This window comes from Falco peregrinus, chromosome 5 (genome assembly GCF_023634155.1).
Source record: "Falco peregrinus isolate bFalPer1 chromosome 5, bFalPer1.pri, whole genome shotgun sequence".
NCBI lineage: Eukaryota > Metazoa > Chordata > Aves > Falconiformes > Falconidae > Falco > Falco peregrinus.
In genome coordinates, this window is record NC_073725.1 from 25,629,286 (window position 1) to 25,733,042 (window position 103,757).

At 42.6% G+C, this 103,757-nt stretch overlaps 1 protein-coding gene and 2 gene segments (V, D, J or C); all 3 read right to left on the minus strand.

Moving 5' to 3' along the window:
• Positions 1–9,316: 9,316 nt before the first annotated feature.
• On the minus strand, positions 9,317–11,540 carry LOC129784448 (T cell receptor alpha variable 4-like). The segment is given in 3 exon segments: positions 9,317–9,324; positions 10,375–10,722; positions 11,316–11,540. Coding segments are annotated over 3 exon segments (408 nt in total).
• Positions 11,541–14,204: 2,664 nt separating this feature from the next.
• On the minus strand, positions 14,205–15,802 carry LOC129784552 (T cell receptor alpha variable 1-2-like). The segment is given in 2 exon segments: positions 14,205–14,696; positions 15,489–15,802. Coding segments are annotated over 2 exon segments (438 nt in total).
• A 9,979-nt stretch (positions 15,803–25,781) lies between these two features.
• LOC101913733 (solute carrier family 12 member 7-like) lies at positions 25,782–103,313 on the minus strand. 7 transcript variants are annotated; one of them, XM_055804043.1, is made up of 25 exons: positions 103,093–103,311; positions 85,677–85,771; positions 80,577–80,699; positions 71,910–72,056; positions 71,111–71,165; positions 67,121–67,251; positions 63,334–63,575; positions 60,688–60,899; positions 59,000–59,167; positions 57,495–57,593; positions 56,731–56,788; positions 54,086–54,260; positions 50,746–50,864; positions 49,478–49,576; positions 47,136–47,255; positions 45,029–45,133; positions 42,621–42,789; positions 39,566–39,761; positions 39,083–39,252; positions 38,800–38,931; positions 36,969–37,076; positions 33,877–33,993; positions 31,481–31,662; positions 27,219–27,352; positions 25,782–26,760 (listed from the first exon to the last, which is right to left on the minus strand). In XM_055804043.1, exons 1-25 carry the CDS (start codon positions 103,214–103,216, stop codon positions 26,669–26,671), a joined length of 3,372 nt encoding a protein of 1,123 aa, XP_055660018.1. In that variant the 5' UTR covers positions 103,217–103,311; the 3' UTR covers positions 25,782–26,668. The 7 variants fall into 7 exon arrangements, with proteins under 7 accessions (XP_055660018.1, XP_055660021.1, XP_055660019.1 ...); XM_055804046.1 differs by lacking the exon at positions 103,093–103,311 and adding an exon at positions 99,233–99,383; XM_055804044.1 differs by lacking the exon at positions 103,093–103,311 and adding an exon at positions 93,137–93,267.
• Between the last annotated feature and the right edge of the window lie 444 nt (positions 103,314–103,757).

The following is a 103,757-nucleotide window of genomic DNA, read 5'->3' on the forward strand; positions in this document are numbered from 1 at the left end:
GGGACACCTGAGGGCCCCTTCCCCCAAGCTCAGCCTTGCACAGGCACGTCCCCTCCCTCCCCTGGCTCGTCGCACAGCCGGAGCATCTCCCTGTGCCAGGGTGTCTTGCACAGCAGCGAGGTGCACGGCACTGGCCGAGACCTCGACTTGCGCTGGCTGCAGGACGCTCTATTTCCCTGTGGTGTTCAGCAACGTGGTGAAATGGCCGCTCTGCCTGGGACTACCCGCTGCCTGCTACGAGACGTGCTGTGGGGCTTAGCCTTTCTTCTGCTGGTACCAGAGCAGACGAGGAATCGTCCCGTCAGTCAAAGCCAAGGCTTACCCGGCGGTTGCCTCAGGAAGTCAACGATGACGAGATACGCAAGGACCATGCTGAGATGGATCGTCCTGCATGTGTGAGAGCGACTCAAAGACCGCCCGCGTCCCCACCGGGAGCTCTGAGAGAGCAGAGCTGCCAGAAATGACTCTGCCAGGGGAACCCAGAACGAGAAAGGGAGGAGAGAATTCTTGTTCTTAGCATGCCTGAAATGCCTGTGCTGTGCTCCTGCCTCCTCCAGCAGTGGCACCTGTTGCTCCTGCGCTCAGCAGCTTCTGCCTTGCCAGGGTGGAGGGGCGACAGGCCTGCAGCTGGGGACCAACCTCTCTGACACATCCCCCCATGCAATGTCGTGGGAGTCTCTCCTTCCCTGATGCCTGTGTCCTCTCTCTCACAGCACAAGGCCTTGGTGGGGTTGGCCTGTCCTAGCGCCTTCACGGTGCCTAGCGCCAAGCTCCTGTCAGCACAGCCCAGGGCTGCAGCTCTTACAAACATCATCTTCAACACCCCCAAGCCCTGCAGACACCAACTGTCCCACTCAGCCCCACAGGCACTGTGGACTTTCTCCTTCTATCCAAAAGAAGATCGGTACTCGAGGAAGCAACACAGGAAGCTTTGTGCCCCGCTGCTCAACCCCTCTTATAAATCAGCTTCTGCCAAGCTCACCCAACACCACGCAGCCTTTCCCGATGGCCGTAACCCTGCCAATTTCCCTTTCCTCCAAACCAGCTGGATCTCCAGCTGTCCTGCCCTTACTTCCAGTCCCATCAAACAAACCTGCCAAACTGTTTCTGCTCTTCCCATAGCATGATGTAGGTTGGACAGGGCCGGTCAGGGCTGTGTCCAGACGAGTCTTGAAAACGTCCAAGGCCAGAGCCTGCACAACATTTATGGACAGTGCATTCCAGTCCTTGAGCTTTTTCAGGGTCAAAAAGAACTGGAAAATAAGGTCCTCACACGTCAGTAGAATTCCGCAGGTTCCAAACTGTGTCTGTGGCCTCTCGGCCTACCGGCACCGTGCACTTGGAGAAGAGCCTGGCTTCATCTTCTCCACGTGCTCAGAGCACGTAGCTGTAGACACCCATAAGGTCTCCCTTTGAGCCTTCTTTTGCTAAGGCCTCGTTCCCTCAGGCTCTGAGTGCATCATGCCCTCAAGCTCCCTGCCTGCCTTGGGGCCTCCCGCTGGACTCCCTCCAACACGCCTGTACCTTGCCTGCACACCGAGGAGCCCCAGCCTGAACGCAGGAGCCCAGGCATGGTCTCAGGAGTGCCAAAGAGAGGAGAAGGATGACTTCCCTGCCTGTGCTGGCTCCGCTTTCGCTGGCATCTCAGAGCGCAAGTAGGTGTGCTTTGCCACAAGGGCACACTGCTGACTCACCTGCAGCCACTGGCCACCAGGCATCCCCTGCCTCCCCAGCTGCCTGACCTCCAACCTGTGTCTACAGCACGGTCCCAGCGCCCTCCAGAAGCTGAAAGGTGCCTCTCCCCGGAGGAAGTGCTCGATCATGGCTCAGGCCTTTGGAGAACAATCCTCTTCTGGTGTGTCCTACCTGCATGGTCGCTTCTGGTGGAACTGCAGCGTAAATTCCTTCTGCCTGTGATCTGTCAAGCCAGAAAGGTATTTCAGCATTGCCTGGCTCCGTGTCCGCCGTATCTATCCGTTTGTCAGCTTTGGCACTGGGCTCATGCTCCACCTCGCTTTCTATAAGCTGCCAAAGGCTGATCCATGCATCTGAACAGGGTGAGATTGCAGGCTCAGGGTTCAGCCAACCCCCAGGTGCAAGGCAAGGAGGGGATCTTCCCTCCTTGGGCTCATTTGGCCAGGAAATAAGTCACGAGCACGATCATGCCTCCTGCCTGGAACCATTCTCTCCAACGGCAGCTCTCGGTGGATGCTGGGGGGAGCCTAGGAGCAAGACAAGTAGGATCCTTCTGCTGAGGATTCACTCCTGTGTTCCAAGCCCCTGGGCTTGGACTTGGCTGAAAAAGTCGCCCCCATACCAATCTCCACAGCTTTCCTCACTGGCACAGAGGCTGGGGAGGCACACGCCCAGCCTAACCACAACCCACAGCACCATGTTGCCCTCTGCTTTACAGCCAGGCTTCATCCATCCCTCCAAGTACCCACCTGGAGAACCCCTGGCGGCCTGTGCTGCCCTGGGCTCCAGGACACCACCGCTGAGGCAAGCGTGCTGGCTGGCCGCTTTGAACCGCATGCAAAGAATGCCTGGAGAAGGGATCCTTTACCACCGGTTCACAGCGAGGGCCTCTGCCGCTGCACAAACCAGGTTTTCCTCTGTGCTTCTGAAGCCCAAGAACGTCGACTCTGAACAGCTGAGTGAGCTACTAGAGCCGTGCAGGCTTCCTCTCCACCACAGACCTTGTGCTCAGGAATTGGCTGCAGTGCTGGGGGAACATACCTAGAATTCCCTTTACCTGTAAATCTCATCCCTTCGGGTGGGGAGAAGTGTCTCTTGGCAGCCACCACAGCCTCATATCCTATTTCCTCCATGAAAACCCCGATGTCTTGACAGAAATGTACAAGTGGAAGGATGGAAATCCCTACACCCCTGTCCTCCACCGAGAGGGGATTTTGGCTAATGAAGCACATACAAGCATAGCAAAAATATGAAAAGGCCAACACCATTATAAGGGCGTTTCTGTTGCGTGCCTGGCAAGTAAGGCCTTTTGCCAAAGCCCTGCCAGAGCGCTGCTACTGGCTCTTGGCACGACCTCTAGCTTGCTTGCCCAACGGAGACCATGGAAAGATAGAAAAGGGGCACAGGATCCACCCAAGTTTTAGACCTCAAACTAAGGGCGTTGCTGCCAGCGGTTGTCCTTTCCAATGGAGATTTAAATCATGCTGCAGCTCTTCTGTGCAGAAGACGGGCACTGAGCTGTCTCAGGCTGCGCTTCTCATTTCAATGCTGTGGCCTGGTTCTATGCCTCATGTGTCTTCACCTACACGGGAGCCCCCGCGAAAAGGTCACTAGGCAGAGTAGCAGCTGTTCTCTGCGTGGTTCTTCCTCTTCTGCTCAACACCTTGGTTTACACCCTAAGAAAGGAGGATGTGAAAGCTGCTCTGAGCAGGGTCAAGAGCTGGCATTTCTTCACATGAAGGAAACAACCAGCAGGGTGCCATTGTTATCGATTTGTTAATAAGTTAAGATTGATTGACTTTATTTGATTGATTAATTGATTTTATAAAATCATTTTATAAAATTGAAAAATAGAAGGATAAGAAATATTTTAATGAAACTTATAGTTGCACAGTAAAAGCTGCTATGAGATCTTCTGTACGTCTTGTGCCAAGGCTAGAAGAAGGGGCTGGAACCATTGTTAAAACTTAGGTAATAACTTTAGGGTTGAAAGGTTTCTTTGTATTTAACCAGTCTTCTTTATGTAGAGGTGTATTGAAATGTCAGAATATGAGATTAATGGGAACTGGGGAGAGTCGACTGGAACAGCTTGTAGATGCCTGCCAAGAAATCGTGAACTTTAGTAAAAGGTAATTCCGGCAGGGGGAGATCGCGACCACCGACTCATATACCACCCACCCAAATTGTACCCCAGACCCATTTCTAGACCTTTCTAAGCTCTACTGCGCAGAATTTGAAATCTGGAAGCAGGACAAACCAAGACCTGGACATTTACTTTTACAATATGTGGATGATATATTGATTGCTACAGAAGAAAGATTTATTTGTATACAGGTGACTATTGACCTTTTGAATTTCCTGGGACTAAATGGGTATAAGGTATCCAGGAAGAAAGCCCAAATAGCCTGCCAGACTGTGATATATCTCGGCTTTGAGATTTTAAAAGGACAACGACAATTAGGGAAAAATCACAAAGAAGCTCTTTGTGGTATACCTGAGCCGAGAAATATTCATGAACTCAGAGCATTTTTGGGAATGACTGGGTGGTGTCGCCTTTGGATCATGAACTATGGGCTAATAGCTAAACCGCTGTACGAGGCCCAAAAGAACTCTCCCTTTGTGTGGGGCCCACAACAACAAAAGGCTTTTGTAGAGTTGAAACGTGCCCTAATGTCTGCACCTGCCTTGGGACTGCCAGATCTAACCCAAGATTTCCAGCTGTTTGTACATGAAAGACAACACCTCGCACTGGGCGTGTTAACCCAGAGGATAGGAAGCTGGAAACGACCGGTCGGATATTTCTCTATACAACTGGACACAGTGAGTAAAGGGTGGCCAAACTGCCTTCGAGCAGTGGCAGCAACAGTGATGCTCATACAAGAAGCTCGGAAATTGACTTTGGGAAGAACAATAACAGTCTATGTTCCACACATGGTGATAACTGTCCTAGAACAGAAGGGGGGACATTGGCTGTCCCCCAGCCGAATGATGAAATACCAGGTGGTATTGACTGAACAAGATGATGTGATTCTAAAGACAACTAACCTGGTAAATCCTGCAGTGTTTTTAAGTTCCATACAGGAAGAAGGACGACTGGAACACGATTGCTTGGCTACCATTGAGTATGTTTATTCCAGTCGTGAAGATCTGAAGGATGTGCCATTGGAGCGACCAGACTGGGAATTGTATACTGATGGAAGCAGCTTTATGGAACAAGGAGTTTGATACGCCGGATATGCGGGAACAACAGAGACTACAGTTATAGAAGCAGGAGCATTGGCGAGTACCACATCAGCACAAAAGGCGGAACTCATCGCTTTAATTCGAGCCTTAGAACTAAGCAAAGACAAGAGAGTAAATATCTGGACTGATTCAAAATATGCCTTTGGGGTAGTGCATGTCCATGGAGCTTTGTGGAAAGAGAGGGGGTTATTGTCCTCTCAAGGATCAAACATTAAGCATCAAACAGAAATTTTACGATTATTGCAAGCAGTTCAAAAGCCAGATCAAGTAGCAATCATGCACTGTAAGGCACACCAGATTGGGAATACAAAAATAATAGCTGGCAATAATTTAGCTGATAGAACAGCAAAAAAAAAAAAAAAAGGTAGCGAAGAAACAAGCATTGCAAATGGCAATAATTCCTTCTAAAACAGTAACCCTTCCTAGGGAAAAAACCAAGATATTCAGAGGAAGATGACAGATTAGGTCAGTTATTAAATGCTAAGAAAAACTTAGCGGGATGGTGGTTAACTCCTAATGGACAGGTAGTAATTCCACCTCTTGTGATGAGAGAGATAATTCAAACGAGACATCAAGAATGTCACTGGGGAGCAGAAGCCTTAGTAACATCTTTATGAAAGCAAGTAATATCAGTTAAGATGTTGGGAATAGCTAAAATGGTAACTGCAAAGTGTGAAGTATGTTTGAAAAATAATCCAGTGATTAAGAAAAAGGTTCAAATGGGTAGACTGAAATCTGGTACAGAACCTGGAGATTATTGATTGGCAAGTAGATTTTTCAGAGTTACCTAGACAAAATGGGTACCGGTACATCCTGGTAAGGGTTGATACTTTTACAGGATGGCCAGAAGCCCTTCCCTGTCGCACCACACAAGCAAAAAGAGGTTGTAAAGTGGTTATTACAAGAAATAATTCCGAGATTTGGAGTTCCTATTGGAATTTCCTCTGACAGAGGTCCACACTTTGTTGCTGAAGTAGTCCAAAGTGTTAGCAAAGTATTGGGTATTAATTGGGATTTGCATGCGTCTTGGAGACCACAATTTAGTGGAAAAGTGGAGAGGATGAATCAAACTTTGAAACGACAAATAAGTAAAATTTGTCAAGAAACCAGTCTAAAGTGGCCTCAGGCGCTTCCATTGGCATTATTATGAATCAGGGTACAGCCAAAGAGTGGAACCTCAGTCAGTCCTTATGAATTATTATATGGAAAACCATATGAGTCTCTAGAACCAAATCTAAACATATATGTAAAAGGAAAACAAGATGTGTATAACTATTTGCTTTTTCTAAGGAAAACTTTGGCTGTGATTTGGAGTGTAGTAATTTGGAATAGACCTTTTGCTGCGGGCATTTCGGGCGAGCGGGAGTCAGATTCAAATACTCACAGAGTTCAAGATCTGATCCGTTTATTGTACAAACCAGGTAGACTTTTATAAGGCATTCTATAAGCGTGCAATAATGTGGTTGGCTATTTTACAAGCGTATAATAATATGATTGGTTAACAATTGTTTACTGGGAAGATTTCTGTTTCTGCTTGTTCTGGCATGTAGGCTCCTTTCTGCGGTTTCCCAGCTCCTCTTATCACGTCCCGTTGGCCTTGGTTTTGAGCAAACATCTGCAATTTGCTCCTTTTTCTTCATCCCACTGTTCTGGCCGTAACCTCGTCTTATTTCTTCAGTATTTTTCCACTTGCTTCAGAGTTCAGCATAATCATTCAATACAGCAAGAGCCCCAACAACCTTTATTCCAGGAAAATTCAGTGCATGATTTCCAACCAGGAGACTATGTCTATGTGAAGACCTGGACCTCTGAACCTTTGCAGGAGCGCTGGAGAGGACCTTTCCAGATGCTGTTAACCACTTTTACAGCTATCAAGATAGCAGAATCAGATGCTTGGATACATTATACTCGAGCGAAGAAAGCACCTACTCCATGGAAGATTGTCAATTGTGACCCAGAGACTTTAAAATTGACACTGAAACATGTCTAATTTTTATATTGGATTTTATTTTGGTCGGTAGTGTTGGTGGGATCATGGGCCGGCTTGGTGGACAGGAACAAAAGACAAGTAGAAACAGAACAAGTGATTGAAATTCCCAAACAAATGGCTGAGGAAAATTTGATGGTAGGATTGACTAAAGAATTTGCCAGTTTACAAAATGTCACGCAGATCACTGCTTGTTTGCCAATACCGAGGGCAGTAGGTGAATCTATTCCATGGGGAATTTTAAGTATGAATCTGACTAATCTGGAACATAAAAATGAAACCACCTATTGTGAACAAAGGCCAGTAACTCAATGGTATGAACAAGTAAAGGTTATTAGAAAACAGTGGAAGTCACCAGGTAAAGAAACAGATTGTAAAAAAAACCCCAAAACCAAACCCAAACTATTGAATTATTATTTTATAACAGGATCCCGACCTAGTGCCATAGCTTGAGTTCTTCTTCCTGGGGGTCCAAATCTCCAGTTAGGATGGTGTTCTTATGATGAACAACTTAAAACCAATGTGAGCAGAAGTATCATGAAATGGAAGCATAACAAAACTGGCCGAGGTACCCAATTAGTAGAACAATGGGACTCTATATGGTTTATGTCCATATTTTCCCATTTTCAGTATATGGCAAGAACTTCTTGGTGTTTTACCTGGGATGGAAAAGTTTGTTTCAGTATTACCCTGGGTCAATGATAGATCAATTTCATCGGGAGAGAAGGAAAATAAAATAGTGCCATGGTGGAAATGTGAAAAAGTGTATGATTGCAGTAATGCAAACTTAGTAATCCAAAGAATTCCTCTGTAGGCCACTGATTTAAAATATGGTTGTTTTTGTCGAGGTCTTAAGAACACTCTCAATTTAACCAGCACTTTTACAGTTAGAAAAGGAACTTTGTTTAGTTGTAGTAAAACTACTATTTGAAGTCCAGGACATTTAGTTTGGGCATTAAGTGATGGAACCTGGACCACACATTTACCATTAGATGGTAAGGTGAAACAAATTACTTTAGGCATGCCAACATTGTGTCCAGTTTGGAAGAAATCACCATTTAAAGGATCCTTAGAGAATTTAGAATTGAAACGAATAAAGAGATCTGAGATAAATGATGATATTTGGAATGAACCATAAACAGGAGTGAAAACTGGTTGGGCACTCAAATCACTTTTAAATCCTACAGCTTCATATAGAAACAGAGCATGGCTCTATCAGTTAACTGGTCAAGTGGAAAAATTAGCAAACGTTACCAAAAAAGGGTTTAAGGAATTGAATATACAATTACAGGCAACTTCCAGAATGACTTTAAAAAATAGAATGGCACTAGATATGCTCCTACTTAAAGAACATGGAGTATGTGGATATCTCGAGGATAAATTGGACCACTGTTGTATCCACATTCCAAATGTCACTCAGGATGTGGAACATGATCTAGACCTATTAGGAAAAATTGAAAAAGAAACTGAAACAATTCAAAAGGATGTGTCAGAAGATTGGCTTAGGAAAATTTTTAACAAACTGGGATGGAATTTGAGCTCTTGGATACAATCTATAATTAAAACTTTGTTTCTGTTACTAATTGTCTTTTTGATGAGCATGCTAGTATATGCATGTTTGAAGAAACAGTTTACCAATAGAATTGCAGTCAATCGTATGATTATGAGAGAAGTACCAACTATTTTATCAAGACATGATCCATCACCAAAATATGTTGAAACAAAAGATATATGAATAATGTGAAAGTATTGAAATAATGATTTTCAACACCTTCAAAGGGGGGAAATGTTATCGATTTGTTAATAAGTTAAGATTGATTGACTTTATTTGATTGATTAATTGATTTTATAAAATCATTTTATAAAATTGAAAAATAGAAGGATAAGAAATATTTTTAATGAAACTTATAGTTGCGCAGTAAAAGCTGCTATGAGATCTTCTGCACATCCTGTACCAAGGCTAGAAGAAGGGGCTGGAACCATTGTTAAAACTTAGGTAATAACTTTAGGGTTTGAAGGGTTTCTTTGTATTTAACCAGTCTTCTGTATGTAGAGGTGTATTGAAATGTCAGAATATGAGATTAATGGGAACTGGGGAGAGTCGACTGGAACAGCTTGTAGTTACCTGCCAAGAAATCGTGAACTTTTAATTCCGGCAGGGGGAGATCGCGACCACCGACTCATATACCACCCACCCAAATCGTACCCCAGACCCATTTCTAGACCTTTCTAAGCTCTACTGTGCAGAATCGGATATAGGAGGAGAATATGTTAATGATTTAGGGGAAATATCATGGTTATGCATGAATACTTAATGAATATGTAGGAATAAGTTTTATATATGGTGTCTGATTTTGGGACCCGGCGTGCGTTGATCGTGAGAGGACTCGCTCACGCACCTGGCCGTTAAGAAAGAAGTGTCTGCTTATCTACATCACATTGGTGTCGATAAGCTCTTAATTCCGAGATTTCGGTAACAATGACAGTGCTTTTTGCCAAGCACTTTGCATATGGTGACACCATGACTGAAGGCCATGGCTGAGAGGATCGGGAACTCAGGCATAGCCAGGAAGAAGCAGGAAAATAACAGCAGGAGACACAAAGGATTGTTCTGTTGGCAAGGAATCTTGGGGACAGCATCTGGGGGACGATGGTGGTGACACAGCAGATCTCCAGGAAGGAAAGCCTGACAGGAAGAAATGCACAAGGATCTGCAGGGAATTGCCTGATTTGAATGCCCAGGGAGCTTGTTAGTGTTAATAACAACTCCAAGCTGAGATCTTTGTGTGCGTCCTTGGGATGGGGAAAATTACCGGGTGGAAGCTGCTGCTGTGTTTGCCCAAGGCAGCCAGGCAAAGGTGAGACACCCACTAAGCTGAGCATCGTGCTGGAGCATTTGCGTTCGCTTTATTCTTGACATCGTGAACTCCCTGTGCCATGGCAGCACTTGGAGGACCTAGAGGTGTCACTTGGCCTTCCTAAAAGTCATGAAGAGCTCAGCATCCTTGGCAAGAGGAGAAGCAGCCTGAGGTGGCCTGGATGGGAATCGGTCCCCTCTGGGAAGGCGTTGCGGGACAATGCCGGCAGGCCTTTTCAGACAGGCCAGGGGACGCCACGGTACCCGCAAGGCTCTGACCCCGTGCTGGGCAAGCACGAGCGCGTGGTGGGAAACACGCTGCGCCCCGCTGCCTTGCACAGACCCTCTCAGGCTCCCCGTGCAGCGCGGCCCAAGCGCGGCTGTTTGCTGCCTCGGAGCACCGATGCGCAGCAGCCCTCGAGGAGGAGAGGTGCTGAGCCCGGGCAGCGACTGCAAGGGGCACCCGCTGATCCCGGTGCCGGTGCCGGTGCCGCAGGCGGTGGCGGGAAGCGCCCGCGGCCGGGCGGGCCGAGGCGGCAGCGCCCCCTGGCGGGCCCGGCCGGGGCTGTCCCCCCGCCCCCGACACACACGCCCGGCGCCGGCCGCCGAGGTTCGTGCCCGGCCGCAGCCCCGGCTCCGAGCCCCGTGTCTCCCACGGCGCAGTAATACACCGCCGCGTCCCTGCGCCGGGGCCGGGCGAGCCACAGGGCGCTGGACCGGCGGTCTGCCGCCACCGACATCCGCCCCGGAGGGTCCTGCACCTCTCTGGACCCTTTGTGACCGCTCGTGATGAATGCGGGGCCTCGGCCCGGGAGCTGGCGGTACCAGTAGATGAAGTCTCCTGTCCCTATGCTGGGGTGTGAGCAGCTGATGGCGATGCCGGTGTCCTCGGTGGTCTCTGCCGACGGCTCCTGCTGCACCTGGGCTCTGCCCACAGCCACTGCCGAGGAGAAAAAGAAGGGGGAATCCTCAAAACCTGCTTTGTGCCCTGCCCCGCCTGCCGTTCGCCATGGCAAATCCCAGTCGGGAACATTCGGGCATGGCGGGGGGAGAAGTGTTTCCAGAGGATGTCTAGCGGTGCATTAACGGAGGTGTCCGTTAACGGCTGGCAGACATACGCACGCGAGAGTGACAGGTGGAGTCACTGGAGAAAAACAGGGACAAAGGGAAGCAGCAGCGGGGAAGGAGCCGGAGGGGAAGCAGCAGCGGGGAAGGAGCCCGAGGGGAAGCAGCAGCGGGGAAGCAGCAGCGGGGAAGCAGCAGCGGGGAAGGAGCCCGAGGGGAAGCAGCAGCGGGGAAGGAGCGGCTGCAGGCGCTCCGCGGCAGAAGGCGGAGGGAAGGAGGCAGCGGGCAGGGCTGGACAGCGAGAGCACGGCGAGTTTCCGCAGGGAAGGCGGGATGGCAGCAGAGGAGGGAGGGACGCGAGCCCGGCGCGGCGGCAGGGCTCCGTGCAGAAGCCCGAGGGGACGGCAGCCCCGCGGGGGCCCCCGCAGGCCGAGCCCCGGCCCGCCCCCCGCCGCCAGCCCCGCGCACCCAGCAGCAGCGCGGCCAGCCCCGCCAGCCCTGCGCCCCGGCCCCGCCGCATGCCGCCGCTCCGCCGCCCGCGCCTCGCTGCCCCGCGCCAGCCCCGGCTCTGGGCGGCGGCCGCGGCGCCTCCTCTCCGCCGCCTCCTCTGCTCCGCGCCGCCGCCAGCTCCGCCCCGGGGCTGAGCCCGGCGCCGGCGCCGCTCGGGGGCTCGCCGCAGCCTGGGGCAGCAGCGGGGCCTCGGCCCGGGAGATGGAGCAGCTTCCAGAGCTGCCTCCCCGCTCCGGGGCTGGAAGCGGCAGCCCCCGCTGCCCTGCGGGTGCCGGGGAGCAGCCTCAGAGCCTGCCTTCTGCTGCCTCTGCAGCCCACTTGGGTCATAGAGAAGGTGTGCGAGAAGATGCCGCTCCAGCTGTTGCCCAGCAGTGCTGAGAAAAGGGGAGCAATCGCCTCTCTTGGCCTCTTGGCAATGCTTTGTCTGAGGCGGCCGAGGATTCCCTTGGAACTCCTTGGCGCAGGGGCACAGTACTGGCTCATGGCCAGCTTGGTGTCTACCAGAAGCCTAGTTTGTTCTCTGCACAGGACTGCTTTCTATGGGTGACCCCGGGCTGCCCTGGTGCGTGGTGCTGTTCTTCCAAGGACGGGAGTTTTTCCCTTTCCCTTGTTTCCCTTGTTTCCCGCCCGCATCCCCACCAGGAGCTCTGAGAGAGCAGAGCTGCCAGAAACGACTCTGCCAGGGGAACCCAGAACGAGAAAGGGAGGAGAGAATTCTTGTTCTTAGCATGCCTGAAATGCCTGTGCTGTGCTCCTGCCTCCTCCAGCAGTGGCACCTGTTGCTCCTGCACTCAGCAGCTTCTGCCTTGCCAGGGTGGAGGGGCGACAGGCCTGCAGCTGGGGACCAACCTCTCTGACACATCCCCCCATGCAATGTCGTGGGAGTCTCTCCTTCCCTGATGCCTGTGTCCTCTCTCTCACAGCACAAGGCCTTGGTGGGGTTGGCCTGTCCTAGCGCCTTCACGGTGCCTAGCGCCAAGCTCCTGTCAGCACAGCCCAAGGCTGCAGCTCTTACAAACATCATCTTCAACACCCCCAAGCCCTGCAGACACCAACTGTCCCACTCAGCCCCACAGGCACTGTGGACTTTCTCCTTCTATCCAAAAGAAGATCGGTACTCGAGGAAGCAACACAGGAAGCTTTGTGCCCCGCTGCTCAACCCCTCTTATAAATCAGCTTCTGCCAAGCTCACCCAACACCACGCAGCCTTTCCCGATGGCCGTAACCCTGCCAATTTCCCTTTCCTCCAAACCAGCTGGATCTCCAGCTGTCCTCCCCTTACTTCCAGTCCCATCAAACAAACCTGCCAAACTCTTTCTGCTCTTCCCATAGCATGATGTAGGTTGGACAGGGCCGGTCAGGGTTGTGTCCAGACGAGTCTTGAAAACGTCCAAGGCCAGAGCCTGCACAACATTTATGGACAGTGCATTCCAGTCCTTGAGCTTTTTCAGGGTCAAAAAGAACTGGAAAATAAGGTCCTCACACGTCAGTAGAATTCCGCAGGTTCCAAACTGTGTCTGTGGCCTCTCGGCCTACCGGCACCGTGCACTTGGAGAAGAGCCTGGCTTCATCTTCTCCACGTGCTCAGAGCACGTAGCTGTAGACACCCATAAGGTCTCCCTTTGAGCCTTCTTTTGCTAAGGCCTCGTTCCCTCAGGCTCTGAGTGCATCATGCCCTCAAGCTCCCTGCCTGCCTTGGGGCCTCCCGCTGGACTCCCTCCAACACGCCTGTACCTTGCCTGCACACCGAGGAGCCCCAGCCTGAACGCAGGAGCCCAGGCATGGTCTCAGGAGTGCCAAAGAGAGGAGAAGGGTGACTTCCCTGCCTGTGCTGGCTCCGCTTTCGCTGGCATCTCAGAGCGCAGTAGGTGTGCTTTGCCACAAGGGCACACTGCTGACTCACCTGCAGCCACTGGCCACCAGGCATCCCCTGCCTCCCCAGCTGCCTGACCTCCAACCTGTGTCTACAGCACGGTCCCAGCGCCCTCCAGAAGCTGAAAGGTGCCTCTCCCCGGAGGAAGTGCTCGATCATGGCTCAGGCCTTTGGAGAACAATCCTCTTCTGGTGTGTCCTACCTGCATGGTCGCTTCTGGTGGAACTGCAGCGTAAATTCCTTCTGCCTGTGATCTGTCAAGCCAGAAAGGTATTTCAGCATTGCCTGGCCCCGTGTCCGCCGTATCTATCCGTTTGTCAGCTTTGGCACTGGGCTCATGCTCCACCTCGCTTTCTATAAGCTGCCAAAGGCTGATCCATGCATCTGAACAGGGTGAGATTGCAGGCTCAGGGTTCAGCCAACCCCCAGGTGCAAGGCAAGGAGGGGAATTGCTCAGGAATTGGCTGCAGTGCTGGGGGAACATACCTAGAATTCCCTTTACCTGTAAATCTCATCCCTTCGGGTGGGGAGAAGTGTCTCTTGACAGCCACCACAGTCTCATATCCTATTTCCTCCATGAAAATCCCGACGTCTTGACAAAAGTGTACAAGTGGAAGGATGGAAATCCCTACATCCCTGTCCTCCACCGAGAGGGGATTATGAGTGTTTCACTGTGGAACGGCTCCCTCTGCAAGGGCAGGGGCTGGTCCCAGACCCCTGAGGAGATCACCAAGGTCAGGCGGGAGCTGCTACCACTGAGGGATTTAATGTTTCTTTTCCTTTCTTTTCCTGGTACCATGGGAATTCTTTGGGTGGCTGTAGCAAAGGGGATGTTCTCCAGCTTTGCATTATCCTCCACACATAGGCTTGAGATGTGGACAAGCTCGATATCTGGAAGGGCCTTGAAAACGTCCACTCTGCGGTGCTTTCTTGAGCACTTCTCATCATCAAAGAGCCTGGATCCAGACCAGCTGCACAAGTCACACAGGCCTGTGCCTCACAGCAGTACAGGCTGGGGAGGCAGAGGCCCAGCCTCACCACAGCCCCCAGGTGCTGCTGCTGAGTAGGCTGAGCTCAGAGCTCCAGGCAAGCAGTGGCAGGGAGGGATGTGCCCCTCACAGCACCGCCCATGTTTCTATGCGCTGCTGCGTGCTGTGGGCACCACTGTGGGCTCAGTGCACAGAAATAGGCAGCGCTGTCCTGGAGCTCAGCATCCCGCACATGCAGAACCACCTGGGAGGTCTCCACAGACAGTGAAGACGAGAACCTCCCTGAATCCACCTGCGGTTTCCATTTGTACACTCCCTGCAGCAGCATCTGAGGGGACTGCGTCTGGCGCTGCTGGTACCAGAAGATGTAGGGATTGGTAAAACTGGTGGAGAAATTGCAGCGCAGAGCTGTGCTGTGTCCCGTCTGGATGGTCATTTCTGCAGGGAACTGGAGCACAGAGTCCTTTTGGGCATGACCTGTAAAGCCAGAAACTTCTTTCAGCCTTGCTTGCCTGTGCACCAGTCCATCTGTCACTTCCTGGGCTTGCTCACTGTCCCCGCTCTCCATCTCACTTTTCCCAGGCTCTGAGATGCTGAGCTGCTTGTCCCTGCACCCTTCTTTCTGCAGCTGCTTGCCACTCCTCACCGCCCAGATCATCCTGCTTTCCAGCAGTGCGCACATGTCTTTCCAGCCACTCTTTCTCTCCGTATCTGCCTCTGAGCTATGTTAACTGCTGCTGTCTCCTTCAGCAGCAGCAGCCATGAGCTGTCCTTCTCCCACCTCTGACTGTATCTTCTTGCTAGCGAAGCTCCTCCATATGACACACCACGTCCTCTGCCCTTGCCCTGTCCCTGTACAGCATTTCAGCTCTCCTTGACTCTAGTTAGCCTTCTCTGTTTGTCCCCCGAGGTTTAGAGACAGCCCTGCAGAGGCTGGTAACCTTTTCTCCAGCACACCTAGGAGAGAAGCTCCTAGATGCCACACAGCTCCGTTCCCCAGCGTCTTCCCTCTTTCAGGCTTGGACTGTATTAGCAGCACACTCAAGAATGCTCGGTACCTGCAAATGCAGGGTAAAGTCTTGTCCTTCCTCTTATGCTCGTTACTCCTGACATCTCCCACATTATTTGCCATACCCACCTGCAGCCCCGGCTCTCCCTACAGAAACACTCCCTGATCCCCCAGGCCGTCAGGACTGACACCTCCGTGCTTCCACCACCAGCTGCGCAAACTCTTGCCTCGTTCACCCCAGCCTGGAAGTGGCATCTCACCAAAGGCTGCCAGTCCCGCCAGGGCTGCCAGCACAATCAGGGCCATGTCACGCTCTCCCTTCACGGGGTGTGCAGGCACCTGCCAGCCGGAGGGACCTGATGCTTGCAACTTCACCTCTTCCTCTGCCTCTGCCCGATCAAAGAGGCCTCCAAACCACAGCCCAGAGGGTGGAGCAAAACTCTCTCCCTGCTGCTCCAGGCAGGCCTCGTTGCACCTGTCCCCCAGCCTCTACCACCAGAACGTTCTCCAGAGCCTCGTGGTGTAGGTACCGTCCATCAGAGGGAATGGCATCCCTGGTGATCTTCTCCTGGCATCGGACCCAGGACCCATCGCACACTCTCCCTTCCCCTCTGGCCGTGGAGCAGGAACCTGAAGAGAAACATCTCTGTAAAGAGCATCTGCTGCAGAAACCAGCCGCACAGGGACAGGCACGCTCCCGCACTCTGGCAGGGGGAGGACACTGCCACACAGCTCTCCGTTGTACAGGCAGTCCCCCTGTGTCCCTTCACCTGCCCACATTAGCCACAGGCGCCAGGTGCTTGTCCCACCCTGGGCCCCAGAACCGCTATCCCCAGGCAAGCCAAAGGGCTGCTCGGTTTTACTGCCTCCTGCTCCTGGAGCAGGGCTCCTCTGCCACTTCTCACCCAGGGCCCTTGGCTCACACAGCTGGCAGGGACTGCAGAAAACAGCTGGCGAGCGCAGCAGCCCCCATTCACAACCCCGCTCCCACAAGGCCTTCAGGGTCCTGCTGCTCAGCCGAGGCCGTGGCAGAAGGACGGTGGGCTGCCCTCTGCTCTCCAATGTCTGCAAACCTGCCAGGGGCTCCTGGTAATGCACTGTAGCTGCCACCACAGTCCCCAGCTGAGGCAGGACGAAGGGCTGAACCTTTCCCCTCTGCCTCTCAAGCCTGTGCACATGAACTTTCACAGCTGCGTCAGCTCCTGCAGCCGCACCAGCCTCGCTGGGGACTGGCTGGGACCAGGAGCCAACTTTGACATCTAGATGAACACGCCAACCAAATGTTTTATATATATATATATATGTATGTATTTAGTATCCAATCATTGGTAAAATATGCATGATCATTAGTGAAAGATGTAGCTTAGATAGAATATAATCATTTGCAAAGATGGAGTGCATCCTTCCTTGCTTAGAGGCAGGTGGTCAAGGCTGTGAAACCAGATATATGGCCTTCTATGGAAACCGGTGGTTAAAATCAAGTAGGTAAGGGAGGCTCCCTTGGTTCCTCCTGGTAGCCCTGGCCAGGCTTTGGTGGGATCTGTGAGGAGTGTGAAACCAGATGTCTCTGCATTTGAAATCAGGTGATCTTGTTTATTCAGCACTATAAGAGCTGGACCCTCTGACAGTGACTTTGGAGACCTCACCTATGAGTGGATGCCCTGTGTAGGACCTCCCAAATGCCGGGACAGGCTCTCCAAATCCTCACTGTAACCAGGGCTCCCAGCAGCTGTGGACCCGGATGACGGTAAAGTATTAAGGCAATTGGTGATGTATCTTTCTTAACCGCTGTAGCCTGTCATAGGCAGCAGTGATTAGGTGCATTGCCTTGTTTTATTCTTGCTGTATCCTTTCACTTACTACTTGTTTCACTTCCTATTCTATTTTTTAAAATGTAAGTAAAGATAAACTCACTTCTTTAACTAGGGGTCTCTTTTCGTTGTACTGACCCGGTCTATGGCAAAACACCTCTCTGCAGGAGGCCTTCCCACAGCAGCAGGAGCAGGCTGGAAGTGGACTGTGAAGCCGGGGCAGCCAGTTTGTAATTGTGTGCCTGAGCCAACGTTACAAAGGTACCAGCAAGAAACCACTTCTCCTTGTGGATTCAAAGCAATGGCTTGCCCCCAGGCTGTCTCAGTTGTGACTTTCTGTTCTAACAGGGCCTGGCTATGTTAGTGGGGTGGAAGAGATCCCCAGCCCCTGCCTGCTGAGCAGCAGCAATGCCTGGCTCATGTGGCAGGAGGACCTCTGCTGCCTGCCTCCCTGTGCAGACCCAAGAGGAGTCGCTCCTCGCCAGGGACCACGACTGAAGGGCAATGTTTTATCAGGGCATTTCACTTGCATGTCTGAAATCCTTTTTCCCTAGCTGTGCTACAAGGAACCATCACCTGCAGCAGCACAGCTGCACTTCCTAACCCAACCACAGTAAACCTTGTAACAAGCTGGAGTTCCTTCTTAATGAGGATAGCACCTGCAATGGTCCTTGTAGAAGAGGGAGGGATGGCATTTCTCCATACAGACGAGTAAGCCATTTGGCCACAGCACCGCCAAAGCGCTGCTCCTGGCCCTTGGCATGCCCCCTGGTTTGCCTGCCCGACCGAGGAGATCTTGGACATGGAGGAAACGGGTACAGAATCCATGCAGGTTTTACAGTCCAAACTAAGGGCGCTGCTGCCAGAGGTTCTGGGGTTTTTTGATGGTGATTTAAACCACCTACTGATGGAGCTGCCATGGTTCTTTACACCTCTCTTACTCCCCTGCTGATTGCCTTGATTTATACCCTGAGAACTCAGGATGTCCCAGCTGCTACTATCTGCTGATTTGCAATCAACTTCTGTCCAGCTTGCGGTGGTTCACAGTAGCAATGATGTCAGATCTGTTTCCAATGGAAGAAAATGCTCTAAAAGCATGACCAACCGCAATGGAGTAATCCTTCTGTGGATGCGATCTGCACAGTGTCCTGTGCCCTGGCTGTGGCCTGCTGATGTAAGGGGGAGTTTGTGAGCATTGTGGACTGTCTGAGAAGGGCATATATGACTGTTAATTGAAAACACTTGATTCACAGAGGTGAGGAGTGGAATGTATTTGGTTTATGGGGCAAGGTTATGGTAGCAGGGGGGCTGCCGGGGTGGCTTCTGTGAGAAGATGCCAGTCAGTGCCACCCCATGTTGTTCAGAGCCAGTTTCAGGTGGCTACAAGACGGACCTGCCACTGACCAAAGCTGGGCCAGTCAGTGACGGTGGTGGCGCCTCCACAATAATACATTTAAGAAGGTTGAAAAAGTGGTGCACAAGAGCATGTGGGAGAGAGGAATGAGAATATGGGAGAGAAACAACTCTGCAGGCACTGAAGTCAGCAAAGAAGGAGGAGGGGATGAGGTGCTCCAGGTTCATGTGTGGCTCATGACACAGGTTGTCCCTGATGAGCTGGTGATGCAGCTTGTCCCCCTGCAGCCCATGGAGGTTAAGGGTGGGGCAGACATCCACCTGCAGCCCATGGAGGAACCCATGCCACAGCAGGTGGATGTGCCCTGAAGGAAGCTGTGACCCCATGGAGATCCCATCATGGAGCAGGCTCCTGGCAGGAGCTGTGGCCCTGTGGAGAGGAGCCCATCATGGAGCAGGCTTCTGGCAAGATCTGTGGCCCTGCAGGGGACCCATGCTGGAGCAATCTGATCCTGAAGGACAGAACACCACAGAAAGGACCCACGCTGTAGCTGTTTGTGAAGAACTGCAGCCCATGGAAAGGACTCATGTTGGAGAGGTTGGAGAAGGACAGTCTCCCACGGGAGGGACCCCACACTGCAGCGGGGAAAGACAGCTATTTTTCCTCACCTCAAAGTGCTATGAAAATTTCTTTCTCTAAAGCTAGGTTCTATTCATTATTCTATTTTTTTCCTGAAAGGAGTCTTGCAGCTTAATCCTTAAAGTAATTTTTTTCAAGTTTTGTTTTTTTCTAATACCACTGCAGGAAAATTTTATATTGTTTAAGTAAAGAAAGTGTCTGCTACAGTTGCATTGGATCAACATCTCTTTTTTTTTTTTTTTCCAACAAGTGAATGAGTGCAACCAAGGTTCTCCCAGGACTCATACAGGAGAAGAAAGCACTGATTCAGCTCTGTGCACTGACGAGCAGGTGAAGGAGCTGCTACTAATTTGAAAACTACATACGTTCTTCCATGCCAGTTTTGCAATGGAGAAGAAAAACATCCCTTACTGTTTTGATATCTAGGTCCACACTTTCTCATTTGCAAAGCAAAGCCATTGCTTTGAGAGACTGATTAGAATTACCTGGAACAAAGTTTATTTTAACATAGGAACTTTTTGTTAGCTGATAAAACACTCACTGTGTCTTGATTAATACTACTACATGATTTCATCAACACACTTCTATTTCAAGGGGCCCAGTTCTATTTTATTTTCCAGTAACACATTCTTATCTAATTCCTATCTCTTATTTAGAGATGAGAATCTAGAATTTCTACAGTGTTTACTTATCACATGAGGACACCAACCAATCCCTTTTCCATGGTTACCAGCAGTTTCCAAAGATGTGACAGTTTGCTCCAACCCTCAACTGGCCCTGAACAAGGAGGAAAATAAAAAGGTTTAATAAATGTGAGAAAGACCACACTGAGGGATTAGGGAAGCCAGACAAACTGGTGCAACTTTCTTGCCCATTGATTTGAAAAGAATGCTGTTAGATTAGCAAATCATTTGCTAATCTTTTTAGCCAAAGGGCTAAGGCAGTGTCATTGGCAGCTTCATAACACACCTCAAAACAAAAACCAGATATTACAGCTCACGGTCTGAGGAAACAGCATCAACGATTAAGACAGCTGTAACAGGGAAGGCATGGTAAGTGACAGTTGTCTGAATTGTTAATAATTTATCATGGTTCCATTTCAATTCTGACATTTTCCATGACTTGGATTATGCCCAGTATGATGAAATCATAACGTCACCCATCACACCAGCATAACTGTTGACTTTGCAATAAAAGCTGCCAGACAACATACAACAGAGTTACACAAGCGAGGGAAGTGCACAATGATTTCACAGGCAGTTTTGAACTGGGCACTTGACTCATTTCTCATGCTGAAAACCTCTCTCCAAAGCATTTACCATCTTTCACTAAGATCCAGCATTAGTTCTCTCCTGTGCCTCACGCTTTTCTTTAGCCACCCACAGCACATGGAGCTGCACTGCGAGCTTGCAGACCTGTATGCCAGCCTCATGTCCCATTTCTGTCACCTAGTTTTTAGGTAGCATTTCTCACTAATTAAAAAGGCCCAGTGATTCCTTGTCACACATCACACTTGAGTCACAACATCCATTTATTATTTCTGAACCATTATATCGGTACGGATTAGCTGTTGAACCCTCCAGATGATGCACTGCATTTCAGGAGTGTAAAATAACTGGTGAGAGTCTGCAGGAAGCCCAGGAGGGTGCTCCATGACCTACAGAAGTCTGACTTCAACCTATAAGTTGAGAAAAAGCTGCTTAAGCTGGAAAGTGGAAAGGGAAAGCGAAGTAACGATGCTTAAACATCTAAAAGGTAGCTATAAAGAAAAACTTTTGTGTACATTCACAGCACTCAGGACACAAGAATGGGGGTTAAATTACAAGCTGAAAAACTTAGGGTACATAGTAATCTTTGCAAAAGTAGTAATAATTACAGGAAATTTAAAAAAATAAATTAGACAAGCTGTGGGCTTGCTTCAGGGGCAGTGGGTTGGCTGATGTGGATAATGTGCAGCTGTGGCTGGTTCCCGCTAAGTAGTTAAATAGCTCTAAGGGGTATGGAAGAGGAGGACTGAAGGACCAGAAGCTCTGGAAAAAGAGAGACCTGGAAGAAGCAGAGGGAGGCACCCTAGATGAAGGAGGGGTGTGGAGAGTAGATGACCTTGTGAAACCTTGTGGTGAATTGGTGGCTGTGCCAGGGCAAGGTGCGGGAACCACTTATTGAAGTTAAGCTGGTATGTGATGGTAAAAGCCTTGTTGCAGCTGGTTAGTTTGGGTAGTGCTGTGACATTCAAGGACAGCATCCTCCAAGCTCAGCAGTGGTCTATAACACATCTCAGTTAAAATCTGAAAGTAAATTCAAGGGTTCTGTAATGAGCTGTTGCTAATTTGGGGACAGTTAAAACAGCAGCACAGGTAGTACGGGATCACTGCAAAATTGCATAGGAGTAGGTGTTAATGGATCTGTGATATTTCATGTTCTCCTTGAGTCGGTGATCTCCAGCAAGGTCTCCCAGTCTTAGTGCCTCAAGGCAGGACTCTAGAGGAAAACGGCCAATGGTAAGTAGGAATCAAAGCAGGGGCTACTTGAGTGAACTCAAAGGTTAGCAGGCAAAAGGGACTGGATGTATGAAAAAAATTATGAGAATTTACAGACCAGCATCATAACACTGAACATGAAGATTTCTTATGTGCTCATTACGGCAGCATCTTTTCTGCGTATGTTTCAACCTCTGCCTAAGATCTCTGTTCAGGGGTTGATGCAGTTGCCCATACAGAGGTGGCTGTTGCTTCCAATGTCCCTGGGAGTAGCTGAAGCCCACACATGTGATTGAGAAATACAAGCCAGGACTGACAGGAACATTTATGGAGCAGGAACTGGTGGACAAGCAGGGTAAGCCAAAGCATCTTGGTTGAGACAACTTATTCCTCTCCCTTGTGTAAAAAGAAAAGCCTGGGCAATTGTACCCGAGCTGCCTGGTGTTGGAGGAGAATGAGGAATGAGTGTATCTAGATGTGACAGAGCCTACCTGGAGATGCTTCCGTAACCCAGGTATGTTAGGATTAGTGCAGGCTATTCAAAAGAGAGCTTTTCATTCATTTTGACTCTTTGCTTCCCTCTGTGGATTCAGGGAGCTCATGACTCTGGGGTATGACTCCCTGTGAGCGCATATGGACAGAACCCAGGGCAGAGATGTCTTTGGGGGTTCTTAGAGTCTGTGCTTGACGCAAAAGTGTGTTTTCATTTAGTCTAAGAAAATCCACTGTGGATAGTGGACTTCAGAGGAGGTACGATGGACTTAATATACAGCAGAGGAATGTATTTTATTTTCTATTAAACCATGCATTCATATGGGTTTGGCTTTTGGCAGTTAAGGAATGTATCTGAAATGTGTAGCTAGGGACCATAACAGAGAAAGCTCAGACATGAACAAAGGTGCTGCAAGTCCTAGGTGCCTGATGAGAGACATGTGGGGCTGGAGGTAGGGACAAACACTGCCCATGGAGTGTCTGACATAACAGGCTCCTGACTTCCCTACATAATCAGACTCCATTTGGGAAATGTTCGGTTCCAGTTATCATCTGGAAATTACTGTTAACTCTTAATGTCTAAGCAGAAAAATGAAGAAATGTTGAGGAAAAAGAAAGATTTCAGTAATAAAAAACCAGAAGAAAATCTTTTCGGTTTTGAAGGCTCTCTAATTAATCCCCTAGGAAGTGAGCAATCAAGAAAATCATGCCCAGAGGCCTGGCTTGGGCATTGGGCATGCTCGTGGGCCCTCTGGTGCCACGTTCTTGAGCTGCAGAAAGAAGATTGACCTGGCCTCGAGAGAAGTGAAAGTCAGCAGGAAACCTCCAAGTTTCTGAGGGTGTTAGTGGGCTCCACTGAGAGCCGTGACTGAAGAGACCTGGAGGGAATGAGGAGACGAGGTCCTGGTCCCTGTCCCTGTCCCTGGGAGCTGGTGAAGCAGTAAGTCAGATGTAGAGGAATGAAGGCAGTGGGTTAATTAACATTGATAATATACAGCCATGGGCTTGCTTCAGGGACGGTGGATGACACAAGTGATATGCAGCTGTAGCTCATTCCTGCTAAGTAGTTCAATAGCCCTGAGGAGTGTGGGAGAGGTGCTTGGATGGAGGAGGAGCAGTGTGGTCTGGCCTCTGGAGGAAGGGGAAACAGCATGGATGGTAGAATCTGGCCGCAGGTAAAAGCTTTGTTGCAGCCTGATTGTTTGTGCTGTAGCAGTGAGAGGCACTGCTTGCAGGTTGGTAATCAAATGTTCAGGTGACTCTGAAAGCCCTTGATATGTTTCATCGAGCAGGGTGTTCAAGTGCTGAAACCATAGCCTGGGAATGGGGACCCTTCCCCTCACAGGATGCTCAGGGCTCTTCCTGGGAGCAGTGAGATGTGGGGCGTGTGCTGTCAAGTGCAGGACAGTGGCAGGACTTGTCCCAGGCTCTCTGGAGGGGGGGGGGAGGAGGCAACAAGGCATTATGGCTATAAGGAACCGGTGTCTCCTCTCAGGGACCTCAGTGGAAGAGACTGCAGCCGTAGTCAAAAGGACAAGGATTTCAGTTTCAGCTGCCAGATTTCAGAGGTGCCAGTGAGGCCGAGGGAAGCATGTCCCTGTCCTCAGGGCAGCTGTGACAAAACTTATCCTAAAAAAGGTGGGACTCCTGCAAGCTGCAGGCCTGGCTTTTGCTCCCAGGCTGGGTGCATCCTGCCCCAGCAAGAGGTACAGGAACCCCCCCATTTTGCCCTTGGCAGCACCATCAGTTCCCATGGGGCTGGGGTGCTGTGGGGGCCCATGGCAGTACTTCCCACAGCAGTGGTGGGTTTTGGGTACTCCCCCTCTGTGGATTCTCCACTTAATATGAGGTGGAGCTTTTTCTCAGGTGGGAGCCCACAGCCAACGGCTCTCCCCTGTTGTACCCACTTATTTTATAACCAGCCAGTAGGTCGGACCTTGCAGGGGTGGTGAGGGATAAAGCAGGTTCAGAACCTCACTGTTCTCTCCAAAAAAATGCCGTAACTCACTACAGCAAAGTGCCCAGCACCCTGCTGCTGCCCACAAGCTGCTTGCCTGTGTGTAGGTAGGGCTGCATGCCCCCCACGACAGCTCGCCAGCCCTTTTGTTGTCGCCCCCCCCACCCAGCAAGCTGCTGGCCCATTTCCACTGTGTGTCCTGTGACCGGCCCCCTCAGCATGCCAGTGCCTGGCCCATGAATAGCACCCGGTGCCGGTGCATCGGGGAGCTATGGGGGTGGCACAGGGGGAGATGGGTGTTGGCATTGCCCTGCTGTGCTGGGCGCAGGTGTGAGGGTGTCTGCCCCGGGGGTTTGACCCTGCCAAGGGCTGGCCACAGCCCTGTCCTTCCACGGGGGAATGGGGGCCGCTCCCCAAGGGCAGTAGGGTGTTGTGGGGTACAAGCCTGTGGGTTTTGGTGTGCTACTTTGAGCCAGGGTGGGTTGTTTGCCCCCATACTGTCCTCAAGCCGGAACAAATGGCACCACAGCCACAGGTTGGGGACATGGGAACCCAGCCCCTGGGGTGCAGGGGAGCCCTGCACCAGTGAGGAAGAGCTCTTCACCGGGTGTAGGCAGGGGTCTGGGGGTGCCTAGGCAGTGCAGGGGAGCCGAGAAGTTCTGGGGAGGGTCAGCTGTGCTTGCCCCAGGGCTGTGGGGTTTTACAGCCCTGCCTCATCGAGCCCAGGTCTCTGCCTCGATGGTACTGAAGCCATGTGTGATGAGCTGTGCCTGGTCTCTGCCTGACCTCAGGCTTGGTGGGGCATCAGGTGCCTCCTGTGAGACAAGGTGCCAAAATTCAGCCCCGCAGCTGGGGCAGCCCAGTTCCTGCCTGCTGGTGCCCTGTGCTTGAAGTACGGGCACCTGCTGTGGCCACAGCTGGTTCCCTGGGGCTGTGGGTAAAGAGCAGAACTGGGCACGAGTCTCCTGCAGCAGTCAGAGGGGAGCCAGGGACATAGCCCACTGGGGGGCACCTTCCTGGCCCCCTCCCTGGTGTGGTAGGGCGAAGCACAGGGTGCCACAGTGCCAGGCACTGAGCATCCCCATCCCACAGGGAGCAGGTGGCTGAGCATACCTGTGCCCTACATTTTGCATCCCTGCTGGATTTTGGAGATGCTAGAGAGCAGAGGTGAGTGTGTCCCAGTCCTTGGGGCAGCTGTGACAAAGCTCATCCTAAAATATGTGGGAATCCTGGGCTCGTATTCCAAGTTATGTTGCAGTAGTTCTATGGCTGCAAAGTGAAGATGAGGGACAGCAAGAGAATTCCTTCCTGGCACCACCTCTGTGGGAGCAGCCAGACACTTTCAAATTTTCAAATCCCACCCCAAAGCCTAAATAATCTATACCAATGCCCAGTGGTCTACAGCTGCCTTCTCTCCATCTGAAGTTCACTGGGTCGCCTGACTATCTTTCTGTGTTCCCTCTGTTGCTGTGCATTAAATGGGGCCTGCTAACAGCCGCTGTCAGCTCTTTATAACTTTGTTTTGCTCCCTGAGCACTCTGTGATAAAAGTGCTGGTCTTGAGCAGAGTCAGGTATTTAGCCTCTGCTGTCCCAGTTTGAACGGAGATATTAACTATTATAATACAATCAATATATGTTTAAATAAAACCATTCTTTTTAGAGTAATCTCCTGCTACCCAATGAACACTTTAGGTCTTAAAACAACACTTACAGAACTATCAGTGTCTGAAAAGGGACAGAATTCTGACAGAAGCAAGACATTTCCATTGAGCACCCAAGCTAAACTGTTCAAGGATTACAAATGAAGCACACTTAAGAGTTGTTCAGTTCAGAAAAGCAGATTTTATTTTAAACAGCAGCACATACATACAACATTTTCAAAATATACATATTTGAAAACAAGACTGTACTTCATTAACCAACTTGCTGTGGTTTATCAATTGTTACAATTATATTTGCAAACAGGTGGAGTTACTGCATCATAGCCTTCCTGGGAGCTGGATGCTCTTAGGTTTCACTGGTATAATTATGCAATACACTAACAGCCAGTAGTTCATGGGGGAAAAAAAAATACCCACAAAACTTGTCTATTTACTGTTACCATCACCTGGAGGCTTCAGCTATCTGATGAAGTATTTTAATTAGAGAAATGTTATATAAAATGTGTGGCAAATGGTGAACTTTATGCACATAATATACAAATTTGAGTAGTTGTATACATTTCTGAATGAAGTTTCCTGAACTAGGCCTAATCCCAACAGAAGCAATATAGCAGCATTTTGGTAAGGGAGGAAGCCAATGTCTCCTAAAACCTTTCCCTTTTATTTAGATACAGAACAAAGATTAAAATAATGAAAAATTGCTTACATTTCTATAGGTTAAAAAAACCTATTGCATTACTATTTCTTTTCTTGTGCTTCACCACAGTTTAACAAGTGTCAGAATATGCTATGTATAAATATCCTAACCCAACCACCATTCATTAATGCACTACAGAAATGTTTTCTATCTACATAAATCTATCTTCTTAAAATATAATTTAAATATAACTTCTTTAATAGAAAAACCAGAACACATCAGAAGATTCAGCTTGCAAGCTAATTTTCGATGCACTAGAACTCCTAATGAAGCTCCTCAAATTATGGCAAATAACTTTGTTTTCTCATTTGGGGTGTGGGAGGCTGTTGAATAAAATGTGCAAACGGGTTAAGAATAAATGGTGATCACTTCACGTCCACTGCCTCGAACTAGGAGAACTCTATCCAGACCTTCTGTCAGAACTTCCAAGAACTCCATGTCTGAAATACCATTAAGTCAAGGAATTTATTCAGAAAGGAAACAAAATAGCCATTAATCTCACAAGAAGCCTGACATGTAATGCAGAAATCAAGTTCAACAATTTGATCAAGGAGTTTTCCTGTTTCCCTTTACTGTCCCATTGCTTAATCCACCTGCTTGGCTCAAGTGGAAGCAAGGCCTAATTTAGGGAAAAGTTCCTAGTTCTGACCTACTCACCTATGGAAAATATAGAGATTTCAGAGTAAGTTCAATACAGGGGAATGCTTTACATCAATTAAAAAAAATAAACCACTATCAACATTTCTTAAAACTCTGTGGAATCAAAAGTAATTTTCTTAAAGTGAAAGTTACGCTTACCATGATTACTAATACTTATCCCAACAAGTGGACAACTGCACAATCACTAAAAAACCCCTCCCAATTTCAAGAAATACAGAAGCAGTATAACAGAGGATACAGTTTTCATCCCCTTTTCTGTTTTTAGGAGGTCCAGGCATATTCAGGAGAACTAGCTGAGCATGCTGTGATTTATTAAGCACTACTCCATTGAGCTTCACAGCTGTGTGCATTCTTCTTACATTTGACTGATTCCTAGCATGCAAACAAACATCTTTTAGTACTGTCACAATACTTGTGCATTTGAATTATACGTTATGTATTTGAATGTATAAGTTTAATATATATAATGCAGAATAAGCTATTTTCATGGACACCAGTATTTGTACTCATTCAAAAAACATTTGAGAAAATACAATACCTAGGTTTAAAAGATTTTTTTCCTTTGAAAAGAACATCTAACTCTGAAATACAAGCAAATCTAAGTGGACTGCCAAAATGCACAAATCCTCCAATTCTCAGTTATCTTTTATTAAGATGATGCAAAAACTTAATAGAAATTGATTTCTATTTAAATTTAGTCAAAACCACTGAGAATCCAGTTTATTGAATTACACAAAAATGTAACTGGAGTTGTACAAGAAATCCCAAAGGAATTACAGCAATGCAATGCAAAGATTGCAGCATTTATGTTGTACAGTACAGGACTTCCCTCATGCTCCTTTGGAAACGTTACAAGATTATTTTATGTCTGGTTAAGAAAATTTAGAAACAGTATAAAATTTATGAAAAAAATTACTAGTTTCTCATGCCACAGTAGTAAGGCAGTAAGCAATGAACTGCAACTGAGCCTCTGCCTCTATGTTATCAGTATTAACTACTGCTTTGCTTGTAAATTTATGCGCAAAAGGGAAAAATTGCTAGGACTTCAGAGATTTCCTTATTTTAGGAACCACCTTGGATGATTCAGTTCTCTTCCGAACAAAACAAAAGAACAGTTCCCTCACAGTCCCTGAGAAACTGCCATCTGTGTAAAACTAGCCAAGACTGAAAATGAGTCATATGCTGCAGTGCAAAAGAAATATTCAGACTCTACCTAAGCAAGCCCATTTATCCAAAAGATCTGCTGCCCAAAAGTAGATTCTTTACAAGTGAAACAAGTCACTTCAAAGGGAAGCTCAGAAGCACCAGGTGACAGCACATCTCAAGAACGGAGACAGATACCAGTGTGCTGGTATAAGACACTCAGATCACTCTACCTGGCGCAGTTTTCTTAGCACTGTCACTACTGGTCTCACAGTAAAAGTACAACAGCACCCTGCGCCGCTGGGCTCACACACTGTCCTACAGAGGGAGGACTGGCACATTAGTAGCGGCAGGACATAAGGCATCCTCTGAAATGCCTGATCAAGTCTGGCATCTTCTGAATTCCACTGACAGCAATCAAAATTGCAGCACAAGCCTCAGCACTGTTTCAGCTCAAGTAAACAATGGAAATTAAAGAGATCTCTTTTCCCAGATTTAGGAAGCCAAAATTCATAAAAGGAAACGCACAACTTTGTTCTGCTACTAGAGGTCTCTTCAGGGGACCACACCAACACTTAATCCTAGAATCTTCTAGAAATATGAGGCTACCCTCAGTTTATGTAAGTAAGCATAGAGTTGAGAACAGCAGCCAGATACAGATGATTCATTTAAACACAGGGTACCAAGATGGAGAATGCAGGGAGCATACATACTTGTGTTCTACTAAGCCCCCCCCCCCTTTTTTTTTCTATGAAGGGAATAGCCATTAAGAGGATAGTATCAGGTGTAGCATGTCTCATATTGCATTTTCATCCTTGATTTTGCAGGGACAATTAGGGGGAAGTGGAAGGAAAACAAAAAAAAAAAAGCATGTGGCCTGAAGTTTAGTAGCCAGTGGAGACCGGACACATCCATTTCAGCTGATTCTCTCTACTCCCCTCCCCACTCCTGGTGTTTTCCCCCAAGACCACAACATTTCCAAAATTGAGTTTATCAGTCCCTCCTGGAGGATTTTCTGTCACAGTGGCCATCTGTCCTAAGAACCAACTGTACAAAAACTATACATGGAACAAAAGAATACGTGAAGCTCAGCTTTTCAGAAGCAGAACAGTGGGTTGAGAAGACCAAAGAACTACGAAGGGAGAAGCAATAGTGTGTAGTTGAAGAGGTGTATAAATGTTGAAGTAGAAACATTGTAAAACTAAAGATAAAATGCAAAGGGAAATAAGGAGGATATAAATTTGTGATGAAGCGGCAAGAACTAAGCACTGAAATAAAGGCTCAAATTAACTAAAGGTATATTGTGTACAACGTGAACCCAGGCTGACTAACTTCATTTAGCCTTCAAGCACTGGAAGAACCGAAATCACACATAGTATACAAAATAAGCTAAATTTTCGTAAGAAACTAAATTTGTTAGACAAATGAAGGTAACAGTGGGCTCCGGAAAAGAAAGCAGAGCAGTCAAGAGTCAGTTCCACCCAAGAACAAAGAGAGATGGAGTGTCATATTTTTGTATGCGGTCATATCCAATATATATCCGACCTTGTGTTATTCCTACACATGCATGGGTTAGTAGAAAGGGAGGCAAGAACTGGCATTTGACAAAGTATGAAAGCTCCCTCTGTAAACAAATTCAGCTTTATTGTTCAAGTATTTATATCGCAATGGGGGCTATTTTTCCAGAACAGAAATGTATTTACTTTTTAATGTAGTTAATTAGAAAACTAAATATTACACTGGTGCAGAGGAGTACTATCAAATTTTATATACTTACAGAAACTAAAATACATGTTACGTGACTTACCTCGACTGGAAAGTTGATAATATTTAGAAGAAAACATTAACAAGTCATGAAGAATATTTTTTCAGTGATAAATGCATCATGACAGTATATAAACAAAGGCACAAAGGAATATACACAGTGCAACTCATGTAACACACATACAACATACAAGACCACAAGAACCAGGGAACAGCCTACATTGCTTAAGTGAAATGAAACTTGGACTTACAGATTTCCCCATTCTCTATGTGGAAGGGAAGCAAATATTCAGGGAAAAAATATTTACACCATCAGGTACATTTTAAATTCAACAATATTAATATACTGTACAGGCACACCAAGTCTGAACTGTAATTTCCACCCCCAACCACGCATAGCAGTTTTGAAATAATAATATCTTAAGTCTGTATCTTGCACAATTCTAAAGTAGTAACAGGAAGTATTTCCAAGATGTTACCCCCCCCCCAAATAAATAAATAAAATAAAATAAAAAATTAGCATCTAATGCAGCCCAGAACAAAAACTGTGCTTTAGAGCATGAGCGATATAAATGTTTGTGGTTTGCAGAAGACAAACTGTTTCTAAAGAGCTCAGAGCAAATCCTCAAAACAACTTAGGATGAAGGTGCTGATTCTAATCATACCTTCTAATGCTACTGTCTACGAGCCCTAGATTTAAGATAGATTTCCTTTAGATATTAAAATTTCCCTTGACATTCACAGTTTTGCTTTGGGCATACGCAGAAAATAGTCCAGGCCACGCTTTAACCACATTCTTTCAAAACTTGGAAAAGATGCATGTATGTGCTTGAATCACAACATGCAGAAGCAAACAAGCTGCCACCTTTCTGTCACAGGTTTTGTGTCTACATCAGGCTTGACATAGGTAGTATCTCTTATCTATTAAGTCACCTCTATTTAAGAGAAAGACATTAAAGAATATTTCAACGGGAAACACTAATATAACAAGACATACCTATAAGCACAAATTTTATATTGCTTTTATTTACAGGATGAGGGCCGAATTTCTGTTTCCAAAAAAAAAAAAAGAAAAAAAAACAACTCACAAACACTCACACACACACACCCCCCCTCAAAAACAAACGAAAACTAACACATAAGCTAAATGTCTTGGAAGAGTCTTATCTGCATCTTTGGTACTCTCTCCACCCCAACAAAACACAGTAAATGAGGCAGGGAAATGATACACAGCAATTTGTTACCCACAGGAAGAGAGAAAAACAGAAGTTACCATTAAGCTTCATTCACAACTTCTAAACTCTACCAGAAAGCAGAGATGTTAAAATGCTTAAATATGGCAGACTAAGCTGTAAACTCAACATTCTTTTGAATGACACTTTACAGCCATTGTTGTTCCACCCAAGTCCATGCTAGTTTCAGAAGAATGGCATCTAAGTGAACTGCATGGAAAAAGCATATTTGTACTCTAAACTTTAAATACACATCTTAATCTCTTAAAAAAACAAAACCCAGAACAACAACAAAAAACCCCCACCCCACTACAATACACACAATCAAATACAAAACTCCAAACATCACAGGTATACTTACGGCTTCATGTTGAAAATATCTTTAAAGCCAGACACATTTGAATCTTTGGTTTTATGCTTTTCAGCTACAAATTTTTCTTTAGTCCACGTCATTTGCACTTTTTCTGGCACAGCAGCAGCCACACTTGCTTTGACCACTGGAGCTGAGTGCGAGGCAGTGTTTCTATCATGGATCAGCTGAGCCTGGTGACAAAACAATCAATCACCCCAAGATTCAGCCAAAAAGAGCACTTGTAGATTATATTTCATTAAAATTTTGAAAAGGAATTTCACAGCAGTGGAACAAAGGAAGGCACAGAAAAATTCACCTTACTTTGTGGGCAAATATCAGACTGTTTTGACTTCATCACTAAAGGAAACTGCTTGTTAAAAGGTAGTTATTTGTTTACATTTGCAGGATTATATCTGGGCTGGACATTATTTTTGTCATTAAATAAAAGTGAGGCTGAATCCAGCCAGAGGGTACTTCATTGACACCATGGCTTTTTGCTAGTGAAAAACATGAAAGCCCATGCTCTCATGCTTCATCAGTGACATTACTATTTTCTCAGATACTGTCATGAACACTGACCATTACACATGCCTTTAGCTGAACTACCAGTGTGACTCATGGTCCCAGTAACACAAGGCTGGACAGGCCAAATTGAAGGCTAGCTACATTCCTTTATGCATGCAGGTGCATATCACATAACAAAAGCCAATCAATCTAACCATGAAGGGGCCCTCTCATCACTTATAATATCAGAAGCTGAAATCATAACTTTAGGAACACAGTACTGTTGTTCCCACTTGTACATGCACTTCTGTGTTCTCCATTTCCCATTCCCCTCACTCCTCTTGAGGAAAGAAAAATATTTAACGTATGTTATTTACTTACTCTCTCTCATAATACCTTGTCCTTACACTTCTGTATTCCCATCAAAAGCAACACAAAGTACCTTAGACTTAAAATCATAAGTGAATTGGTATGGGGGGAGGATTGTTTTTGTGTTTTGGTGTGTTGTTTTCAGGGGGCTGGCATTTGGGAGGGTTTTTTGTTTGTTTGTTTAAGATCTTTAGCAGTTTTGAAGGGTCTTCAGAGACTTGTTACATCATGAGTTGAAGCTCCTGTTCTATTCGGCAACCTCAATTATCACGCTAGTGATGGTCACGTCCCTCCATATACGTGATGACTCAAAAGAAGCAATTTCATTCAGGTCACAACCAAAAGCATTAATAAAATCAAAGCAGATGAGAAAACTACTTTCTATCTCTGAACAGCAATTCCCCTAGTGGTTCACAAACTGCAGTTGCAGCTGTTCGTAAATGCTTAAGTTTCTGTATTTCTCCTAATTTCTCCAAGTCCCTGTTCTTGTAGATTCCCAAAACCTAGAGCTCAATTCTGAGGCTCACGTAACTATCTATTTGTTTGATGGCCTTCGTATCTCCATAGAAGATTAAACAAGTCAAGACCATGAATCAGAAGTTACCATGAATACAGTTCTATCCTGAGAATGGAAAAAGCTTACAAATACATGCAGATAGCATACGTGCCATATGGCAGTATCCAACGAGCTAAAATTTTGAAATAACCACTGTAAGATGAGTCCAATACAACTGTGCTTCAGTGAAAGACAGTTTGCCATTTTTAGAAAGACAGTGAGCCAAGAGAAAAAATGGACCTATAGCACACATTCATGATAATGCAAAGACAACAAAAGCACATTTTTGTTAGTGCTGTTTTGATACTAAATTAATTATATGGAACACAACATGTTCTTCTCACACTTCATGAGGAAAGAGAAACACAAAGGTATTACAGCATTTCTACAAACTAGGCTACACATCTTTAGATATGAGCAACACTTCAAGTGTACACTAAAGCCATTAATCACATTAGTTCATTTCCTTTGCAACTCACCACTAAGAAAATACTAATGACATTTATGGGTTAATAATGGCTTGTGAATGAGCATAGACGTCCCCCTAGTGTATCTATATGGTCTCCGAAAAGCTTCAGTACTTCAATAAAGGAATAATAAAGGAAGGCAATGCTTTGTGAAAGCATGAAATATGCTTATTAATGAAACACACGCTATTAAGACTTTAAAAGATAGGAGGCAGAGAAATATCCTTGCTTCTGGCTCTTAAGTAAAACAGGCATTCTCAGAAACACAAGTGTTTCTTCTATGGAAAATAGGTGTGAGAAAAATAGGATGTTAATTCCTGTCACAGAAGCATCATCCAGAGGAAAAAATATAGAGTAAGATAATGAATTTACAGTAAAAATTAAAATCTTTGAAGAACTATTCTGTAACAATGAATGATCAAGTTGTTCATTTGTAGTTCAGTTTGCAATAGTGGCACTCCAAGTGTTGCAATGGGAAAGTATATCTAGTCAGTACTACGTCCAACTACCTCCTCCTCTCGATAATCATTAGTCAGCAGTGCCTGCGCATCTTGGCCAATGGACTGTGGACTGGAGTAGCTTTTTCTTCTGATTGAGCCTCGAGACTCATCAGTGATGCTCTGAATCTGAGACAAAAACGTTACCGAGGACAAAAAAACCACAACAGTCTACAGAAAAAAGCAGATGATCATATCATTCAAAATAAAAGTTGTCTTCATTTAAATACATGAGATTCGGTATCACAGCTTGTTATAAACTTGCTTTATTTTCACAAACGTCACTTGTTTATATATACTATGGGGTGCTGTTTTGGATGTTTAGCAGTTGGTTACTGCTTTTTACAGAGACTTGTGAAAACATGAGATGAATTTAATCCTTTAGTCTATATGGGAACTTCTAATATTCCCCTGTTTGTGAGGGTCACATCCCATCATATACATGATGATTCAGATGAATTTATTTTATTCTGTTACAATCAATAGCATAAAAAAAATTCAAGCAGATGAGAAAGCTGCTTTCCATCTCTAAGCACCAATTTATTTCCCAGTGATGTACAAAGTATAATTGTGCGCCTCGCCTACATGCACCCACATTTCTGCCAATCTTACCTAACAGCAGCACTGGTGCTGCGCAACCCAACATAAAACAGCGGTGGGATGGATGCTGCCTTCTCCCTGCACAACCCAGCACAAAAGAGCAGTGGGATGGGTGGCTGCCTTCCCACAGGTCCAACAATACCAGTGCCCAGCCCAACAGTTATTACTCAGGACTAGCCACAGAAGGAAGCCAATGAACACCAGGAAGGGCAGCAAGGAAGTGAACAAAGCTCTACGTTTTGTTTCTGCAGCTCTATTGTCAAAGTCAAATAAATAAATGTTTGGCAGTTGCACCCAAGTTGCTTCGCATGCATGTGTTATATTTACACTTGAATGGAAGCAAATCAACCAGCTTTCTCAAAAAAGGAAACAAAAATCTGTTGAGTTCTTTTGCCTCAGTTCCACAAGAAAAACCAGGCGCAAGATCAAATAAAGTTCCATTTTAAAAAACTGACAGAAAACGGGAGGGTAAGGGTGATTCCTCAGGGATAAGAGCATGCCTACAAGGGAAACAGCAAAAGAATGCTGTACAAAACCAAATTTTCCCCTTCAGGAAGGTCAGAGCCTGGTTTGAAGAGGTACAAGCATGAAAGTGAAGTTAAAAAAACTGATCTTCATGGTAACAAACACCATTCAAAGCTGGAATATCAGGTTTATATTTGAATGGCTGGAGACAGATAATGAGAATAAAAGCAATGCTGATTTGAACTAGCGATACTAATGAGAAAAATACTTTGGAGGTCATCATAAAACTGGAGGGGATGGCTTGGCTCATTTAAGAGAAGACGACCTGTCACACTGAGTGCATATATTCAACTTGCAGCTCCAGAGGAAGTGAAAGCATAGCTAGACATTTTCTGATGGAAGTATAAGATAACAAGGTAGATTAAGATACTGAAATCGTAAACAACAGATGGATATGGCATTTATTCTTGGACAAGGCAGGAAGTACGTACTAGATGTTCTTGGAATTAGCAAGGATTTTACTTAAGACCATGAAATAAATTCAGTGGTATTTTGAACATCTCAGGTTTTACCTTGCATGATACAAAGGAAAAAACTGAAGCTATAATGGTGATGGCTACGTTCAGGTAAGAGTGAGTAATTAAAAAAAAAACAAACAAGAAAACAAACGAAAACTATTAAAAAAAACAAAACCAGGGGTGGGGTAGGAAGAAATTAAAATTTGCAAGCAAACAGCACTCTGAAGCAGTGCAGATTTAGACCAACTCACAGAGCTGAGAAGAAATTATTCTGTCTCCGCTACAATTTACATGCTATAGACTACAGAGCCTTAGGTCCTTGGGCTACTGGTAAAGCATTCATGAGAAAGTTAAATCCTTAAAAACCTGCCATAGATTAAGCCACACAAAATCCACTGGAAAAATACCAGTGTTCAATAACAAAATGTGGAAAAAACCTTAAAAACACTGAGTAAGGAGTACAGAAGAGCTTGTTTTACTGAAAAGGTGTTAGGCAGGCTCAGATCAAAAGAGAACTACTGTAACACACATTGGAAGAAAGGATTTACAGCAGCACAGTGCTGCAGCAATATAAGGCATCTTTAGGAGCTTTAAAAAAATCCTGCAAAACAGAAATAAGAATAAATAAGGAGAGATAAAAAAAACAAAAGCCTGCATGGACTTGTAGGATTAACACGAGAAAAATTTAGGCATAAAAAGTGTTACAATTATCAGTAGAGAAAAAAAGCCATAATAAAAAATTCTAGTTATTTTACAAATGACCAGTTAAACGTAGTAGAGATCTCTTACTTGGCATGGGAGGGAAATCACTGTAAGCGATAGCAAAGCCAAAGCATTCAGTATCTTTTACATCACTAAGAAGTGTTGATAATAACGGGACAGTTAACCAGGTAAATGAGGGGGTAGAAGCACAAGCCAAAAGAGAAACAAAAAAAAATTTTGAAGTTACAAATATTCATGAAAATACAGTTGCGTGAAGCTTGTCACTACAACGTGCAAAATACCACCAGGGACTAGTAAGGGTAGGGGAGCAGCGCACACAGCTTTCCCACTGGATAGCATAGCTTTATAGGTTAGTTGGCTCCAGAAACAATAATTAGTTGATACATAAACCATTCAGAATAACGCAGAAACTAAAAAACAGTTGTTGTGAATTGAATAAGAACAAGTCAAATCTCATCAGCCCAGCTGAGTAACCATCAACGTTAGCTACTGATGTATATCAGGTTTTGAAATGCTCTGGATATAGTCCACACTGATGCTCAAATGCTTTGCTAGTAAATACTTGCACTAATCTTAACAAGAACAGGAAAACTCTAAACACCTGTTCAAATAAAAAAGGATTTTCTTTTTCCCCCACATTATTATAACCTTGCACGTGAAACCTGCTGTAGAGAAACTAACACAGAATGCAGTTATAAAAGATTTTGACTAGTTAGAAAAAATTGATTAGAAGCCACAGACAAGAAACGCTACTTTCTGATTTTTCACAGAACATCTCTGCCAAGCCAAAGTTCCTACCTCTCTTTCCCTTTCATTCTTTGATAGCTGCATCTGCTTTAGCATCTGAGATCGCTGTTCCATCATAAGTGTCTTCTCATATGTGAACGCAGAAATATCATTTTCAAACTGCAAAAGACATTGGCATTAGAAATATCAGAAGAAAAGTACTACTCAGAAGAACAACATTGAGCCAGTGTACCACCTTCATTCCTGCATTCATTCAGTCTTGGACATATTTACAGCATTAGAGAAATCCCAAGCATATAACCCATCAATTCTGTCTGTCCTCATTCTTAAAATTCATCTCCAAACAGCAAATCTCATACAATGAACTATCCTACTATACCAACATCAATGTGATTTTTATCTTTATCTAAATGTGAGGTACTCGGGACAGACTTTCCATCGTTCTGTTCCGACTAAGCTGCAGAAGTGAGAAAGGGTTGAAAGCGCTTATTTAAAACGGGTCTGCATCGCTGCCTCCTGAGCATGTGTGCATACTTGTTTGCTCAAAAAATGTCTAGAGCCACAAAATAACACATTGCCCTTTCACCAGTGAGAAAGGTTCAGCAACAGGAGCATTTATGAAGAAACTCCAACATATATTCTCACATCAGCACTAAGCTAAAATAAAACATAAAAAACTATAGCAGTCATCTGTGCTGTCACTGACTCTTAACATGTCTCTGATCTTTTGGAAGAATCTCAGGGTTAAATATGACCTGCATAAGAATTCATTGTGCTTCCTATACTGTCTTCTGCTCAAAACCCAACCAAGGCTGAGCCTTTTTTTAATGGTACTCTGTCTTCTTTCACCTGCACGTGCCACAGGATTTAGTCTTTTACATTCAGTACTCTAAGCAAACAAAAACAAAATTAAATGAAAGGATTTCTCTTACTTCCTAGTTCAAAATACTAACCAATTTTTTTGTAAGTAATTTTTTTCATAATTTAAATGATTCCATAAAGTTTGCTTTACGCCTGAATAGCATGATAAATCTTTTTGAGAGGTTGTGTTCATTCCAGGAACTGGTGGTAGGATTTTCTTTTGAACCAGCTGACTCACCTTCTTCAACGCACTTCAAAATGAGTTTAAAAGGTGGTGGGTTTTTGGTTTTGCTTTGGCTGGGGGAGTTTCATGGGGTTTTTCTGTCTTACTTTGGACACTATGCTAGTCACCTTTGAGTCCTGAAGTTCTTCCTTAGCTGCCAAACAAAGCGGGTCTAGACAGAATATGGCTTTAGCCCTTTTCTTTAGCAGTTTATGACCAGTATTTAAAAAAGGAAAAAAATTACAAAATTAATTTTCTCAATAATTGACTTGGGAACTTGTAGCTATATGTTGCTATCTTGTTCTCCAGTGCCAAAGAAGTTGGCAACACCAAAAAACAACTGACATACTCTCATGGGGGCCTGGAGATTCCTTATTCTGGAGAGATAATCACACAGCAGCTGGAGACTGACTTGTTCATCCTTGCTCATGCTGGATGCCATGGCTTATTAGATTAAGCACATTCAGCCTTCCATTTCACTGCCTGCTAAAATTCCAAGTTTTTTCCTACCTGAATGAACTATCCCTATGGACTAGTCCTCGCAAATAAAGCAGGCATTAATACACCAAAATGGCTCAACTCTACTTGACAAAACTATTAAGCTCACTACCACATACACTAGCACTGTGACATCGTAAGATAACATTGCTTTAAAAAACTTCTTGTTCTTGGTGGGCCCGCAGTCTTTCCCTTTGCACGTTTGGGCTAACATCTCTTAGTTTCAAAAACGTTAAGTCCATTTTCCAAATTTAGTCTCAATTGCATCTAAAAAAACCCGAAAACCATGCAGTAACATACCATTTCAACAACTTCTACTTCAGCATTCAGTCTAAGATGATATAAGAACATCTGAAGGTCCTTCTTCATTTGAATGCTATTATCATCCATTTGAGCCACAGTAAAGATACGCATTTTGCATTTTCTCCAAACCTATCAAAAAGACACATTATAAAAATTTTTAACACAATTGATTGCTATCACCATGAGTAACTCCATCAAGGTGAAAGGGTGTTTCATTAGAAACTCATAGAGGTATTCATTGTTAGAAAATGAAATCCCAGGCGTTTTCTGTTGTCCTTGCCTTGTGCTGTCGAAGGAGAAAAGGCAGTAACATCAGCATACCGCCATCATGGACAATCCACCACACATCTATGTTTCCTTCAGTAAATCGTTCTTGATTTGTTGGAAATAAGTCAATGTTTTTAGCCACCAACAGTGCTTGCTGAGCTGCTGTTGTTTCTCGTACAGTGTCTGCAAGGGAAAGCAAGACATCTGATCAAGAACTTCTAGTTACCATTCACAGCTTTTCTTCTACATTCAAAAGCTTAAATCTTCCCAGATTCTGCTGAGGAAAAAGAGGAACATCTTTGCTTTAGTGACTGCCCTGCTTAGGAGAAGAACAAGAGAAGCTATGGCTGAAGAGACCCAGGGCTAAGAAAACCCACCCCACATGAAATACTCAATTGTCCACTGGATGTTCAGCATCACATTTCCTCCACATAGCAAATACAGTAGTTACATAGTGGTATTACAAATGCATAGGAGAAAGACTATAAACACATACCAACAAAATTTTTCCATGAGAAACGATTTTCTGTCTGCTTCCATGACTGTGGCCATGCCATCAGGACTGTGTTGTGCTTCATCCCTCCTAGACCCGCTGACTGAATCAAATAGGATATTCCATCTCTGAAATTAGGAGACACCACAATCTGGCAAAATCCTTTAGTCTTTTCTACTCCCATTAAGGATTTAACGTTCTGCAAATGGAAGAGGATCACACACAGGGAAATGCAGTCATCAGCACGGTAATAATCACTATGAGGAGTAACAGCACTAAGTAACAGCAAAACAGGAGCTACAATGTACAACCAACAAATCGCTAATTCCAAAAGAGCAAACATGATTCTATGACAACTAACACCCAAAACAACCACCTCCCCAAAAGACACCACACAGGTTTTTCATTACTTTAATTATTCAGTCTTTTATTTCTAAGGAAGAATGAACAAGATATGAGTTTAACCACATTGACAAAGATAGATAAAGTAACACTGCTTCAGGAAAAGTCAAAACTGCTGATTGACAAAACACCGTATGTTTGGAATGACAAGTCCTTTCTTTTGGAGTTGGAAGGGTTTGGAAAAATGGGATGCCAAGGACTTCAGCAGATGAGGCCACCAAAGCTCCTTAAACAAATTTGACATTAAGAGGCTGACATTGTATTTATCGGCTCCCAACATGGAAATATATACGTGCAGGAGACAATTGGAATAACTGGCTGAATAATGACAAGATAAACAGACTACATTTAATCTCCCACACCTCTTTAATTTCAACATGGCTCCCTTTCATTTAACAACAAACACACAGATGCATAATTTATTTATTGCATAAGTAATTTAGAAGTAGTATTCAAAATGGTACAAGGTCAGCTAGGGAACATCAGCTTTGGCATTTACTACGTTTTGATGGCATGACTTTAAAAATCCCATCAGTATCAATGACTTGTGCAGGAGATCAGCATGGTTTCAGAAGGAAGAGCTAGCACATCAAAATTTGCAATTTTGGAAGCTCCAAAATTCCTATCAAAACCAACAGATTTGACCACAGAACACTTGGCACTGGCTCAGTGTGGCTTCACATCAGAAATTCTGTTCAGTAGAGAAAGAAAATCTTCAGAGAATTTGGTAGCAGAGCTAACAACTATGTGCAAACAATATCTGTGAGGGTGTATCAGTTTAATAAGATGCTTTTTTCTTGTAAAATACAGGAGAAAACTTCATTTCCTACAAATATTCTAGAAACATTTTCTAGTCCAGATTTTCCAAAACCAGCGAGGCCTCCAGATGCTCAAACCTCTAAAATTCATCTTCATTTCTACTTTAAAAGCAATAGTTGCCTCACTCTTAACACCAGGTCTGACTGTCTAGAGAACCTAGGAATTAGGTCTCCCTTAAATTCACTTCTGTTCCATCTCTGGAAAATATAGTTGACTTCAAGTTAAGCCAACTGTAGGTAACATTTCATATTCTCATGGGTAAACAGTTTCTGTCCAAAGGTTTTCTTCATTTTATTTCAAGAGGCTTGGTTGTATTCTCTATCTTGTTTTCTACTCACACTTGCTGATAACAACAGCTTATTAACAATTACTTCCAAACACACCGTTGCTACACTTTTCCACCACGTTTTCAAACTAATTGGTCTCTTGGAGCCTTTTCATGTGCTATCAGCTAGGCCATCTGAATTCATACTTTGTTATTTCAAAAAACACTACGGACAGGTCTGAATACCAAAAGGGAGAAAAAAAGAAAAGCTGGCAGAAAAAGGGCAGTTAGCTTTGTTAAGTCCATTTCCATATTTCAAATGCTCACCTATTTTAGAGATATCAAATTTGAATAAATCACAGGTGTGTTTATATAGCTTTTAAGATTATTTGGATCAGAACAGTAGACATTTCAACTAATACTCTTTTCAATAACACTGAAGACATTAACCATTTTTGGACGATCTAGTGGCAATCAGAGACTACTTTTGGAGTAGGCTTTGTAGTATTTTCTAAAGGCATTAGATTTTTTAATGGTATTCAATAAACTACATGAAACATGATATATTCTAAAAATGTTTCCCCACTCTGTAAAATTTGGAGAGTTTGTGGAGGTAAGCAAATACAGTTACCTGTACCAAGTTACCCCAATAATGGATTAAACAAAGAAGCACACGATTTAAGACCAAATAAAAAGGTAAAACTTGCTTTGCATTAAAAGTGCAAGCTGTACAAACAACGGATCTTCAGCAGCTCAGTCTATTAACTTCTCTTTTTCCTTCACGGGACAATTTAAAATTAAGTTCAGGTATTTTCAAGGGCTTCCCACAAAAATGTCTATATATTTCCAATCAGGTAGCACAGCCAAATACTGACAAGTTGTCAGGGAAGGAGAGGGGCAAGGCAAGGGAAGAAACATTCAAATTAAGTTCACTTTTGTTTGTAGCACAGTTAGATGTCACCTTAAATTACATGGCAACTTACTATTTTTTCCTACCTCATCCTACCTTCTCTAGAGATATGGGAAAAATAGGAAAGAAAAGAAAATAGAAAGAAAGTAAAGGATCTCAAGAAGGATGTTGAGTTCTGGTGAAGACTGCTCCTAATCCTAGCTCTGCTACATATTTCTATATCAATGTAGAAAATAATACCCTGTATACATCCAGAGAATGAAATTATATCAAACACATCTGCATTTGTTAGATAAATGTTAATTTTTTTGCTAAATAAAACTGGTTTCTTTATAGGATGACTTGCTAAAAATCTATTACTTCCCCCCCCCCCCCCCCCCCGCCATGAACGTGATCTGATTCTGAGCCAAGGGCTCTCAACATTAAAGAAAATAAAAAGCTAAGAAGTATCAGCCTTGTCTCATCCTATTGGGAAATTTTATAAAGTGTTTTGCTACACACACCAACCTGTTCTCTATATTTAATCATTGACTGTGCTGATAGAAAAAAATTGACATTTTATTCAATACTTTACAGCAGTCTGTTCTAATTCAAGATGAGTTATCCAGATCCAACATTTAAGTACTAGTTGAAGTTACAAGTGTTTATAAGCTTTTACACACCTCTTCAGCTTTCTGAGTTTCTGTACATTTATCCAAGAAGATTCCCTGAAGCACAGAGCCCACAATAGTCAGCCCTTTACCAGCCTTCAACTGAGAGGTGAAAGAAAGCAATCTAGGATGTTTCACCAACTGCTCGCTATCCAAGTTTAACAAGACCAAAAGTTGAGGTCTGCAAAAAACAAAAAATAATTTACAATTAATAAAATGCAGATTAAGTGGTTAATTCAATGGAAAACATTCAACTATGAAGCAATGAAGTCATCATTTAACAAAGCAACAACACATCAAATATAGAATATGTACCCACCATACCATCATTCTGAAAAGCTACCTTAAAGAATTGTTTTACCAAGAAAGTTACTGAATTAAAAAATTATTGCCCTTCCAAGGTCCTCTTACTGCAACCTGCTGTTCGAAATAGTTTAACATTGAATGTATGCCAGATTGTTTATAGCTCCATCCAGTTGGATTTTTAAGATCTCCAGGGACAGAATTATCACCTCTAGATAATCTCTTCAATGCTTAATTACCATCATCTCAAAAGTGGTGGGATTTTTTTCTTTCTCCATTTTACCATGTTCTCTCAGTCTTCTACCATACACTGCTGTAAACAGTCCAACTCTATCTTCTCATTGACCTTTTAGGTATTGGATAATTACTAGTTAGTTATACCAGCTCTTAGGCTCCTCTTAAGGCTCCTCAAAGCTGAATAAGCACAGCTCCCTCAGCTTCTCCCCACAGGAGATATGCTCCTGTGGCCCAACCATCGTCTTGATGGTCCTCTGCAGAGCTCACTCCAGTTTATCAATGTCTTTCCTACACTAGGGTGCCTAAAACTCATGAAATATTCTAGATTGAGTCTAATGAGCGCTGAGCAAAGAGGAATATTATTTCCCAGTATATTTATTTCTCAGTGGACTAGCTATATTCCTGTTGACGTAGCCCAACACACGTCACTGCCAAGGCACACTGCTGGCTTACCATCTACTGGGAACCACAGAGCCTATTCACCAGAGCAGGTTCCCAGCCTTGTACCATTGCACTGGACAAGCCTGTCCCAGGTACTGGACTTCCCACATATCCTTCTGGATTTTCATGATCTTGTCAACCCATTCCTCTACCTGCATAGGTCCTTCCAAAAGGACAGTCACAGCTTTAACCGTACTGACAGCGCTCCAAGTTCAGTTTCAACTGCACACTTGAGGATGCATTCTGTTGCCTTTAATCAATATCCAATCTGCTTACTTTCTCCAAACCAACATTTTATAATTTCCCTGTCATTACTACAAATTCAAAAGAATGACAAAGAGCTGGGAGCGTTACTTCCTCCTTCAAAACCAGCGTGGTTTAAGATACAACAAGAAGGTCCAGTTCTAGGAAATACGTTGACACAACAGAAGGGTAACTCATCTGGAACCGAAGCAACATTAGACATTTCACAGGAAAGCTCTTTGTCAGATACTACATCGATGCCTCCGAGATGCCAGTTCAGACACAGGTAAAAGCACTGGCTCATGTTTTCCATAACTACCTATGTGCATCAGTCCCACTGACAAATGGTAAAATAATGCCATTATACTGACGGGCAACAGCACATGGTATGTGTATGCACCCAGGGGTACTATCACAGAGCAGCAATTACAATTAAAGTATCACATTTGGCAACAATCTCATTTTTGTGCATTCAACTGATCAGAGTTCTGATTTGCATTACACTTATCATAAGTGACAGTGTGCAAACATCCTTTCATTTTAAATACTAGGTAATTTTTTTGTGTTGGCTTTGAGAAAGTTGATACATTAACAAGTAAAAAGATTATATTGCAAAAATAGTTGTGGACATCTAACCCCATTACATATGAATGGACAGCCAACATAAGATTTTTGTTTTAATGATATCTAAGCAATTTAGAAAGTGCTACTATTAAATGAAGATATATATATATATAAAAGATTGCCACAAAAAATTAATTTAAACAAATAATGGATCCTCTGTAAACAATCTATTTCAGATGGAACATATATAAAAGCAAAAAAACCCAAACCACCCACTTATGGAATTGCAGCATTTCTCCTATAGAGATAGCGGGACTGATAACTGTTCCTCTGAAAATCTATAAATAATTAAACATTAATATTCTTCTGCACTTTGGAGAACTAAGTCAACACCACATGGATTTAAGTTCAAGTTAGTTTGCCCATATTCCCACCCAAGTTGATTACATGCTGACCATATGTCACATTCTACTGCAGTAAAATGCTACTAATGCAATGACATCATCACCATCCTCAAGTTAAAATACTATTTTAATGGTGAATTTCACTTTGGCCATTAGCTTTACCAGAAGTACTCCCAACAGATTTACATATTTCAAGACCTGTGTGACCCTGGAAGGAGTAGAACCTACCTCCAGTTCTTGGTGTGAGGAGGACCATCTTCAACACGAAGCAAAGCATAGCGAGCTGCATTCAGAGACAGCCCTCTGATTCCATCGCCCCATTCTTTTTCCGCTCTTCAGGGTGCAGAAGAAATTCAGTTAACACGGTCCCATTTATTTATACAAATAAAATAAATTTTGCTCACATAAGGGACAACGAACATAAAAATAAACGCTCTTATATGCATGAATGCATGAAAAAAAACCCTCATCTTGCAGATTTAAATCAAGAATGAAGATGAACCAAGATGAAACAGTCTCAGGTCCCATCAAGAGAACTATTTATTAAGTACTTAATAGTCATTATGGTCTATTTTGGTGGTACCTCAAAAGCTTTTTTGTAATCATAAGAGCTACTTAAGTTGCTTTTAAGCAGTGGAATGAACAAGTGAGGGCTACTTAAAAGTAATAATTTTTAAAGCAGCAGAATGAGTGCTGTCTTTACATGGATTACTGTGTCCTATCTCCGCCCCCCAAACACCATTACCACAGCTTTCTCCAGTTCCTTTCCTTCCCAGCTTCTCTCCCGGGTGAGCCTAAAGCTTTATCTGCCCTCCCAACCACCTTCAATTTCCATACTTCTTCCACTCCTCTTTCTCCCAACACAAAGCTGTGCTATACACCAGGTGGCCAACCAAACAAGAACAAACTGTTAGGCTAACACATTATTTTCCTTTGTGGGGATTCTACTATGGCAAGGGGTCATCCCACTTGCCTGCCCCGCCTCCCTCTTTTTTTCCATTCATGCATGCTTACTGAACTTTTGTTACCTCTAGCCTTCTTTTGGAATTTATATGAAATAAGCCAAACTGAATTTAAAAGCTATTAAAGAACAATGTGGCAATTAAAATGTACCCTGACAGACAGCACAATCATGTAAGTTTCTTTTACTTAGTTATCCAAAAATTAAAACAGAAATAGGGGTTGTCTCCAGAGAACAGATTTTATAACATTTCAGGGTAAGTTTCTGCCCACTGCCAAATCAGCTCCTGCATTTGTAAAGGCAGGCAGAAAACTGCAAAAAAGAACTTGTTCTCCCGGGTAGACATGCTGGCTATGTGCCAACATTTGTAGAGCCTGTATATGAATTTAGATGTACATATAACTTCATGTATGTGCAATCCTACACACATACACACAAGCAGAACTTATCACCTGATCTTAATTCCTGGCTAAAACAGGCAAGTTAATTTCCTTGTAATTAACACAATAAATGGAACTGTTATAAACCAGGAAAGCATCTAATCTGGAAATGGAGATATTAAAAGATGGAGAACCCACAAGGTGGAGCAGTTTATACCAACTGATCCACTTAAGACCTGTGCTTAATCACTCATCAAAACAGCTGGCCTCGCTTCAATTTCCTTCTCCAAAGCCTTACTATTTTTCTTGACTGGAATCTTTCAGCATCTGGTATCTTTCCTTAGAAAGGGAAAGCACACACATTACTGATCATAACCACCTTTAGTGTTTGGATACCTTGTTTAGTTGTGGGGTGGTGGTGTTTTGTTTTTTAAATGAACTCCAGCATGCTCTTTAAGTCTCCTACTTGCACAGCATTTCTTACAGGTCTGACTTTGTATGTAGCCCTTGTCAAATGCATACAATACAAAAGTACGTTGCAGTTTAAAGATTACCTAAGCCTTCAGAAAATAAATAATTTTCAGTGGGTGCTCAGGATTGTTCAGTATGATTCATTCTAAAAAGTGCTTAAGTCCACACAAGAGTAGAGTTTTTGGGCTTTAGCACAAGTTAATTCTAAGGTAACAGGTTTTTAATAGTTGTTGCTTGATATTACAAGCTGATGTTCCTGAAGTACCATAACCTCTGCTGAGACGGAAGTTTCCCAGCTGTATTGGTTCTTATTTTGATCAGTTCTGGCTGTCAAGAAGATTGGAACAGAGCTTCCAGACAAATTAGAACCTGAAAACTTACAGCCCTTAAGAGACGGGATCTTACCTTGCTTCAAGGAATACTCTCAATTCTATTACTTCAGTTTTATCTATGTTATACAAAAGTGCTTTTTGCTGAATGTTAAAGATATTATATATAGAATAAATAAGATATATGGTCTTACCCTCTATATTCTATGTATTTGTATATACATCCTGCGATTAGCATGGCAATCAAAGCATAGTACCAAGAGCAAATGAACATCAAGGCAAGACATAAACTCATCCCCAGGAATGAGAGAGTCCTAAAAGAAACCATTTTTTTCCATTTTTTTAAATAGGCATGCGAATGTTCTACAAAGTCAATTTCTTATTTAAGTTAACTCCCAGAAAGGCCTTTCTTCCTCAAAGGCCACTTCATAGCTACTATATAAATAAAAATACATCGTCCCAATTTTAATTTACAAGAAAATTACATTCTCAAACTTTGTGTAACATAAATAATACAGTTGAACTAGATATAACAATAGATGTACTGCACTTGTCAGTTCTGAAACTCTATCAGCACCTCCAAGTAAGATCAGTTTCAAAACACACTGCTATCACTTAAGAGTCGATTTGAATTTAAGCTAAAAAAAAATTAAATTCTTAAACAATAGTAAACAACATTATGTTACTTCCAGCAAAAACAGTTGATTACGTAATTAAACTTGACTCATTCTCCACTTCCACTGTGGCCCATCTCTTCAGAAAGAACACAGGACAGTAGAAGATAACACAGAAAACAATCTTTCAAAGACTATAAAGAAAGAATAATTGTGAGCTGAAAAAATTACAGAAGCATTATCAGATTAAAGTTTATGTGCCTGGTTTGCCTATGCTATTGTTCAAGATAGATGTAAGTCAGCTCAGAACCAGACAGTTTTGTGAATAGTTTTTGTCACATGTAACACCCCAAATGTCTTTTCACCCGATTTCCAAATCAGAGCTAGCTGCCATTGTATTGACAGAGTGTTGGCAGACCCAGCTTTTGACTGGTACCTTGAGTTTGTGTACCATGCCAAGTATTGAGTCCAAACACGTCCAGTTTTAAACCGAAGAAATGCCTTCTACCATTTCTGAGGACATCATTCTAAATGTCTAAAAGAACAGCAGCTGCTCTTTCGTGCTTGAACTAGCCAACCTAAGACTCCCACTCAAAAAACAAAGTCCCATCCCAATTCTGGCCAAGCATTCTGACACCTGCTTTGGCAAGAAGCGACTACACAGTCACACACTGAGTCATCCGTTGGCTCACTGATCAATCTGGGGAAAAAAAAATAAGCTAAAAAAGAATTGTTGCCTAACGGTTACAAACTCTGCTGCTGCCATACCACAACCCTTTGCTTTTTCTTCCTCATCACGGTCCATCCCGTATATCTTGCTACCTCCATTTTATCCACCTGCCTTAAGTTTTAAGCTACTTTGTGGAAGTACAGTAGGAGGTACAATCAGACTGCTCAGGAGAGGTGGAACAAAAAAACCCTACCAAACAAACAAAAAAACCCAACCAAACAAAAAAACCCACCAAAAGACAGCAGTCCCCCATTTTCCTTCCTGCTGTTGCAAACACTACTAGGTGTTTGCAGTGATAGATTGGGAGACAGGCCCTGAGGTATTTGAAGGTTTATGTGCCAAAATACTAAGTGCCTACCGAGCAGATTCAAAAAGATCTTTTAGGGCTAAACTAGTGACATTTCATTTTCACTCAATTCTTTAAAAGAAAAAAATAATAAGCGACTTACATCCTAGCATTAGGCCATCTTACCTCCTAAAGGCTCTAGTCTTCAAGGCATTTCAGCACTAATATCTCTCAACAGAATTAGCGTTAATTAAACAAACATAAGTAATTTTTAACATTTGGTAAAAATTTAAGTTTCCCAATCTTAGTTTGAAATGTTTGAACGCTTAAAAAAAAAACTAATTAAAAACACCCCCCACACATTTTTTGTATATTTGATCTTTAACGACTGTCAAGTATCCACTTGTCTACTTCAGTTATCAAATGCAATGTCCAAAGCATGATATATTTTGAAAACAGTGATCGTATCATTAAAGAGCCAAATGATGTATATAAATAAGATTTTTCTTCTGTACAAGTTTTAGTTATGCAGTAAGATCTACAAAACCAAAATGAAAATCACATGAACCTTCCTGAACATTTTCACCAGTTCTCCTTATCAATATATAAAAGACAGATTATACGTTTTTTCATCTTCATTCTCATCTATTCAGAAGAACTTGGCTTATAAGCCATACTAAATGTCATCCTCTAGCCCCTTCCCAAACCCACCACGTTTTTGTGATCACAGGTATTCCTAGCCCTATTCCAAGCACATGAAAAAAACCATTGCTGTTATGAGTATTCAGTGAATGAATCACCTTATTTAAATCAGAAAAGAGAGATTTTTCTTGCAATAATAAAACATCAACAATTTAGGGCTGCATAATTAGTTTTAACTCTTCTGAATGAAGGAGTATTCCCTACCAGTGGTAATACTTGAAACGAGGTCTCCAGTTGGGAGTCCGTAAAAGCGTCTGAACTGCACAAGCCAGATTTACAAACATATAGCACATAAGGAAAAACCTGTTAATAGAGGAAAAAAGAACACTAAGAACACTTTCCAATAGGAAATTAACTAGCAGATTTGCAATAAAAGGCTGAACACAATTCAAAAAAGGGGAGGAACTTGCACACTGCGTTCACAGTGGCCAACAGAACACAAGACATAGACAAAATTAATACTTGTAGAATATTAGGCCTCAAATATGGCATTAGCATAATACAAAGCCTCAAAGATTTCACAGAAAACATAGCAAACAACTGACAATCACAGTGTACTGGTTTTGACTGGGATAGAGTTAGTTGTCTTCATATTAGCTTATATGGTGCTACGTTCTGGATTTGCAACCAACCCCGTGCTGTTAACACAGGGATGTTGTAGCTCTCGTTGAGCAGTTCTCACGCAGCACCAAGGCCACCTCTGTTTTTCCAGCTGCCCTGCCAGCACATAGTCTTGGGGAGAGGACACAGCTGATCAAAGGGATATTCAACACTGCCTGACATCATGCTCAGCAGTAAGAGCTCGGGGAAATGAGGAAGAAGGGGGGACATTTGTAATAGTGTTTGTTTTCCCAAGTAAGAGTTACACATGGTGAAGCCCTACTTTCCTGGAAATGGCTAAGCACCTGCGTATTGATAGTGAACAAATCCTTTATTTTTTCTTTGCTTGTGTGCAGAGCTTCTGCCTTACCTATTAAAATGTCTTTACCTCAACTCCTGAGTTCTCCCACTTTGGCACTTTGGATTCTCACCCCATTGCCCTGTGGCAGGGGGGAGTGAGAGATGTGTGGGGCTGAGCTGCCTATCAGGGTCAACCCGTACCACACGGGACAAACTTGCAAGACAAAGTCAATAAAATAAAGTTCAGTTCATACCCTAAAACAATACATTGTTTTGTGTGTCTCTATTAGATGGCACCTGCTAAGATAGCAGGAATTTTTATTTTAAAATCCAGGTTTTTACAAGTTGAACATATTTTTACTAGCATTTGAGAACTCTGTCATGGAAAGAGTTTTTTGTGCCTAGAAATTGGTTCCAGCCAAAACATTTTGTTGTTTCATGTTAGCTCCAGGATCGAATGAATATAACTTGTTAGAAAACAAAATCTAGCATTTATTATTTAAAAAAGAGAAATAATTAGTTACTTTAAAAATAAAATACTAAAGAACAAAACCCACCACATTCACACTTACATAGAAAGAATTGGTGCTACACTGTCCAATGAGGCTATCAAAATTCCTATTTCACAAATACCAGCAGTGAGAAGCAGAGCCCAAGTTGGTTCTCCATTTGCTTTTCCATGACCAAATACCTAGTTAATTCATGTAAACAGTAAGAATAAGGAAAACTGTTCAATACACAGTTATGAAATGTGATGCAGATCGCAAACAAACTCTTAACTGGAAAGAACAATCATTCGTTACAAAGGATAATGAAGTAAACTATAGTACAAAAAGCACAAAACTGCAAAACCACACATTTCCAATATGAAAAATACTTGATAAACCAAGCATAAAGTTAAAGCTCTATTGAAGCTGCTGTTGAAATAATCCTAAGTAACTTGAAATCCACATGCATCAGAGACTTATGCTTAGTCTATAAAAAGCTAATGTAGTTGAAGGTAGTACTTTTTGCAACATAAAACAGGCTTCAACTCAGTACTTACAAACACAAATATTGATCTTTGAAAAGGACTTCAGTAAGCCCATGATCCTGCACAGAGCCCACCCAAAAAATCATTTTGCATGTGATAACTTCCTTTGGGGAGAATTCTACCCAGCTATACTGGTGATAGATGGCACAATGCCTCACCTGAAGTTCCAGCTGCATTTACTCTCCTCCATACAATTATAAAGACTAAACCCTCACTCCCATTTTCCATAATGGCTTCGTTTCCAAACGCTTGCATTCTTCACCTCACTCATTTTCCATACTGTGTTCTTCCCTTAGCTTTCTGCTATCCACCAATCTTCCTTTCAATGCATTAAAATGCCGTATTTTCTGCTCCTGTTTCATCTTTTGTTTTTTTTTCTTAAACATGTCATACTTTTGCACCTATATTAATCTCCTTGCATTCATTTTCTTAACTGACCATGCAGCAGCTATATCACTCCAAAACTGCAAGCACTTTTCAAGTCTCAAATCTTTCTTCAAACATCCTGCTTATCCTGGATTCCCTGTCACTCACTTCCCAAACTATGTAAATTTTTTTCTTCCAATTCTTCACTCCTTTTAGATCTAACCCCGATAAGACAGAATCATACTGTCACCCTTTAACCAAATACCAAATTTTTACTTCAAAAGTGAAATTTTTTGTTTCTCTCTCAACACAACCCAGCATTTACAATTTATTGCATTACAGTCCCTTCCCACTCACAAGTCAAACTCCATCATGATTCTGTCCCCCCACCCCAGGATACTTAGTGTATTCCAGTTACAGATACATCTTGCAAGTCAGAGAACATGCCACTGCTCTCAACTGTGAAACAAAGCATCATCATGTTTAATATTCTGGCACATCCTCAACATCTTTTCCACCCCTGGTAGAAAAGGTGCTCTTAAACCAAGGGAACAGTGATAGAACTTTCTCAATGAACAAGCTGCCAATACCGTACGTGCAGAGCAGCCCCAGCCAGTCAAGCTGAGGATGCAGCAGTTGCATTTCCCACTAGCAGTAGCACTGCTACAGTGCTGCTCGCAGAACATTCAGGCAGCAGAGAGGCTACAGAAGCAGCAGCTGCTGTCTTTTTGTCTACTTCTAGATTCACTAACCCTCCTGGGCTCCTGCAGCCATACTAGCACGTTTCCAGTGACCATTCTGCCCTCCAGCCCAAGACTGGAAAAAGACCTAAGAGAAAATACCAAGGATACAGCCCTACCGAGACTAGGCACTAGCAGAAAGACCAGGGAAGCAGTGGCATGGAACCAAGTGATTAAAGACCGAGGAGAAAAGCTGGCAACAGCAGTATGATCTGCCTTTAGAAAAAACAACAAAAAATCCACCACACACAAAAGACAACCCCTCTGCAAAGCATTACCTCTTCCATTTTGCTTTGCTTCTCGACTTTTCCAACCATCTCCTCTAACCCATTCCCTATGTACTCCTTCCCCCTCTTCACAAGTCCCCTCTCATCATTTTCCCATTCCCACATATTCTGCACATACCCCTTCCCTGATGCTTCCCCCCAACCCCACTCAAATTCTCCAGCTAATCCAGCATTCCTAATAGTCCAAGGCACGTCCTCGCTGAGGAATCTTCTCCTCAAGTCACACATCAATGTGCTGATTCATTGTAGGCAACTCAGGAATCAAACCAAGCTGCTGCTATTCCATAGCTAGCCCTCACTGGAGACAGATTATAGGTATCTCTGAATGGAGTCTTAAGCTACGCACCAAGTAATAGCCCATTTTAACATAACATACTACACCGACCTCAGATGTCAGACTGTGACCTAGAGCACACTTCTGATCAAGCCTCTAGAGGTAAGTGTGGTGAAGTAGGGAATACTTATAGGTTTGGTCACATAACTTAGGTATCAAAATAATGATATAAACCTCCCAAAGAGATACACAAAAACAAAGCAGTACTCCAAATCCTCCTCAGGACTCTCTCCACACAGAACACACTATTCTCCTAAATTCAGTCCTAGCTACCTTCAGTGTCAATTTCTTTCTGTGTGCCAAATTTGACAACAGTCCCCTAACTCTGTTCCCAAAATACTCATAGTTACTCAGACATAATCCTTTTCTTTGCATTTGAATCTGTTCTTGGCAGGTTATCGCTGTGCTGTGCAACTGTTGGCTATTCTTGGCAGTTTGAGATAAGCTTTCAAATGCCAAACTTCAGCACTGAAACCACAGTGTTGTTTAGACATTATCAACTTTTGGAATTTTTTTTTTTTTTTTTTACTCAAGTCTAGTTGTCTAGTTTTTGCAGATGCAGCCCAGAAATTGTGTTAAATAACTTCCAACAAGACTCCTCTTGTCATCTTTGTTTGCTAGCTCCCTTAATTTTTTCTCAAAGGAACTATTTTTAAAACATGCACAGGGATGTCAGAACAATCTTAATGTTCAGAGTCACGGGACAGAACGTTATTGTTACACCTTTGTTGACTTCATTTAGCTTACAAAAATGAGTAAGAATTAGAATTGTATCTCTACGATATGAGTTCCATAGTGAGATTAAATCAACTTTGCTCACAAATACAAGTTGTAAACACAGCCTGGAGTCAAGAAGTTCAGTAGTTAGTTGCTTCTTACTTCATTCATTTCCATTTATAGAAGACTTATATTCTCAGCTTTGAGCCACTACCTTCTACGTGCAAGAACAAAAATAATTAAATTGCATTGCACAGAAATAACCACATTCCAACTCTGTCCTACAATAGCTTGATCTATTATTATACACAATTAGAACTGAGCTCCAAATCTTTTCCCCACAGTTCAACAGGAATAGCAGAAACAATGCCTCATTGTGTTTGTCAAAACATAAGCCATATTTGAAGCACAGTAAAGAAAAAAAATAATTCTTACTTGAATAAATGGTACAATGCCATCTCTTGCAATGGCCTGCAACAGACGGGGTGCACCAGTGAGACTCTGGAGACCAGCACCACACGTTGAAAAGAATGAACCAATTACAATAACCCATGGAGACGGCCAAGCCAATGTACCGACCACTAGATTTCCATTAACTGCTTCTCCAAACCTTAGGGAAGAGGGAGGAATAAAAAAAAAAAAAAAAAAAAAAATAATCAGTAAGCATTAAAATGACTTTTAATATAGCTTCAACACCCACATTTCCATTTTTTTTTGAACAGCAGCACTTTTCAAGAATAAACACCATGTCACAGTATGCATTAGAGGGCTTCCCAACCAATTTCTATTTATTGTGCTGTTTTAAAGTAAACATGCTATAATTGATTCATTATAAGTACTGCTTCTAAGTAGACACATAACAGTTTACAGGTATCTTGGCAAACTTTACAGAACTAACAGCAATATCAAAAGTATTTACACATGCATCCTTTAAATCCTTGTGACTGCAGAAGTCTGTTCTACAAGTAATACAGGTATACCCTGGGGCATAAGCAGGAGACTGGCAAATCAGAGTATTAGCCTTTCCTTTTGTAAAGGAGAAACTGCTAGACACAACCACCTCAGGTTATCCACTTGCCTTCTGACTGTCAAGCTACGTGATGCACTGTTTTATGACTATGGCAAAAAGCAGATGGAAGTCAGGAAAAGGTGCTTTAATTACAGTCTTGAATGTCCCATCCAATGACACTGCCTTTTTTTTTTTTTTTTTTTTTTGGTAATTAACTTCATGCTCATGTATGGACATCTTGGGTAAACTATGAAAAGGTTCTCCCCTCCGCTCTGCCTTCCCCTCAAACTGATGTTTATTTTAAAAGCGGGTAATCTTCCTGCAGTTCATCTTAGTTTTATTAGTAAGCAGCCAAAAATCTATTTTAAGACTATCTACACTGTGATAGCATAGATCCCCCCTGCCTCTCCCCCTGCAGTGTTTTCAGTTTCTTCAAAATAAATCCCAGAGAAAATAGAAGGTTACAGACTAAGAAAAGTTGCATGTGTTATGACTGTTCAGATCTGCTCTTAAGCAGGGTCAAGAAATTTAAAAATCAGGTTAATATAATAAGCCAGTGTTCAAATTTTTGCATATGCCCAAGCTTGGATGCATGACTACATGCTGTTTTCAACAAACAGAAAAAGAGCAAACCAAACTCTTTGGAAATGTAGGGGAAAAAACATACTATGCTTCTATGACGACACTTATACAGCTGCACATTGATTCTTAATTAATTAAAATTATAATGTCTGTGTTTTAATTAAACAGAGGGTAGGACCAACTTGAAAAGATGAAAGACAGAAAGATGTACAACCTACTTTTTCCCATGGCAGAGGTGACAATCCATAATGAGAAGAAAAAACCTAAACCCTCTGGTCTTCAAATCAGACCAAGATAGATACATTTTACTTGTTTGCCTGAAATCCAACCTAACAGAACTGGCAGAAGTAGAAAGGGAAGAACACTGATTCAATGCTCTTGCTCCACTGCATCCTGCTCTACTGACAGATCACCTGCACTCAGAGCATGCAAAATTCCACTCCCACCCCTCCCCAGTAAATTTCAAATATGTTACATTGGAAAATGTGAGTTAATGAGGTATTGGTTCTGAATTAATTTACAATTTATAATTCATTTATTATTTTATAAGCATCAGTTTGATTTGGTTTGTGCATTTACTTTGAAGAAAAGGAAATCTGAGATTTTCCCATATGCAGCAATACCATTTTAAAGTAAAAATTATTCCCCGCTGCTTCTTGTATTAGCTTTAATCAGAATCCAGCTTTTAACTTATGGTTTTCCTTCTAGAGTAAAAGACTGTGTTTTCAAATAAGTTGTCTCAACATCACCTCCATCACTTTTCAAACAATACTTCAATGCCACTGCTTTATCACCAAGAGCAAACTGGGCCTCAGTAGAAAAGAGAACCTGATACCAGCAGGGAAACAAACGTGAAACCTGCCAACAGCTTCATCTTGTCAACTCAGCTTCTCCCAAGGTGGTAATTTATCAAGATCAGGAAATTCTGTTCATGCTTATCTCCCATTACATTTATTCCCATCATGCTTCATATTGCACCTCAAATATCCACAAATATTACATGGGTGAAAACTGACATGACTCCACAACTGAAACTTTACAACGAAGTCATAAATCCAGTGGAAATCTTAGTCCTGATGATGCATTGCAGTCTCTCTCATGAACTTTCCTTGTCATGTAAGTGTCAATCTGTTTCTGTTTTTGTTCCTCAGTAGTATATTACTTCTACCAAGTAATGCCACTCCCCTTACCCCCATCCATCAGCTCCACAAGTAGTAACTATGATTTCCTTTCTTAAGCATGTTTTATTACAGCCAGTTCCACTTCAAACATTTATCTTAGATTCTGTTTCTACTTCTTGAAGGGATACAGCCTAATAACCTGACCATTTTTGTAGTCATCTCAGTTTCACAAATAGATTTTCCTAAAAAATAGGTTTTAACCTAAGGGAAAGAAAAATGTTTCACAGATATTTCCTTGAAGAGCCATTAATAAAAGTCCTATTAACATAAACATTTTCCTGTAAAATTAGAAGCTGAATACAACTTACTTATCTCTTAGTATCACACCTTCTATACAGGCACCAAACAACACTATACAGGAGAGATCTATTACTGAGACTGAAGGAAGATTACACTATAATCATATACATAGAGAGTGAAAACATTCAATTTTTCACCTAGGGATGAAAGTGTCCATGACAAACGTTTTTTTTTTTTTTAGTGTGTGTGGTTGTCATTTTGTTTGTTCTGTGGTTTGTTTTTTTTAAAACTTCCCTGCTGCAATTTTTTTAGTTTATGTTCTCTACAACTGCATTTGATATACAATTGATTTGTTAAGTATTGGAAGCAGCCGGTTCATGCATCATGCAACAGAACAGATACTTCTCTCGTACAAATAAGCATTTGTGTTTTCTAGGTATTGAATGACCAACAATTTCTATTGCTGGTAGTTTTAAGTTTTTTCAGTGGTTATGCTGAGCATAACAACAAAGCAATCTTCCAGCTGATGCATGAAGCTAAAAACAGCTACATCCCATCACTAAAAACATCAACTATATCTTGGAATTTGAAGCACTGCTGGAATATAAAATGTATATATAAATATTTATATATAAAAATAAAATCAGATTTTAAACACTATTTATAAGTATTATTTGTATTTTAGACAAATACAAAATATTTATTTTCAGTTTAGATTTCATTCATTTTATATTCCGGTAACTAATGACATCTCAATGAAAAAACTATGCTATTATACCTACAGAATGCACACTAGGGAAAAAAACCAAAGGAGTCACAGCATAAAGGATACAAATAAAAGACGTCGTTGAAATAGCCAAAATTGTTCCAGTAGGAATAGATTTCTGAGCATCCTTAAGATCTCCAGATCTGTTTGAACCTGCCATAATACCTTAAAAAGAGATTAAATTTATATGTCAAAACCAATTAAAACTAACTCCTTGTAAATAACAAATTTTAATGTTCCTATTCTATTAAAGTGTGATTTAACATCATTATCAATGCAGGCTACAGAAATGTATTATAACCCCGCAAAAATCCTCAATCTATACTTTCATTCATAACTACATTCAGAAATCTGTGTTACCATCCTTTGTTGACTGAACAAATTCCAGAAACTCGGGGAAGAGACAGATAAAAAAAAAAAATATTTCTCAAGTATAACTTCAGAATTGTTTTTGAAATGGGGAAATACACAGAAATAGCAAAATGTTGGGGATGGATGTTACAAACTAATGGGGATTTAGCAATTTTAGCCAGCGTGACCAAATGCACTAACTTTCTATTAAATAGACAGTAGATAATAAGATATGCAAACAAATCAATAAACTAAATAATAGAGAATAATAATAAAAAAAGAGTAGGCAGGAAATACAAGAAGAATGATTAGGAAATCACATGTACACATCCCTGGTTTAATTTAACAGGAGAACAAAAATATTTTCTAGCACATACTGTGACAGGAAGGACAAAAAAAAAAAAATTAAAAAATCATACAGTAACTTATTCTGCCATCTTTCCTAGAATTGCCCTGACCACTGTTGGAGGCAAAAACATGGAAGTTAATGTCAAGACATTCCAGTGCAAAAGCATGGGCAAACTCCACACAATGCAAGAAACCCTAACCACAGGCTCTGATACGATGAGACGTTGATAAAAAGAGCCTGAAGTAGAGAAATGGGAACAGCAGGGGACAAGAATGCAAAGGAACACCCCAGCCCGGTATCCTACTAGTAAACAACTTCTGACCCGATTTCTGTTGTGTTACTTGATATTGCAATTACTGAGCCGGGAACTTATGAAGGAAAATCTCTCTGGATATTTCAGTCAAATGTGACCTGAGGAAAGCTATATACATCTAACCTAACCTTTAAGCTTGAACCAAAAGTCTCGACTAGTTACTGTTGCAAAAAATATTGGACATTTAAACAAATCACAGGCAGTTCACAGCTTGAATACCTGAAAACATTACCTTAATACTAAACTGTTCTCTCATGCATTTGAAGATTAAAACATTATAAAGTTATGCATCTTAATTTGAATAAGCATTTAATAACACGTGGAGCTTTTGTTTTCTTTCCAGAAAACAAAATAGCACTTAAAATTATTCCCTGTTTAAGTCTTATAACCCCCTAAAATAACCAACCACCGGCTATGTCTGTAGCACCAGAATTTTTCAGGTATATAAACCCTGGGACAACACTAGCAGTATCATTGTCAGCAACGAACATTCACACACACAATCTTTTTTTCAGCTGTAACTACACATACTCAGTCACGAAAAATAGCTGTATCTACCTGTCACAGATGGGAAATAAATCCCCACAAGCATTGTGAAGTAGGTCATGATGTCTGTAAAAACATAAGGGAGACCACTCATTTTTGTCTCTTCTGATCCAGCAACTGATGGCTGATCTTTTTTCTCAACTATTGATCCTTTTTCTGAATAGCTACTCCACAGATTATCTACAAGGGGAGAAAAAACAAGTGCCAGTGTCATTCTCCGTTTCAGGATACTTAAGTAGTGGGAACGCAATAATCTTATGAATCAGATGGCTTCTCTTACACAAAAATCATGACAATTCCCAACGTTTCCTTATAAAGCCAATAATGCAGCAGCAATATGATCAATACCAATTGTAACTGGTGGGCATTACCACTGTATGCCAGTGGAAGTGCAGCAGCATATGGTATGCATCATGCAAGGTTTTCTCTTTTATTAAAGAAAAAATTAGTTATAGAATTAAATTCTAATATACTTGCAGAATGACCACTTACACTGCACAGACATGTAGATGTATTATCGGGATGCATTGTGAAAAAATAATGAAACTATTATCTCCAGGTTCAGGCAATCTTAGCATACATTTCTATTTCCTGTTCTTATATTTTGAGGAGCAGGTCAAAAAAGAAATGCGGCTTAGTAATAACTTGACTTCTTTGAGACCCACTGTACAGACTAACCCTGGACAACAGTGACAGCAGAACAGGGAAATGCACCTGCATACAACAAATCCTAAATCACATTTCTTGTTACAAACATTTCAATTGAAAAAGATTAGTTTTTCATTACGGAAATTAAGTTAGTTTTTTAAACATACAAGTTTAGATTCACAGAAACCTATGCTTCATTTAGTACCTTTGTAAGTACTGAAATACTAATATACTAAAATACTAAGTTACAAATACTAAACACATAGTATTTGTGACTTTATATTTCATGTCTTAAACTTAATTACTATGGCAGCAGTGATTACCTAGTGTCCCTATGAAGAGTTGCATATTTATATACATCAAACCTTATTTTAAGGGGAAGCAGGGAAGAGGTATCAGAACATCCATGTCATCCCCAGAAATATTCTTTATTTGTATACAATCCAATCTATTACATGTTCAAAATTAATCTTGTTACCCAATGCAACTGGAATCCCAAGCTGCCACAACCATACAAAAATGTAAACAGAAGTAAATCTATACATTTTTTAGATGTATCTCCTGCCCAAATACTAGATTGGAAGCTAGAAAGACTGCTTTTCTCCAAACACATCACTAACTTGCTGTATCACACTGAACAAGCCACAGGACCTCATTCCTCAACACACCACCTGTAAATTGGAAACAAGTTCTCCCTCAGGAGAGTTTAAGAACGTATTATGAACCACTTGGGTTGAAATAAGCCTTTGGCATACAAAAGAGCTAAACACTTTAAAAAAACACAGCACCACATTAGCTGTGAAAATCACTTTTTTTTAATAGAACAATAGCTTCTGAAAGAGTGCCTATAAAACTCCAATTAAAATTTGATACTAAAATTCTAAAATCAGATGCAAACTTTATAGGAGGAAGCATGCTCCAGGTAGCAATCTTTCACACAAACAGATTAGAGCTAAAGCAGTAGTGACAGGCTAGACCAGTACATTACTGAACAGTATAGACCAAATCAATAACATCCAAAAATTTTTAAATCACAGTGCTTTCCAACTTACCTGTTAGAACTCCACTCATTATTCCTGGAATTCCTTGAATTTCTGTCACATTATTGAGACTAAAGTAGTCGTCACATGTAGCATTAAGAAAAGGACTATCACAAAATAGGCGCCACAAAGTTGTAGTCTTTGTTTCATTATTGCTTTCAGTAAATTTGGCACAGACATCAAAGCTGCGTTTTGACAATGTACGGTTTCCAAGGAGACAGATACTATAAACAGGAAAATAAAAACAGCGGTCCTTCAATACAGTGCTGTGCATTGAACTATTTTTTGTCCATTCAACTTCTTCAGAAACCTGTTATAGTACTTATCTTACTCCCTGCACTGCATTTACTAAAACACTATATAGTTTCTGCATATAAAATAATAAATAATCTTTGAAACACCAATCAAGCATTTCTACTTTAAGGTATTACTATCTATTTTGCCTTCTGATTAAATCTTTGGAAAACACAATCAACTCAAGCAGCTTGGCCACTAAATAACAGAGATCATGATCCATTCAGTCCTACAAGAAAGTAGTAAAATTAAGTAATATTTAATATAATGAGGAACCTGACCAAGAAAATACAAAAGTAAGATTAAGCAAGTATGTCATGCCTTTCTCTAGCATAAATATTTCAGATGGTCCTCAAAAATACTAAAATCCAAAAGGTAGGAAATAAGCCAAGATTTAAAACCAGGGAAATTTAAAACCACTGATTGGAGTACAAATTCAAGAATCATGAAGCTGGAAGCAATTAGAACACTCAGAAATAAAAGATCTAAAACTCAGAAGTTTCCAGAAAGCAAATTCCTAACAGCAAAGAATATTAAGGATCTAGGAACATACTTTTACTAAGCTACATCAAAAAAAAAAAAGTTCAGGAGATATTCATTCCAGGCTTCCTTAATAATGAAATGATACAGAATACCTATGAAGACAAAAGACTGAACAGCAAATACAACATTTGTGTCAGGTAAGTCAAAGAACGCATAGCACATATCCGACATTCTGAAGGAGCTCAGTTAAGAAGCTGATAACAACAGTAAACATACCACCTGGCATTAGAAGTATACCAAGCCAAGCAAAGTACAGACCTAGTACAATGTCCTGTTTGTGACAGCAGTTAGGAGTAGATGCCAGGACACCAGTACAGCTTCAGGGTACAGCATCACAGGGAAGCTGAGCAGATTTAACACAAAGCTGCTGCTAAAAAGATCATCTTGCTACTTGCCTTGTTCATTTTCTTTTGTAATTGCTATTGATTTGGTGACCCTATAGCAGCAGGGTGAATTGATTGAATGCATAGAAACTTCGTCCAGTTTGATTCAACTGGGAGACCATGAGGTAAACTTATTTTATCACTTGCACAATGGTCAAAGCTAATGGAGGTTTAGTGATGCCAACCTAACTAACCACTTAAGTGGAAGCTGGTCTTTTTGGTGACCAGCTCACCACCAGGTCAGCTTTACCATAATATAAAACCACAACTGAGTTTCTCATGTTGAGGCAGACTGGTCAACATGTGAACTTTTATTGGAAAATAACCTTTTGTTTAGCTCAAACAATAATACAGCACAGTAGCTGCTATAAATAAGGTTGCCAGGAACTTGGTAGTCTTACCCATGCTACATATCCAGAGAAGCCCTCTTTTACCTATACAGGTGACTAAAGCAAGTATTTTCCTACTAGAAGTTAGTTTCTTAGAAATTCAAGTTTTCTTTAGAAAAAATGACAGTTTTGAATATAGTTTTATTTTTTCCAATGGAAGACCTATTATCATTTTACAGTATAGTCATCAAATACTGCTTTAATGCTCAATTCATAATGTCATCAGCAACACTTCAAACATGGAATCTGTAACAATCCCACAGCAAGGGATAGCTTTAGTCCTGCATTAACAGATGGCACTTCGTAACAAAAGTTACCAGGCTATTCTGCCAATGTGTTGAGCAGTATCATTTTGTCTTCTCTCCAAACAGAAAATGGTGTACAAAAAACAACCCATATACTGATAACTGGGCAAAAGAAATAATTCTTAGTGGGCTAATAATGAGCTAAAACAAGTACGAGTTAGAAGCAGTGAGAAGCAATATGCCACGTGTGAAATAATTAAATTTGATTTAACAAGAGGGCAGAAAGCCTTCATAAACACAAATGAATTTAACACTGCAATGTCTCCATTTTAAGTAGGAAGAAATGGAAGTTTCAAAGATTTCCTCATGACAAAAAGTTTGAAAGTATATTTCTTTCATAACTATGGTTCATAGCTACAGTTTTCTTGAAGTTTTCACCTTACACATTTTTAGTTTAATTCTTTAGATAAAGCAGACATATTTACTGTCAGCAAAAAATACCTTCCTGTTCTTTAGGTGTGGATGGAATAACAGCCAGTAACTAAGTACCAAAGAAAATTTTCCAGAGTATCATGTCTTATGAACAACACAAGAAAGATTCAGATAGGTATTTCAAAGTAACAAATGAGCACATAATTGCCTAAAACACATAAAACCCACTACTGAAGCCAACGTGCTTGTATGTTGAATTTTAGCTTAAAAGATGAAATTATTACAGTAGCTATTCCCTTCCCCCCGTTTTTTTTTTTTTTGTTGGGTTTTTTTTTTTAAATACCCCACTCTACTTAAAGATACTGCACTTACGGAAAGTCAGGTGGGTCAAAAGCAGTCTTAATAACTCCAGCATATATGGCAATGATGGAAAGAATCACACAGGCAAGGAATACCAGTGCAAGTTTGTTGACATACTTTACTCCCACAAAAACTACTATGGCCATCAAAGTGATAATACACGTTCCATAAACTCTCATGTTGTTCAGCATAGCCTCTGTTTCGTCACCAACCTCTTCTGCTTTGAATATTGCAGCGCTTGGAGAAATGTAGGTCTGCAAGAGATATGGCACACTATCACACATATAATAGCAAAAACTTTTTAAGGAACAATTTACTTGAACTTCAAAATCTAAACTTCTGTTACAATATCTGTTTTATTCTCTCACAAACCAGTTCAACCAGATGCCATGGGCATTTAGAAAACATAGAAGTAAAAGGAAGGGGGAGACAGAGATGAAGAAAAATGTATTTTGAGAATGAGGTATGCTTTTGATCCAGCTTCTTCTCTCCTCTTTATAAGTTCCCACTCCTTAAATCCATGTCTCTGCTAAGCAGGAAAAACCACTAAGGACAGGGGGATGGGTTGGGGTGGCTAGGGAACTAGCAACAAAATTGGGATGAAAAAGCCAAAACTATAAACCATATACACTATCTCAAACCAGATATATCCTCAGATTCATCTGAAGAATTTGCCAATTAATAATTCCATTGATGGAGACCAAATATGAAGTCAATCAAAACCATAAAAACACCTGAAAACATTTCCAGTACTATCACCCCTGCACTACATTTCATAAAATTCAAAGAAAGATATCTTAAGCATCGTACCTTGATAAGTGTTTTTAACTTTTAATCTGAAGTTGCAACAGCACAATTTAAGATCAATGTGACAAAGCTCAGTCCCATGCTAAAACAGACAATTTAAGCAACTGTAATTTCAGATAGGATTCACTTACAGATCTCAATTTCATGTCATTTTTTTCTGGGTTCTACCCAAAAAAGTTGGAAGCACATCTTATAGGACTTATACCGATAAACACAAATGAAAAGACAAATTCTGACCTATAGTTCTGAGATGTTTGTGTACAACACTGCATGATAAAGGTATCTTTATTGCTTCTACCAACACCTTTACATAAAAAAAAATTATTCTGCTCAGCTGTCAGGGGAGTACTGGGGCTTGAGGCAACTCCACTCCTTCAAAACAACTGTTAAATTACCCATTTTAAAACTAACTTCTACAGGCAGGAAGAAACTTTGAGCAGGAAGCTATCCTGATATGTCCAGAACCAAAATACAAAGACAGACTTAGGCAATTCTTTACCAGAATTTTCTTAAAATTTAATTAAATTAATTGTAAATTAAATTTAAATCTAGCAAATTGATACTTACTAGAATGCTAGAAGGAATTAAAATTGTCACGTCACCATGAAATAAAAAAAAAAGCAAAATGAAAACCTGATTACAGATAGAGTATTTCCATATTGATAGAAAATTCTACATTGTAATGTTGCAGAACTATCAGGCTCTGTATGGAGGTACTCTAGAAGGTTTTCTCATGTGCTTTGTTGCCCTGCTGTTCACAGCTTTTGCTGAGCAAAGTCACAGGCAGTTGACTGATTTCTGCCCCTCCAAATAACCCGTGTTTCAGTGGAGAAAAAAATCAAAATCAGTACTTGGTGCTTTGTGGCTATGACAGGGGCCTGTTCTGAGGTCTTCTGCCAGCTATGACATCCTAGGAGACTTTTCACTTCAAATTCCATAGCTGAACACCCTACATGTTTATTAGCAATACGTAAAGTCAGCATTTACGTAGAGAGAGCAGCGCACCAAATCCAATTCACCACCTGACACAGTACTAGTGGTGTTAATGCAGCTCGTATCTCAGAAGCTAGTGGTAGCGAGTGTGCAGTATCTCTTTAATTTCAAATCCAGGCTTTTTTGAATTTATGACATGGGTCATAGTAAGTAACAAGAAGGAGGAATCCTGAAGTACCTCCTGTGCATACCCACAGTCTCTGGTATGATGACCACTAGCTGTCTGGCTGCTCCTGGATGAAGCAAAGCCACAGCAGCTGGGCCACTGCCGTACAGGCAGTCTTCCACAAGCACCTTTACAGGAATATGGAATTTCACAGCCAGTAGTCTGAAAAGGAGGAATAGATTCTTAATTCCTGCCTCATAAATGTGCCTTTCATGTTCTCAATAACCTTTCGCTGGGCAGAAGCTTTCCCCAGTGCACATGGCACTGCCGAGCACTGCAGAAGCTGAAAAGCTCCTGTGAGTTATCCTGGCAATGCCGCTTGATGCCAGGCCCACAGACTTTGATTTGGAAGGAGGAGGGGAGTCCTAGACCTTAAGAAAAAAAGGCTTAAAAAAGGACTTACACTATAATTACCTAGAGTAAACAGCTCTTTTAATAGAAACATAGAGCCAACTAGGTGTGTTGACTGTTTACTGTAAGTAGGTGCCAGATTTAAAGTCTTACAGTCATGATCTGAAAACCAGAATAGTAAAATGTAAAATTAATTCCAGTAGATACAAAATAAGTGGAAGCTCCCCTGAAGAGCTCGTTACAGGATTCAGGGCTCAGAGGTATACAGCCTGGGAAAAGTTAAATAAGATATATGTTGAGAAGTTACAGCAAGACAAAAAAAAAAACAAAAAAGAAAAAAAAAAGAAAAAAGCTGTTGACAAGACAAAGGAGGGGTAATACCATGAAATCCACACCTTTGTTAAAATTTGTGAGTCACAAGGAAAGGAACCAAAACCCTCTCGTGTTAGATGAAAGAAGAAAAATGAGTAAGACTTCATTCAGAGTCAAAATAAAGGAAGAGTCCAAAGGAAAAAAGATAAACTGACTCTCAAGACAGAATCTTTAGCTTTTCAATTCCAAGTCTAAGATGACCTAAAGAAAGCGTTATGTGCAACTGTATTTTTGTTTAGAAAGAGAGGAGGACATACAACACAAAAGCAGCATAACACATGGATCAAACCTTTTGTAAGTTTGCTGTGGTGCACCGTGAACACATGCAAGTAAATGTTTAAAGAAGAAATTAATTCCTTCACACTTATAAACACACTATTTTTAAAAAAAAAACAAACCTAAAATAACTTGGCATTACCAAACTCAAATGACATTTCAGAGGCCCTGAAAACAAGCACTGTCAACTATAATTTCACATGCAACCTACTGTGGGACTGCATTAATTCTTGTGGCACTGTCATTTTTGATACCAAAGTCGTAGTTTTAAGTTAGTATCAAAATCACCAAATTGTCTCAACACGTTTCCAAATTTTACCTGTTGATCTGATGTCGTTTTCCACAAAACCTTCTGAAATATTTATTTTTCATCTCCAGTTTTTTAGGTCTAGTTTAGTTCTATACCTTTAGTTTTGGAATTTTAGGCATGCCTTACTAAAATTAATAGTTTTCCTTGCAATTCTGTAGGCATGCAGTAGCACAGGCATTATTTACGGGACATTTGCTATTTGAACATGTTATGAAGAGGAGAAAACATATATATTGCACCTAGCACAAATTAGTAATTATCAGTTACCGAATTCTGTTTGGTTCCTACTTTAAGTAGAACAAACTTACATCAGACAGCCCTTTATCTGTTTTTGTATTGCTGATCAGAATTCGTTGGACTTCTAACAGTCAAAAATAGAGTAAGAATAAATTGACATACTGGAAACAACAGTATCAAAACATTAAAAATCACCAAACTAGGATGCATTTTAGGCCAAATACATTCCTCCACAACCTCCCCAAACAGTTCAAATACATTTAATCTTAAGAGAAACTAGTACTTACCAATAAAATTTCAATGGTACCAAGAATGTACATTGCTCCTGCAAAGGTTGTACCCAAGTAGAAACAAAGTCCCACTGCTCCACCAAATTCTGGCCCTAAAGATCTTGAAATCATGTAGTAAGAGCCTCCAGCTGTGAATTTAACAACAAAAAAAAAAAGACTCCAGCCCTTCAGATTAAGGACAGCAGTACACAACAAAAGTCTGAATAATTCAATCAACCTAATCAAGATAACTATTGCATGCATCTCCATTGAAAAGTTCATAGCAAAACTATTCAATCTCTGTACCAACTAGGCAGTTAGGGAGATTCACTTTGAAACATACATTTTATGTGCATTTTCTGGGGAAATGAAAGTAAGCACCAAGGGAAAAAAAAAAAAAAAAAGAAAGAAGAACAAATCCACAAGTAAAACAATCAAAAAGTAAATTAACAACAGGATATACGGGTATAAATAGATGCCAATCAATCTTTAGTTGTTAACCTCAAGCTGTTCACAAACAAACAATAAACTTCCAGAATAATTTCTTTACAAGATAAGGACAAATCAGAATTTGTCTTATTACCATACGTTATTTTTCTTTTCTGTATGTGAAACCATTAGCACATTTAATACAGGCATTAATTTCACTACCATTTCAAAGTGCTAGGTAGGGATTACTTTTTCTTGTCTACTCATATACTATTCATTTTGTCCCTGATTTTTTCAATTATTCTCACTCATATTTCCCATATACGCGCATCATCTTTCTTTTAAGTCACAAACTACAAGTCTTATTTCCATTGTACCATTGCACTTTCAATAAGGCTCTAGGTTTCAAGCTCTTTATCTTGACTTCCCTCCAACCCCCTCAAGGCACGCTCTCCTCTATCTCCTCTTGAATTCATGATGTTTGTACAACTCGGGACAATTGAGGATGAAAGAGGAGACAAAAGAAGTGATGGACCTTGACAGGCTTGAAGCAGGCCTGTGGCGAGCCTCACTTAGCTCAACAAGGCCCAGTGCAAGGTCCTGCACATGGCTCAGGGCAACCCCCAGCATCAACACAAGCTGGGCAAAGAATGGACTGAGAGCAGTCCCGAGGAGCGGGACTTGGGGGTGCTGGTGGACAGAAAGCTCAACATGGCCCAGCAACATATGCTTGCAGCCCAGAAAGCCAACCAAATCCTGAGCTGCATCAAGAGAAGTATGGCCAGCAGGTCAAGGGAGGCAATTCTCCCCCCACTATTCTGCTCTTGTGAGACCCCAGTCGGAGTGCTGTTTTGAGCTCTGGAGTCCCCAACACGAGAAGGATGTGGACCTGTTGGAATGAGTCCAGAGAAGGCTACAAGGATGCTCAGAGGGCTGTAGCACCTCTCCTATGGAGACAGGCTGAGAGAGCTGGGGTTGTTCAGCCTGGAGAAGAAAAGGCTCCAGGAAGACATCAGAGCACCTTCCAGTACCTAAAGGGGCCAACGAGAAAGCTGGAGAGGGACTTTTTAGTAGGTCCTGTAGCAACAGGACAAGGGGGAATGGTTTTAAACTGAAAGAGGGCAGATGTAAATTAAATATTGAGAAGAAATTCTTCACACTGAGGGCGGCGAGGCGCTGGCACAGGCTGCCCAGAGCAGCTGTGGATGCCCCATCCCTGGCAGCGCCCAAGGCCAGGCTGGACGGGGCTGGGAGCAGCCTGGGCTGGTGGGAGGTGTCCCTGCCCGGGGGCAGGAACTAGGCTATCTTTAAGGACCCTTCCACACAAACTATTCTATGATTTTAAACAAATATACACCAGCCTTGTATAAAATTAGTCCGCAAATAAGATATACACTTCTAATCAAAGGGCAGAGTCTGAAACTGCTTTTCAAGATGGCTGGACAGCTGAGCCTAAAGAGTGCTGGTGAACAGAGTTACATCAGTTGGCAGCCAGTCACAAGCAGTGTCCCCAGGGCTCCATGCTGGGCCCCGTCCTGGTTAGTATCTTTACTGACAATCTGGACAAGGGGATTGAACGATGATGGCGAGCTGGGGGGGAGTGTGGATGTGCTGGGGGGCAGAGGGCCCTGCAGGGGCGTCTGGGCACGCCGGGCGCATGGGCCAAGGCCAAGTGATCGAGGTGCAACACAGCTCTGTGCCAGGCCCTGTCTGGGGGGCACCGCAGTCCCCGGCAGCTGTGGGCTGGGGCAGGGGGCTGGGGAGCTGCCCAGCAGGGAAGGCCTGGGGCGGGGGTGGCTGACAGGTGGATGGGCATGGGCCAGCCGTGTGCCCGGGTGACCAACAGCATCACAGCTCGTATCAGAAACCGTGTGGCCAGCAGGGCCATGGCAGTGATTGGCCCCCTGCACTGGGCGCTGGTGAGGCTGCACCTCAAATACTGTGTGCAGCTTTGTGACACTCACTTCAACAGTGACACAGAGATGCTGGCACCTGTCCAGAGACTGGGGCACCAGTCTGATGGGGCATGGCTGAGGGAACTAGGGCTGTTTAGCCTCGAGAGGAGGACACTTAGGGGGAGCCTTAGTGCTCCCTACAGCTGCCTGACAGGAGGCTGTAGACAGGGGGAGTCAGTCTATTCTCTCAGGTAACAATCGACAGCACAAGAGGGAACGGCCTCAACCTGTACCAGAGATTGGATAGAGGAAAAAAAAAAAATCTTCACTGACAGGGTGGTCAGGCATTGGGACAGGTTGCCCAGGGAAGCAGCAGAGTCACCATCCCTAGGGGTGTTTAAAAAAACCCACATAGACTTGGCACTTAGGGCCGTGGTTTAGTTGTGGATTTAGTAGTGTTAGGTTAATGGTTGGACTCTGATCTTAAGAATCTTTTCCAAACTAAATGATTCCATGCTTCAATATGAACAAACGAGACAAAAAAAAGTTTATGATCCATCACCAATCCTTTTGCTAAATATAATGCTGTCATATGAACAGTAAGAGACAAGATCCTGCTGCTCAGAAGGTCTCTTTCAATCCTAGGTTCCTGTCTGTGCTCTCTGCCTCCTCTATATATTCCAGCAGAAGCAGCATTTCTCTGAAACTGGCACCAACAACAACAAAAAAAAAAAAGTGAAAATTAAGACCCGTCTAGTTTAAGACCTGCAAACTTCAAAGAGTCCTGTGACACTCAGATATTAAGCAAAGCTTTTACTATGAACTTTAAAAATATGAGAGGGGGAGAAAAGAGCAGTACATTTTCATTATCTGGATACTGATTAGAATAACTACACTTCATTATTAGTTTTAAGTATTTGAAACATTTTTATTGTATTTATATTTCCTATATGACATTGTATCCATGAAATACACTTATTCTACACCCTGCACAAGTTATAGCATTTGCTTTTGCTCAACAACTTACAAATCTGTTCTGGAACCCCTTACTGAGCTGTACAGAGTTCATAACAATGCCCGAACACCAGTATTATCAATAAACATATTGAGAAACTGAAAAGGGCAAGAGTTTCAAAGGCTAACTGATTTTACATCTAAAAAAACTTATCAGCTTCATAACTGAAGAGAAACACGTTTATGTATTTATCCTGAAAATTTAAGGAGATAAGCGTAACCTAGAGTGCTTATATAGACAAAGATTTCTGCTGTTAAGACTGGCTGCTATTCTTGCAGGAAACAACATAAGTAGCTCCAGTGTTTAGAAATGGAGTCCAGGCAAATTTGGGGGCAGGGGAAGAAACAACAGCAGCCTTACTTGTAAGTGTGAAGAAATCTGCTTTGCATGAAGACAAGTCTCCGTGAGTTCAAGTTATAACATCTTATCTTTCATTCAAACAGAATTAAGTGATTGATGACAAATGTGTGCTACAGCTCATAATTCCCAGAAAGTCCAGTTAAAAGATTGCATCTCACCTTAAAAAGTAATTTCTAAATCAGTTAAAAGAAAATATGCACTTGACACAAAGGCATTACTCTTGATATCTCAGACTACAGTAATTTTTTATCCCAGCTTTAAACTTCCATCATTTGATCATTCACTATTTCAGATAAAATTCTTCATTACCTGGAACTACACCATTTGTTGCTATTGCGCTCATTGAAATTGCAGTTAGCATAGTCTGTGGAAAGATGAAATAGAGGAAATTTAAAATACTGGAAGTTTTTTGAAAGATGGGGCAAGAGAAAGTGATCAAATGAAAAAAGGTGTTTTTTTTTTTTTTTTTTTTTTTTTACATAAGATGTCACAGCAACTAAAAATAATCATAACTTTGGTTAGGGATATCCAGGTAAATTAAATACTAAATTTTTCAGTAGAAGATTCAGTTAGTTTAGATGTTTGAGACAGTCTTTTGCAAGAACTTGAAGAATACAGGTCACAGAATGTACTTAAAATAAGATGTTCATTATTCCGATTAAATAGTAGTGAAAACCTGACCAAGCGTCACTGTTATGACAATATCATCTACTAGGTCTCACATTTCAAAATATTAATTTATAGATGTAAAGCTGTGGATTGATTTCTAGTTTATATTCCAGTTTGTTCTGTGAAAAGCAGAACAGTTCAAATCTCAATATAAATCATGAAATACTTGCTAAAATCAAGTTTAATAAAATCCATATAATACTTCAGGAAAAAGCTTACTCCAACTCAGAAGATGTAGGCTTCACACAGGCTAGAATGACATGACACTCAGTGCAGATACAGATAGATACACACTCACCAACACCCCCCCCCATGTGACTCAATTGCATGATATTTAACAGATATGGAGAAACCTTTCTCTGCTGTTCATACATTAGAGGACAACAGTACTCTTGTAACAGAGAATTTGGCCCATATTTTTTAAAAAAAGTTAACTTACACAAGCACAACACATGAACACGATGATGAAAGACTCTAGAACTCCAGCTGTTCCCACAATCCATGTTAAACGTAAGAAAAGGATGACTCCCAAGATGTTTTGCAAGCAGGGCAGGTACACACCAATAAAAGTGCCCATACGTGGAACCTGGAAATGAAATCAGAACGTTTAATTCCTTTGCACTGAACACTTTAAACCCATAAGTACTTTATTCCACAAGCACTTATCACAAATGCTCCATGAACAAATGCCAAGTGAAATTGGTAGCTTCAGAGCGTCCAGCTTTGCAAGTATTCTAAGGCTACTTATGCAGAAAGATCCCTGAAAAAACAGAAGACTACTTGTGATAGCAAACTCTCTTGTTCCACAGGAATTAGGATGAAACCCTGATAAGGATAGGATGCCCCTTTATCTGTTGATTACAAAGCTTTACAAACCGTTTTCTAAAATACCAGTTACCGACTACCACTGAAGAGAAGTTACTGCCACAATCAAAGTATCAAGTATGTTCTGCAAAAACGTGACCATCCATTGCCCTGTAGCTGGCCCACAAAATGATAATTCCAAGATACATGTTCTCGATTTTAAAAAAAATTACAAACAAAGTATTATGACAAGGCCAGGAGAAATGCAGAGCTGACTACAATTTGTTTCCTCAAAAGCTGTAAAACCTGCCAGAACATAGTATATTTGTTTGCAGTTTTTATCTGCTGGTGATTATCATGGGTCAAGACACACACAAAAATATTCATGCCTCATTAAAATTCCAGTCTTCTACACTTAAGAAGAAATCAGGCCCGAAATATTCAGCTTAAAAACAACAGTTATACACAGTAGGTTTCCAGATAAAGAAGTTCTTCTTAGACCACAACTCAGGCTGTGAAAAAAGGCGTTCAATTTAAATAAATAAGTATTGGTGCTCTGTAAGTGTCCTGGTTTAACACCAGCCAGCAACTAAGTATCACACAGCCACTCGCTCCCTCCCTCCCCCTGCCCACGGCAGTGGGATGGGGGGGGAGAATCAGAGATAGGTAAAACTTGTGGGTTGAGATAAGAACAACTCAATAATTGAAATAAAGTAACATATGCTTAAAATAAGAACAACAACTGTAATGAAAAGGAGCGAGAAAGGGACAAAAGAATTAAAACTCATGGCAGGGGGGGAACAGACCACAAAAAAAACCACCCCAAAACCACCCAGAAGTGATGCACAATACAATTGCCCACCACCTGCTGACTGATGCTCAGCCAGTCCCCTAGCAGTGATAGGCCCCTCCTGGCCAGCTCACCCCAGTTTATATACTCAGCATCACATTCTATGGTATGGAGTATCCCTTTGGCTTCTTTTCCCATGCTCTGCAACTGAGCAGGTGCACACATTAGAAGTCCTTGATTTAGAGTAAGCACTACTTGGCAACAACTGAAACATCAGCGTGTTATCAACATTATTCTCACGCTAAATCCAAAACACAGCACTACACCAGTTACTAGGAAGAAAATTAACTCTATCCCAGCCAAAACCAGGACAGTAGCTTTCCCTTACTTCATACTATTTATGTATGTCATGCCACACTTTCCTGTCTTTTGATATAAACCCAGAGATATCGGTCCCTTAGTCTGTGGACCACCCCTCTATAAATTCATTAACTTCATTTGTCCACAAGGTGAGCTCCATCTGTTGTAACAGTCTTTCAAGGCAAGAAAGATGGTATGAGGTGTTGGATTGCTGCATGTTGAAGCCAGTTCTGATTCCAACGCCACTGCGCTGGTCCTGTCTCATCAAGGTTCATTCTTCATTAATGTGGCAACTGGGAGGGAGTCAGGTTCAGCTCTCCAAACCCAGAGCAGCAGAGATGGCCACCATGACATACCCTGCACACCGATGGGCATATAGAAATGATAACATATATATACAGCAACATATAGCAATTAACATCACACGACTTACTTTATTGGGTATTTCCACCCAAAATCAAGTCCTCAAGGCATGTATCTGAATTCCCTGTCCTCCCACATTATCCACCAAGTGCACCTAGGTCCTCAAGTAAAAGTAACCTCACAAATGGGTTTGCCTTTGGCCGAGGCAGGGATGACCCAGTGTATTTTTAAAGGTGCACTACAGGGATTTTAGCTCCTCCTACAGTACGTAAAAGCTTTGATTAGGCAGGGTAGCTCAATTAGCAGATCCCCTAATGTTGACTAACCAGGTGGCTTTTGCTAAATGCGTACCCTAATGTTTGAAGGTCCCATCACCCACTGCTCTCAGCATAGTCTTTAACAGACCATTGTATCATTCCATTTTTTCAGAGACTGGTGCGTGATAAGGGATGTGATATACCCATTCAATGCCATGCTCTTTGGCCAGTGTCTATGACATTGTTTTGGAAATGAGTCCCATTGTCCGACTCTATTCTTTTTGGGATGCCATGTCACCACAAGACCAGTCTTTCAAGGACCAGGACAGTGTTGCAGGTGGTGGCATGGGACACCAGATATGCTTCCAACCATCCAGTGGTCGCTTCCACCACTGTAAGCACATTGGTGCTTGCCTTGGTAGTCTGTGGGAGTGTGATACAGTCAGTCTGCCAAGACTCCCCATATTTATATTTCATCCATTGTCCTCCAACCCAAAGAGGCTTTAATTGCTTGGCTTGCTTAATTGCACCACATTTCACATTCATGGATCACCTCTGCAATAGCGTCCATGGTTAAGTCCACCCCTCGGTCTCAGGCCATGTGTTGCATCTCTTCCTTGATGGCATGAAGTGTCATGAGCCCACCGAGCTATAAATAATCTAACTTCATGTTGCCAATCCAAATCTACCTGAGCCACTTCAATCTTGGCTGACTGATCTACCTGCTGGTTGTTTGGATGATCCTCAGTGGCCCGACATCTACATGACATGCTTTTACAGCCAGGTTCTCCACCCAGGCAGCAGTATCTTGCCGCAACGTGGCAGCCCACATGGAAACTGTTTGCCAGTTGCTCTGTTTCCATTGCTGCAGCCACCCCCACAAAGCATTTGCTACCACCCATGAGTCAGTATAGAGGTAAAGTATTGGCCATTTTCCTCAATCAGCAGCATCTAAGGCCAGCTGGATAGCTTTCACCTCTGCAAACCAACTGGACTCACCTTCTCTTTCAGCAGTTGCTGCTACTTGTTGTAGGGGACTCCATACAGTCACTTTCCATCTCCTATGCTTTTCTACAATATGGCAGGACCCATCAGTAAGCATGGCATATTGCTTGTCATGTTCCAGCAATTTATTGTACAATGGGGCTTCTTCAGCATGTGACACCTACTCCTCTGGTGATATTCTGTTTACCTTCTGGCCAGTCCATAATAATTTCCAAGATTCCTGGATGACTGGGATTTCCTATCTGAGCTTGTTGTGTGATCAGCACAACCCACTTACTGCACATAGCATCAGTTGCATGATGTGTAGAAGAAATCCTCCCTTTAAATGCATAGGCCAGCACTGGCAACCAGGGTACCAGGAGGAGCTGGGCTTCCGTGCCAGTCACTTCTAAAGCAGCGCAAGCCCCTTCATAAGCTGCCAGCATTTCTTTCATTTGGAGTATAGCAGGCCTCTGGTCCTCTGTATCCCTTACTCCAAAAGCCCAAGGGTCAGCCTTGAGTCTCCCCTGGTGCTTTCTGCCAGAGGCTCCAGGTAGGGCCATTCTCCCCAGCTGTGGTGTAGAGCACATTTTTTACATCTTGCCCTGCGTTCAGCCTGGCCCAAGGGCCACTGCTTGAACTATCTCCTGTTTCATCAAAGGCTTGTCATTGTTCAGGGCCCCATTTGACATAGTTCTTCTTCTGGGTCACTTGAAAAAGAGGGCTTACAATCAGACTGTAGTTTGGAATGTGCATTCACAAAAACCCCAAAATGCCTAAGAAAGCTTCTGTTTCTTTCTTACTAGTTGGTGGAGACATAACAGTTATTTTGTTGATCACATCCACTGGGATCTCACTATGTACATCTTGCCATTTTATTCCCTAAAACTGAATCTGCTGTGCAGGTTCCTTGATCTTACTTTGCTTTATGGCAAAACCTGCTTTCAGGAGGATTTGTACTATTTTCTTCCCTTTCTCAAAAACCTCCTTCTGCCATATTGCCCCATATGATGGTTTAATCAATGTATTGCAGGTGTTCTGGACCTTCACTTTGTTCCAGCGCAGTCTGGATCAGTTCACAGCAGATGACAGAGCTGTGTTTCCATCCCTGAGGCAGTTGATTCCAGGTGTGTTGGACACCCCTCCAACTCAAAGCAAATTGTGCCTGCACTCTGCTGCCAAAGGGATTAAGAAAAATGCATTTGTGAAATCAACAATGGCATTCATTTGGCTGCCTTTGACTCCAGTTCACGCTGAAGTTCTAGCATGTTTGGTACAGCAGCATAACTTCATTCAGGCCAAGACAATCTATTGCTAGTCTCTATTCTCCATTAGACTTCTGCACTGGCCATATGAGGCTAGTAAAGGGGGAGCAAGTCCTGCTGATCACTGCTTAGCTCTCCAGTCAACAACTCAGCTTACGGATGGGAATCAGGGAGTCTCAGCTAGTGTGATATTGCCATCAGTGCACCACTGGTGTAGCGATCAGCACCTGCTGTTCTCTGACCTTCAGCAACCCCCACAACACAAGGATTCTCCAAGAGATCAGGCAAGGTAGACAGCTGCCTAATTTTGTCCATTTCCAAGACAGCTGCTATGCAGAAAGCCAAATGGTACCTTTTTGGGTCCTTAAAACACCCTCTCCTAAGATAGTCTATGCCAAGGATACATGGAGCCTCTGGGCCAGTCACAATGGGGCCTTTTGCCACTCGTTCCCAGTCAGGCTTACTTCAGCCTCCAACAGTTAGCTGTTGAACTCCCCTGTCACTCCAGAAATACTAATGTGTTCTGCCCCTTCGTAGCTTGATGGCATTAGGGTATGCGGTGCACCAGTATCTACTAGAACCTTACACTTCTGTCAGTCTGACATACCAGGCCATTGGATCCACACAGTCCAGTAAACCCAGTTGCCCCTGCCCTCTACCCAGCCAGAGGCAGGGCCCCTCTAGTTCTGGTCATAGGATTCTCCACCAGGGCAGCAAGTGGTGCAGAGCAGCTGTAACGTGGAACAGTCTTGCCCACTTAAGTCTTGCAAAAATGGATTAGAATTCCTTTCTACAGGCTCTGGAGTAAGATCAGCCCTTCCACTCTCCCTAGGAAAATGTCCACTAGAGACTGGAGCAGCAACCTTCATGAAAGAACCCCCAGTTGTGACTGTTCTTCCTTGCAATTCATGTACTCATGCCTCCAGGGTCAAGGCAGATTTTCCATCCCACTTCCTCACGTAATCTCTATGGTTCCACAGGTAAAACCCCAGGGTGTCCATCTCCTGTACTCTCCCTCCTGAGCAGAAGGACACTTACTGTTAATAGCCAAAAGACGTGGGTCTGTACAGGTGAGGAGGTAGGAACTATCCTCTTTGAGTTGCTGGACCTCTTTCTCCACAGTCAAGATGAGGGAGGAAGAGATGTTGTCTTCATATTCCCATAGCTGGCGAGCCACTTCATCCACCATTGATGCCACTTTGTCTCTCCAGCTCATTACTGCCAATAAGTTGACATATGATGCTGGTGTGCTCCATACAAATTTCCACCACATGGGTCACGGGCATTTGACTTCATCTGAATCTGTGGGTAACTATGCATTGTTCAGGTCATGATAAATCATCTCTAGTATGAGTAATTCCCTCAGTAACATGATACCTCTCTCTATTTCAGTCCATTTCCCTGGGCCCCATGTAATATCCTCCTTGAAGGGATGGATATCTTTCCGTCATGCTTGACAGGAGTTGTCTCCAGAGACTGAGGATTATATCCCTCTTCCAATTGCCTTGTCAATGCCCCCTTCCCTAGAAAGTGATCCCAGCTGCTTGGGTTCACAGTCTTTTAATTCAAAACTACTAGCCCCATTATCCCAGCATTGGAACAGCCAGGTGATAACATGCTCACCTGCTTGACAGATAAAATCTTTTTGCATATTTTGTGGCTCATTCAGGGATAGTGATCTTTCTCTTCCTCTTGTTCTTGTGGTGGCCCTGCTCTGTCCTTTACTGAATGAGTCTATTTTCATGTCCAGTTCTTCTTGCATGTAGGGGCAAATGACACCAATACAGGTTGGTTCTCTGCATCACTCATCACCAGGGGCCTGACTAGTTGCCATGCCAGTCAGAGACCTAAGCAGCTGCAGCTAGTTGCCTAACTCGAAACAAGATTGGAACCACCGCATTCAGCATTCCTAGCAATAGGATCAGGACCAGAAACAGGGTGTTTTCAACATCCCAAGGGTGTTCCCAAGACTTTCAGATTTCTTAAATGCTTCTGTAATTAGCCTGGAGAAGGGGGAGATGTAGGAAGATGTCTCCCCCATAGGTTGGCTCTCCGAGAAAAATCAGAAGGTGTAATCACTAACTGTTTCCACTAGATGGCTCCCGAAGTACAGAAGTGAGGACAATACCGAGTCCTCACACCAGAATAGTTTCATGATCAAAGATCACAGCAGATCACATGCCAGTATCACAAAGTAAAAAAAGATGAGAACCAGGCCCCAGGGGTGATAAATACCAAATCAACAGCTTAATTGCAGCATATGTTTGCTAACATAATGCAAATACAAGACCAAGCTTAACAACTCGGAGCAAACAAATAAACATTACTACCAGTGACTATTAAACCGATCTGTCATTACCTCAATCCTTCGAGAACCATGTCAGGTGCCAAAAAGCACTGTTGTAGCCAGCAACTAAGTACCATGCTGTTGCTTGCTCACTCCTTTCCCCACCCCAGTGGGAGATGGGAAAGAAAATCAGTGATAGGTGAAACTTGTGGGTTGAGACAAGAACAAGTTAATAACTGAAATAAAGGAAAACATAGTAACAACAACAACTATTGTAATGAAAAGGAGTGAGAAACAAAGAGAGGGGAATTAAACCCAAGGGCGGTGGGAGGGAAACCAAAATGACCAAGTGATACACAATTCAGTTCCTCGCCACCGGCTGATCGATGCCCAGCCAGATCCTGAGCAACAATCAGCTCCCCCAGCTATATACTGAGCACGATGTTCTATAGCATGGAATATCCCTTTGCCTAGTTCGGGTCAGCTGCCCAGGTTCTGCTGCCTCCCAGCTTCTTGTGCACCTGCTCAGTGGTAGAGCATGGGAAATTTGAGAAGTCCTTATCTAGAATAAGCACAACTTAGCAACAACTGAAACATCAGCATGTTATCAATATATTCTCATATTAAATTCAACACACAGGATTGTACCAGCTACTAGGAAGGAAATTAACTCATTGTCCTGGTTTTGGCTGGGATAGAGTTATCAGAATTGCTAAGAAAACACCAAGTTTCAAACTAGTTATAAAGAACCATGGATTGCCATTTAGACTATAATTTTTGTTTTTAACATCTTGGGCAATATCCATAAGGGATATCAATGCTACTGCCTCAATTATGCCATTAAAACGCTACTTTGCCAGGTTACTAAGGTTACTAGTTAACCATCACTTGATTTCAGACATGGAACTAAAAGAGAGACATACATAAGAATCACATTTTCAGTCCACCATACAGTGCTCAAATGAGATCAAGTGCAAGTGAGCACAGGAGCGTTCATTTGGCTAGTCTGTTCTAGGGAGACTAACACTGTGCTGCGCTAGTAAAATGCACTGCACAGCCGCTGAACAGAGGACATGGATTGCACTAAGAAAAGTGCGAGTTCATCAGCGTTTGTCTTCTCATCTCTCAAGCTGTATCTTCAGATAAGAAATACAGAACAAGCACAATGAGACAAACGAAAAGCATCCTGTGTCTATTTGTGTGTGGGGTTAAGCAAAAAGCTAAAACAGCAGGACTTTATTCCTTGCCCTTGCTCACCGTCCTGGTACCAACTTCCTATACTAGATAGGCACTTTCTGTATCCAGTAGACAACCCCTGAAGAATACACTTGCTGTCTTCTAGCAAGTGAATTTAGGTACGTACCAAACACAGCCTTTGCCTGCCACTGCTGCCACACACACCCACAAGTGTCATACTTTTGAAGTATGCAACAAATGTTTTCTTGGAATGTGTCCATTAAGTTTTAAAAATACTTAAGTCTGACACACAGAAACCAGAGAGCTACTCAGAAAAAACTGCTATCGTGTGAACAGGAGCAAATATGCCCACTGATTTAAGAGTGTGATTTGCTTCATCTCAAGTTTTCCTTAAATCCCACCTTTAGGTAAAAATCCAATTCATTAAATAAAAAAAAAAATATTTTTTAAGTAAAAAAAAATATCATACTGTATCCACACTAGAAGTAGACAGAAGGTACTGATGCTCATACAAGGGCAGAAGGAAGAAAAAAAGAAAGGAAGATGAGACTGGTGCACAACATGTTTCAGATCCTAGCTCTGCACACATTTTAGCTAGGGCTTTTGCAGCAAGGTCTTGCTAAAACATGCTAACAAGAACACTGATTTAACACAAGCTTTACTCCAAACACTTCAATTTTAAATACAGTATTACAAACCTTGCTCCTGTTTTAGGCATCCACATATTTTCCTTTTAGGTTGTAAAATGCTCGTCTTTGTGGACACCTTTGTCTCAATAACACATTAGAAGTTTAAATACCTTGACTTCCTTTCGCTTGCTGTCTTCATCTGCTTCATGTTCCACCACACCTTGAGTTAGATTTGTGTAGTTTGCTAGTTTATTAAGAAGAGATGACACCATGGGATTACTATCCATTTCTTCCTGTTGGGATTTTAAGAATACTGCATTTATTAAATAGGTTTTTTAATCATCATAATTTTATGATAATACTTCAAACACATACTTAACAGGTCAACCCTGATTCACCTAAATAAAAAATTAGCATGACAAAATACCATCAGCTTTCAACCCACAAGAGTTCTAAATCTTTCTAGAAGTCTAATGCTACATGGCTATCTTGCAACATTTCTTTCACTTTTTTACACTGTCTTACAATGTGTAGCTTGTACAGCTGGAATATAAGGCAAATCTAGAGAAGAGCCATTGTTAATTGTAAAAATCTATTTCTATCACAATACAGTTTTTAGGGGATTGTACTGGCAGGGTCGAGTCAGAGTGTTTTTCCAGCATCTTGCTTATGTCTAGAGAGTGTCCTCAAATGATTCTCTCTAGCAGCAAGATACTTAAGGATCACTCTCAAACCTGCTGTTGCAGGCTTATATATATTTTACCTTAAACCATGCATACTACTTCCAAAGTATTCACTGTTTGAAAATACTGGTACATATACATATCATATATAATTGCATGTATATAATATTACTTGACACAGAAATCAGCCCATCTTTCTTTAGCCAAGTGTCTGCTACAAAACAAAAACATGCTAAAACAAATAATAAATCCAGAGGAAGCATATACAATAAAACTATTCCAAGAAAAGTGGAACCGAAGAATTCAACCAAGCACACAAGATCAAATGTTGGAAGGAAGGTAAGAGATCAGGGCTGCAAACAGAAAGACAAGAACCAAGGTATCTCTGTCTGAGGTGTTAGGTCATGATAATCATGTTTGTAATAACCAAACTTCTTTGTAACATTCATACAAAAGTTCAAAACATAGGTTAGCTGAAAACATGGGAAGAATAAGAACGCAGGAAAACCACTGTGAAACATATGTACTACCAAAAAATATTTACCACTACTACGGCAATGGTGATGAAGTCACTAGAAGGCTTTGAAGGCAACACTATAACTGCATGGTCTATATAGTCTGAGATATGCAAAAGATAGTCATTGTTATACCATCAGCTGAGGATTTAATACCAGCGGCTATTCAAAATAGCTGATGCAAGCATATATTCAAAGGAGATTAAGGACAAAAAGCAGCTATAACAATTTAATCAACACTGAGGAACACAGCAACTAATTTGAACAACAGGTTTTGGACATTGCTTTACAGAATACAGCTTGAATGAGAGAAATTCAGTGACAAAACTCCACTACCATGGTTTCTGTCAGAAATAGTAAGAAATTGCATACGTGACAAAGAAAATTAATGACCAACACGACTTTGACCCTTAGCACAATCTTCTCTAAGACTTGGTGAGAAATGGTGAGAATACTTTATTTGGGTCACGCAGAAAGAAGGAACTGAAAGATCACGTCTTCTGTGCAAAGATACGTAAAAAGAAGAAGAAAACAGCATAAAGGGTCACAGTGCCATGATCTCACTGCTATTACAGAGACACGGTAGGATAGCTCATGACCAGATTGCTACATACTTTTTAGGACACAGGCCAGCAAGAAGAGGGGGTGGAGTTGCTCTTTATGTGAAGAAGCAACTGGACTGTATCGAGCTTTCCTTGGGGGTGGATTCACAATGAGTCAAGACCTTATGGCTAAAGATTAAGGGGCTGGCAGACATGGGGGACACTGTTGTGGGCGTTTGCTGCAGGCCACCTGATCAGGAAAAGCAAGTTGATGAGACCTTCTACAAACAACTGGAGGTAGCCCCTCATTCTCATGGGGGACCTCAACCTCCCTGATACCTTCTCAGAAAGACAACACTGCTAGGTTCATGCAGTCCAGGAGGTTTCTGCAGAGCGCTGCTGGTAATGTTTTGACACAGGTGGTGAGGGAACCAAAGAGGTGAGGTGTGCTCTTAGACCTCATGTTCACAAACAAAGAGGGACTGCTTGGGGATGCGAAGGTCAGGGGCAGACTTGGCTGCAGTGACCACAAGACAGTGGAGTTTGGAATCCTGCATGGAGGAAGTAGGGCAATAAATAGGACTGCAACCCTGGACTTCAGAAGAGCTAACTTTGGCCTCTTCAAGGACCTGCTTGGAGGAAGCCCATGCATTAGGGTTCTACAAGGTAGCAGGGTCCAAGAGAGCTACCTAATATTCAAGCACCACTTCCCCCAAGTTCAATATAGCTGCAACCCCATGAGCAGGAAATGGAGCAAAGGTGGCAGGAGGCCTGCATGAAGAGGAAGGAGCTAGTGGCAAAGCACAAAGAGAAAAAGGAAGTTTACGGGATGTGGAAAAAGGGACAGGCCACTTGGGAGGAATATAGGGATGCTGTCAGCACATGCAGGGAAGCAACAAGGAAGGCTAAGGTCTGTTTGGAATTAAATCTGTAGAGGGATCTCAAGGACCGCAAGAAGGGCTTCTGCAAGAACATCAGCAGTGCAAGGGTGATTGGAGAAACGCGAGCTTGCTGCTCAGTGAGGTGGGTGCCCTGGTGACAAAGGACACAAAGAAGCCAGAGCTACTGAATGTCGTCTTTGCTTCAGTCTTCACTATCCAGTTTGGTGCTCTGCTTTCCCAGAGCCTGGAGGCAAGAGAGGAAGTCTGGAGAAAGGAAGACTTTCCCTTGATTGAGGAGAATGACATTAGAGATCACTTAAGCAAACCTGACACCCACAAATCCATGGCTCCCAATAGGATGCACCCCCAAGTGCTGCGGGAGCTGGCAGATGTTACTGCCAAGCCACTCCATCTTTGAAATGTCATGGCAGACAGGAGGGGTGCCTGGGGACTGGAGGAAAGCCAGTGTCACTCATGTCTTCAAAAAGGGCAAGGAGAAGGACCCAGGAAACTACAGACCAATCAACCCCACTTCCATCCCTGGAAAGGTGATGGAACAACTCATCCTGGAGGTCATCTCAAAGCATGTGGCAAAAAGCAGATCACCAGGAGTAGTCAACATGCATTCACCAAGGGGGTATCATGCCTGACCAACCCGATAGCCGCCTATGATGGAATAACTGGCTGAGTAGATGAGAGGAGAGTGGTAGAGGTTGTTCACTTTGGCCTCAGCAAGGCTTCTGACACTATCTCCCGTAACATCCTCGTAGCGTAGAGAAGCTCAGAAAGTGTGGTAGATGAGTGGACAGTGAGGTGGGCTGAGAACTGGCTGAAGGGCAGAGCTCACAGGGTTGTGAGCAGTGGCACAGTCTGTCTGGTGGCCTGTAGCCAGCGGTGTTCCCCAGCAGTCAGTGCTGGGTCCAGTCCTGTTCAACTTACTCATCAGTGACCTGGATGAGGGGCCAGAGCGCACCCTCAGCAAGTCTGCGGATGATACAAAACTGGGAGGAGTGGCTGATGCACCAGGAGGCTTCGCTGCCATTCAGCGAGACCTGGACAGGCTGGAGAGCTGGGCAGAGAGGAACCTAATGGAGTTCAACAAAGGCAAGTGCAAGGTCCTGCCCCTGGGGAGGAACACCCCCTGCACCAGCACAGGCTGGGGCTGACCTGGGCTGGAAGGCAGCTCTGCGGAGAAGGGCCTGGGAGTTCTGGTGGGCAGCAAGTTGCCCACGAGCCAGCAGTGTGCCCTGGTGGCCAAGAAGGCCAATGGCACCCTGGGGCGCATTGGGAGGAGCGTGGCCAGCAGGTCAATGGAGGTTATCCTCCCGCTATACTCTGCTGTGATGAGGCCACATCTGGAGTTCTGTCCCACTTTGGACTCCCCAGTTCCAGAGAGACAGGGATCTACTGGAGAGGGTCCAGTGGATGACTACAAAGGATGAGGGGACTGGAGCATCTCCCTTGTGAGGAAAGGCTGAAAGACCCGAGCGTCTTTAGCCTGGAAAAGAGAAGACAGAGGGATCTTATCAATGCCGACAAATACCCTAAGGGTGGGTGTCAAGAGGATGGGGCCAGGCTGTTTTCAGTGGTGCCCAGCGACAGGACAACGGGCAGTGGGCACAAACTGCAACACAGCAAGTTCCATCTCAATATGAGGAAAATCACTCTGAGGGTGACAGAGCACTGGCACAGGCTGCCCAGAGAAGCTGTGGAGTCTCCTCCTCAGACTGAATGGAGGCATTCAAAGCCCACCTGGTTCCGCTTCCGTGCAACCTGCTCTAGATGAACCTGCTTTAGCAGGGGTTGGACTAGATGGGTCTCCATAGGTCCCTCCCAACCTTGACCATTCTATGAAGAGGTCTACAAGAAAACAGTGGGCAGAATACAACAGCAGGATGGCTAAGCAAACCAGGTTGGAAGGACCTTGTTTACTGTTAATAGCAAGCATCAAAGCAAGACCAGCTGATGTTGCTAGAGCAGATCAACTTGAGTTAAACTTCACTAAAAGTACTATTTCATTGCAAGTGTTGCACTTAAATATACCATATCAGATTTTTTTTTCATGTAAATGATTGCAATCATTCAGTGAATTAAACATGTATTAAGCTTGCATGATAAGGCAGATGTTTCTATTAGAAAGTAGAAATAGCTGTGGTATGCTCTACACTGTAACTGGACAATACAACCAAGTCATGGCCTATCGCAGTTCCAGTTTGGTTTATAGTTTTGCAGCTTTAAGAAAAGTCTTTATTTACCCCTGTTCAATATAATATCAATAAAATAAGCCTTTTAAAACTGGATACTGCTTTGTTAAACGCACTACATTTAAGCTTCAGCAACCTTCTCCAATAACAGTTTCTAGAGCCTACCATAGAAATGCTTATCTTCACTTTAATGCATATCAAAATTATTGTTCTTGCCTATACCGATAAACTAAAACATAGAAGGAAGAAAAAAAAAAATATCTTAGCACATCATTACATCACGCAAATTCACTGAAAAGCAATGTTACCAAACTACTGAAATGTTATTCAAATGATTTTCCCCCCACTAAATTTCAGAAGAGAAAGAAAACAGTGTTGCATTTTTTCATCTTACTAGCAGAACCTCAATCTAAGGTGAAATATGTTTTGGGGATATTTAACTTACCTCAAAGAGAGCCATATTCTTTCCTTCATACATGTTTTCTCTGTCCATCTCTGCATTGTTAATAAACGGACTACTTTCCCTGGCAATCCCATCCCCTGGTGGAAGAGCGCAACAATCAGAAACAAAAGGAAAAGAAAAAAGACGAGGTATACCATAAAAGGAATAGTAAGTACTTATTCTATCTAATACTGGAGGTGGCTGCCAAACACTATGTCTTCAGCCCAGACACATGGGCTCAACGTCCTCATTTAAGGAAAATAAGTTTACCAGTCTGATCACTGTATAGTGTTTTGCCTTTTAAATATTACTTACTACTCCTCAATACATATACTGGTATCTCCCCTCTCCCACCTTTCTAGGTTGCTTAAAATAAAAGCACTTGATAATAGTACTTCACATAATCTTTCTGGGCAGCAAGAACAACCTACCTTTTCATTACTGCTGACTCTCTCAAAACAAGCTCCAGTAGTTGAGCCAGGATTTATTTTAAAAATCATGTAAAAGGAATTCTTTTGTAAAGCTTGTGGGGACTCTCCATGATGTGCTAATATTGTTATGGTTTAACCCCAGCCAGCAATTAAGTACCACGCAGTTGCTCACTCACACACCCTACACTCACACAATCTTCTGGGATGGGGAAGAGAATCAGAAAAAGGTGAAACTCATGGGTTGAGATAAGAACAATTTGATAACTGAAATAAAAAAATAAGGGTGTGTGTGAGAAAAATAAAACCCATGAAAAAACAAGTGATGCACAATTCAGTTGCTCACCACCTGCTGACCGATGCCCAGCCAGACCCTGAGCAGCGATCAGCCCACCCCAGCCAACCCTCCCCCCAGTTACACACTGAGCATGGTTCTACGGTATGGAATATCCCTTTGCCTAGTTGGGTCGGCTGCCCAAGCTCTGCTCCCTCCCAGCTTCTTGTGCACCTGCTCAGTGGCAGAGCATGGGAAACTTGGAAAGTCCTTGATCTAGAATAAGCACAACTTAGCAACAATTGAAGCATCAGTGTGTTATCAACATATTCTCATATTAAATCCAAAACACAGCACTGTACCAGCTACTAGGAAGAAAATTAACTCTATTCCAGATGAAACCAGGACACATTTTTTTCTATTCCTTATTGAAATATCAATCTCATTAAGCTGCAGCAAACCTGACCTGCTTTGGCACACCTCTGGAAAAAAAAAACAAAAAAAACCCCAAAGCCCCCACACACAACACAGCACACTTTCACTGCCTTCCAGCCCATGTAATACAAAAGCTGTTACATGCCAATGCTGTTACAACATTGGCATTTCCAAGTAGCCTCAAGTGCTTGCCTACGCCACTTCACCTGGCTGCTTTTGCCCTTATATTCACAAGTTACATCAATAGCACCTATACAATCTCTTCACTATAGAATTAAGAAACCGCAGGAGGACAAGCTGTACTCTTTTCCCTGTGTCCCCCACTCTGCCCCCTCCAGGACACCTCCCCCCACATGAAGTCCCAGAACAAAGCTCTCGCAAACATGGACACAAGTCTTAGCACAAAGTATTATCTTCTAATAAAGACAGAAATAGATCTCAGTCCCTCAAGCAGATAAGTGACTACATCCCCGACAGATTTCCTACCACTCTCCGTAACTCCCTTGTCCAATAGACTCTCCATAGTATCACTATACTTACCGGTATCATGACAAAGCCGCCGCACACTATCATAAAAGACTCAAGAGACAGCTATTGTCTATTAGGGCTCTAGAATTAATTCCATGATCCAGAGAAGAACTGTTGATGAATTCATTCACAGCTACTGTTCTTATCCAATGTATCTCCTCCCACACATAGCTTTCAGCTTTCATTTTCCTGTTTCTCTACAGTTCATTAATTGGTCTCCCATTGCTTTGAGTCCTACAGCCTGGGTAGGTCCCCCTCCTCCAACAATGCTTAATGCAAGGCCAGAAGAAAGAACACTGTGAACACAGAAGAATCTCCCTCACAGACCAGCACCTTGAGATGTTTCACAGTGCATGAAACATGCTGGTTTGGCACGAGATTACCTGAGAAATTGGTATTTCTCCTTTAATCAGCTCCACTGTACTCAGAAGATTCAGTTAGGTTTTCCATAGACAACAAAAAATAGCTCTGTACCCAAGCAAATACATACAGATTCCTCTCATCATTTTGCTAATGTGTACAAGCACTGAACTTCCTGGTTAAGACACTGTAGTTTCTTCCCAAGATTTTTGGAACAATGTATTTCTTTTAGCTCCATTCCTTGAATCTGCCTTATTTCTGTTGAAGTTTTCAGAAAACGTTCATTAAAAAGCACATTCCAAGTTAAAATAAAAATAAGGTTGCTTGATATTTGTCCTGCTAAGACTACACTTCTATTGACTTTCTCACCTATTGACAGCCAGTAGCTGTACTTATTAAATATTTGTACTCCTTTTGGGGTACTTCCAACCCCTTCAGAAAGGATTACGCTTCAGTAAGTGAGCTGGGGAATTTCAAGTATTGTTTTTCTCTCATACAGAGTGTAATGTCACTAGAGTTACTCCTCCAGCAGGTATCTAAAACATCAGAAGGGTAGGCAAATGAATAATGCGAATGAGTATTCACAATTCTGAGGTTAAAGAATACACTTTCTGGAGGCACAGTACCGAGATGCTGATTTTTAAGCATTTTAAATTGTAGGTAGAATAGTGAAGTCTTATATGCTTGTTTTTTTGAAACAGTTACTTGGCTTTGCTCCAATATGAAAGAGCTCAGAGCACAAGGTCTCTAACAAACAAGTCTTGTCAAATGCACCTAAGACTTCACATGGAAAAGCCACAGAACTCAGGTTTCAAATTCTTCAAATCCTTTTCCAGTGTTTCCCACCAACGTTCTACCTATTTTAAAGCTTTCTAATGCTAGTCTTCAGAATAGCATGTCACCACCAGGCTCTGGAGAAGTCTTCTGATTATTACAGTTGTCTCTTTTTGTATTTTGTGAATGTTTGGCACAGCTATTTGAAAGAGGATCAATACTGGAAAAGCAACCACAAAAATGTACTGACAAGTACTCTCTCATGTGCAGTTGGCTGACTAATCCTACAATTATGAACACCTATGAACAAGCTCCTTTGAGTTTTCAGCATTGTTGTCAACAAAATCATATTTGACTGTAAATTAAAACAAACACTACCTTTGGGAGCACATTTATTTAATATGCTTAGACATACAGTGAGCCTTAAAAACATGTAACTCAAACAGCGATGTATTATACCATCCAGTAAAAAGAACTAGTTTTAGGACCTCAACACAAAGTCAACAATATATTGAAGTTAACAAAATAAGCTATCCCAATCTTCAGGTCATCCCTTCTTCAAAAGAAGGGATTCATTTGAAAACCAGAACTAAAAAAAAAAAAAAAAAAAAAAAAAAAGGCAGGATTTACACTTTCCACAAATGCAGTAAACATCACCTCTGGTGCATCAAGTGGAAATGAGCAAACAGAAAAAACTGTTTTGGTTGCTTCCACAGAGGTAACATGGAATATAGAAATACGTATTTCATTCCACTAGCCAGTCTCAAGCCATTTATAGCTTTATGTTTTAACCCTACTCCCTCAAATTCTGTGTGGAAGCTTAAAGACAATCAAACCATAGAATCATTAAGGTTGGAAAAGACCCTTAAGATCAGAGTCCAACAATTAACCTAACACTACCAAGTCCACCAATAAACCATGCCCCTAAGCACCACACCTATAGATCCTTTAAAATACCTCCAAGGATGGTGACCCAACCACTTTCCTGGGCAGCCGGTTCCAATGCCTGACAAGCAAATCATCTTTCCCACAGGCTTCTTTGAAATTGCGCCAACTTAAACTCTTCTCAGGCATGGAGGCGAGTTAAACATACAAAAAAAATTCTAACTTCCAATGTAGCTTTAGACGTTCCTCTAAGATGCACGCATCTTCTGGAATCCAACTACACCTTCTGCAATTAAAGCACTCCAAAAAATTCTATACTTACTGTTGCTTGATTTCTGAAAGTAATTCATGTTATGAGGGTTTACAGGCAGAAATCTTAAATCTGAATTAGATTACCAGCCCATCTGAGCCACTCATCTGGGACCACCACTGGTATTAAGAGATTCATAAGAAAGGCAAATTAAAACAACAAGTCTTCCATGGTCTTGATTATGGTATGTCTCCTCTGTCTTACAACACACAAAAACCACACCTGTTGATGTGCCACTCCATTCCACCCAACGTAAGGTGACCAAAGCCTAAGCTCCAGAAATAAATCTGTGTCCCGTCCCCCCCGAAATACATACTTAAAAATTATTATTACTATTTTTTAATCTGCTATGGTATGTTCACATACTGTAACACAACCCCTGTGCTTACTGATGGACCAGCAGACAAAGTAAAGTCATAACTAGTGTACTTTTCCTAGAAGCCTGTCTGGCATTTTCTGTATTGATGGGACATGCAAAAACTCCTACTCTTGATTTCTAGAGACACTCAAACACTGCCACCAGTGTAACTATATTTACATGGAAATTAGCTGCAATATTCTATTTTCTACATGAGATACACAGCTGTAAGCAGAGAAGGCAGGAGATATGTCTTGTTTGGGAGGTAATATTCAGAATGTTCATGTAGATGATCACAGCATTCACTCCCACATGCCCTAGCCCCCCAACTGCTGATGAACCGTAACCCACACAAGTTATCACAAACCACCCTAGTCTCACACTAGCTGCAAGTTTAGAACTGCCAATGCCATTAGATGGTTTCTCCTTAACATTTCCACATACCAAACAAAACTTACGTCAGAAATATGTCTGTGTGTCACAGTTCAAAGTGTTGGTCAAACAGGCAGAAGACAGCACTTTGTTCAAATTCCTCAAGAAGTTTCAGAGCAATGATCCTCACAAACACTGACAGGTAGAATACTTGGAGTTATGTTAACAGTTGCTAAGCTGATCCAAACTGATGCATTTTATACAGTGTAGGACAGAACCCAACAATACAGCTGAAACAGGCAGAAGCCACCTTTGCCACCAAAGAGGTGGCCCTCTCACTTCCTACTCACCCGTTTGCATCCCCGTATCACACTTCCTCACACAAACAGAACTATTCATTCTAAGTGCAACAGTGGTGTGTTCTTAATGCTGAGTTGGGAGGGAGTTGCTTTGCTTTTGGTTTTATTCTTGCTGCTACGTCCTTAGCATCGACACCAATATTACTAAATCACAGAACTATAGTGGTTGGGTTTCTCCCTTTCCCACTCATCCCCAGGCCCCTGAATCAAAAGAGGTAGAGTATGAAATAAATAAATAAATAAATAGTTACAAGGTGTCTAAAGAGAAGCGGAGCAGGCCTTGGCGTAAAAGAAGGAAATGTGATCAAGTGATCCTAAATTTGCATTAGGATGCCTGTTCAAGAGATTAAGGACAAAAATGTTAGACCATCTAATCTGATTTCCTGTCTTTCCACTGGTCGCAGAATTTAATTTCTGCATTAGGCTCTATAACTGTGAAAAAAAAACATACTGAAAACTGACCAGTGTATCTCTTGATGCTTCCAGAACTGAAATAAGAAGGAAAAAAATCTATCTATTTATCTTTATAAAGATTAAGGTTTTCTTAATGACTTGAAAAATTTCAAACAAGTTGTTCCTTATTTCTATTTAAATTTTGCTTTTTTCAAACTTGTAACTATAACATCCTAGTACACCTTCCAAATTTAACCACTCACACTTAATATTTTCTATCTGTGAAACTAACAATACTTATCAAATCACTTTGAGGTTCCTTTTGAAAAACTGAAACACTTCTGTGCATAAAACATTTTCCTAACCTTCAATAATTTTTGGCAGCAATCTCTCCAGTTTTTAAGTTAAGCAAAAAAATAAAATAAAATTCAAACTTCAGAAGTCAAAACACAGCCTTCTAACACTAGTCTCAATCATGCTATTTACAGAAGTATAATCATCACCTCTCTACTCCCAAGGATCAGCTAGCCCTCCTTACCACAGTATTAAACCAAGCTCATGCTATTCTATTCCAGTCTGACCCCTAAATCCTTCCCAGATTCACTGCTTCCTCACTGTCCCACACTGTAGCTGTCATTATTGTTCACATTCAATAAGTGCTCCTATTTCCCTTTGCATTCAAACACATTCTGTCCAAAAAAGCAAGCATCTGTCTCTTGTCATGCTGTAAGAATTCAACATCTATCTGAAAAATAAAAGCGGATTTGTTTTACATGACAAAAGATTACAGGTGGTATTCAAAGAAGAAAGAGGGATCTAAAACTTTTGAACCACATGGCCTGAAATAAGATAGCTTGGCTAAGATAAGGTGTAACTGTTTTCTAAACAAGCACACGTGTAAAACTAAAAAGCTTTGCTTTCCACTAGAAATTTCTAGCTTTATATGCTGTTGTCTAAAGCAGAACACAGTTGAAGAATACTACTTCGCAGAAAAGTCATAACCTTTCATAGTTTCTAAAGAGCAACTCAATTACACTCAATGTACCTTGAAGTAGTTTCTGGTTTCTGATTAGCCAGATACAGATGAAAAATAACAGTTAATAAAAAATATGGTAGCATTTTCATTAAGTTAGTATTTGGCCACATTAGAATACACTACAGACCAAGAATATGAACATGAGATCCGGTCCGTGCAAGAGTAAACAAGCATTTACCATTCATGTAAATAAACTTCATAAAGTAAAAAGCACCTAACTTACAAGTCACTAAAACTGACATATAGAAGCGTCACGTCCAAGAAAGCTGCCTGTGGCAAAAACTGTAATTCCATGCTCTCTATCATGCATATTTCCTATATGCCCAAATTTTCGATTGGCAGGCAACTAAAGAGAACTCACACAATCCTGAAAATGTAACTTTTTACCACTCCTAATCCAAACATATATAGAAGTATTCGTTAGAGCTTTAACATAAACTCAAATTTTCCAACTTGACCTCGCTTTAATTCAAATTATGAAAAGGCAGGAATAACTTTGAACAAATCTTACCTCTGAATTTTTGTATCAGATGAGTTTAAGAATTGAGTGCAATCTACTTCAAAGTTGTAGGTTATTTGGATTTTTTAGTAAAGAAATGTCTAAATATGTTTACTATATCACCAATTTCTTGTATTATTTTTATCAATGACGAGCGCAATTTATGTAAGTTATCCTGAAAAGCAGAACAAGGTGTACTTAAGCTCCTTATAAACCCTTTTACATAATGGAGGATTCTAATATTACATCCATCACCTACCTTATCAACATCACTAAAATTTAGCTTTCCTTTACTTAGACTACTACTATAATCAAGCACAGCCTATTTCTAATGAAAACATACTGAAAAAGCTCTTTATAAATTCTTTCTAATATAGCTGGAAGTACAAACCCTGCTATTTCAGAAGAAGAGTCATTAGAATTGTGGTATTGTCTTTTAAAAAGAGACTCACTTGGATTTGGCCCACTTTCTTCATAGTCTTGTTCACTCATGATTAAGGAAAAAATCAAGTCATTCCCCTCTGCTGATTCTTCACGTATCAAGAATTGAAACAGGGAACTGACAGTTGCTTCCTCTCAGCTTTGTGTAAGACCTTAAATCCTGTTTCTTACTAGTATTGGATTAATCCTGAAACAAGTCATTAAGGCTTTACGCAGCGTGAAGCATGCACATGACACAGAACTACATGACAGTCACAGAACTCTCTAAAGAGAATTAAGCTGGAGGATTTCCGTCAGGAATAAACACTATGCTTAGTGAAACGGGCAGGATCAAGTTACTAAAACATCCCACGTCTTCACCTAATATTAAATACATTTAAAGTTTTCTTTCCATCAAATAAATTCACTTCAAAATGCTTCCACTAAACAGATCAAGACACATTAGCAATAAGTAGTATTAACCTATTTGAAAGATCTATCTACTATTAAAAAAAGCCCATTTTATTCATCAAGTATATACTGCCAAATCTTAACCAAGTTAACTGTAAATATAGCTGCTAAACATTGATTTTATGTAGGAAAGAGCCTGCATTAATTGCAATTAAGATGTAGCATATAAAAAGCACTTTATAATTCTAGCAACTCTGTAAGCATTCTTTTTAAAATCAAGTATTTTGAAATTATAAAGGGGTCCTCTTTAAGACTGGCTGCGTAATATGTTAATTCTCTTTCAAATCAGACATATCCCCATTTTCCAGTTTATGCATTAATCTATTTCACACATTCTATACCAGACTTAAACAATATCATACAACCTGTTTTGATTCTATTAAAGGGACGTTACTGCTTAGAACAGGCTAGTTCCTGTAAGCAAATCTTTGAATTACATCCAAAATCTGCTTTTCTCTGTGATCCTAACACCCTATGCCACAAGCATGGTCAACTGTGGAAAGGCTGAAAGGGTTGAAGGCTCCTTCCAAGCCCACTTTCCAAAGTTCCTCCATCCTAGAACCAGCTCTGGTGCTTGCTGGGCCTCTAAGAGAGCTGCTTTAACTCACCAATGCTGCAAAAGCCTGCCTCCATGTACCTCCCATCTTGATTTTTTGGATCCCACACCCCACCCCGGGAATGCTTCTTGTTCCTCACTAAGAAAAATATAGTGGCCTGTGCAACTCCTCAGCAGATGTTCCACAAAGCAAGAAAGGCCAGTAAAGGGATAGAGATGGGACTGGTCACTAATCGATGGCAGCAAGCTATCTGGTTGTTTATCTTCATGTCCTGGGAAGTTTCTATCAGGACATTTCTACAGGTAACAAAGCGAAGTTCTGATGTATTTTCAAGGATGTTCTAAACTTTCCTTTCTGAAGCTAGAAGAAAAACATGCAAGCTTCCCATCCTTCAGGACTGGAATTAATCTCCTAAAGGTTTTATTCTCTTCATAAAGTAAGTTTGTAGGAAGATGCTTTTAATTTTTAAAAGTTTCAAACTTGCGTGTCCCTTGTTCTATTTCTTGCCTTCTGACAAGTTTTCAATTTCTTCTTTGAAAGAGAAAGGATTTTTTTCAGAAGATAAAAGTTTAAAAACAATTAATAATAATTTTTGCACAGCAGTTACCACTCAACATCTTGCCTCCAAAAGGCTCCCAGAATGACCTCCTAAACAGGTTGAATGCTGCTTATTTTTGGTTGCTATGGGTTAGCTAAAGGATACAGCTAATTAGGGTACCTGACTAAGAATGCTAGCTGCTGAAATCAGGAAGCAGATAATAAAAACTGTCCAATTGACACAAACATTATTAAGCCACACTTTCCTATAGCTGTGATTCTAGGGCAATCATTTCTGTGATTCAGGGACCACCTTTTAAGTTCATATACTGTTAACTGCTCATTAATCCATTTCTGATGATTACCGTCAGACCTTGAAAAATAAGTAGGTAACACTTCTGATGCCCTAAAACTCAAGGATGGCAATTTTGAAGGTTGAAAAGCTGCCAAAGAAACAGTTATACCTCTTGCAAAGCAGGGTCAGGGCAGCATAGCAAGAACGTAGTGTCGCACAACCTAATGCACCAAAACTTTGTCCAGTTTTGCAACTATTGAAAAATTGCATATCAAATCAGAGTCTGCAGTTTTCATAGACTTCATGCATAGGTTGACCTTGGCTAGTCGCCAGGCACCCACCAAGCTGCTCCATCACCCACCCCCACCCCCCGCCTCAGCAAGGCAGGAGGAGAAAATAAGATTAAAAAGTTCGTGGGTCAAGACAAGGACAGGGAGATCACTCAGCAATTAGTCATGGGCAAAACAGATTGACTTGGGGAAATGAATTTAATTTACTGTCAATTAATAAGAGAGCAGGGTAATGAGAAATAAGAACAAACCTAGAAACACCTTCCCCTCACCCCTCCCTTCTTCCCAGGCTCAACTTCACTCCCGATTTCTCTACCTCCTCCCCCTGCGCAGCACTAGGGGTCAGGAAACAGGCATTGCAGTCAGTTCATTACATGGGATCTCTGCCGCTCTTTCCTCCTCACGCTCTTCCCCTGCTCACCCTTGGTGCGACAGATCTCCATGACCTTCTCCAATATAGGGTCCTTCCTACAAGCTGTAGTTCTTCAAGTACTGCTCCAGCACGGGTCTTTTCCATAGGGTCACCAGTCCTTCAGGAACAGACTGCTCCAGCATGGGTCCCCCCTGGGGTCACAGGTCCTGCCAGCAAACCTGCTCTGGCATGGGCTCCTCTCCACAGCCAACAGCTCCTGCCAGAAGCCTGCTCCAGCCTCCTTCAGGGCACATCCACCTGCTGTAGTGTAGGGTCCTCCATGGGCTGCAGGGGGGATATCTGCTCTACTGTGGGCCTCCATGGACTGCTGGGGACAACCTGCATCATACCGCCATGGTCCTTCACCATGGCCTGCAGGGGAATCTCCTCTGCTCTGGCACCTGGTGCACTTCCTGCCTCCTCCTACACTGACCTTGGTGTCTGCAGGGGATTTTCTCTCACATATTACTCTTCTCTCTTAGATGCTGTTGTGCAGCGTTGGTTTTTTTTTTGTGGTTTTTTTTTTTTTTTTTTTTTTTTTTTTACCTTTTCTTACCAACATCACCAATGGGCTCAGCTTTGGCTGGTGGCAGGCCCCTCTTGGCAGCCAGCAAAACTGACTGTGTGACATGGGGGCAAGCTTCTGGCATCTTCTCACAGAAACCACCCCTGTAGCCCCCCCGCTACCCAATGCGCTTCACCATGTATTTTTGTTTCAGCAGGGAAGGAAAGAATGTTCATAACCACTGCCAGGAGCGATGACACCTTCTCCATGGAATTTGTCTTTGCTGCCTGTGCTGGTTGTGGCTGGGACAGAGTTAATTTTCCTCGCAGCAGCTACTATGGGGCTATGTTTTGGATCTGTGCTGGGAACAGCGTTGATAACGCAGAGATGTTTTCATTACTGCTGAGGGTGCCTGCACAGAGCCGAGGGCTGTTCTGCCTCTCACCCCACCCGCAGCGAGCAGGCTGGGGGGCACAAGGGGCTGGGAGGGGCACGGCTGGGACAGCTGCCCCCAGCAGACCCATGCATAGGGTCTGTTGCATAGGACACCATGCTCAGCACAAAGCTGGGGGGGATGTCTGGAGTGTACAAGAAGAAAAACGGGTAGGAGAAACCATTTAAATTGGTAGAATTCATTTTAACCAAGCAACGCATTGCGGGGGTGGAGCAGAATGGAACACTCAAGCTTTAATATTTCTACTCAGATTCAGAAAATATGTCCCCTGTGATAACATTCTATAGTTCATTAGTCTGGAGAGCAAGTAAAAATAGTGCTAATTGTTTCATTCCCCATGCTTTAGTATCTATTTTTATGTAAAGCAACAACAGAGTTCAAAGATGCAGGAAAAATTATTCAGGACAGTGCTGCCAAGAGAGTGTTCTTCTGTGTTGGGCTGAAACAATACTGTTTTTTTGCAATGAGCTGATTGAAGGAAATAAAGCCTCTTCAAACATCTTTTCAAAACCAACTGGTTTTCTGTCATTAGCTAGTTTTTTGCCAATTTGGCTCCCTAAAACAGTTCACAAGCAGTAGCACTAGAGAGACTAGAAATACTTTTTTTCCCCAGCAGCAGCAGCTAATAAAATCTGCTGCTACGCAGTAACAAACTACACCCCTTACCAAAAGCAACCTTTACAACACTACCTGTGAGCATTTCACAGGGTCACGTCACAATTTTAACACCACATTACAAGCAAAGTTCTGTTATGAAAACCAGTAAAAACCAGTTACACCAGAAGACGTTTACTCACCACATTCTGATGGCTGCAAAAGTATTATCACCAAAAGAAAAGTCAGCAATAAGAGATCACAGTAATAATATTTTCATTACAGGATCAGAGAACTTAAAATTACGAGGGTTGACATCACTATATTTGATGTTCCCTTCTCCTGGAATATATTATTTTAAAGTTACTTTATGACTAGAATTATTTACATTTAGCTCTTTAGGCAATAAGTACAGTAAAAGAACATTAGCACTTCACTCACAAAAAATTAACACAAGAGATATAAATTATTATTTTTATTCTGTTTCAGTTATTAAGATCCCCTACTTCACAAAAAAACGGTCAAAACTGCAACGGTCTAAAACAAGTGTTTGACCAGTTACAAAATGCTAAGTGACCACTTACTCCACAGCGATGTTAGTTAATTCTGCCTCCTTTATTTGCCCCCATTTCCCTTCAGGCTATCAATAGCTAACAGAAACACTTATATTCACGATGATACATACAGCTGTATTCAACAGTGAAAGGATCAACTACAGCACCTTGGCAGAGCTGGGCATACATCAGAACAGGCAATGCCCCTCAAAGCCAAGTATAACTCCCATGCCTGTGATCAAATGTCAGCCGTGCGTTTATCTGCAACAGGAATATTTTCCATTCCAACATTGTATTACACAAGATGACACCCGGGTGGTGACGAAGGACACCCAACAGAATCTCCCTTTACGGAAGCTCTATCTCACATGCCTAAGAGAGTTCTTTGAAAGAATCCACAAGCAGACGGATAATGGAAACCTAATTTATACAGTTTGCCAAGATCTCCAAAAGACATCTGATTAAGTCCTTCTCTGAACATACTCAGGGCAACAGAGCAGCCATAGAATAAGAGAGAAGATAGAAGATAAGCCAGAGGTAAATAACCGAGTAAGAAAATAGAAAACAAATATGGTCTACTCTCAGAGATGGTCACTGAAGTTGTGCTGGGACACATGCCGTTCCACACATTAATAAAAAACAGTAACAAAAATAAAAAAACATGAGGTGCCAGAGATGTGACAGTGAAACCATTTCAAGTTACTTAGGATAGTCAAGGTACAGGCTGACTGTGGAGAGGTGCAGATCTCCAAGACTAAATGACTGTTAAACCAACAGGCAAAATCTGATGCAGAAATTTAAGAGTAGATATATGCATACGTGAAGGAATGCAATCCTAAACCAGTTGGGCTCCAACTGATTGTTACCTCTCATGAATGAGATAGTCTCATTGTGATTGTTTCATAAAAACACTAGTTCAATAATCACTTTTCAAACCACAGTCTGAACATTGGGAATGAAATGAGGGAAAAGTCCATGTTAGACAAAGGTGTGGAGAGGAAAAATAAAAAAAAAAAAAATATATCACTGCTTGTTCACAACTTGATTAACATGCACAGTTCTGGAACATCCCCCATTTCAAAATGAACAGAAGTGAGAAAAAGTTCAGAGGAAGACAGAAAGCAGAACAATTAAGTATGGAATAGCTTCCATGCAAAGAATGATCAAATAAAAAGTCTTCAGTTTGGAAAAGTGATAATAGTGTTAAGATGGGACAAGGTTAATAATCTTGAGTGATCTGGAGAGGGACCTGACAAGTATTAACGTGATTTGATGCCCTTAATCTGATGACTGGATCAGAAAACAAACAAGAGGTAACTTGCCTTTAAGCAGCAGATCTTACTGCCACAGTTTCTCAAGTGCCAAAAACATATGTTAATTCCCGACTACATAGACAACGTAAGAAAAATTCACTGACTGTGTTTAGAATACAAACATTTAGAACACACTCTAAACTCACCAAAAAATGAGAAACAAATCCAGTTTCATTGAAGAATCATCTTTTTCTGGCCCACAAGTTGTTAAAGCCTGGAAGAACGTGTGGAAAACAGTATCATATTTGCCAACTCATGCTTGCATGCATATCCCTAGACCTGAACCTTTAGCTGGCTAAGCAGATGAGCAAGGCAGAGAGGGATAACTAACCTGGGGAGAGATTAAAGAAGAAAAAAGTGAAGACATCAGTTTGCATTTTTTCAGGATACAGAAAACTGGACAAACTGCAATGGGATGAAGGGAAACATGTAAAACCATATTTTTCTGTACAGATGAAGTTCTGAACTACAGACTGGTTCTATGTTTGAGCAGAAGCCAACAGAGTATACTGGATATCTCAGTGAGATTAGCTTGTCTTCCCTCTGTTGCATATACACCTGCCTCAACCATTTTCTGGTTTTCCAGGAATTAGCATTTTACAGGAATTCACAGCATTCATGCTACTTTAGTTACGTGATGACTTCTTGGTAGATGACCAGGTTAATCACTGATATGCTTTGTATTTGAGGGTCTTCAATTTAAGAGTTTGCAGGAGTTAGTTCTCTTACTGGTTTCTAAAACAGACACTGCTGTGGCTAGGTAAATAATACTATGAGATTCTAAAAATACTAGTTATGCTTTGAAACAGCTGACATGCAGACCTGCTAATGAAAGACAGATTTGATTAACTTTACAAAGCTTTGCCAGTTATCCAATAGTCATTACTGACACATGAGAAGAAAACAAACAAAAAACTGAACACAAATTAAAGCCAGAATTTCTCACAAAAGTTCATCCATTATCGCCTACCACCTGTTTCCTTCTCCTCTTCAGCCAGTTACTACTTCCTGAATACCCTTCCCTGGGAGTGTGTTTTAAACACATGAAAAGACACAGGTACATATGGTTCTGCACAGGCACATATGCCTTCTGATATTTTGTGCATATTTGAGTCAGCAGGCTCCAACACTCAATGACATGGTTCAGTCCAAGCATAACACTCTACCTCCCTACTATTCCAAAGTACTACTCTGGCCAGTGCTATAATCAGCCAAAGAGCCACTCACCCATGTCTTCCCCTCCTTCACACATGTGAGGGTGTCACATAATCATCTGAAATTCTATAGACTTCTATTTTTTTGGTTATGAAGAAGTGAAGAGCATAGAGTAAGAACATCCCAATTTACTCCATTATCACATAGGTAAGTATCAGATAAGAACATGTGAAAGGGGATAAATGCATGGAATGGTAAGATACCAGAGCTACTTTACTGGTGATCTAATGGTTAAACAACATACACAACCTGCTGTGTTTTTTTGTTGTTGGGTTTTGGTTGGTTTAGGTTTTTGGTTGGTTGGCTTTGTAGATTTTTTTTTTTTAAAAAAACAAGGTACTAGTGCAGTCAAATGAATTCCAGAACTACCTGGGTTTTAAGCCAGACAATTCAATCAAAACTGACAAAATTCTAGATTCCTGAACAACTGGAACAGAATTGTACACTGAGCTATACAGGCAAAGGATGAGCCAAAGGGGATGTTCCCATTCTCCTTCCTTTTTATCTCCACCTCTGCTCTCAGCCTTACCTGCCTCCCACCTTGACACAAGTCCAGCCATTCACAGACTTTCTGCAGTGCTCGCTCACCTCAACTCCCGAACAGGGGAAGCATGTTTTTCCCTCTGCAGTTTAGTTTTCTGCCAGTTTAGCACGTTGAACCAGCCCAGCAAAGTGTCTGATGAGCACCAAGGTCAAATGCAGGAAAAAGGAAGGGCACCCTGGGAAGGAAGTGGTTTACTCCCTTGCGTTTTCCTTAAGGCTGGAGCAAGGAGAAAGGCAAATACTCCTTCTCCAAGCAGCAGGCTTTCAGATGAGCTTAACTGCAACTGGTTTTAGCTATACTAATATTTTAGGATCCTTTACAGTTTTCAGAAGAATGAGTCAAGGAGAATTATTTGATTACACAGCATTACCTTCAATTTTATGTATTACAGGTTTACATACCACAAACATCCATATAATACCCAAGGCAACATTCAGTATGTCCTAAACCTCTGCATCTGAGTATAGCATTTAATCTCGTAATGAAGGCAGAGCTCTCTGACTGTATCTTGTCTACAAGTTGATGCCTTCTCTCTTCCAGATCTTCCTCTCTACTCCCTGTTTTACAGGCACATTAACAGGAAGTCATACATAAATACATCCATTCACATGATACAGATCCAGAACAGGAGATAATTCAAATATATTGTACAAATGTAACTGCTAGTCCACACAAATTCTACTTGACTGCATGAATAATTTTTTTTCTTTCTTTATTTAACCACCACTCTAAAGGTTAGAGATAAGCCACTATAAGAGTGCCAGTACCACTCTTACCCTCACTCTCCCAAGATTTCCAAACGCTTGATATACACACAGGTTCTAACAACTCCTGTCTAACTACGCCTGTATTTTGAGATGTCATCTGAGCAAACACCGCAATCCACGCCTTTCTGACCAGCTCTTCTAACATGAGGGTGGCTGCCCAAACAGATTCACACTGCGCTGCAGTCATCCATCCAGCACAGGAAACCAACTGTTGCCACAGTTTATACTATTTTATTTAGTTTGAAAGAAAAAAGTGGCAGCTATTAGGACACTTGCTCACTGCTTGAGTACGCCAAAGGAAATGCAACTACACAGTGTATATATCTTTCATAGGTAGGTAGGGGTCTGGGGGGAGAAAACAACCTGACTTTGTCAGCTTGCTGCTTTACTGGACCATCTTCCCAAGGAGTCTTTACGCAAAATGAAGTTATAATAACGTAAATATATTGTTCGTCAAACACCCGTTTTCATCTCTTTACATTCGCACCCTACATCACATGGTATTACCCTTACTTATCTGTGATCTATACCACAAAAAGAAGCCATCATTACAAGGAGTCGCGTTTTGCAAAATCCCATTTTCCCCTGCGATCACCTAAGAAACACCCCAAACCCCTGGGAGCGCCGCCTGTAACAGCGCCCGACCCGCCGCGCAGGACGCGCCCGCCGCCGCGGAAGCCCCGCCCCCTGCCCCGCCCCCGCTGCCGGCGGGGAGAGCGCGGGGGCTGCTGAGCTCAAGCCGCCGCTTCCCGGGAGCGCCCCGGCACCGCGGCCCCCGCCGCTCCCGCCCCCCAGCGGGCGGGCAGAGCCCGGCACCCCGCTGCAGGGGGCTCCTCCAGCCAGGCCCCCACCCAGCTCCACCGCGGGCTCCGCTCTGGCCCCCCGGCGGCCCCAGGGGCGAGGCCTGGCAGGAGGCGCGGCTCCCAGCGCTCCGACAGGTACCGAGCGCCCACCCCGCCCGGAGCACGGCCGCCGGTGCGAGAGCACAGGGACCCGGGGCAGTCCGCGCCGCCCTCCCGCCTCTCTAGTGAGCGCCAGCGGGACGGGGCTTCTAAACAGCGCTTAACGGCTGGACCTGACGAACTCGGAAGTCTTTCCCGACCTGCGCGGGCAGCGGCACCGACCGGGCCGGCTCGCTCCGGCAGGCGGGAGGTGGCCGGGCCGCCCCACGCCGCCCTCGGGCTGCCTCGCTCCGCCGCCCGCGAGCACTTCCTCCTCTGGGCCAGCGGCGAGCGCTTGTGGAAACAAAGAGAAACCAGCTCCCGGCCACCGCGGGCGCCAGACCTTCGCCCTCTTCCCCAGCGCACTTCTCCACTTGGGCAGGTGGCGCCGGCACCGCCCGCCGCAGGGAAGCGGCGCGGTCCCCCCCGGAGGCTGCGGGGGCCCACCGGCGGCCGGCCGGCCTGCCCCGCTCCCCCGCGCAACGAGCGCCGGCGCTGCCCTCGGGCGCTGCCCCCCAGCACTTCCCCGCCTCGCTCACCGGAGCCCCGGTCCCTCTCGTCTTCCTCCTCCTCCTCCTCCTCCTGCCGCTGCCCATCCCGCTCCGCCGGCCCCCGCTCCTCGCCCTGCGCCTCTACCGGCACCACGGTGAAGCTGGTCGGCATGGCGCAGCCGGCCCCGGGACCCGCTGGCGCCTCCTCCCCGGGCAGCAGGCAGGGTACGGCGGGCGCTGCCGCCTGCCTCACGTGAGAGCCATTTCCTCACGCAGCGGGGGGCGGCGGCCGGCACCGAGCCCCCGCCCGCCCCCGCCCCTCGCCGCCTGACTGACGGCGCTGCCGCTGCTCCGGGGGGAGGCGGGGGCCGGGTCGCGGCGGGGCCCCCTCGGGGCCGAGGAGGAAGGGGACGGGGGTGCTGCGGGGAGCTCGTGTTTACATACACGCAACTTGCCCGCTCGGAGCCGCGGCGAGTGGGCGGGAGGGTTCGCGCTGCCGCGCAGGGGAGCGGCGGGCTCCGGCGGGGAGAAGCCTCGGCCGCGGGTCAGGCTGCCGCGGGGCGGGCAGCCCGGGGCGGGGGGCGAGGGGGCCCGAGCCGCCCGGGGCCGTGCTGTCGGCTTCCAGCTGCGGCCGTGGGGCACAGAAAATGCCTCTCCTCTCAAGCCGTGCCTTGTAGGTAGGCTGGCAGCACCGGGCGGCTGCGCCGGGGGTC

Coding starts and splice junctions, on each gene's coding strand:
- LOC101913733 (XM_055804043.1), bottom strand. CDS start 103,216: ATGCCGACCAGCTTCACCGTGGTGCCGGTAGAGGCGCAGGGCGAGGAG. Junction 38,932..39,082: donor TTCTCCTTCGACAGCACAAG/GCAAGGACAACA, acceptor TCTTTTTGATAG/GTTTGGAGAAAATGCAAAAT. Junction 31,663..33,876: donor ATGATTATCGAGAGGAGGAG/GTAGTTGGACGT, acceptor TTTTGTCACCAG/GCTCAGCTGATCCATGATAG.